A 144179-nucleotide genomic window follows, 5' to 3' on the forward strand; every position below is an offset into this window, starting at 1 on the left:
TAACATGCAGCGAGCGTGGCACTCTCGCTATTCGAACACTTTACGTCCTCATTCTGACTGGACGTGGCTGCGTAATTATACATCCCGACAACTAAACGAATGCTCGACAAAGTATTTAACTGTCGGTTGAAAGAAAATTTATTTGAATCAAAACAAGAAAATGTTATTCAAGAAAACCTTCATTATATTCATTTCTTGTTTTTAAAAGACAACACAACAGGGTTTGTTTTCGAGAAAAGCACAGTAAAACATAATTTCAATCATAAACCATATAAAATTGTTAGAATTCATAACTTTTATAATAATCGGTGCAGGAGTATGATTATGAGATATTTCAATTTCGTTCACTAGTACTAAATAAACATTCTACCCTATTTATAAAAAGTTGTGTGCAACAAAATCTATATTAATTACGTAAGTAAAACAACGAATGTTTACCTAGTACATCGCCTCGTTGGTCTCATTGTTTGGTGTTCTCGCCTTGAGTGCGGGTAGTTGTGGGTTCGACCCTTGGTCAGTTCAAACCAGACTGACTAGTTTTAAATATTTGCTGCTTCTTTGCGAAACTCGCACCATTTAGGAACAATGTGTTTATGTAGGTTAACATTAATGTCTTCTTGTGCGGAGTCTCAAATTTAAGTAAAATCATGTGAAAGGCTAAAGATAACATAACTAACGTTTAGTAGCTGTGACAGAATACTGTTCGATCGGCAGCTTTGGTCTTTTGTCTTTACGGGTTTTTTTTTTGGTGCTTCGTGCGATTTGACAAGACAAGTCATTTTCAAATGATTTTTACAGTTTGTCTAATGTTGTGCTGTTACACATTAGAAGGCTATACGGTAACCTATTATACGCATCAAATGGACTTTATTTGATAGTAATCTCACTGACAATCATATCATATCTTTTTATTTTAAATTCATATAATATGCTCTTGTCCCGATATGCATGTAATAATTGCTTCTGGACGTTAATCATCAATTTGTCAATCCACATTTCTCCAGACATCTAGAGATAACATGGAATTTTTACGTTATAATTTTTTGAAAAAAAAACATTTTTCGATTGTTTTTACAAACTAAACATGTAACGAATGGTTTGCCCAAAGCTTTTTACACATGCAGAGAATATCCCCTGATATAAATGCAGAATACAATTTACTTTTCTCAACTTTTAAGAATTTTTGGCTTCCTTGTCTGCGAGTTTTTGATAAAACAACCAGACATTCATAGAAATAATATGTCTTAAAGTTTATTAAAAATACCTTATCTTCACTTATATAACATGATTAAAATTTCAATATTAGTAGATATTCAATTTTAATATTCTCGTTTGCCTAAAGCCAAGGAAGGCTGTATATTCGAACAAATATGAATATACTTATTCCTATAACAGCATGAAAATTGTAAAACAAGCAATATTACTTTGACTATGTGGGGGAGAAATAAACTAAAAACGACAGAGAAATAAAGATAAACAATGGCATTGTGTTGAAGGTTAGCCGGTATTATGAGTTTCATATTATTTTCCACACGTTGGAAAACGTTGACTTATGTTGTACTCCTTCACCGGTAAGGCTATAATCTTCATGTCTTAGTCGACCATATTTAGATATTCCATTCAGAGATGACAGACACAGATGGTTAACAAGAAAAACAAACTAAATCCAACTAAATAACAATACCAACAGCCGACACCACAATGCACTACGAGCACATCCTTAGATGCTTCAGTTAATACTTACACTACTGAAAATATTTGTTTTTGGTTGTTTTCTTTTGTGTACTTCCTGCCTAATGCTGCTGTATAAACTTGGATTGACATAAGTTTTTCAAGGTTTTCGAAGGTTATGAAATGGTGACCTGTACCGAAAGTTCTCATAGAGAACATATATATTGAACTGTCAATTGGGACTTAACATTGAAAGAATTAAAATGAGGTTTAATAAGAATATCAAAATATATTAAGATTGTTTTTTAAACTACTTTTAAAAAAAAAATTGTGTAAAGGGCTTACAACGCAGATGTAAGCATGATTGTCGTATTCTTTTATTTGATGGTAAACTATATGAGATGTCAATTTTCTAATAATTCTTTCGCATTTTTTATTTGAAGTTGAAAAAGTAATTTTGAAGATGTTTGAAATTTATAAGATTAATCCGACTGTTTTAAAACATAGCATCTATCAAACTGAATGTTTTAACACATAGGCAATTTGTATTAATTGAGAAATATGGAGAAACAATAGTGCATTGGTTATAAATGATAACGGTCACTTCAGACAAACATGCAGATTATTTTTAATTGCAATAACTCTAATGGTCTGATTGTATCTCAAGAATTATAAGTATGCTAAATACGTCTGACCATTAACTTGTTATGAAACAGACGTCGGAAAATTGTCTATAACCACTATCAGAATGTAAGTGATGTATCTGCGATAATGATCAAGCGCTTCATTGGTAATGTCGAAGTCACGTGGCATTGATTATCTAAAATTCAAAACAAGTACGGAAGTTGAAATGATAAGTTGTTGTATTTCCCGGAGATTTATGATTAATATTTGATTTTAGATGAACTAAGATTTTTAAAACAGAGGACAAATATAGGAAATACTTTATTTAGTCAAATGGTAGTGCTAGCAATTTATTATTGGTAAACTCAAGGTTTTGTTTTACTATCACCAAAAAGAAAGATGATGACTGGAAACACAAACTTTACGGTAAGATTTGTATATGCCCTTAATTTTGTAAATATTTTTTTAAAGAGTTTTCTTATATAACATGTCGTATTAATGCAAACAGTTGATATACACGAAAACGTTTAAAAAAATTCGACCATCCTGTTGTTCTTTGTTGTTGGGTGTCTGCTTACGTTGAGGAATCCAGTGTTGTTGGTTTGGATGGCCTGTTTATTAAGAAGGGTTGACAGGAAAATTTTAGTAAATGAACAATTTGCTCCGATGCGTGTTACTTTTTATTTTTGTACACATTTCTACATGTTCATGTTTCGAATTTAACCATTTAACAAAAGTTGATTTACAAACGAAGTATAATGAAATAATATGGGTACAAAAGTTCAAGAACTATCGTGAAAGATGCCAATGAGACGTTCAATTTTGGCGCTTATTTTTTTTATATAACTAACTTGGATATATCTCTATATATACTATATACTAGCTTTAATGTTGTAAAATGCATACGTTATGGAAATTTGAAGAAAATAAAACCTAATGAAGATTTCACTAATAAAAACAACGACAAAATTATAATAGCACCAAATTTTTCTTGGTACTTAATTATAAACCTTTTGAAAAGTTACATGATGGCCAACAGTGTAAATTTATCGAGTGTATATTTAAGATGTTAACGTATTCAACATACAAGAGATACAATATGTGTTCTTGCTTTATGATTGCAGCATATCAGGAAACATATAATTAATAACCATCTGGTATGCAATACGAAATAAATTGTATATCAGCAATAAATCGCCCCTTTTCCCAAACCCAATCGCGCAGAAACAAAACAAGACCATTAACAAGTGAACATCTAGTAATTTAGTCTTCAATAAACGGCAAGTGCTCACATAATATGCTAAGGTATAAATCGTAAAATGTCTATATGATTAATACATAGCTTTAATAGAAGTGCCAAACAAAAATCTGACATCAACCCACCCAATAAAGAACGAACAAGGAGGAAACAAATGGCATATCCGTTTTTGTTCCTCCGCATACACTATATTTGTTAATTGGGTGTTAATTCATCTTTTTTGAGAGTTATCAACCTTCTCCTTTTCACTCCGATCTGTGAATTAAGAGGCAATGAAGTGAAAACAAACAAAAATTAAATTTCAGTTTAGAATACCATAATACAACTGTATTAAATCCTACCCATAACATATCGTAGCAACAAAAAAAATAATAATTACTTGAAATTAATCCAAACAGTTATATTCTTCGGCCTTTCAATGCAAAATTTGATAATGAGTTCCTTAACGATAATCATCGGATGCTTGTTTCTGTAAAAATGCGTTCTGTCTTTAATTATAGAAATATATGTTATAAATAAAAACAATAACATATACATCGTATTTACCCAAATGAAATTGAGACAAAAGAACAACCTTTCAAAATTGAATGAAATTTTATTGCATCATATAAAGGCTTTGACACGATGTCGGGTATACTTGTGTCCCATTTTTTCCTATATCTTGATACATTTTTTTCGAGCATTATGAACATAAAAACAACGTATTTTGTGTTACCCCGTTTCTTGTATATACAGAATATTATAACTAGAGGCTCTTAAGAGCCTGGGTCGCTCACCTATGTGCATACATGTATTAAACAAAGGACACAGATGGATTCATGACAAAATTGTGTTTTGATGATGGTGTGTTTGTAGATCTTAATTTACTGAACATTCTTACTACCTACAATTTTCTCTATCTATAATAAACTTGGCCCTCAAGTGACAGAGGAAAATATTTTGTAAAAATTAACAAAAAATTACCAAATTAATGAAAATAGTTAAAAATTGATTCTAAAGGGCAATACGTCTTTAAGAGGTCAACTGACCATTTTGGTCATGTTGACTTATATTATTTGTAGATCTTTGTTGAATATTATTGCTGTTTACAGTTTATCTCTATCTATAAAAGAATTCAAGGTAATAACCAGAAACGAAAAAAATTCTTTAAAAATTACCAATTAGGGGGGGGGGGGGGGGGGGCAGCAACCCAACAACCCGTTGTCCAATTCATCTGAAAATTTCAGGGCAGATAAATATTGACTTTATAAACAATTTAACCCCTTGTCAGATTTGCTCTAAATGCTTTGGTTCAGAGTTATAAGCCAAAATCTACATTTTACCCCTATGTTCTATTTTTAGCCATGGCGGCCATCTTGGTTGGTTGGCTGGGTCACCGCACATATATTTTAAACAAGATACCCTAATAATGATTGTGGCTAAGTTTGGTTAAATTTGGCCCTGTAGTTTCAGAGGAGAAGATATTTGTAAAAGTTAACGACGACGACGGACGCCGGACGCCAAGTAATGAGAAAAGCTCACTTTTCGGCCTTTTCTATATATATAGACTAATCTTTGTTAATGTTTTTTTTTTTTTATTATTGTTGAAGGCCTTATGGTGAGCTATAATAACTGTTTAAATCCTCATAATTTGGACATTGTTGGATTGTTTTGGGATTTTCAATCATACTTTATGTACGTTAACAATGTGTGCTTGCCATTTCCCTTTGTTTTACACGAGGGAACGTTTATTTTCCTTTTACCGTTATGAGGAAACTTGTATTGTCGTTTGATCTTCACGAGGACTCTCGTGTTTTTGTTTAACATTCTCGAGGAAACTTGTATTTCCGTGAATAGTTTCACTGGAAAAAAGATGGCTTGAAGACACAAGAGTTATTTTTTTCTTTTTTGTTTACATAAATTTTTAGCCATGGCCTTTGAAAATGTTAATGGATTGTTTATTTCACATTGATTTTTGTAGAATTCTTGTAATCTAAAAGTAAAAGAGATCCCATAATTTAACAAACATGCTTATTTCACATGCCACTTCAAGTTATAAAGATTTTGTGTATTTATCTAAAACAAAAAGACTGAATATCTTAAAGGGACATTCAAAACAGAATTGAGAGAAAATGACATCGCAATGCCAAAATGAAAGACGGCAGAAAGGCAAACCAGGTCAAAAAAATACTATTTAGAAAACTAACGACGGACTGCACAAACATCACCAAAGACTGAAGTTGATTTCAGTGGGTCGGAATGGTAAGCTGATCCTACTCCATGCGTGGAGCAATCATAAAGCAAATACTTAAATAATAAAAAGAATAAAAGAACATGTGTTTGATAGCCGTTTTTATACTTTAACTATATTACTTATTGACGTCAAGAATTGAATGGGAAATAGGGATGCAAACTTATATAAATGCTTGGAAGTTTGGATGAATCTGTAGAAATTTTATTGCTATTTTTACGGTGATGTTGTTGATAGAGCTAATACAGTTAGATATAATCATTGTTTACTTATTAATCCTCTGAATAAAAGAGTTCCGAAATGTTACCAAATAAACTCTGTAGTAAGCTCTTTGAATATCATTTTACATCCTAGCGATACATAAATGTTGACATTGCGCAAGGTCGCACTTTTTCAGAATTTGTCTGTCGTCTGAAACACTAAATCTTTTAAATGTGAATTTGTTGAAATTGTTATCTTGAAGAACATGGCATATTTATTTATTAATTTGATTTTGCTTTGAAATGCATGTACTCTCAAATCGAGACCTTTTATATAGATAAAAGAAATGGTATGAGTGCCAATGAGACAAATCCCAATCCAAGTCACAATTTGTTAAGGTAAACAATTATAGGTCAAGTTACGGTCTTCAACATGGAGCCTTGGCTCACACCGAACAACAAGTTATACAGAGCCCCAACAATGACAAGTGTAAAACCATTCAAAAGTGTGTGTGTCTGTTTGTAAAGGTTTTTGATTGCTTAATGTCGATCTGATAAATGAAGCCTTTCCAACTGATTTTTATTGATTGTTCTTATTTTGTACTGTTACACGACTGTCCCAGGTTTGGGGAGGATTGAGCGCTCACAAAAAAGTTAAACCCGACACATTCGTATATTTATATTATGAGAAAAGTAAGCGCTCATACACATGTTTTTGCTATATTCTTTTGAATTGTCTCGAGTCAGAAGCGTGTAATTTAATGATATTCGCTGGTTGATATCCGTCTTTTTTTGTTTTTGTTTGTTTAGTATTAATCAAGCCTAGATTTTCTGTTATAAATTGTGTCACATTTTGTTTTGTCGGGCATTTTGAAACTTACTTGACCAATGATGTTCGTTCCTTATTGAAAGATGTCCGATAGGTTTTTGAGCCTGGTCTTGTGGTTTTAATAGTTATGTAGTAATTTGTAGTAACTATCATAGGCCATCATACCACTTCCCGTGTTTTTAATGTTGGACGTCTGTTAAACTGCCATGAAAAACCCATTGATATAGACTGTCTGTCTACGTCATTAGCACGGGTGTTCGAGCTCTTTTGTAATCGCTTTAGAAAACCAAAGAGGTGACTTTCAGAAATCGGAAGAAGCCTTAAGACGGACATGTTGTAGCTTTTGTTTGTTATATCAAGATCAATTTAACGTTTTGCATTGACGGGTAGTCTAGAAAATCTTATATAAAGAGCCTTTGTTTTATTAGTTTTATACTTGACATAAACATGAGTAGATCTTGTATGATTTCTAAAGAGACAACTATACATCACAGATGAAATGACAAAGCCTTCAAATATGAAAATATGGAGAGAAAAAAGCAAAACGATAGTCAATATAAAACTGTATAAAATGCACCGATAGAGCAACATGTGAAATAATTCAAACGAGAAAACCGAAGGCCTGATTTCTATGTTTCAACAATAAACGAACCAGGTGTGACAGCCATTTGAAATACAAACATATTAAATCTGGTTCGGGGTCAGCTATTTGCGAAATCATACCATTATATTGTGTGCGTGGTAAATCAAGTTAATTATACGACATGCAATGGATTATTTTTTCTTTCACTTTGACTAATGTCTCAGAAAGTACATAAATAAAATACAGAATATTTCATATACCAATGTATTACATTCTCAGTGTTACATTAAAGTTCTTTCGTCTATTGTCAAAAATAATTCGGTCTGCAAGCATTGAAAAAAGACAATTACAAAAATAGTTATAACCATTTCAAACAAATCAAGATAACAATCCTTATAAAACAAGTAATTACAAAAAAAGTCATTTTCAACAAGTAAACCATTAAAAAGATGAAACTCGAGTGTTAAATAAACTGTCTCCTTATAAAGAACAGAAGTGATCAAACGACAAATAACTGTGTTGCCATAAATCGGATTCTTAAATATATATAGCGTAATGTCGTAATGTTACATAAAACATTATTTTAGCTTTGACTGTTGATCGCAATTTTTAAAGATGCCTACAAACACAACGTACATTTAGAATGGCACATATTTAGACAAATAGCTGTTCATTGATAGCGTTAAAACTATAGATGACTACGTATGCAATGGTCTTGCTGAATAATGTTTAAACTTGCCTCAAAAAGAAAGTCAGCAGAAAATGAAATTAATAACTTAGTTATGGCGAATCTCCTCTGTATTTTTTATTTTTTATTCAAAGATTTTTTATTTGTCTCGAGGTCGGAAAGTGGATAGACTATTCGTAGAGTTAAAACAATATCCTCCGAGATTAATTTCGTGATACAGTTGCACGATTGTCTCACAAATACCAAATTTCGTGCGATAATCGCACAACATTGATTGTCCGTCGTACGACAGTGGTACGTTCGTCGTGTAACATATTTTCGTTGTATTTAGAAAAATACAATGCGATGGGCATGAATGTTTGAGAAAAAACATACCGACTACCGTTTAAACAGGATGGCTAATTCATCAGAACAACTATGCTTGACCCTGCTGAATAGGCGCTTTGACGGATTACAGCAAGAGCAAAATATGGTCCCTGTTAGCGTTGGTTCAAGCCCGTGAACAGTATAGGAACCAGTGGAATGCCCGACATTGGTGGGTTAGGCCATGGATTGAACGGCTCCTGATGTTGGGCAGTATAGTACACTGATGTAAGAGTTGGAGCGGGACTGTTCCCGTTATTTCGTTGGATTTATGCGGATGGAGCCTGGCATGTTTCAAGAGCTTTTGTTGACAGTCGCATCACAGTGGAACGACAGTAACACGCGTATCCATTGACATAAAAACCTGAAAAATAGCTCCAAACAACTCATGATTGTCGTACGATTATCGCACGACTGTCGTAAGACTGTCACTTGACCGACTTGCGACAAACCCACAACAGTACAATTACAATTCTTTTTTTCTGTCTTGTACCCATCGTGGAACCATCGTGGACATGTCGTAGCTGATCTGACCACTCGAAAGATTTTTTGACATTTTGCACGACAGCGCCACGACAACTATTTTATAGATCTTCCACGACAAAAAAATCGTACGATCTGTTGTGACCGGGGCTTTACACGGACATGCAATTTTGACAAAGAGCGGACCGGTCTTACTTCATATTTCGCGTGCTTAGCGATGAAGTAGCAAACGCCAATTTCAAAGTCTTTTTGGTTTGACCTGGGCGAGGTTCGAACACAAGACGTCTGCAGGCGATCAAGAGACCACCGAGGCGGCTAAGTTGCAGTCTGTTTACCTATTTCATTACAGAAAAAGGCTTTATATAAAATGTAGCAAATGCATTTGCAATCAGGTGTTTCAAAATATATTCGATTAAATAGGAAAACTTCTGTGAGATAAGCGTGTGTTGAAGTTTAGCGTAGAAACTGAACTGAAAGGACCATTAACCGCACGTTATCTATCTCAAACTTCTTAAGATTTTTTTACACTTCAATTCCATCATTTTTATAGATCTTAATTATATGAATTACAAAATTTAGCAAACGTACTTTAACTGTAGTCTGAGAATTAGTGTAAAGGACAAGAAAGTTTATTCTAGAAAAAAAATACTAGAAGCCAAGATGAAACGATATTTTACGGGGTTTGGGGATTTTTAGAAAATACATATATCTTGTAAAAAGTTTTTTTAAACCTTTTTGATGATTTTGACTCACAAGTCTGGTGTCTATGTGGTTAAAGAGAAAGTTCTGGTACAGTTGATGTTTGATTTTCATTTTGTTACCAACTTTTAATTGAATTAGAAGGAAAAACAATAACTGCACTTCTCCATGATTTATATATTATCAGTCAAATACTTTTCCAGTGTTGAGCATGTTTTTATACTGCAATAATTCAAAATAACACAATCGTTCATCTTTAATTGTTTTAGCTCCTAAATAATGCAGGTATCAGGTGCCATGTCTGACAGATAAAGATTTTTTTTTTGGTTAAGAGATTTGAAATCTTTTCCCCAAAATAAAATATTATCAAGTTTTAACGGTTAAAAAAGTTTAATGTACTATTAAGTATATTTATATCAATGAAACAGCTCGAAGATGCCAAAGTAAAATTATTATATCATTAAAATCTTGATTTTGTGAAGCAATATTTTTAAGTAAAAAAAAGAAGATTAGGGTAGTTTTTGTTTTTGTATACTTACTGCTGTGATTAGAATTCATGATAAATATTCCGGTTTGTTGTAATGGCTTCGTGCTGCTTTGAGCATACGAACAAACGTAATAGAATTGGAATCTTTTATGTTTTAATATACTTAAGGAAATCACTGTCTAAATGAGTAATGAATCAACTGCGAAGTTATTATCCATAACATAATATTATAGAGATATAGGAGAGACTGCTGAGATAAAACAAAGAAATGCATCAATAGTAAAAGCTTTACTTATCTCTTCAAATGGAAAGATTTGGAAATGAGATTATAATCTAAGCTGGCCTGAACGTGTAGACTTTTTAAATAATTTACATTAACTAATCTTAATTCGGATTATCTGAAATATATATGAAGAATAGCTTATAGCTTATCTGAAGTATCAGATGTTGACAATATAACGCAAGCATTAAACCATACTTGATACATCCATTGAAAGCCAGAACGTCGACCTTATGTAGTTGCATTTTTTATGAAACACTCTTTGAGTCTCATTTGCATTGTTCGTTTACTGTATCATAAAGATGATCTTCATATATCGAAATCTTTGTTGAGAGGAGTATTTCTGATAGACTGCTTTTTATAAACATCGGGTTGAAAATATTACGCTTTGCTTTATCGTGAGAACAAGCTTTCCGATTTGTTTTGCTTGATCATGAGAACAGGCTTTCCGATTTGTTTTGCATTATCGAGCCTGGGTACAGTTGTAGGTAATTCCCTAATGAACATCTAAGCAATAATATCATGCTTTAAAAATAAAAATCCAATGTATCAGCTTTTCTTCAACATCGAACTCAAAATTACCATACAAAAGTACATATAGAATCAATTGAACGATTTATGTATGCTTGATACATTTTCTTTTCAATTTGAACCGTCTATATTAAAGTATTATATTAAATTTCTTTCATATTGCTTTCATAGTCGATTTCAAAAATAAAATAGCAGAACAACCAAATCGTTAAATGTTTTATGAACTAAAGCTCGAAAGAACATACAAATTAGACTTTTACGATTGAGCTTTTTAAAAAAATCAAAATCATAATACTTCATTTCATCTTTTCATTTTTTTTACTCAATAATTAATGTTGCGTTCCCTTCTCATATTTTGAAGTGCTGTTGTCTTGACAATTAATTAAGTTGTGTTATGTAATAAGAAGATAAATTTGTATTGATTTCTTGTGCCTTGAAGTTTGACCTTAGTACAGTTGTTATTTTTAGTAGCCTTTGAATTGTTTTATTCTTCAGTTTTGGGAGATACTAATTTTATTCCACATCGAGATGGAATCGAATTATTTCCGAAAATATTATGTATTCTTTTTAAATTTGCTCACTTAGTGCCAACAACAAGCAAAATCAAAGGTAATTGGTAATAATGCATTACTTTACTAAAATTTTACCACTAGGATATTGTCAAAGGCGACAGAAAAAGGAAAATACCCTTTTTGAGGAAAAACACATGCGGTAAGAGAGTTTTCCATCTGCAAAGGTATTTTCAAGTAAAATGCACCGTATCATTTAGCCTGTTTTGTTTATTACTTACTGACACGGCAAATATGAGGAATTATAGTTCTGGTGCTTCATTTAAGAATTAAATGCTTCTTTTAATAATTGAATTAGAGTGTAAATGCATTTACATTTTGTATATATTGCGGAAGCGGTACATTTTTAAACTGTGCGCCCGATCAACGCTTTTACAGGCATACAACATTATAATGAGAAGCATTTAATTCTTTCAATTACATTTTTATGCTACAACCTTGAAATTAACTGTAATAAATTACTATCTCTAGGATTATTGTTTTGCTTGGTAAGTAGATGACAATTGTTTCATGTGGAAAAGGATTACAAGGAACTCTCAATTTAAAAAAAAAGTGTTGTGGGCGTGTTTGATTTGATAAAGAAGTAGATTCTACAAAGTCAACAGAGAGAATTAGGATGGATAATTGAAAGGATTTCAAAATATTTTCCAATTTATAAAGATAGATCGTTACCAGAACGATAGAAATATTACTGTTTACACTGATAATTAACAATGGTTGATAAGATTACGCACTTGATTTTTACAACAGGTTCGCTTTGCAAGACTCAGACGAAAGATTAACTTAATCCGGAAAATTAACCGACTTTTTGCCGGGACTGTCCGTGACTGTTCTCAGTTGTTAAGTACACAGCATGTGGCAGACATAAGACTTTTTCTGCAGTCTTTGCTTGAAAAAAGCTTAATTGACTAGGATTGTCAGTTTTCCTATCATAGGTCGGTGGTTTTCTCTGGGCACCCTGCTTCCTCCATCCTTAAAAACTGACTGTCAAGAAATAGTCCAAAAGTGGAGCTTAAAAGTGGCATTAAAACACCACCATTCCTGTTTGCAAAACAATAGATGTTTTTGTAATTATAATTATAACGGTCAGTTGGTAATTAAGTCATCAAACACCTGTGTTTTATTATTTTGTGTACAGTTTTTTAAACATAGATCAAATTTAAGAAAAATGAAAGATACCAAAGGGAACATTCAAACTCAAAATTCGAAAATGACCACACATGAAAAAAGAGGGAAAAAGACCAAAGGAAAACAACAGTAAACAAAACACAATATACAAAACGATAGACTGGACATCATGAACCGGTGGTGACCTCAAGTGCTCCGAAAGGGTGAGCGAATCCCCTCGTGTTTCTCGTGTAAGTCCAATCCCGGAGATGAGTCTTATTCGATAGGTCACATTCGGGAGAAAAGGGACGGGGTCGTGGTTACAACAATTGGATCATAACCATCGTCTTTTGCGAAACTGATATTCCGTAAGGGTCAATCATCTCGTGATGGTGTCCGTAAAAATTACGAAGAGATGATTTGAACTTCAACACTTGGAACTTCTGGGTTAATAGCCTCATTGTGAAAAGCAACCCCTATCACGGAAATCATATTAAGAAATTCATGCCCTGGAATATCGTATCAACTGAGAGATATATATTTCATACAGGCGCTGCTGAAAAAATGAAAAGTTCACAATTTGGAAGCTAAGAAATTCTATCTTGTTGGGAATTTTTGATTTATCCGACCCTCATACTGTCTTTTTTAGATGTATAAGTCAAGATATTAGTTTCCACCATACCGGCTAATATTTTGTCCTGCATACTTTAGCTTTTCTAGATTGACTTTTATAAGAATGTATGTCGGACTTCATACTTATTTACACGTTTCTTACCTATTGCAGTGTTTAAATATAATTATTAGTCAAGCTCCCCTTTTTAAATCAAGCAATCTATTGACAAGTGCGTATTGCTTTCATGAATTTAGTACAGGTTGTCAGTTTAGACCCACGTTGGTTATGGTGGTTAATTTCCTCAATTTTTTATGTTTTTGCAAACCAATTTTGATTTTCTTCATTATTTTTATGAAATTGATGTATAAAATTTAACAAGAGATTCAAAGGCCGATAACAGCGTATGTTTGAAGATTTAAGTACGAGGTTTTTTTTTCCCTCATAAAATACATTCTTTGATATCGGTATCATTTTACTTGTGCCTGTTTTTTTTTTTTTTTTTTTTTTTTTTTTTTTTTTTTTTTTTTTTTTTTTTTTTTATAAAAATATATCGATTTTATTTAGTTCAGTGCATTTCTTAACTGATTGAAGCGACAGGCTTTCCTACCATGGGGTTTTTGTTGTTCTACCGATTGGGAGATAATAAAAGAAGGAGGTTAGGGTCCTTAAAAAATAGAATATGGGTTTATTAATTTATTTTTTGTCTGTTAAGTGTTTCACAGCTTACTTAGATTTTCAGATTGGTAATATAGAATAAAGTAAAATAACAAAAATACAGATCTCAAAGGAAAATTCCAAATGGAAATTCCCTTACCAAATTATAGTATAAGTAGCTCAAACACATTGCACGAATGGAAAACAACTTTCCTATTCCTGACTAAGTAAGGTATTCCTTTATGTAAATAATGGTCGATTAATCCTGGTCTTATAGCTAACACAACCTCTTACTTGTATGACAGTCCCATATAACATACGCAACTATTATCAGCACCCGCAGTGCGCATGCGCTAAATTTGATCGCAATCGATATCGATAAATTTACTATAGATTATTAAAGGAAATATTGAATTTTGGTTAGCTGACAGTAAACAAAAATAAATATCCTTTTCATTGGCATCACATTAGAAAATACATTTTCTTAGCTTTCTAATGACATATTTTATAATTGAATCGGGATAGCAGAAGTTACGGCCATTTTCATTTTTAAAAAAGTGGTTCATTCCCTATCACTTCATACAATTCAAAATCAAAAACGTTTGCAAAGGAGTTTTCATATATGATTACATCTTTCACTATTTTTAGAAATAAATTCATTGGCATAAATATATATTCTTTGCTTTATAATCTTTCCAATGATATATATTTGATATTTTAGAAAATTTAATGAATCGGGGCCTTTTTTATCCAAAACTGGAGTTATTGTCATTGTTTGAAGATTGCGAGAAAAATTCTAAGTCCATGGAAATATTATATTGATATAGTACTTCCATGGTCCTACCTAGTAAATCGCTCGATCACAAGTCACAAAACAAAGTTTAATCTATTTGCACATAAAATATTTATACATTTAATACAATGTTTTATATCATGAATTTAAAAATTCGGTTAATAAAGTAAAATAAGTGTAACTTTTAATTTAAAAGATTTTTTTGTCCAGCCGACAGTTTTCTTTATTTTTGATAATATAAAATCTTTCACTACTACATTAACTCAGACTTTTGGATGTTTTTCGTGAAGCGTATTAAAAAAATTGAAATCCCATCTGAAAATATTTTTTTTTTTGCAATTTTCTTAAATATCTTTTGAAAAGTTTTTTTAAAAATAATTAGGCGGCCGTAACTAAACAATTTTGATACTTAAACATGCTCATCTGATTTACATAGAAGTAATAGATACATATTTTATATATATTATTTTCATGTTCTAAAAAGACCAATTAGTTTTGATGAAACAGGAAAAGTGTCGTTATCTTAAATTTTTCAGATGCAGTAACACTTTCAGAAGATCTTTTGTAGTAGATGGATTTGGAGTGAAATCTTAAACGTCAAATTTTCTTTCATCAATTTTATACCTTTTCACTGCTTTTGATTGGCAATATGAATCGCTGTACTATCTTACATGTACATGTGATGTATACTAGTCTATTGCTTGTTTGGTGTACATTCTCCTTTTATCATTTTAACTGTTACTGAGAAAAATAAATCGCATAGAACAAAATAAAATTAATTTTAATTTGTCTCTCTCCTTTCAGAAGTTTCTATCGGGAAATATATTTAATTTTGTACTTGAACATTTATGTAAAATTTGTATTAAAAAGGAAACTTATTTTAATTATTGTTCTGTTAAGGTAAAGTTTACGGAGAGCTGTCTCATTGGAACTCATACCAACTCATCCCCGGAAATCTTCTTGCATTTATATTGTACATGTATTTGCAGAATTTTTTATCGAATGAATGAGATAGTTGGAATCGTTAAAATTTATTATTATACATGCAAACAGATGCCTGCGACCCCTGTAGTTTCGATTAGCATGTTTTCTAAAGATATCCGCGTGAAGTTCACAAATTTCATCATTCATTTGATCACCTGTTGTGAATTTCAGATAACACTGTCAAGTTCAGTCAAATCCGTGGATTAAACTTTCCTATACATATCAGTAATATTATTTTCCGGGTAAGGTATTCCGCCCCCCCCCCTTTTTATATATTACACTCGGAACATTATTGTAAACACTTTTTCTGTGGGACTTTCTTTACGGTTTTAGGAAAATTTGAGAATATCAGTATATAAATTCATTAGTATGTGCTTCGATTGGCTTATATCTATATAAAAAAAAAGTAATCTAAGACTATATCATTATTGTAAGTGAGAGACCTTTCCATCCATCAACGAACATGTGAAGCGTGTATAAATATTGTTGAAACTGAGAAATATGTATTGATATAGTGTCCATTCTAAGATCACCTACAAACAAACTTTGTCACTTCGGAACATCCAAACTTTAAAAAAACAATCCAATTTGAAAAATTGTCTATTGTTTTATAGGTAGCCAGTGAATGTTATAGAAGTGCCAAAATCTGCAATCTTATTTTATATAGAAGACGCTGCTTTTCAAATCGTTAAACAGTTTGTCTTAACTGAAGACATTTTTAAAGAAATTTGAAAATTTAGCTGTACATTTATACTTATTCATTATTAATACGACATTTGTCTTTTTTTCACATAGCAAAATTAAAGCTATTTAAAAGACAATACGTTTATGTACTGTAGCGTGTTTTCCATTGTGATTTATAAACAAACTGCATCGTCGCGGGCAAAAGTACTATTAAACTGCATCGTCGCGGGCAAACGTACTATTAAGCATTTAGTGTTGAAGGTCAATTTTTCTCTCAGAAATCATGGCTGAAAAGTTAGAGTAAATATTGATAAACAAACAATTCTGGAAGGTAACTGAAAATAAGAGTAAAATCAGAGACTGAATTTATTCTTTTAATAAAAAAGCAAAATGTTGCAATGAGTTTGTGTTTGTGTATGTATATTCCAATTCTACGCTGTCTCATATTCGGGTTTACGTCGAAAGATATATATATATGTTTGGTAATCATGATCTCATATTTGTCCTTTTTCGACTTTTTATTTTGTATGCATGGTTTGATATTCGGTAAAATCGAATTGTATATCTTTCGGGAAATAAAGTCAGTTTATAATCTTTATACAACTCGTATTCATGCCGCGGAACCTAGCATGCTACAGTGTCATATATTTATAATATTGTTTACTTAGGGTAGTCAAATTATTTACGAGTGTCAACATTGCCTTTACAAACTCAGCATGTTGTCTTGATAAGATATCACACACAGAAAAGACTGATCAGACGGATAAGAAATCAAAATCATGCGCGATAACTCGTACTGGCTTACACTGAGGACAATAGTTGGCCATGATTCCGTTTTAATGATAACTATATGAGAGCAAAACAAACAGACATACACAAATACATAAATGTTAAAAATTTCAAAAAAGGTACAGCAGTTAACATTATCTTCATTATTGATTTCTTTTGCTGACTCGATGACCCTATATATATCACGTTTACTTTTATTAAGATTTATCTACTGGTATAAAAAAAAATCCGTGTTACTCTCAAGAATGTTTGCATCGCTTTGTAACATAATCTATCCTCTTAATAAATTGCCTTACAAATTACAAATTTAACTGTCAGTATTAATTCATAATATGTGTAACTATAATTGTAGTATCATAACATTTCGGTACAATAAAACGTTATTAAGTGCAGTTTCTTTTCAAATTATTTTCAGTTTTACAACATGTTGCAAATAATAATTATTGATAAACCATGCTTTTGTCATGAATTCAAAGCCATGCTGGGACAGAGGATGGTACTTTGCTTGTTTCTGCACAGAAACCTTTTCATTTTTCTGTAATTTTTCATTAACTTCCTTTATGTCAAGCTTCGGTTATCATAATTGTTGAGTTCGTTTTCATGCAGAGCTTATGAATGATATATAAAATTTAAATTTCGTCTGTTAATTTATCTCTCTTAAGATAAAGTAACATACAAGTAGATTTAAGCAGGTTTTTTTTATATTTATATAACACCTCACAAACAAAGGTAAGAAAGATTCTTCCTCACAGTATTAAAATAAACTCATCTATTTGCATTGTCTTCGGTTTTATACTGCATTTTGGGATTCAAAACTCCCTTACGCCAAGAGGTTTACTTTCATGGTTATCCAATGTGACAAAAGACTACTTTTCGGCTCCTGTACACGTTTCGGAGATTTTATTAAATCCAGATTATAATCAAATTTCTTTTAACTGTAAATGCAGCGATAAAAACATTGTATATGTATCATTCTGTTTTGTTGTTTTACTCTTATGGATGATGTGTTCCCCTCGTTTAAGTTTGTATCCCGGATTGGCTTTCTCTCGATCGATTTATGAGTTTTGAAAAGCGGTATACTACTGTTGTCTTTGTTCATATTTGGGATTAATTTCGATATTTTTAAATATGGGTTATGAAGGGATAGCAGCTGGTAATTTCAAGTATCAAGTTTCTTCGACATATATGCATCTTAAAACCAAAATGTACTCACACAATTTGTTCAAATCTGTCAATTTCTTTCAAAATAATGTTTAAAGGATGTTTTATTTTAATGAAAAAAAAATGAATGTTTTAACATAGTAAACTAATCCTTTATATTAGTTCTAAACACAGGCCTTTGTATGAAAGGTAAGCGTGATATTCAAATGTTCTAAGCTAATTGGTTATGTGTAACAGGCGTTGGTTCTCTTATAAACAATACAAATGTCTCAATCAGTCAATGCCAAATTGAAACCCATTCAACTATATCATGACAAGATAGAGTTATAATAATGTATTATCTTAACTTTCAAAGCACTAAAGGCTCTCTATCTGTTTTATAAAACACACGTTCAGGCCATGAAAATTATACAACATTTTGTTATCACCGTTAAATGTTAAGTTCTGTTTTACTTTATACGTCACATGATTTGAAAAGTTTATGTGCGTATTTTCAATACTATACCGTAAATTTGAATGGAGCACTGAAGAATAGCTATAGAAGTTCGAAGATAAAAAAAGTAAAAATATTTATAGACATTTTTTTATAAGGCGTAACGGTGAGTTCATGAATATAAAAAAAAAGATGTGGTATGATTGCCAATGAGACAACTGTCCACAAGAGACCAAAATGACACAGACATTAACAACTATAGGTCACCGTACGGGCTTCAACAATGAGCAAAGCCCATACCGCATAGTCAGCTATAAAAGGCCCCGATATGACAATGTAAAACAATTCAAACGAGAAAACAAACGGCCTTATTTAAATAAAAAAAATGAACGAAAAACTAATATGTAACACAAAAACAAACGACAACCACTGAATTATAGGCTCCTGACTTTGGACAGGCACATACATAAATAATGTGGCGGGGTTAAACATGTTGGCTGGATCCCAACCCTCCTCTAACATGGGACAGTAGTATAACTACAACATAAGAACGCAAAAATCTTGCATCCTAGACTAAAATATCAATCCGTATAAGTTCACTATGTCGAAAATCAGTCAAATCCAAATTGAAACACACTCAACTGTAACATGACAAGATAGCGTTATAGTGTATTATCCTAACTTTTATTGCGCTGAATGTTTTTTCTTATAAATCCTGTTATAAAAACTGTTGTTAGACCATAACAAAGCATGAACAAAATATCGAACTCCAATTAGACATATTCAAAAGGGGGGAATCCTTAAACACCAACAAAATCAAACATTAGACTGTATAAACTAACGGAACGAAAGGAAAACAAGTGTCATATTCATGCGTTATTCAGACATTTTCAGTAGAAAATTGTAGGTTAATCCTGATTTTATCGCTAGCTTAACATCCCACTTGTATAACAGTTGCTTATCATTCCGTTATATTGAGAGTTATACAACTTTACGAGCATCATAAAGATTTAAAAAATACATTAAAGTCATTTTGATTAGAACTAAAATAAATTAAGTTCGAAGATATATAAAAATCTTAAGTAAGATCATAACATTGAAATAGATATAAACGAATATGACAATTAACTTCATATACAATAACGCACTTTTGTCTAATAAAGGGAACAGTAATATACTGCTGTTCAAAAGTCATAAATCGATTGAGAGAAAACAAATTCGGGTTACAAACTAAAACTGAGGTAAACACACCAGAAACGAACTATAAGATAACAACTCCCATTTTCCCGACTTGGTACAGGACATTTTAAGAAAAAAATGGTGGGTAAAAGACTCTAAACAGTTTGAAAATTAATATCAAAGAATAGTATAACTGTGATATTTCCTGTTTTTAATTAAATTCCTAGGCTATATATATAATGTCTGATGTTTTATAGACTTTGTCATTGTTTTATACCGATACTGATCTTTTTAGTGTTCAAAGATATAACGGAGAAAGTAAAAATTATTTTATTAGATCACACTTTTCTACATTTCTAACGATGCTAACTATATAATTATACCTAACACTTGATATCTGATAAATTCTACTCATTCATCTTTTTATACAACAGGTGCCAAAACCCACTACAAATTTTATTTCAATTTGATATTGTATCGAAGTATTTACAAATTAGCCTAATTTACAGACTTCTTACGAATATATATCTGCCATTAAGTGCTAGTCCTTCTACGCAGGAATTCTTAAAAATGAGATTGGGGTTGTAAATGAAATAAAGTTACATGAAAGTAAAGTATAGTAAATGACGCTTTTAAAAAAAGGCTAGACAAATATACGCAACTGCAGATCCACCTTAGAATTTAAAACAAACGGGTTTATCAGATTTTTGTGGGATGCATCATTTCTCGCCAATTCAAGAGTCTTTGTCCCCAAAGTATCTTCCTGAGTCCTTATATAAACAACGCAACTATAAGAATGTAAAAAGTAAAATCACAAAATACTGAACTCCGAGGAAAATTCAAAAAGGAAAGTCCCTCCCTAATCAAATGACAAAATCAAAAGCTCATATACATCAAACGAATGGGTATTTGTCATATCTATCATATTCCTGACTTGGAACAGGCATTTACCTATGTAGAGAATGATGGATTAAACCTGATTTCACAGCTAGCTAAAACTCTCACTAGTATGACAATTGTATAAAATTCCATTATGTTGACAAGAATGTGTGAACAAAACAAACAGACAGGGTGTCTTGTGAGCTTGACAATAATATGCAAAGAGTTTACAAATTATATTTTTACGAAATGAAAGTATGTACCTATACATGCATTTAATAGGTACTTATAATTTGTACGGTTTCTCGTTAATTCATGATTTAGAGAAACATACGCATTCGTATCATATTGGGTTTGCAATCTTAAACATTATGGCAACATATATGATTATATTGTACCTACTGTAAGCAAGAACAGGTGTAAATCTGAACCCTCTGTTTGCTTTATTTGAAAGAGATAAAATTATATTACAAAATTCTATTCAATGACGTGTGCGTTGATGTCTTTTTTCACTTGGTATCATATGTTTTTTCTGCAATTATTTTCTTTAATACAACAGCAGGTGTAAAACATGTAGAACTTTTCTTATAATTCTTTTCATTTAAAAGCTGTTATTTAATAATATATTGAATTATTTAACTCATTTGTTGTCTGTATATATAAATTTATATCGTGCAACATCGTCCGTTAAATCGTAGTTTTAAATTATAGTAAAATTGACGCAAAACACGTGTCCGAGTTGACCAGATATAACTTCCAGTATATACGCAGTGGCCACAATGAGAATGCTTGTTATTTAAAGAGCAGAAGCTGCTTATCTTTTCTAGTGACTGTGATTCTCCATTAAATTACTAGGGTTTTAATTCAGGGTTCTTACTCTTCTTTAGACAATCAACATATCATTTAACCACCGAAAAACTACATTTGACCAACTTGCTTTCCTTCAGTGATTCGTGAACATGTTTTGCCAGTGGATTCGATAGTCCCATTATTTAATTAGTGAGTGTTTTATAATTTGTCATCGGTCATAACTAAGATCAGGACTGACAATTTAACTTAAGATTTCTACACGTCCATTGATGAATTAGTACTACGATTGTTGTTTTATGCATATCAGCCATGTTTTCCTACGAACCACATGAGTTGTGCATGCATATCTTCTTGATAAACAGTTATACAATCACTGATATAATCTTGAATCATCAGTGGAAATCAGGTATTTTTTTCAAGGGACCTGCATTCCTAAATTGTGCATGTAATATGTATTAACACATCAGTGTTAATAAGACGCATTTATCATTCAGTTGTCGATATTATTCGACTACACACGTGCACATTGGTATCGAAGATATATATCACAAAAGATATTATTGCAACATTTTACTACAGTTTGCATCGAAGGAAGCACAGAAGAGTCGTTAGTATACTGGTATATACACATGTTGCAGATTGATGGTTTTTTATATGGTTTTGAATCTTTTTTAATTTCTTATTGTGAATTCGTTTAAACTGATTAATTTATTTTGAATTCAAGGCTTTGATGAGTTAAGCCTTTTCAACTGATTTATATAGTTCGTTCCCATGTTGTACTGTTTTACCACTGTCCCAGATTAGAAGGAGGGTTGAGATCCCGCTAACATGTTTAACCCCGCCACATTACGTTTGTGCCTGTAAATCAGTGGTTGTCGTTTGTTAATGTGTTACATATATCTTTTTCGTTCATTTTTTTTTACATAAATAAGTCCGTTAGTTTTCTCGTTTGAATTGTTTTACATTGTCATTTCGGTGACCTAATATTGTTAATTTCTGTGTCATTTTGGTCTATTGTGGAGATTTGTCTCAATGGCAATCATACCACATATTCTTTTTTATGTTTGTTTGGGTAAAGCAATTGCTAAAATAGTAGCTATAACGGAAAATTTTCAAAGAGGTTATCAACGCCATTGAAATCAAATAACATTTCATTGTCAGCATCATATATAATACCTTTTTGATTATAAATATATAATATTGTTGTGGTGTCGCCTGCCTTGTATTCAAAGTGCTATATTTATGGAATTTAGTCTTATATAACAAAAATCATTCAGTCATGGTATGTCTGTCAGTTAATATCCAGACTTTTCCACTGCAGTAAATTCGTTACCTTTCAGCCAATTATCTTGGAACCATATCAGTAGTTATTACGACAATTCAGAATGCTGTTGATATGTACAGGTATTTAACAACCACACAAAATGTTCTAAATACGTGTTGTTTAAACATAGACTAAACAAAACGTAATTTTTTGAAAGAGAATCACAAACGTTGAAGACCTGATACGATTGAATCAGACTAAATAAATAACCAAACATTTACAAAAGCTATACATTAGTTAGGTAAATAGCCGAATTTTGAATTAATTGTGCAGTATTTTTTTACTTGTAAATAAAACAATGTATATGCCATTACCAACGTACTGAGCTATACTTGTTTTAGTCTTGTAATAATTTTTTTTCGCACATTAAATTAAATATGGTAATTTCATCTAATGTAACAGTCTACAGTGTTTTTGAAAGTTGAGTTGTTACATGTAAACATTGTCTTTCTTAAACAATTGCCTTCAAAATAAAACTAGAATATTATCCAACTCAAAAGTAAGAGATTTAAAACAATACTGAGGACAAGTATAGATATAAAATAATTATAAAAATAAACAACAAATGTTCATTTATAAAACCAGAACAATGAGATCAAAAACAAAATAACAAATATATCGAACTCCAAGGTTAATAAAAAAAAATGGAGGTCCACACAAACTGATAAAACCAAACGTTACCAACCAACAGAACGAACAAATGTTGTATTTCTGACTGGGTACATGGTTAACGTAGGCTAAGGCACTTATTTTATTTTATGTGAAACGGAATTCCTTAGAATTTGATATGTATAGCATAACTGTCAAGTATCTTCTTCCTTGTAAAAAAGATCACAAAACTAAACTTAAGTTTTGCTAATGGATACGAATAAAGATAATAGAATAATGTTACAGTGATAATTGACAATTTACTTGACAGGAACACCATATAATTACATCCACGAAGCTAAAAGCTTCAAAGAAGTTTCCTATATGGCTTCCTGTAGTCCTTGCTTGCCACTGATACATTAGTGGTATATATGTTTAAAAAGGCTATTGCTACACGGTGAACTATATATACCCATTAGGGGATTGTTTTACTATGTTAGATAACGTACTTGTTGCAATTATTATGACATAAAACAGAGATGTCTCAGACATTGTCTTTAGAGCCAAGGTGCTCTTTGAAATCACTTTAATGAATGTGACCGATAATATAAGATAAGTTGGATTTATTACAAAAATTTATTTACTTATTATTTTGTCTTTAATATTTGAGTTATTTAGTGTTTTTAATGAGGACTACGTATCTTGCGAACTTAATAATGCTTTGATGAAGTAATATCCACTTGATAAGTCATTGTTTGTGAATAAAAGCTAGATATACTTCATTGATTAGTTAAAATGTATTGACCGAGGACGAAAGTTCGAAATGCAATAAGAAAAAATAGAAGTTAAGCTAGCTTTAAAATCAGGTTACATCCATCACTATTTACAAAAGGAAATGCCTGTACCACGTCAGGCATCTGACAGTGGTTTTCCATTCGTTTAATGTGTTTGAGCGTTTGATTGTGCCATTTATTTAGGAATTTTCCGTTATGAATTTTCCTTAGAGTTTGTTGTTTTTTTATTTGACTTTATCCTCCGTTCTTAATATAATAACAATTTCCTTACAGCAAAATTACAATACTCAAATGTTTTCTTGACAAATTCAGGGTGATAAATTACTTACAGTGTCATAATAAAATAATAGTTCTCCGAGAAAGCTGTTGCTTAAGCACTAACAGTAGTTCGCTGCGCGTGTTGGTCGTCAATTAAACGTCAAATGTAATTATACAATTAATTAAGCTTCCTCTTTCAATACGGAATTAAATAAACAAGCGATTATCCAGGAAAGAGCACGCTTTAAAGTCTTAAAATAATGTAAATGAACGAAGTGGAAATAATCGATTTTAATCAAAATGCATTTTTTGTATGTTATAAATGCTGTATTGATGCAAGATTAAACCAATCTTAATTAACAGATTACAAACTATTTGACACCAGAAGTAGTGTATTTTTAGAAAGACCATTTAAGTACATTAATAAAACTAAATTAAATAGATATGTGTTTGTACCCTTTACATATGTCCTATAAATCGACTTTTCTGTTTTCAAATTGACTGGACAAACCTATTAAAGGTCACTTCATCTGGAATCATCATGAGTATTATGTGATTATGCAATACCATCTTATAAGTGCACATCTCCTCTAGGTTGGTTTAACCTATTACTAAAAACGACCGATTAAACCTGATCGGTTAGGATTTATTCTTTACTCAAGATTAATGGAGCATAAAGCCAAGCTTTACGGAGCATAAATAATAACGCATTCATTTAGTGCAATCATCATTTGTGACAAATTCAATTATTAAAGATAGAAGAGGGACACCACATTTTGTGCTGACAAGTTTGTTTTCTTCTCTCATATAAACACCAATAAAACCGTTCATATGAGAATAATGGCTTTCAAGATTTTTTTTTTAATAGCAACGTTCATGTTCAAAAGTTTAAAAAATAATGAGACAAAGTCGTACCGTGGATATACCATTCTGTAATACCATGGTACAACGTTGATTCTCTACTAAAACCAATGCGTTCATTTATATTGATGAAAAAGGTTAAAATCAGATTGGCGAAAGCTAATTGAGTCACCCTCTTTAAATGAAGTCATTACTTACTTACTTACATACTTCTTACAGGGTAATATTATATCACATAATTCAAGGTAGCAAGAGATTGGCGATCTCGCAATTTATATATATTTTGATATTTTTATGTTGTATGTCTTTTAAAAAGTACAAGTGTACAACTAAAGAAATCCCACAAAAATTAGTAAAAAAAAATAACGAACAAATAAATAATGTGCTTTTAAGGTGCACATACAAATAAAACACAATTTAATCCAATTGTTTACATGCAATGTATTTCCATTGATGAAATTGTATTCACGATTTTCGACTATAACAGTCAAAAGATTAGTGTTTTTAGATAACTGGATGAAAATAACTAAACGCATCAAAGATACCAGTCTTAAAATGTCCCCTGATACTTACATATTTTTGTAAACATTTATTGTATTTGAAGTTATAATTTACTAGTAATTAGTTTACTAAATCTTAATTTACATCTGATGTTTAAGCATCAACATGAAATCATTATGTCATGATTTTTCAAAACATTTGATAAGTTGGCACAAGAAGTAAAACTACACGAGGAGGATCTGATCGTTTTCAAAGATAACGTAGAGACAATCTATCAACTTTGCATCAACTTTGAATCAATCAAAACAGAATTGATTATTATAACGCAGTAAACACAGTTATGTGAAATCTAATAATTGTGTTCATGTATCTGATGTAGATCTAATGCATCTGAAAACTAATTTACAATTTTACAACATGCGAACAGAACTAGAGGAGAGGCGAAAGATACCAAAGGGATAGTGAAACTGATAATTGATGTCAAACGTTAAAATCCATTGCAAAATACGACTAAAATACTAAGACCAGTATAAAACAAACACTAAAGAAAACATGAATAATGGGGTTTGGGGATCTCTTCCCACCATGCGAGTTCACACTCAGTCAAATTGTCACATTTTTGGAATAGAATAAGAACGGTAAATTTTTAGGTTAGACGTCTATTTCATTTCACAGATTTACGACATCAAACAAATGTCGCAAAGGCGGCTACGTTTGAAAGTGTTAATAAAAACTTAAAAATCATTATCCATTTCTTTAAGTACGATAAATTGGCAGCTTGTCTAGAACAAAAATAAAAATCATTTAAAAAATGCCTCAACAAATATAAATGAAATGGTTAAAAAGTAATTTTGAAGATAATAGATATTTATTTGAGAGAATTAACTTTGACGTTCAATCCTGTTGTTCATTACAGCTATCATGTTTCAAATTATTTGTAAATAAAAAAACATATTCGCAATATCTGTAATATGCCAAGTGATGCTAATTAAAGTTTAGCGGAAAAGAAGTAATTTATTTCTGTTTAAATTGAGATAATCATCCAAACTATTGTAATCTAAAAGGAGTTTTCTTGAAAATTAACTATTAATTGATATATGGAATCTTATGCTCGCACCTGTTTCAGAGGAAGTTAATATGAAATGGTAATTTTCTGATCCGTACTTAATTTGTGCAAATTTTCCTGGTTTGATTTTATGATTTGACAGTTACACACTGATTGGCATGGCTGTATCGCTCATTATATTTATCGTTATTTTACTGTTTTTATAGGTTCGTGTGCACTTAATCTAAATGAATAAAACGTTTTAAAGAGATGTATTTTGCTTTCATATTCTGTAATTGTTACTTAATTCATATATGTGAAAAAGTTAAGAGTTGCAAATGAAATACCATTCTACTAAGGACCAAATGACGTTAGCAACTTGCTTACTTCATACAGAAATTACTGGAAGGATGACAAGAAGCTCCCTTTAAGTTCACTTTCCGCTAAATAGATGATGTCCATCACTAGATCAATTAATTTTTGAAAGTTTGTTCATGTGGAACGCATTTATCACATCAAATTTGATATACAGGACACCACAAATACAGTTTAGATAGCTTCACGTCTAAACATAAACCTGGAATTACTCAATTAGGATCGACTGAGTGCGAAAATAAGTGGATGACAAAAGAGATGGTTTCAGGTTTCAAATTGAGAACCTTCCATTTTACATTGGTAACCATGAGGATTTCGTTATAGGATAAATTAAGATTTGTCACTAACATATGTACAACCAACCACCATATATCCCCAACCCCACAACACGTGAGTGCTAGGACATCGGGAAGTCTGGTAATTATTGCGGAGGAAGCCACTCGGAGAGAACCTATGGGCAACTCTGCGGGAACAGAAAAACCAAAGAGAATAACTGAAGATTGATCTCCTGGTCAAAGTCATGATCCACTTCGATCAACTTCGGTACAAGATGTGTGTGGGAGGGTGAAAATCACCCTTCTTATTTGTTGAAAATTCCAACGCCTGATTCAGAATTTAATTCGGGACATTTGGCACTGTAGCCAAAGTTCGTATGTCCTTTGTTTCTTGGCTTATCACTGCACTGCTTTGATTTTGTATATTTTGTATTTTCTAAATTCCTTCAATATACATATTATATTCACCATCCAGTGGAGATGATTAAATAATTTTATGTTAATCTCTTAAAAGATGTGTTTTTAAAGACCATTCAAGATGTAAACCAAACGGCGTAATATCGCGGAAAGGCATTCAAAAAAGAAACAAAGCAGTTATTTGAATTGAATTTTTTTTTGGACTTTTAATTTTTTTCATTGAGGTCACTGATGATTTTTTGGAGACGAAAAGCGCGTCTGGCTAACAAAATCATAAGCCTGGTTTATTTATGAGTTTTTTTAATATTCATTCCAGCAAAAAAGGAAAACAAAATCTTCACTTTTGATAAATATTTAAAAAAAGTTATACGCTTAATAAAGATGAAAACGAACGATTCTATCCGATTAAACACTTACTAGAATCAACAATATGAATCAAGGCTATTGGTTTACTATCTATTAGGTAACAGTAGAATGTCAATTATATTTGTTTTTGTCATTTACGCGGTAAAATTTCTTTAAATATTTAGAGAGCGACCTGAGGAAAACGAGTTAAAATAAAAGCATCATGCAAAATGAATATTATGAAAAAATCAATACATTTTAAAAGTATGTTCAATTTCATTGTGCGTTGTATCACGGTGGGTATGGTTGTCCTGCGAGAGAACGTACTGTGCTGGTGATTTGGTCCTGTCAGGTGCTGGTGGGTCCTGATTCTGTGCTGGTGGGTTTGTTTACATTGTATCAGAACGGCAATAAAACGACTGTTTTGTTGCTTAATTTTTCTCTGATGCGTCATAAGTACTATGCAAAGTATATTACAACAATATTATATTGCAAAAGTCGTACAAGTTCGTTAAACGGAATTGTCCTGACGCTGTGCTGGTGATAAGAAAAACGGTCCTGGTACTGTGCTCCAATGTCCTGGTTCTGTGCCTTTATATTTTAGTTAAAAGAAGCATATATTCAAGATCATTTTGATGCTGCATTGTTATTGACTAATTAACTGTTGTCTGCTTTCTTGAAATTGACATTGTTGTGAATCTGTTTACTGTTATTATGAGAGAAAAAATACACCTATTTTTTTTAATATTTTTTTTAGATTAACTGTAATTTTATTTATTGGCCTGTTGATGGAACCCTTCTTGTCCCTTTTAAGATAAGAAAATATGTTAACGATTTTCGGGATTACGATCATTTTGCAAGATTACCAAAATACGTTGTAATTTATACAATACTTATATAATGCAGATGATGTGGTATGTTTGTTGTCAATGGAAAAATTTCCGTAAGAAACCAAAGAAAGTATGTGTTAACAACCATACGTCATCGTACGACCTTCAACAATAACCGATAAAATAAAAATGTAAAAGGTTTTGCATAAAAATGGAGAGCAAAAATATAGAACAAAGGACTTACTGAGCGTTTGAATCATATGTCTTTAGCAGCTTTAAACACATTTGTTTGTGAACAATTGATAGCTGACTATAAGAAAGACAATAGTATTGCGGGTTTGCTTGTTTTGGGGTTTTTTTTCGGGGGGGGGGATGGGTGATAAGTTAAAGCGAGGTTACAGTGAAAGTTTTAAGCTTGGAATAGTTTCCCGTAAGATTTAAAAGTTATTTTTTAAAAGAAAAATGTATCTTATAGCTATTAAGAATCACTTGCTGTATCTTTAAGATATTTTCAACATTTTTTTTTTGTCTGAAGGGTTATCAAGTATTTTTTTTCGAAAACCTAGTACACACTAACAAAACTAAGATTTCTTAGCTTTTTCATTTCAAAATTCCAAAATAGCTTGTTAGCTAAACCGTGAGGTCATTTTTAGGTAAGGTAAAGTACCCTCCTTTCGAAGAAGCCTGGTCCTACAGACAGAAAGATGTGTCATTTGTCGGACTAGTCTACTCTTAAAGTAGGGTAGTTTACATAACTTACAATGACTTTTCTGTTCAGCAAGCAAGATAACCAAAGTAATCCCTTTGTCTACACACTCATTGAAATTGGCTGTAATATTGCAAAAGTTCAAGCGATTGGGGAAAACTTACCGAGTAAAAAAAATCAAAATGTCTATCTACCTTGCACATTTTAGAAAATTCAGATCAGATAATGAAACTGGGTCCAGCAACATTTATAAGCAATTTAAGATTTTGACCCTCACAGTTTCCATTCACCACCAATATTCTCGTTACAACGAATCATTTAAATACAAAAATACGAGTTGCAGCCTTTGGTTATCTATTTTAAAATAATTGTATACGGATAAAGATATGAAAGGCAGCAGGGTCACCTGGGTGAGGAGTCCATGTCATCTGAAATAAATGCTAAGCATATATCTAGATAGCGACAGATAACCATGACATTAAAAAACTCTCTTCTTTTCGATTTTTTTCGAACAAATTGACACATAAAATGAATTATATAGTATTGTGGAATTTTTAACTTGTGTTCAATTCATTGGTTACACCTTTTACTAGAATAACAATCCTGTCAAGTATGAGCTGGGTAAAATATTTCAGAAAAGAAGATGGAAATGTGAAAGTTTCGGTGCGTCAGGTGCAACAGCATACGAACAGCTAACATGCCTCGTCAGGGTGGAAGCTAAAAAGTCCACGAAAATTTGATTTAAAACCTTTATTCGTTCCAACAAAGTTAATGATATTTTGTTGAGGATTTAACCATCTACGACAACAAGATTTTTTTTTAGAATTTACAGCTCTTCTATAAATACATGCAAAGCAAACCTTGTTTAAATTGCTTGTTATGATTGTTTGGATGGTTGTAAACGACAGGTAAGTAGTATGTTTACTATATACTAGAATTTGTTTGGACAATAAACATTAACTTCAATTCCTGTCAGTTTGTATTTGTCCAATCAAATCCCAGTATGTATTGAAACTCCGCCTACCTATTGTTTGAAAATATCCTTGGAGCAAACATAGCAAGCAAGTCAATCAAAGTTATTTTTTGCATGCTTTTAAAGAAGAGTTTTACTATATAATGCAAAGAAGCGTTTAAGTCTTTCGCCAAAAAATACTATCAATTTCTTTTTGTCCTATGTAAACTTCCGTACCATTTCCTTCCATTCATGATCATTAAATTGAACTGTAAAATATTTCTTGGTACCTTCTTAATTCCTTTATAAGTCTTATGTAAACATAATTATGACAATAACTTTTGTGAGCACAAGATTCACTGCACACTTTTAATTAAAGTTCTGCTTAATCAAACATTAAAATGTGAACTTAAGTTTGAGACTTTTTTAATCGACACGATTGGGATTTTTGCATATGAGAACATGTTTTATCTATTAGTTGAAAATGCGGCTTTGAACTAGCTTTCAGTACCTGTGAGCATTTGTTGTTCAATAATGTGTGTCTTTGTGTTATTATTTTTGTGATAAATTGTTGTTTTGCTACACCACTGTAACAATGAAGGAGGAAATGGGGGGAGGGGGGGGAGGTTGAGTAAGTGGGGAGGGTTATGCGGAGCGCTAACAAACATGTCTATGCAGCATGGGCTTTGATCATTGTTGAAGCATCAATGTAAGGGGCATTTAATATCTTAATAAAACTATTTTTATTTCAGATAGTATATATTGTTATCTGATATTGGACGAAAGAGGTTGCCCTGTTATGTAATTGTGTAATATAAGTAACGATCATTTGAAAACACATATTAAACAGCCAAATGGATGCACAAGAGCTAAAATAGGAGTCATAGATCCTATTGACAATAATTATCTGCCCAATTTTATTGATTTTGTAACATTTGTTTCAAATATGAGCAACTTCTTATCCAAAATCACCAGCACCGTATCAGGACCCACCAGCACAATGACAGGACCCACCAGCACAGTATCAGGACATGAATAAATTGAAAAAATGCTAAATTTTAATAAATTGCAATGTTTTTTCACAAAATAGTTTTGTCGTGTGGATTGCGGTATAGAAAGCGGACTCTATGAGCATTTTTGTTTTATTTTTTCAGTTCGAGATTTTCTGAAAATGAGCATTTTTGTGTTACGCTTACTGAAACAGTTTAGAGGGCCAACTTTTTAATGCTTTACATATGAACCCATAAGAAACAAAATTGAAAAATCTCCACTGTTTTTTTCAATTCTTTATGAGTGAAAACGTCAAAAATCATCATTTTCGTCTTTGTTTACATTTTTTCATTGATCACCAGCACCCGTCAGGACCGAATCACCAGCACAGAACATTCTCTCGCAGGACAACCATACCCACCGTGTGTATGTAATGTTACTTTACCAAACTACTACCCCGAAGACACAGAATGAGTTCTGAATGCATTACAATTTTTGCAAAACATGTGAACAATAGTTCGATGATGGTACGTTCATTTGAAATGAAAGAAAGATAATTAAGAAAAAACCCAGTAATACTTTGTTTTACTAATGGGTCACTTAAGTAAAATGAATAAGATACATGTACTAGTAATTCCTACTAATCAAGACCGCTTCAAAGGCTGCTGGATCCCAATTATTGTCATATTAATCAATTATGTCCGTTTGGGTCACTCACCAAATTTCGTCGATATAACTGTACACAACTTTCATACAATTGAGAGGTTGAGATAGCGATAAAACCACGTTTAACCCATCATATTCTTCGGAAATACATACGAAGTAAAGAATATGATATTTTATTTCAATTCATTCCGGTTTTTTTTATATAGTTTAACGTAGGATTTAGTCAAGTGTTATTGACTTCCTTGCTTCCTGAATTTGAGTTATTTTTGTTTATAATACCTTTTCCGAATAACAGCATAGAACAAAACATTGTTGTGAAATATGAGAATGTTTCAAATAAATAGTACTTTACTAGATAATTTTGTGCGAGTGAAAAGATGACAAAAATTTCTTCCTGTAAAAAATGTCAATGATGATTATGGTATCATGAATTAAGAACAAATACCCTATACAGTATCCAAAACACTAGAAATCTATCAGATATTTTATTTAGAATTTCCGAAGATAAACTTGTCATTAAAAGAATGAATTACGATATGAGGCGTGCAGCTGCCAATAGTGTCTCCGAGCAATACCTTATGAACCGTTCACCAATACTTTTGCAATTTTAATATATTGTTGCTTTAGACAAAATGAAGGTCAAATTCGATATCGACAATTTTTACATTTGCCGTTTGAGATGTATGGTTCCTGTTGACACACTGCAACCTTTTTACATGCAATGAATCATTTAACCAATGCTCATTAAATTCGGATATGTTTTATAGATGAATAAATAAGGGTGAATTATCTATTACTGTTTTTATTTTTACCATTCAGGATATATATCTGCCTCTATATAATAAAAGTAGACATAGAGCATCGCAGGACAATATAGTGTTGAATACATCAGTTTCACCCGTATAATCTGTTCTCAAATTCAACAATGGTTACATTTAAAATAACGAAAACCCGGTTTGCTGTGAAATTGACGACTCAAGTTGTTTCCTCCTTTCAAATATTCCAAAGACAACTTTTGACCCACCATTTTCATTCGAACTTGCAGTTCTAAATACTAAATAAACTTTCTAAATTGTTCCCGAGTTATCTTAGTATATTTAAACATTTAGTAACAAAAAAGTGAAATAACAAAAATAACGAACACGGGGAAAAATTCTAAAAAGAAAGTTCCATAGCAAATGGCAAAACTAAAAGGCTGAACCACATCGAACAAATGGAAAGCAACTGTCTTATTCCTGACTTGGTACAGGCATTTTTTTATGTTGAAAACGGTGAATTAAACTTGGTTTTATATCCACATGTAGCTTAATATCTACTTGAATGACATTCGCGAAAAAATCCATTATCTTGACAACGATGTGTGACAAAAAGGTAAAATTGTAAAAAAAAATACGGGTGCAGCAGCCAAAATTGCATTTTATACTAAATCACTATAAAAACAAACAAATATGTAAAAAACATATTTAAAAAAAGCATATATACAAAGCACATTAGCAAAAACGAAAGACAAGAATAAAACATAATCCAGAGCACAAATACGGGATGTATAAGCACCGAGCTACGTTAAATAAATATTACCAAAAGTAGAATAACAGTAAAAGTAATAATTTAAAAAGACAAATAAATGATGCTATTTAGATGATATCAACGTCAGTACCTAGAATCTATACTTCAAGACCTGCAAGCATTATAAATGAAGATGAAACGGCAAAGCTATCAATAAAGAACTAGTAACAGTCTTTTTTCCCTGAAACTTAAATGATTTTTTTCTTTCATTTCTATATTTAATGTATTATTTGATGTTTTTCATATAACAGAAACAGAGGATGTATTTTGCTTTTTAATATCATCAGCGTTCATTTTTCCGAATTAAAGCAGTCTAAGTTAAAAGCAATTAAAACTTTCACGACTAATCAAGCATAAAAGTACATCTACCAATCAAGCTGCATAAACCAGGTGACTGGGTACAACAAGTTTCATAGTTCATTTCTGATAGTTATTATCCAATAAAGTGAAGAAGTACAAATGTATTTACATTTGAAGCGTAGTAGAAGTTTTTAGTACCTAATGTACCTTTCGAGCAATGCAAGCATTTTAAAGATATACAATCAAATAACTTTCTTTCTATTGACTTATAAAGGTTTCTGTGCACACTACGAAATATTCATATCGAAAAAGGGAAACGTAGGAATCAGATACCTAGGGGAAAATAAAAAATCTCAAATTAATAATAATAAAAAAATACAATACAGTGGGTAGAAAAAAAAAGCGAACAGACAAAAGAAAAATCATTAAAAAAAAATTTAAAGAAGACGTAATAATAAAAAAAACCTTCGTTCTTTCACTGAAGAGTTAAATTCGCATTATATTGTTTAGAAAATCTGACATTAGCCGTAACTTCTTCGTACAAAGCATTGTAGAAATATTAAGTTATTTATTCATAGTGACAGTTAAAATTTCAGACGTCAAGGTCATTCTGACAAAACGAAAAAGCTCTAAATTTACTCGATTTATCTCTACTTTAAATTTTTGAATGGGATGACATTTTTATTTTAAGAGTGACAACACAGTACTAAAGAAAGTCATAAACAACAAATTGACATATTCTGAGATCGTTCTGTCTGTATGATAACTATAATTTCACAATGTAAATCAGCGGTCCAACTGTCAAACATTTCCGGCGATTCCTAGACCTGTTATCCTGTATATATATTATAATGTTAGCATGAATGTCTGTATGCTCCCCATTGATTTACTTAGTATACAGTGTAAATAAGTATTAATTTTTTTTCAAGGGATCATCTTCCGGTCGTATATTTCCGTAGACGACCTACGTATGCAGACCTGATAGAGTTACCAGGATTTCATTTTAATTAAGACAAATAGGCAAGAACTAGCCGCTGACATTAGAATAAATGACCGACACACACCTTCGATTAACTTCCGACAGGAACTAATGACCGGGAAGAATGTATAACTAAAGAAAAACAAAGCCGTTGAATTTAATTTTTTATTAATTACAACAGTCAAAGAAGATAAAAATGCTAAAATCAATATATATAATTGAGCTTTAACAGAACTAAACTATGGGAGATAAGTTTCTCTTGCGACTGTTATGATTTGCGTTTTCGGACCCCTCATGCTTCGGTACTTGTGATAGTAGAACCGCTGTTGTCTCCAACCGAAGCACAACAAGTCAGAGAGATATAATTATTGAAAAACAATGTAGTGTTTACTATTCATTGGTCTAATGAGACTCTACAAACATTCATTCGATATGTCCAATTGGTGACGTTAAACAATCGTTGGGTCACCAATAAAATATAAAAAAATAATGATATGTGGCGTGATTGCAAATGAGACAACTATCAATCAGAGTCCAAATGAAGAAGTAACTATGCGACCAACAATAAACAAAAGGCATATCGTATAGGTGTTAACCTTGATATGATAAAATTTTACAAACAATTGTAAACGAAATTAGTTTGCTAAGCCATCTATTATCTCGATTCTCTATGAATTCTAATTCGTTCATTACTTCTACATTTTCCATCAATGCATTGCTTGAAACTTTACTATCGAAGTTTTTTCATCTATACCTCTATCTTACTGCAATAACTTACGGAACTGTTTCCCGAAATTGTTCTCTTACAAGGCACCCAACACGAACTAAGCAAATGGAAATGGAGAGTATGTGATCGTTTACAAGCATTATCTTTTTTCTGTAAATCAAAACGAAATGTAATAAATCGACGTTTTTTCTTACAACTTGATGGAGAATATCGAAGGGAGGAATTCTCTAAACATAACCGATAAAACCAACCACATGCATTGCAAAATTACTGTGTGCAAAAGTTTAAACTAAACTATCACAAGCATAACTTTTCAAAAGATATATCCACAGAGTAAGAAATGGAGTCATTAATATTATTATATAAAGACAATGATTATCCCTTGAAAAAACTTGATGTATTACTAATATGCTATGTTACCGAGTAAATCTATAGGAAGGAAACATACCAATATTACTGCTAACGATATAACACATAAACATAATGACAGGAATTACAGGAAATGTTTGACAGTGTAACCTCTGATTTATATTGTAAAATTATAGTTTTGATCCAAACAGTCAACTGATTATATCAGCGTTGCATTTTATTCGTTGAATATTGATTTTAAAAGTATGGTTATAATAAGGAACAACTCTTTACATTTAACTTTCAAAACCAGAAATCTAAGAAATGACAGTAATGCATGTCATATTTTAATGCATGCATGTTATTCAATCTGCATTTACATGATTTATGCTTGAAAGCTATAGTTTTTTTGGTCATTAGATGGTATTTAATTTTAATGTACGATAGTGAAGTTTTTTTTTAAGCAATAGCTATTTATCTATCTAAAAGGGAAAATGTTTTCTTTGCAAGGGCTTTATTCAAGGACTTAAAAAATATGTCGAAACATTTTGCATTCCGAATACATATCAGAATATGGTAACTTGAAGTGTTCTATTGTTCCAATTGCCTACTGATCTACCTGCATTTATACATCACACTCAATTGCTGCAATTATCATATATTTAGCACTTATTTCAAGGAACTTTAATAAGCCAAGGAACATACCAATAAACAGTTTTTAAAAATCTGCCTTGTTGAATATTTTTACCTTCAACAGTTATGTCGGTAATAAGCATGTGTATGCAGGTTACTATCGCACAAACATATGCATCCTTAGACATTAAACTTGGAAAATAGATAGGAACTTAAATTGTAATCAAACAAGTAGTGTCGACTTTGAATGACATTTTATGATTATTATGCCAACTCTATCAATATTGTACAAAAAACCTATTTGTTTAATATATTGCAACAAATAATTCAAGATTTTGATTGTTCCAACTGTTTCAATCGATTTTGATTTCATGCTTTAATTAAAAGATATCAGGCATTCCTTCAATCTAAAAATATGTTAAGAGTTCTGTTTTGCGTTTCATTTCGAAATATTTCAGAAAAAGCATGCATATAAAAACCAATTAAATATCAAAGACACAAAAATCACGACAACTTTTGTGTTATCCAAAGTCATTAAAGAAGTAAAAAAAAGAAAATCGTTCTTATCAGAGCGTTCAATGCCTGCCAATACAAGCTTTCAGGGGAAATGATGAATGGTTTATAAAACATTATTATCTTCCTATCTTTTTGCGTTGTCAAATAAAATATCCTGAGAGGAAATACCGGTTTGAGATAAGTCAACGTTAGTTCATCAAAGATAGATTAATGGGGAAAAGTAGTAACCACCGACTGATATCATTATTAATAACTATCATACCTGTAGTACAACTCAATGCCTGTCTTGTATAATCAATATCAATAATGAATCTATTATCATACATCTGTAAGCATGGTCATTAAAACAAAAATACTTTATCATCTGTGTCCATTAAACGGTGAATCCGTGTTAATTCATACCCTCGGCACTAGGTGCAATACGAAGAAAATTACTTTGCTTTGATTAAAATCATGTTTAAAAAAACATGTTAGAGTGGTCAGTATGAAAATGATGAGGTGCATTAGTATTATTAATGAGACAACTATCTACAAAAGTTCAACTGAAGAACTATTTTTAAAGTTTTTGTTTACATCGGATAGATGATAAATACAGTCTGAAAGATGTCTAGTACCAAGAACTGCCTTGATTGCAAAAGAGAAAACTTTGGTTACGCTAAAAGCTATTGCATTTTAAACGCATTTATTATTCGATTTTCCCATTGAGTACGTGCTTTTTGTCATTACAAGAAATGATATGGACGCTCATATTGATCGACCAAACAGGCAGTGGACAAATCGAAGTGACAACATAATTTCATAATGCCAGAAACGATGTTAGCAACCATTTCTGTGTATGCGACGTGCAGTTGGGTATATACATGTACTATATCTGCCAGTATAAATTTCTTGCTAAATTTAAATTTTGGTTTAAATAATTCGATATAAAAAAGAAATGTACAATCTGTCTTTAGTTTTCTATGTCATTGTGTTTGGTGTACAGCTTTTTTCTTTCAGTCTTTTTCTTCTTTTTTTTTTTGCCATGGCGTTGTAAATTTATTTTCGACTTTGTTTGAGTTTGAATATACTTTTGGTATATTACGCCTCTCTTTTAAATTCAATAAAGAAGATAAACAAATTTAATTGTAGATCTATCAAAAGATGCATAGTATAGCTCAAGTTATATACATGATGTATTAAAGTATAAATTCATCATTTGAAACATCAAAATATGAACTTTTAGTATCTAAAATGAAAACTAATAGATGATACGACTTGCATGTATATATTGTAGTGTTTCGTTACATTGTTTTAAAGTTTTGTTCGTTTTTTTGCTTTAATGCAGAAAAGATTTTGAAGCGAGTTTGAACTCCATAAACGAATACATTATATAAAGTTATTTTGTTTAGTTTTTGATACTGACTTTATAAAAAAATATCAAGCGTTACCAAATGTAACGGCAGTTCGTTTGTATGAATAAAGTGTATTTATTTCAATAACAAATTAATGCGGATTGGTATTAATGATATAAACTTCCTTGATTGTTGATTGACGTCATTGCCTAATATTTTCGAGTATCATGTCCTGTCCGCGACCGAAGAAAAATATGAGGATCAAAAGGAAAATGAATGATTGCAGATACACCCAGATATAAGCTGCAAATAATGTAATTCGAATGAACGAGTTTCATATCTCGTAGATCATTGATCAAGTAGTTCGATGTAAAGTTTGTGTTGTGCTAATATCCAAGTTCATCATGATAAATGATCCCATTAGTGATTAACAAAATCATATAATAACATTATATGTATGTTTCATAAGACTAAGAGTCCGTATTTTTTATTGGCTGACAACAATTAAGAGATTTTCTCATAAAATGCAACATTCATGACAGCATGTGTTTTCCAAGACAACTTCACAATAATGTATTGGAAAAGAAACGACAAGTTTGAATTGACTCGTAATTTAATAGTTGTGGCATAAAAGTAAAATTATTTAGGGGCTTTCCGTTTTGAATTTTCATCGAGTTCAGTATTTTTGTGATTTTACTTTTTATATGAATCCAATGCTTTTATATCTATAAAAGTGTTGATCTTGTGCACATCCGAGCTTCAAACAAAATGCTCTTCGATCAACTCTAAAACATAGAAATAAAATACAAAAAAAGATGCATTCAGCTTTTAAATAAGGGCCATTAATTGTCATTAAAAATCAGTCTTCTTATATTTGTTTCCATTGCTACCGGAAGACAAAGCAGACTGTTGTTATCCATTTGTTTGATGTGTGTGAGCTTTTGATTTTGCCATTTGAATAGGAACTTTCCGTTTTGAATTTTCTTCGGAGTTGAGTATTTTTGTGATTTTACGTTATTTCCATCCAGACAAATCAATGATATGTATTATTAAACCCTATTTCGCATATCAAACATAAACTAAAAGAACTAGCCAAGGAATTTGTTTTTGTCCCGCCTGATAAAGCTGCTAATAATATCATTATTGTTTGACGTAAATTTTATATTGAGGTTCGGCAAAAGGAAATCACGAATTCACCAACATTCCAACTGACTTCATTTTCAGAAAACGACATCTGTTACAAACACAAACTTTTAGCTACTCCTTTACAAGCAGAACCAATTAAAATGAAAGTCCCAACTATGTACTGGCTTCCGAAGCTACACAAAAAAACCTTACAAATATAGATTTATTTCATCTTCAAGCCATTGTTCCTCTACTAAATTGTCTATTCTACTTAGTACACTTGGTATAATAAAAAACCTGACAATAAATTGTTCAAATGAGGCCTTTGAAAATAGTGGAATTAATTAATTTTGGAGTGTCAAAAACTCGTTGGAAGTACTTGATAAATTGAATATATTGGTGATTTTGAATCTGTTCAAAGTTTTGATTTTTCTACCCGATATACCACTTTGCCTCATATTCTTATTAAGAAAAAATTCACATCCCTAATTATCTGGGCATTTAAAAAGTCAGAATGCGAGTACATATGTTCAAACTCTTTTAGGTAATTTTTTAGTAGCAATAAACAAAAGAACTATGTCAATTGGATATGCTTTGATACTATATATGCGCTTGAATTTTTAATTGATAACATCTTTGTTCGCTTTGGAGATTCCGTATATCGTCAAGTTATTGGAATTCCAATGGTGACTTACTGTGCACCACTTATTGCGGACCTGTTTTTGTATTGTTATGAGTTAAAATTTATGACAAAAATTAGCAAAGACCCATCGAAACAACATTTGATACAAAAATTTAACAATACGTTTAGATATTTTGATGATGAACAATGACCACTGCCCTTTCCTCGATATTGATATCTATATCATTAACGGGAAGCTTAATACAAAAAATTATGATAAAAGAGATGATTTTTCATTTCCTATCGTTAATTATCCATTTATAGATGGTGACATTCCCTTGTCACCATCTTATGGTGTTTTTATATCTCAATTTGTACGATTCGCTCGTGTATGTAACAACGTTAAGAAATAATGTGTTACTGAAAAATTATTACACCAGGGTTTTCGATATCACAAACTAGTCAAAACATTTACTAATTTTTATCATCGGTATAAGGAAATAATTCGTAAATATAACTCAACATGCAGACATCTTATCCGTTCAGGTATTTCACATCCAATCTTTTATGGTAATATTCTTTACAAAACACAAAAATGTCAATATTCACCTCAAAAGCTTACAAAACCTTTAAACAGACTTATTAAGAAGGGATATAGTTACGATACTGTTGTCATGTCATTAAAGATTGCATATTTTGGCTTTAATATTGATTCACTTATAGGGTCTTTCCAATGGAACTAAACACATTTATTTAAAAAAAAAAACAGTTGTTAGTATGACACGGGTTATGTTCTTCTCATATATTTTATGATACTAGGAAACTAAACCCCTAACGGGAGGGATTGTGCCTGATATTCATATGATGAAGACATAATTTTTCAATCAGTTTAATTGAGGTCTGTAGCTGGCATGTCAGTAAACTACTAGTAGTCTGTTGTTATTTATGTATTATTGTCATTTTATTTATTTCCTTTTGTTACATCTTCTGACATCGAACTCGGACTTCTCTTGAACTGAATTTTAATGTGCGTATTGTTATGCGTTTACTTTTCTACATTGGCTAGAGGTATAGGGGGAGGGTTGAGGTCTCATAAACATGTTTAACCCCTCCGCAATTTTGCGCCTGTCCCAAGGCAGGAGCCTCTGGCCTTTGTTAGTCTTGTATGGTTTTTAATTTTAGTTTCTTGTGTATAATTTCGGAGTTTAGTATTACGTCCATTATCACTGTACTAGTATACATATTTTTAAGGGACCAGCTGAAGGACACCTACGGGTGCGGGAGTTTTTCGCTACATTGAAGATCCATTGGTGGCCTTCGGCTGTTGTCTGCTCTTTGGTCGGGTTGTTGTCGCTTTGACACATTCCCCATTTCCTTTCTCAATTTTATTAATTCGTACCAAATTATACTTGTTCGTTCTTGTAAATTTTTTTTATAGTCATGTCTTTTTGTTGTTTTATCAGTCATATTCAAGCTCTTTTCTTCCTTAAGGAACAAATAGTATATTATGTAAGTGCTAATTATAAGAAGATAACATTTGTTAAACTCCGTTGTAGCCATGTAGCGCATTCACCTTGATTAACAAAACCATATTGTCCTATTGAAATGGCGATAAAACAAGCTTTGAAAAGCTAAAATTAATTAAAACTTTTCCAACAAATCTGCGAGAGATAAAAACTAATGCTGAATTAGGAAAAGCAGTTATTTTCAAATCATGTTCAAAGATGTTTTGGCTTATCGTCGGCTTGAGATTCAATAAATATTTGTAAGTCTATGAAGCTTTCTAGATAACAGACAACTAATTAATTTGAGTATGTCAGCAGTTGAATTATGCCTATTTCAGTGTCCTGTTGACTTTATAATTATTTTTCCATCTTACAGAATATCAATGTTTATATCGTTATTTCTGTATTAGTCGCGGTGATTACTTTTGATTGAGCTATTATCACTCTTAGTGATGTGGGTCATTTCCTTGCCTATTGTATCGATAGAGCAACACTTTTATGATTAGAAGTGTAAAAAAATCTTAAAAAAAATAAATGTGAAGGAACGACTGATAAATCTTATTATATTGGTATTGGTATGATGTAACTAAGAAGGGTATCATGGTTAGAATGTAAATTAAAATAAGATTTTGAGAAAAAAAGGTTATTGATAAGATATCTTGTAGATGACCAGAAGTGCAAAATAATGAATGTTAAGGAAGTCTAATGAATCTTATTAATGATCTTGTTATGATAAAATTTGAAGGGGTATCATGCTAAGAATTCAAGGTATAAACTTCTTACTTTATTTGGCCTTTTTAATTTTTTGGGATTGAAGCGTCACAGATGAGTCTTTTGTAGATGAAACGCGCATCTGGCGTAAATACAAAATTTAATTCTGGTATCTATGATGAGTTTATCATTTCAAATATCAATTTTCAGAAGAAAAACAGTATTTATTTAAAGATGTTACAACTGATTTTTTTCGTACTGTAGAAAGATAACAGACGACATATTTTCATAAGTTCGTATTTTAAGACATAAACAGATGCTGTACGAAATCGTTTGTCTATGACGAAAGATTCTTTTATAGTCTGAATTGCACAGGACGTACTCGAGGCAAATAGTCTCTAAACTGTATTTTATTGTGTAAATTGCATTTAATGGCATACGGTATTTGCTTATCTTTTCACTTCAAATATATATATGTTACAATCATGCAATAGCAATATGTCTACATACTAGTATAATTGACTTTAATGGGTTGCAATACAGAATTGATTTAATAGAAAATCCTCAAAAAAATACTTCGCCATATTTTACTTTACTCCATAGATGGGGAATACAAAACACATTCGTTTCTGTGTTTCAAATGTGCGTGTTTGTGAATTTCTTTGCAACAATTTTCTCCCGCTCAGTTGAAAGATAAAGTAGCTAAACAGATACTCTAAATTTGAACGATCATGCTGATTAAATGTAGTTCTATCTAATAGAGATTATAAACTATGAGAAATATTTGAATTATTGACGAAACTAAAGCGAACAAATATAAATTTTTATATCTACATATATTCAGTTTTGATCTGTTTAATATAAAACAAAAGAAGATGCTGTATGGATGACTATTTCGGTTTCATGTAACTGAAGGTAATTGGGCTTCCATTTAACTTTTTGTCAGTTCTTAAACGGTTTTCATTCAAAATACCGTAATTTGAAATATGAAAATATTTCAAACAGAACAACAAAAACAACACGTAAGATCACACGTGGCAGATACAAACAAAATCAAGTCAACCTAAAAAAAATGAAAAAAAAAACAATACGTTATAAATTACATTCTTACTAAGCGCTTTTCTAGATTAACCTTCACCATGAACGCTTACAATTGAATATTTAAAAAAAATCTCAAATTGAGTGGTGTTCGTGCTTCTCAGTCATAGAGACAAACCTCTGACAGAGACCAAATACTCTCGATAAATAGTTTTATCTTCGACTATTAAGATATCCATTCTGTATTTTCCTCATCTTTTTGGAGATAAAAGTGAAATGATGGACGAGCTGTCCTCATTAAAATACAGAGGAGAAATATTTGGAAAGTAAGTGATATGTAAATGATAGGTATATATATAGCAATACGAATTCAAATAGAAAAGAAACAGTTTACCGATCATGGTATCGACCAAGCAGTACAACAAATAAGGTACATTGAAGTGATCATCTAGAAGCCTTCAAAATACAGTTATTGTAATCAGGGGCGATCCCAGCCATAGAATTATTTAAAACGTACGCAAAACGAAAATGTTGATGCATCAATATTGTAAATCTAGATTTACCTTTCACAAGAATGTTAAAAATCGTCGCTAATTTTCCATCATACCACATTTCCTTATTTTTTTTTTTTATATTACAGCCCGTAACAGGGAAGTGATCGAATTGGTGTTTCTTTACCGTCAAAATTAGCTGCGTTATCGACAAACTTAATTGAGTAGTGACCGAACTATTGGTACTTTAACGTTAAAAATATTGACAATGCTGACAAACTTTCATGTGTCGATAATCAAGTTTAATACCAATAATATTGAAAATAATTCTAATAATATGAAACAAAATATGTCCATGCACCATTTCGATTGGGCGAAAAGTAGTCATTTCTTCAAAGTCAGAACAGACGAAAAAAAGATTTATGGAAGGACGTCTTGATAGTAACTATTATTTCCTTTACAATTTTACCCAACAACTAAAAGAAATATACTGGTAAACAATTAAAAAGGTGTTTGATAGGAATGAGGTCCTTTATTTTTTCGGACTACAATGTGTACCGTATGTGTGATGGATTTGAATTCAATCAATAACTTTGAAATGTTTTCTCATATGTATACACAAAAGGGAGGACTGGTATTTGTACTTCTGTTAGAATATGTCTTCGTCCGTTTCACATGCCAAACTTTTTTCGGGTACAGTTTAAACGGGAAAATTTTGTTCAGATTTTTTTTTAATATGACAAAATAACGAGCAAAACTATTTCTTGCAATGGCACACACAGAGAATATTTTTTTTAGTAAAAGTCAGTTAAAAAAAATTTCTCCAAAATATACCATGGCCAGGACCTGACAGTTTTTAGCAGTGTACAAATGAAAATCGTCCGGAAAACTGCGCTTGCTGTCATTTTGAGGGATCATGCAACATTTCACCTATACCCATAAACAACATAGGTTCTCAATTACTAAAAAAAGTTCTAAAAGATAATTTCAAATCAGAGTAAACATATTCACTTCCTTATATCCAGTCGAATTTGTCTATAGGTTACACAAAGCTGGTTCTTAAAACGTTTGTATCAGGGAAAACATTTTTCTTTGACTTTTAAAACATGTAGGGGAAACGGATTTCCTAATTATTCACATATAATATTCCGTATTTCTGATTTTTTGTTCGATAACGTGTACGACTTTTTTTATGACTACGTGAACTTGTGCCATTTATTTTTGCTGGTCTTTAGGGAAGACAATTTACAATTGTGCAGTGAACGGAGGCACTTATACATAACCTTATAATTATGGTTGGAAACAAAAATAAATTCCCAATATATAAATATACATGTATGAATATACATGTATTATATGTCGTGTACATGATTGGATTTTGTAGATATAACTACCGCACAGAAAAAGTATCATGGATTTCGAGGCTTTCATATTCAAGGTTTTGAATTCTACCCTTGTTGAAACCTGTGCAGACCTCTACAGTTCCTTAAAACATCAATTATTATTTTTTTGTAAATTGAGTGCCGTCTCCCTGAACATGCTAACACTTAAGTCATATCTTTTCATATTTTTTTCCCTGGGTGTCTCTGTTGTCTTGATTCCTGGAACGATAAGTGGTATCTAACAATATTCATGAAAACTTTCTGAGAATTATGAATATTTCTTCTCTGTCAGATATGGATCATTACCAATGATAAAATGAAATGCCGTACATCACATCTTATAGAGGTTTAAATTTCAAACATTTGTCAATAACTTAAGATATAGAGCAATTTTGTCTTCAACATTTCAAATGTTAAAAGGTACATTTGTATTTTTTACTTCGATTTGAAGGAAATTTATTTCAGTTTTTTTCTGTGACAAAGTACAAGCATGTCGGTATTGCAACAATGTATGATTGCCATAATCCCGGGGACATAATAAACAGATAGGTATGAAAAAGAAAAGATATGGGGTATTCTGTATCAGACGAAAGAAATTGAATCCTATAAATATTCACAGTGCAAGCGGTATATAATATCTACATTGAGCAAATCGATGAGGTCATGTTTATTGTAGAAACGATGGATGCGACCCCGATAAAGTCATGCATGATCAATGTCATTCAATCAATGAGTATTTAAGCTATTCATAATGAATTTATCTGAGTCGCAGTCATTGTTTCTGTGGTAGTAAACATAAAATGGATTCGCACTGGCAATAATCGGTGATTTCTAAAATTAAGTGAACCTGGATACAGTGATGCAAATAATTCTTTATAACAACTTTCAAAGAAACAATGTATAAACTACAGCTTGTCAGTGCAATTCGTTCTTGTTGTATGTACACGTAAGCTATATTTGCATTTTCATGCAAACGAAAGTATAGAGATTATAGACGATATAAAGAATATATGAACGCGTTTATTTTCTTTTTAGTCACTGTGACAATTACCAATAAATCAAACATTGAACATTCCTGTCCCATTGAAGAATTCTCTCGTTTCTGATGTGGTTACTCAGGGATCTCCATGGATGAAAATTGAACCATGGAGGAACTTTCACCATTACAAACCTTGTCTACGCTGTACAGTGTAGCGCGATCGGAAGTATTTTATCCCTCCATACAAAGATGGTGAACATGCTAATTCATTGCTTATTCAAATTATATTTATTTGAATTTTCATTATAGAATTAGAAGTATCAATATTTTCATTTATTGCCGTTTTTAACCATTCAAATGCCAAGTCTTCATGGTCCCCCCTTAGTCGAGAATGACCAAAAGCTGTCATGAAGGTCCCCAAGCAGATTTCTTTTATTTTTGGTAATTGTTATGGGGGTTAAAAATCATCTGATGTGGAGCTTAATTTTCGTGGACACTCAAATTCAGAGCCCATTACCGGTATGGCTGATTTGCAGCAACAACAAAACAATTCGTACGGGTTATGTAAAAGGTTAAAGAAATTTGTAAAGCAAACGTTGACAAATGAAAAGGTTTTTAATGACTTTATCTGGAAAAATTGATGCTGTGCAACATGCATCTTTCGAGTCTGAATAGAAACCGGAAACGCGGATGTATCAATTTGATTGTAATATACGAAATGAATTCGGAATTTAGATACGATATTTCTTTACAGGAAATATTTAAGTTTTTACTTTTAAACTGTTAAAGTAATTCTAAATTATCGTTACAGCAGTACTCGAGTTATTTGCGATGTAATAATATTTACTGTTTTGCGTCTTATTTTGTACTTCTTAAAAAAGGGGGATGCTGATTGCGTAAGTCAAAATAAAGCACGTGTTCGACTTCTTAAACTGTTTTCTTTGTAACTGGATTAATTTATTAATTTATTTATTTAATCTAAATGATCATAATCATTTGCTGAAACTTAGTTGATTACTTTGACAATGGATCGTGTATCCTCAGATAGTATTCTCCTGTCTGGTTTGTTGATCTACCTGTACAAGCTCAGGTACAAGCAATTAGCGATCTTAATCCGGATATCCCTCAGGCGTTAGAACTGTATTGGATTATAACATAAAAAGCCTAAGGGTTATGCAATCACATGCATTTGATTATAATTGATAAAAAAATGGCGTCGGGCTACAAAAAACGATGAAGTTTTGAACGATGGCGGAAGACAATTTAACGATGGCGCAAGACAATTTAACGATGGCGCGAGTCATTTGACGATGGCGCAAGACATTTGAACGATGGCGGGGCTCCATCGTTAAACAGGCCATGGAGATCCCTGGTTACTTCCCCCAAACTTAGAGAAACAGCAAATATCAGATTTTCCTTAATGATAGTTTGAAATCGTACTTGTTTCAAAACTATTTTCGACTTCATGAAAACTGGCTCTGCAGCGCTGTGATCATGCGAAAATACCGTTAAAATGAAAATGCCAATGACAGAGGTTGATTATAAAAAATGTTTTACTGTGTTCAAAAAACTTCGACTTAAACAATAAAACTTACACGTTGGACATGAAATATTTTGTCGATGAAGAAAATTAAATTATGTCACTTCTGAAATAAGTTTGTCGATAACGTAACTTATTCTGACGGTAAAGAAACGCGAATTCGATCACTACTCTGTTACGGGCTGTAACCAGTTCATACTTGTTATACGGAGCTGCTGATTTACTGGGAAACCCCTACTCATGGTCATATAACCAGGCAGTAACTAAGAATTGGTACAAAATCTATTTAAATTCAACAGAACAAAATCTGGAGACTATTAGCATTTTAATGTTTGATATCAAAATTGCCTTTCAGGTTCAGTCTACCAGTTTGTATTAAGGATTATATGCATTGGAGAACCATTGGTGGTCTTCGGCTGTTGTCTGTTGTCGTTTCTTTGACATATTCCTCATTTCCATTCTCAATTTTATAACATACACTTTGAAAACGTAGTTTTATTATTACTAATCTATTATCATCTGATCAAATCTATTTGCATGGTTTGTTAACAATATTTAAGATTGTTTGAAGAACACTCAGTATTACGTAGGGTTAAACATTAAAACAATTGACAATGATCGTAAAAGTTCTGTTATGATGCATACAGAGCTCTATTTTTGAGTGAAGCCTGACAGATTAAACATTGAGGTTATTTGTCTGGCTGACAACATCAAAGCATAATGCAGATTTACAACAGCAATAATGTTGTTTAATGATTTTGAAGAAAAACTGCATTGTCACAACTGCACTGACTGTTTTCAAGGAAAACACTTTTAATCAAAGCTAAGAAATTACATCTGCATTTTGACACAAATACTTCTTAGAATTCAGTTCATGATTTAAGCCAATACATAAGTTGTTTATTGTATTCAAAAGCAGTTCCAAAATGGGGGTTAAATACGAACATTTTTTTTAAAGAAGGGGGTATGACTTGGTCTTTATATGACTGCAAAGTTACGTAAATCAAGCCTTTCAAAAATATTTTCATTTTACTTTTATGTCAAAATATGTTAAAAACACTTCGATATTGATATAATTGTCCTAAAATGAAAAAAGGGAAGTGGTTTGCTTGCTATTTACCACTGTCCAAAAAGACGTGGATGTACGCAACTATAGGTGAACGTACAGTCTTCAACAATGAGCACAACTCATAACGTATTATCACTAACGTATTGTCACCTATAAAGAGTCCCGACGTTACAAAATATGAAACAACCCAAACAAGAAAATCAACGGACTGATTGTTTAATAAATGCCATGTCCACTGATATGTTTTTGCGAATGATATATGAGTTATGGTCAGATCGTTATATTACTGACAGCTTGTCTTATAATATCTACTGATGTACTGTGTAGCTGTACCATTGTTTATTCTTGTTCTTGAATTAATAGTTTAAAAAAGTGAGCAAACTACAATTATTTGTAAGTAATAGCAAGGTATCATAATTAATATGTAAGTTTCACATAAAGCAAGAAGCAATATTTTGTACTTTCACAACTTTTATTGCACTTCATAATAGTCATGAAGATAATTGGGTATGGCGTGCTGAATAATTAACCAGAAACTGGATGTTTGTTTTTGTAATCAAAAAATTAAATATCAAAAATTATTCTTGGATCGTAGCCCTATTTCATCTTTTGATTTACTGCTTAGTTATAAAAGACCAGTTCCTTTGATTTTAAACTGAAAACACACATTCCCACTTCCAGATATTTGATTTAAACATTTAATCAAAAACAAAATAGCGATTTAGAAATAAAAACGTTCCAATGATTTGTCTCTTTTAAACTTAATTCCTTTGGTTGTCATTGAGAAATGAACGGAATAAGTAACGAAATTATATTTCTTCTTCCGCATAATCTATTTCTTCTACCTGATTACACATAGAAATTGATTTGTCTGCACGAGCAATTGTCAACTTTACACTATTACTCAGAAATAACAAGCAATTTAATTCAATACATAACCGTTAGTTTCTATCTTTAATTGCCAATATTTTTATAACAGTGTCGAGTTCTATATATCGACAACATAACAAAATTGGACCACCTACATGAAGGACGCAGTTTGCCTTGTCAATTAAACACAGGTTATGCACTGGTACAGATTTTAACAAACTAAGTCAGACTGCTTACTAGCACGCTATGAATGGTCCTGACATTACAAAAAAATTAAATGTGAAAAAACGTAAAATAACTATTAGTCTGTAGTTGATTTGCCTTATTTTTTTTAAAAACATCGAAAGAATTATATGCGCTCTGAAAAACAATTAATTCCTGTACTTTCAATCATGTACAAAAATAAGCTGTGGTATGCTTGCCAATGAGACAACTCTCCACAAGAAACCAAATGACAAAGTAATTAACAACTATATAGTTCACCATACGGCCTTCAACAATGAGCAAGGCCAATACAGCATACACATCTTTAAAATGCTCCGAAGTGATCAATGTAAAACAATTCAAACGAGATTACAGGTTCCTCACATGGGACAGGCACATACATAATGTGTTAGGGTTAAACTAATTTGAAAGTGCCAACCCTCTCCTTAACCTTAGACAGTGGTGTAACAGTACAGCATAAGAACAAACTATACAAATCAGTTGTATGCTTCACTACAAATTGTGGTAATATTTTGTGTAAGTGTTGTCCAGAAAACATATAACTTAATAGTTGTAAAAAACTTACAGGAAGCCGAAATTATTAAAACAAATTCTCGTCAACCAATTGTCATGTTTGGAAATCTTTACTATAAAAAGATAACAGAAATAGCCTCATCGTCAACTTATTAAAAATAATCATAAAAAACAGAAAACAAATATTGGACATTACACCCGGCACACCGCACAAAGGAGATGTTGAGAAAACGCCAATGAGGTAGAAACCCAACAACAAAAGTAACCTAACAATAAATTTCAACAACCATCTTTAGTATATCACGAGTATTACATGTAATTTGTATTATCACTGTCTAGATGATTTGAATTATCTAATGTTTACAGAAAGATAAAAATATATTCTTTTAAGATTAATGCTTTAAATAACAACAACTCTTGAAAGCTTGGATTATTTTAAGAAGTAATATTATATCTGTTTATCTCCGCCATGTGAATACCAGATACTTATATGTTGTTTTATTCATCAGAGAGATACACATACTTTAGAAAATGAGGATTAATCACTTTCCGTACAACAACAAAATTAAGGTTAGAAGCAAGACATTTGACAAGACACGAAAACACTTTCTCAAATTGTGAATGAAAGATTTTTTTAATCCACGCAGAATATTGAATAATTCATTTCCTGTAATTTTTAAACCCCAACTAAAATATTTTGAATCAGACAGTTAGTTAATTGAATGCCTGAATGTCTTAAATTTTATGTGTTGTTGATATATTGATTATCATTTTATATCAATTATTGAAATAATAGACAATGTGTTTTAAATACATATACATATTCATTGATAGATTGTCGTTTGCTAAACGTCGAGTGGCGATTGTTTCAGGCACGTTTAGGACGAGAACAAATCAAAATAAAACAATACGTAAATTCGGTAATATGGGACGATCGTGAAAACGGTTTGGGAAATTCAAACTGCCATTTAAAAATGAAGGTATTTTGACCATCAACGGACCCGCAATGGGTTGCTGAAGGAGATTTACATTTACATAGATCGTAAAACTGTCCCTAAACAAGGAATCACAATTAATGCCCCAATTCCGATCGGACGTGGATACATATTTATAGAACCTGCATACCATACAAAGCATGGGTTTGACTGTCAGATGAGAAAAGTTGAAATGACAATATTTTTTTACACTATTCAATCCTTGAGGTTTGAATAAATTCAACCAGTTACAACTTATTATCTAAACAAGTAATGAAACGATTACATATATTGTAAACATAAACGTAATTAATATTGATATAAAATGTGGTTTAACTACTTTTTAGAGGTTGCAGGATAGACCAAATGAGATGTTAAAAACTGTGTTAAAATAATAAAAATTACACGGAATAAAATCAATTGAAATAATTATAGGGTTAATGAAGCTGCTGCTGATGGTTCAATTTCTTTTTATTTAAATGCGATATCAAAGAAAGGTTTTGTTTACAAATTATCTACATGATACGGAATAACTTTCTTGCCAAAGCACTTTTTCATGCAATATTGTACCGTATGTACTGTACAAACTTTGTTAAGGTCAACACAACTAGAGGTATTTCCTTGATTGTATCTTTCCTATTGCACAATTTAGATAAAGACAGGATATCTGTTTGAGATGTTTATGTCTAACGGCATCATATGGAGCGAAATACGTCAAGTATACGCTGAATGTCTCGTTTCTGTAATCATCAGACACAGAAGTAGTCGTACAGGACTATTAAGAAGCCATCAAACATACTATTTGACCAAAACAAGACCATATTTAATTCGCAATGATGAAACGACGGTGTGCAATGTATTATTAAAAACTAACATTCCGATAAACCAAAGTGTACAATTTCTACAGACAAATATATTAACTTCAATACTGCACTACAATTTCTGTTTGAGAATGTAATGTGTTTTTTTTTTAATTAACGGGGCAATGTATAATTGTTTCTTTTAATTCACGGGTCAATATCTTAATCTCGTATATCTCAAGGTCTAACTTATTCTTACTAAAATGTTTCAGGTTACTTGCACAAATGTAATTCATGCTAATGATCTTAGTCTCTGATGAATGATTTTTTTTTATCATTCATTGTTTTTGTCTTTTGACAAGCTTTCAGTAACTGCGAGTACTTTCAAATCGCACTTTCGTGTTAATTTTACCTATTGCCACAATTTGTAAAGCATTTCTGTATTTCAAATATTATTTATTTTGTGTTATATCTCGTCTCGCTATTTTAATATGAGGCAAGTGTATTTGTGTAAGTAATGCTATTTAACGACATTTTGTCCCTGTTTAAACGTTAAAACTCGCTGCATTTTATACACCTGTGCTAAGTCAGGAGCCTGTTGTTCTTTTGTTTTGTTTGTTGATGTGGTTCAAAAGTGTTTCTTGTTTTTTCATATAGATTTTACCTTTAGTTTTCCTGTTTGAACTATTTATCACTAGTCATTTTAGGGCCCTTTATAGCTTGCTGTTCGGTGTGAACCAAGGCTCCGTGTTGAAGGCTATATTTCGACTTATAATTGTTCACTTTTTATACGTTGTGACTTGGATGGAGAGTTGTCTCATAGGCACTCATACACCATCTTCTTATTTAGATGTATATATACAATAGGATGAATGTCGGGAGAATGGCTTAATATATGAAAATGGATAACAGGAATCGCTCAAAATTTCACACAGCACAACAGACTGCTTCAACAACGAACACCCAACTCCTGAATAACAGATAAACTAAACATTGTCAAACAAAGACAACCATTACCGAGTCTCCACGTAAAATAGTATCCAATGTAAATTTGCAAATAAATGCATTCGTTGAAGATGTACACTAAAATAATTTGTAGACGTTTTACAGACTTTTCCGATGATGAAATTTACTAGTAGTCTATTTTTAGAAATATTCTCCATGGAGGATACAACTACTGCTAAGCATTGAAACCCAACCAGTTGATAATGTGGTCTACTTTGTTCTAAAAGCTTTTTTTTTTTTTTATCTTTATGGAAATAATATAATCTTTTTTGCAGGCACCTAGAATTACTGAAAGAATGAAAACACTATTTAAACAGCGGATGAGGTTACATATAGAAAAACAGACATGTGAGGCCAAAATAATCAACTATACTACACCACAAACAGGTGAGGTTACATGTTGAAAACAGGTTAACTAAAAACATTTAAAGTAGAGTTAGTTTCCTTTTAGGATAAACATAGATGAAACAATGACTATTTTTAGTTTACATAGTTAACCATATTTTACAAGTTTATCCTATTTCTATCTATGTACATGTATTTTGTTTTTGAATCAGTATGATGTTCTTGCAACATTTCCAAAACCCTATACTCCATAATGTTTCTGTAAACTATTTATATAACAAGGTGTTTAACTTACTTATGAGAGAAATGTTTAAGATATATACTGTATTGTTTATTTCAAGTTAGACAGGATAGATGCATGACAGTTCCATTCGTTTTTGATGCGTTTTGTTATTTGAGTTTGCCATATGATTATGGACTTTCCCTATTGATCTTCCTCTAAGTTCAGTATTTTTGTGATTTTACTTTTTTCAATATAAAACTATTAAGTGAGAGAATTTCCTCTTCATGAATATATAGAATAATGGTTACATTGGTAGCTTGCTTGTTGTTTTTTTTTATTGTATGTTGTTAGGATAATCAGGTAGCATTTTTTACAGTATGTTGTGTAACTAAACTCTATAACTAAATGTTCATATTAAAGTTATAAAGTCATCAAAATGTAGAAGAACGAATGTCCTTAATAACCAAACACATACATATAACTGAAGAACATTGTAAAACCCTTTTTGATACTAGTACATATATGACATCTATAAATAAAAGCACCTACTTACGTCTTCTTGTCATAGACCACGTGTCATTCATAAGATATGTGTAAAAATATTAAAAGAAAACAAACTTAGAAGAAGAAGGTTCAATACCTTTCTCATTTTTCATTGTTCAAAAATGGTATCACATGCATGCAACTAAGATAAATTGTCATCCATTCTCCCATTCTTTTTTTTTTCTTCAATTTAGTTTTAGTATTAATTTTTAATCGTAGACATTATGTTTTTGTTTTTTTTTTTTTTTTTTTATTGCATACCGTTTTGTACTTTTACATCGTCAAGAAGTAAATTAAAACTTTTAATGAGAGACAATTGCTTTAATCTTAAAATAATGACAGGAAACACATAACATACAGAACATATATTAAATATTTTTTTGACAACGCACTTAATAAAACTACCTAATTGAATAAGTCTTTGAAAGAACTTTCAAGCATTGTATTCATGATTGAAGTTCATTTTATTGAATGAAAAGAAGGCAATTCAATATCAGTTGTTATTAATGCAACATGTTTTTTCTAAAGCTGCAAAATCTCTTAATTTATATTTAAGCTGAAAAATTAGCTGTTTTATCAAGCCAATTTATATGCAAATTAAAAGGATTAAACACAAAAAATAAATATGGTGGGCGGTATAATGTGAATATATATAAACCTTCGTTTGACTTTGCATTTATAGTTTATTGTTTAATGAAATTTGATAGACAATAAATCGGTATATGTTATATGTTACATATAACGAGAAGATGCGTAATACTTGCCAATAAAACACATATACACCTGAAACCAATTGAAGTAGATGTATTCATGATAATGTGAAGTAAGCCATTATGATAATAAATGTTTTATATATTTTATTGTGGTACATTTATATTCAGTAGAAAGGTATAATTCCACCACTGATTTTCGACTATTACATTGTAGTCTTTGCTAAATTTGCATTTTCAAAAAATGTGCAGAATTTACCCTTCTTTCAAATTAAAAAATACTTGACATGAGTAAAGTTATATCTTGCCCAGTACAATAGACAAAATTACACTGCATAAAAGAAAATAACCGTCACTTGAAGTTAACTTATGAAATTGTATCCATTTTGATCTGTGTACAAGCCTTATTATCAATGTAACCCCAAGTTTTACTTCAACCCCCCAAGTCGAGGAAATATTTTTTTCGACACTTCTTCGTATGCAACCGGATGTGGTGTTATATGATTTGGTGGTATTACACCTTAAGCAACATTCGGACATTTTCGGATTATTTTGTACATAAATTAGACCGTAAGTTTTCTCATTTGAACTGTTTTACATTTGTCATTGCGGGGTCTTTTAAAGCGGTATTAGTTTTGCTTATTTTTGAAAGCCATACGGTGAACTATAGTTGTTAATTTCTGTGTCATTTGGTCTCCATTTGAGAGTTATACCACATCTTCTTATTTTTATATTAGTTACCACATAGGATATGGTTGAACATTGTCTGAGACCCTTCCTATGTTATAACTGTTTACAATGTTATGTTTGAGGTGAAAACGTAAAAAAAGGTTAAATGTATTTAAATTTCTGTGCAAATTCTAGAAATAAATATTTCATGTCATTCATTTATACCAGGTTCATTTTGTGATATGGTATGGGATAACATCATGTGTTGGGATGCAACGCCAGCTGGAACTACTGCAAAAATGAAATGTCCACATTATGTAGAAGGTTTTAGTAACACAGGTATACATGTAGTATGTTATCAGTATGAATATTCGATACAAAATGTATATGTGAATACACATACAAGTATTAAAACAACAACAGCATTGATATTTGTTTCCAGAAACAATTATGCTTATACTAAATCATATTGTAAATATAGACAAAAAGAATTACCAATTAAAAAAAACATGAAAATATTCGTATTTATGAATTTTCCCCTCAATTTTATAAGTAATAATACTTCCTTAACCTACCAACAGAACATGACCTTAATCGATATTTTTTCAGAGTTTGCAACGAAAACATGCACGGAAAATGGTACCTGGTATGTTAGTCCTCACACAAATGATACATGGACAGATTACACAAGGTGCCCTCCTGTAAACCTTTCTCTCATGGAAGTAAGTATATAAATTCAAAATGTCAAGACCATTGGATTGCAGGTTATTTGGAGAACCCAGCAACTAAGATTTTTTTTTATATTTATCGACATATTGAACTTGTACTATATGCATACACAAGCGAATTGAATTCGTTTTGTTAAAAATTTAAATATTGATGTTAATACATTATATTGACAATATGTGGTTCCTACCATTGTGATTGCTAAATGAAAATCTGGGATAAAGAGACCTTTGCCTTTATAATATGTCAAGCTATAAATCGTCTTTAAAAGCTGTGAATAAACAAAAAAATATATAAATCTGCCATCAATAATTCTTTTAATATTACAAAAACAGTAAGATTTGATATACAAAAACTATACTGACTTGAAAGAGTAGGTATACACAACTACGTACACACATACACACTTACGTGTACACAAATTGTACATGTAAGTTTAATTTGTTCTTAGATTTATCCATTCTATGTCCATTTAAGTGTTGGATGTTGATGAGGATTGTAAATGAAAATAACAATTTATACATTTGATGTATCAGAAGCTCTCTCTGAATTTACCTTCAAAATGAAAAAAAACCCCGTATCATTGGAATCAGGTTAAAAACTTTGACGCCCATTTCGTCTTCAAAAACGATGTTGCATCTGGCATTGAAAACTCAATCCCTACTACATAAAAAATAAAAGCCTAGAATGAATATATAATTGAAAGTCAGGATACGTGCGAGGAAATACAGATTTTGATTTTTCTATATAAAATGAAATAAACATGTAAAAAAACTTAGAGGTTGATTATCAACTAAGGTGTGCACGATAACATTTAGCCTTCATTAGATACACTTAAGGCTTATTGTTTAGAATCAAAATACATATGCAATCAATGCTTTTTGTTTGGATCCAAATACAAATAATTGAAATTTTGTGTCCCTTACATTGTATAGCTACTCAAAGACTAACAAAACACACTATTTTTAAAGACAAACAAAACGTCCGTCCGCTGAAAAAAAATCAAAAAGTGTTCACTTATAAAGACATAATTGATGAAGAAGAATATTTTAAATTGTAGGAACATCTTCCTAGGATAAAACTGATGTATAATATTGGATATGGTTTATCCCTTGGTTCACTTCTTGTTGCTGTTTTTCTTATGTGCTTTTGTAGGTAAGATTTTTAACATCATTAGGAACTTCAAAAATGAGAAGCCATTTAAAGTTGGTGTCAGTTACTTCTTTGGATAGCACTAATCATTACTTATCATGCATGCTATGTTAAATGGACAAATTAATGGCATATATGAGCGTGTAGATGTGGCGTATTATATACAAGGGTTGTTATAGAAGGAAGGATTAAAATTTCATGGACAGTTTGCATACACTTTTATGAAATAAATTTGTTTTTTCATCATGCATTTTAATTCGTCATTTGGCTTGTCTGTTAATGGCGCATATGTTCTCACTTCTGAATTTGAGTCATCAAATTGTAAGTTTAATAAAACATAACATCAGTACGTGGTACCTTTGTGTCCAAATTAAGGGCAGTTATAATTTAAAAAAAACTATAGTTCACAGGATTGCAATGATACACAATATTGTCCTTCAAAAGTTGTCCAACTAGCGGGACAAAAATCCTTGATTACAGAAAAAAAGAATGATGGGCAAAAAAAATAGCGACAATGGACAGAAATAAGGAATACAGAATAATCTGATATTAGAATGAATTCAAATCAGATGGGTCGATAGAGTAAACACCTTTCGCTTTGCATGCTTCATCTTCCGAAAGATACCAATGTGACATCCAATTATAGAGGTTCAAATCAGGAACATGTCAAAACCCATAAAAAAGTTGACTTGCATGTAACATATATGAGTTAAAATGTTACATGTGACAGATGAGAAATTGAGACTCTGCAATGATCTACAAATTCATAAAGGCGAACGTAGAACTTAAAAATAAGAATTTCAGTAATTTTTCTCTTAACCTTTCTAGAGCTTTTGAATTAAGTGCATACATTAGTACATCTGGTTAATACTCTAATTAAAAACGAATTCAGTAATAAACGATTTTATATTATTTTATATCATGCTATTATGAGTTTACGCTCACTGCGGAAGAACTTTTTAGTATAAACGATAAAATAAAATTTAACAACTACAGAGCCTTTGTGAAAAAAGCAACATAAAATGCAATACAAATGTAAACATCTTTGTCAGAGTTAAAAATTTCTTATTGTTAGTTTATTGCCTTTTTGAATGTCATTGTTTACATCAACGACGTTAGTCTAACAAGTTGGAAAATTACAATTCAGATGTCATTACGAGGAGTTTTATCTGAATGTCTACATTGCGCGATGTCATTATCATTTTTCCGATGCAGATTTATAATTGCAGTTTGAAAACCACTAAGTACTAGTTCGATTTCGCGGATTAAATAGTTTAAGGACTTTTACAAAACAGAAGAGAAATACAAATGGGTCATTCAAACTTCAACACAAAAATACCAAAAGACAAACAATAGTATACAAAACACATATAAAAAAACCGTATCTACACATTTTTTTCAAAATTTTTACAGAAGCATAATAGATTACACATTTTGTAGATTAAATATAACTGTACATGTGACAGACGAATCAACACCATACTCGTTCATAATGGTACGAATTCAATTCCAAATATACAGGACACAATGGCATGAAACATTTTGTATCTATCAAGTCAGGAATTTTAAGTTGTTTTTATTCGTTTGATGTGTTTGGACTCTTAATTTTGCCATTTAAAGAAGTACCTTCCATTTTGAATTTACTTATTAGTTTGGTGTTTTTGGTGTTTTACTTTTTTTCAATTGAAATCAGTTTCAATTCATTATTTTATTTATTTTTACTTATAGACGGCTTTATTCTAAAAGCAACACACTACATATCAACTTATTCTTTGCCTTCATTCTACGTGCTTCCATGTCCTGTATCCGTGATATTCTATTTGTTGATGGATTTGGGTTAGCCAAAGATGTCAAACGAGGATCAAATGGAGGAATCACATTTATACAAGAGGGTTCAGTAAGTATGAGAACGTTCATTACAATTAAAATCAATTGATAAATCGAAATTGAAAATGAAAAAATAAATGTTTTTTTTTCTATTTTAGAAAATAACAAATGCCTGTGTTGTATTTCATCGTGAAATCCTCGACAAGTCCGAATGTCTGACAGGGCATCAAGCGTTTTAAGTCCCTCATCTTTTATGCCAAGTATTATTGTAATGATAAACACATCATAGATTAAAATTAAGAATTTGCGCCAGACGCGCGTTTTGTCTACTAATTATAAAGACTCATCAGTAACGCTCGAATCTTAAAAAAGTTCAAAAAGGCCAATTAAATACGAAGTTGAAGAGCAAATTTGTATTTCCTTTTCAAATACTGATATATTGTGAATTACATTGAAAAACGTTAAAAACACATACATTCTTTACCATCGGTACTGATTTGTTTTGCCTTTTTTTATAGCACTGGGAGTGTAAATTAATCTACTGTTTACTATTATACGGTGTAACAGTAACATGCACATGGATTTTTACGGAGGCCTTATATTTACATATGTTGGTATACAAGACACTATTCACGGAGAGGCATGGTGTAAAGCTGTATATGATCATTGGTTGGTGTAAGTATTCCTTATTGAAGTATACAAAACATAATTTGGTTTTACATCTTGAATTTGACAAATATACGCATTTGCTAATTTATAAGTCAGAAGCTTTGAACTTGTTTTTACTATTTTTGGGTGCTTTAATTTTGTTTATAGTTTTCGTATTATCGCCGATCTGTCAATGTAGCAGCACTGTTAATCTGATCAATTTCCATTGTTTTATAATAAAACAAGGAATAAAACATTACGTGGCTACACTTATGGAGTCAGGTTTTAATTTGTTATGTAACTTTCATAAGAATAATTATTGGTGAAGTATATTACTGTTTTAATATTTTCCCCATCTTGTTTATGCTTCGTTGTCGATTACATTTTATGACAGTATGTGGTACATACATGGTTCCTAGAATTCCAAGTAAGCTGTCGTCAGCCCTGTTGTCACTTTACATTTTCTCGACAAATCCTTGGACAAAATTATATGTTGTCACAATCTAAGTTGACTGGTTAATGATATAAGAAAAAAGTGGGAATTATAGGCTTACAAATAGTAAAATGGCTCTATTAAACTAGTCTAACTTATATATAAACATCACCTTAAAAACATCCAATATACCATCATAACTAGTTTATCTAAAGGAAACATATTTCAAACACGAAATTTAAGAACTATAGGTTTTAAAAAACATGAAAAAAATAACTGGCGGCATGATTTTCTTACACACGAGTACACATGCCCGTATGATTTCCTTACGAATGTACATTTTAACGTTTTTTTATATATTCACCAAATATAAATTAATTCAGGAGTGAAAACAGTATTTCAGTACCTCAATTACTTTTGTATAAACGAAAAGCAGTTGGTTTTGGAAGGAAATAGTTTAATGAAAATCCTATATCATGTTGCCAAAACAGATTTTAACTGCAAACTACGAGATTATTAAGCGATGTTCTGCATTTTAACGATTACCAAGAACATTAAAGGATGTATTTAAATGGTTTTTAAATTTCTGTTACTCCTTTCAGTACAATGTACTTCCGTTCGTGTTATACATGTCCGGCGTGATTTGCTTCCTAAAACAAATGTCAAAGCGTATTTAAAATCAATGAGTTTTTGTTTTTAAAATTGGTACGTTCAACGAGTATGACTTTTCCCGTTGTACGCAAATTTGGTTTGGAACAAAATTATCAACCATCCACATATCAATATAGTAGATGTCAGGCAATTCTTCCATATTCAAGAATACATTCATACCCAAAGAAAAAAAGGGGAAATTCAAAACTAATATCTAAAAGATAAAAAAAAAAAAAAACAACACCGCAACGGCAAACCAACGAAGAACGAGGAAATTTTGAAAACGAACAAATCTACAAAACACTGCATTACATTTTTCTAAAAGTTTGATAATCATAAAAAATAAATAAATGTTATGCGACCGAAGCGATGTTCTGGATCTACCTTTAACTGGAACATTCAAAGCCAAATATTTGAAAGCCAAGAATATAAATGTAGTGAAATAAATAAAATGATAAATTTCTTATTAATAAAGGGTATTCATATACAATTATTTAAATGCCTTGAATTCATACTATTTTCTTAGTGTGGATTTTACAAAAATACTTTAGGGACTTTTGAAAAAGGTTACTGGAGGTAGGGAAATAATTAAAAAAAATCATCATACTATATTTACCTGAAAATTATGGAATTTTAATAATTTATTTATATTGTATGTTTATTTCTTAATAAATCGTACACAATGAAAAGGTATGGAAAATACAATTTAGCAATAAATATAGCCCAAAGACTATACCTCTAAAAGGAATCAATTGGGTCGTGCCGGTAGAGGAGATTGCCATCAGAAACAAATTTCGAATGACCATTAGTAGTCAGCACTTTTTGTGCTGACATGAATTGTCATTGATATAATTATATTTATAAATTTACTGTTTACAAATTTTTGAATTTTTTGAAATACTAAGGCTTTTCTACCTCAGGCATAGATTACATTAGCTGTATTTGGCAAAACCTTTAGGAATTTTGGTTCTCAATGCTCTTCAACTTCGTACTTTATTTGGCCTTTTTAACTTTTTTTGAATCGAGCGTCACTGATGAGTCTTTTGTAGACGAAACGCGCGTCTGGCGTATATACTAAATTTAGTCCTGGTATCTATGATGAGTTTCATTATTATATTGATATACACAAAATACGTATAAAGAGGAGCTTCATGTTGTAAAAACAGATGCTGTTATTAATTAAACTTTAACGATTTTCATCATATTTTTTGTATAGAAATTAAAGAAAAATTATAATCAGTACTACAAATGTATACACAACTTTGAAGAGACCTTTGAATAGATTTAAAAAAAATAATTACAGAGTATTTACTTTCATTTTGAAAGAAACCAAATGGGACATTCAACATGTTCAAACTCAAAGTCGAAAATAAACTGACAACGCCATGATAAAAAAAGAAAAAGACCAAAAGCACAACATAGAAAACTAAAGACGCAACTATACGACCCCCTACATGTATAAAGAAAACGGGGTAGATCTCATGTGACACCAGTCGTGTTGCTTTTGTAAGCAGGAACTGGTGATAAATCTAAATAAGTAGGTCACGTTCGGGGGAAAAGGACAGGATTGTAGTAAGACAATTGAAACATATCCGTCTTCAGATGTAAAACAGCTAACCCAGTACGGTCAACCAACCCGTTATGGCGCCCGTAAAATATATCGAAGGAATTATTTCAATTTTACCACTTGGAACTTTATGATGAATAACATTATTCTGAGCAACAACCCTCTACCAAGAAATGTTGCTACATAGATATGGAAAGTTCACAATAAGAAGCTTACATCATGTATAGAAAAATACTACTATACAACCTTAAGAATATGTTTAATGAATATGATACACCCTACGTTTTGTCGGAAACCCAATACATAATAGTTTAGGATAAAATTGACCAATATTTGTTCTAGTCTTCAATATGTAAAATGTAAAGATGTAAAACAGCTAACCCAGTACGGTCAACCAACCCGTTATGGCGCCCGTAAAATATATCGAAGGAATTATTTCAATTTTACCACTTGGAACTCTATGATGAATAACATTATTCTGAGCAACAACCCTCTACCAAGAAATGTTGCTACATAGATATGGAAAGTTCACAATAAGAAGCTTACATCATGGTTAAGATTTTTTACCAACCCTCAGTATGACAACATCATCTTTATAACGACAAATAAACAAAAATGTTAACCATCTTATCACTGGATTTCATTTTTAATAAAAGTGAAAAAAATGGAACAGAAACTGCACTGTCCAACCAAGAATTTGTATTGTTTTAATAGGAAAATTATTACCCATTGAATTATGATTTCACCTTTTCTTTTTTATGCCCCACCTACGATAGTAGAGGGGCATTATGTTTTCTGGTCTGTGCGTCCGTTCGTCCGTCTAACACTGGTTCTACGTTAAAGCGCCCATTTTATGACGTTATTTTGTCCCTCCGTAAGAAAGCAAACCCAACGACTTCCAGTTATATACCCGTAGCTTGTTATACTTATATCTGAGAATTTTAGAATTCTTTATTATCTATATTTTTAATTTTTATAAAGTTTAGTACATATGCACAACGATCGTGATCGTACCGGCCGTCCATAATGTTTTCTTCGAAAAGCTGAAATTCCCATTGATGGATAAAAGACCAAGCAGGACAAAATATTTAGTATAGTATAGAGTGTAATATGAGTTAAATTTGATCATAAGGTTACCATAAATAATGTTGTTTATAACAATGGTCATTTATTCCAAGTTACATCAGTCTGAAAAACGAAGCAAAGTTGAAAACTGCAGAGATTTGTTAAGCGTGTAATCTCCGTGGAATGGCCAATTCTTAAAAAAACATCAATTATGAAAACAAATTTTACATTCAACAGATCGATATGGATGTCAACATTAAATTTTAGTTTAACTCCGATCTTTAGATATACATATTATGGTTCATAAATGACGAAATCGTCGAAATGTAACCTCCGTGGAATGTAATCTCCGTTGACATTTTGGTAAAGAGTGCTTTCTATCACGTCCGCACTTTTATCGAGTATGGCGTGCCAAATAAACATATTAGATAGTTATAATGGATGGCGGATAATCACTTACAGATCAAAAATATATTGTAATTCAGACGACATAAGAAGACAACATGTAACATTTTTATAAATCAATTGTTTGGTCCATAATTGTTTGAGTGTAACAAAGTTGCTTCTTTCTCAAATCTAGATAAAGAAAAAAAACAAAACGAACCGGATGTTTTTATATCAATCGTAATGAGGGCCCTCATGGGGTTTTTGATTATGTGATTACTTGGCCGTTTTTTTAATGATTATTTGATTATTAAGCCAAATATTTCATGATTATTTGATTACCTAGGACTGTATTTTTAGTTTATGATTATTTGATTACTAAAGATAAGCAAATATTTAATGATTATGTGATTATATTGGCAAAAAAATGGTGATTATGTGATTACTAGGAACCCCCCCCCCCCCCCCCCCCATGAGGGGCCTCCGTAATGCATGTAAATAAGTTATACCTGTTTTCAATATTCAAGATATGAAGCTTTATGATTAATATAAATTTGATACCGAATTCAATACGATTTAACAAGTATGCAATTGCAAGAAGCCATAAAAATTGCTCTTTCTTTTTTCGTGTTGCACAAGCAGAGAAGCTTTTAGCTTTCATCAAAATTATGACGTCGATAGAAAGGGCCCGATATAAATTCCGTTACATTAATTAACAACACCTTGTACAACATTCTTTTCGGAATTAAAAGGAGTAAGATATAGATTAAACAAAACTATCCGTCACAATGCTATATATATATTACGGTCTGTATTAGGGGAGGAGATCTACATTTCTGCATTCTGTATTTCTTTTGGCCATTTTTCTCTATTCAGTTAGAAATATATGCCCTTCTCTGTAAAATTCTTGGGTTCAGTTCCTGCATTTCAAAAATTCCGTATATAAAATTTTGACAAGATATATTGTCTTGTCTGTATCAACAACATAAGTATGACGACACTTCTCCGTATAGCCCCTCTTTTTTATTCTGCCACTGTACTGCATAAATGATACCACGTTTGAAATAACTTAAAGTATAAAACTTGGAGAAAAAAAAAGTATTTCAAATTCTTCGAAATAAGTTGGATAGCTGGGATCATAAACAAAAGTAAAGATGATATGAGGTATATTTTATCATATTTTCCTTGTGATTCGAGGTACTGGTAATGAGGAGCTGAACACAGTGACAGTACCGGTAGCTAACCGACATTAAGAGAAATCTGAAATCGGATAAAATAAAAATTTGATCACCAAAACGATTTTATCATTGATTACTCATCTGTCCAACAAAATATAGAAAGAAACATTGCTTATCAATCAATTTGGTGACTATTATGAAATATATTTAATATGTGTTGGTACTAAAAAAATGTTATACCCTAAAATATTGAAGACAATGTCTCCCGTTCTCGAGCATCAGTATGAAAATTTAAGACGTACGAATTATGACAATGTTTTGGTTCTGTAAATCCTTACAATTCCAATCAATGGTCAATTTATATATTTTGGAATTAGAAAGATACCTATGGTTTTATACTCTATCAATCAATGTTACATTCGACTGATTTGAATATTTTTTGTGTGTCATTTTCGTCATATAGCTCATCAACTCTTTCTATTCTTTCATATCTTTGGATTTCAAATACTTGTCGCTGGGCGTAAATGATGAAGATAAATCAAAAATAGTGCTCGCTTCGGACGCATGGAATTTATAACTTGTTTTTTTTTTTCGGCCACTATTGCAGATCTTTTTGTTGCTTATCGGATTATCGTGGTCTGACATCTGTCACGAACTATTTTTTTTTCCAGGTGAATAAAATTAAATAATTGCTGACGCAATGCACGTGAAGGATGTAAGGTTAAATTTGTCTACAATAGGAAACGAAATGAAAGTTAACTCATGCAAGATCGTGATTTTGGCGAAAAACAATGATGCTTATATGAATGTATAAAATTTGCATCGCTTATTTCATTTGACCAGTAGCGTTTACAACCAATTTGAAAGATCAACGTTTCTTTCGAAATGATCTACTAGAATATTGTCAATAATGAATTTAATATGCAGAAAACGTAAAGTTTCATTAATCTTTAAATCATTTATTTCTGTTATTTTCAATTCACCATATTCTTAAGTTTCAAAATTATTTTTTAATCTATAAACCACCTCCTATATCTTGAATTATTTCAAATAACTAAAAAAAAAAGTATATGATATACAAACGGAATACAATGCACAGTTCTATTAGTATAAGAGGATCTACAAAAAGAAACTGTGGTCGTCACTGGTTGTCTACAAATCAAAGTTGCGAGATTAATAGGCTACAACTAACCACCAAAGAGGATGAATAAAATATATATGAATAATGATTTAATATTTTATATTTTGCTGGATAATTTTTTTGTCGTGTCTCTCTCATCATTGTTTTTTTTATATATTTTTATTGAACCTTTTTAAATTCTTTATCAACGACAACGCATGTAACATCTTATTTATTTTTTGAATATTCTTCTCCCGGTCATAAATCTGGATGAAATATTTGTCACTGTACGTTCAGAAAACATCAATCAAAAAAGCATATCTCCTCTAAAATTGTATTAATATACAAAGTGTAAACCTTTTCAAATAAGTGATTCGTTTAAATTCTAGTCAGATATTATCAGTTACACAGTGTGTTAGTGACCTAATACAATAAATACGGGGTCAGTAAATTCCATAAGGGATTTGAGCGAAAATAGAACCTCATATGGAATTTACTGACCCTGTATATATCGTATTAGGTCACTAAACACTGTGTCACGAATTTATCTTGCCGACTATCTTTATTAGTAGAATTAATAGACACTTCTTGTCTCTCCTATTTTTTTCAAATTTACAATACATAGAACAAAATGGTATTAAGGAATATCAAAGGAAGTAACCTATATCAAAGATACAATATCATACAAGGGTTGTGCTTCGGCTTCGAAGACATTCTTAAAAACAGTTCAAAGCAAGAAATTCATGCGTTATACGCCATACTTGTGCATTTTGAAATTAAAACAGTTGATTTATATATATGTTTTCGATATCAATATGACCACATCAATTTTAATTCATGGTAACACAGAATGGTAAATAGGATGATGACGAAAAGGAGGAGGATTCAGTGGCAAATTATATGCGTATTCGTGTTGAAGTTATAGTTATTGACCAAGCAAGTCGGTATATGTCATTTAATCTGCACAGCACGAGATGACCCAATAACCCGAACGACGTAGGAGTTCGGGTTATTGGGTCATCTCGTGCTGTGCAGATTAAATTACATATACCGATTTGATTGGCCAATAACTGTTTTAACACATGACGCAATCAATTTACGTGAACGTTTTAGAAATGTGGACGTTATTCTCCAATCCACGGGACCTAGGAAAGTTTCTTGTAGGGTAAAGAAAGGGGGAAATACGACTTTGGTAAGTTTTAAATTAATCTTTTTTTATATTTAGACTCATTCTAAAATAGCGATTTAATGGTATATGTTTTTAAGCCGTTTCCGTTAATTTATTCCCAATTTTTATTTAATTGGTGACGATTAAGACTTTGATAAATTGTGTACTTTCAAATCGGTGTATGAAAAAAAAAACATAACTGCAAAGGTTGTTGAGTTTAAATAAGATTAATTGGCTTTTGAATATCTTTCCCTCAATGATATGCTTAAAAGAAGCGAGGAAGATGTTGTAATACCTAAATTTAAAAGGTTAAATAAAAAGAAAATATGTTTCTCTTTCAAAACCTTTTACTCCCCGCAATCCCCCCCCCCCCCCCCCCCCCCCCATTTCTTTTAATCTACTGTATTACTTTTTAAGACACGTCCATCTAAATGAAGTCTGATTGATCTCCAGCTAATCACCCAGTTTTAAAACAAACTTTAATATGGTCCTCATTAAATCCGATCCAAATCTAGTCTTTTTATAGGAATAATTATTCAAAAAGTCGTTCAGATAGCGGATTCGGGGGTGGGGGCGAACGGGTCGTTTACCCTTGGATTGGACAAAGTACGGTGTTTTAGCTTAAAATCGTCAATATTGTCTTTAGTCTCGCTACACTCGGTGATATTTATGCCCCATCTACGATAGTAGAGGGGCATTATGTTTTCTGGTCTGTGCCTCCGTTCTTCCGTCCGTCCGTTCGTCTGTCTGTCTGTGCGTCCGTTCGTCCGTCCGCTTCAGGTTAAAGTTTTTGGTCAAGGTAGTTTTTGAAGAAGTTGAAGTCCAATCAACTTGAAACTTAGTACACATGTTCCCCATGATATTATCTTTCTAATTTTACTGCCAAATTATAGTTTTGACCCCAATTTCATGGTCCACTGAATATAGAATATGATAGTGCGAAGTTCAGGTTAAAGTTTTTGGTCAAGGTAGTTTTTGATGAAGTTAAAGTTACATCAACTTGAAACTTAGCACACATGTTCCCTATGATATGATCTTTCTAATTTTAATTCCAAATTAAAGTTTTGACCCAATTTCACGGTCCACTGAACATAGAAAATGATAGTGGGAGTGGGGCATTCGTGTACTATGGACACATTCTTGTTTTTTTTAATTTGATAGAATAACGCCCCTTTCAAAATCCGGGAACCGCCCCTAAAGGTAAAAATAGATTTGAACTGTGCGGTATATCTGAGGTAGTTAATGCACACCTTTGCTGTGCATTATCTAGATTATAGCACAGTAAGAACAAAGAGATTTTACTCTTGTCATGTGTTAAAGCATGTTTATACGATTTTATTATTTATCTTGCTTTGTACAAGACTGATATGCTGAGTCGATTGTTTATCGTACAAGTTCGCACAGAAAAACTTTTTGAAGATTTATCACCTTAATTTGTGTTAAGGAGATAAAAAAAAACCTTATATATATAATAATAATAATGCAGACATGACTGAATATCATACTTAAATTTCAGCTAACAAGAAAAAAGAAATAAAAGTTTACGTGAATCAATAATTTTTTTTTAGCATTTTGGCATTGAAAATCACGACGTCAAAGGAAATAAAATGACGTTAAATGTTTTTTTTATTGTTTTTTTCATCTAAACTGTCTCGATCATTACAAATTAACGGTAGCACATTACATGCTAAAATTTATAGGGTGGATAGAATACACTATGAAGATGTTCTATGTTCTTTATAAACAAGTTTTGCTGCAATTTATATTTTATCATTTTTTACTCCGACGTTGGGCGCTTTAACGGAGAACTAGTGCTGTACGTCCGTTCGTCTGTCCGTCCGTTCGTCCGTCTGTCCCGCTTCAGGTTTAAGTTTTTGGTCAAGGTAGTTTTTGATGAAGTTGAAGTCCAATCAACTTCATACTTAGTACACATGTTCCCTATGATATCATCTTTCTAATTTTAATGCCAAATTAGAGTTTTTATCCCAATGTCACGGTCCACTGAACATAGAAAATGAAAGTGCGAGTGGGGCATTCGTGTACTGAGGACACATTCTTGTGTTTTATGCATCCAAAATCGTGACAGCTAGTGGAATTAGACAACGATTATATAACAAGCTGAACAAATTTCTAGCTTTGAATATTCATTTGAAAATTAGGACTTGTGAATATATATTGTTTAGTCCTGGTACTTATTCCTAAAAACTGTTTAAAATATGGAATTTCGAATTACTTTCATCTGAATAAAGAATGATCGCTTATCTATAACATAAAAATAGTTTAGATAGAGTCAATATGGAACATTATATAATCCTGCAAATCAGAATAAAACGATATAGGTTAATGATCGCCCACCACACGTAAAAACAAAATTTATTCATTTAGCCTTCCATGTAACCAAAACGCAATTAAATCGGAAAATAAAAGGTATCTGTAGAGTGTTTAACAGAAATTAAGTTATAATTTGTCGAGTATTTCAGAGGTTTCTGGAGTAGAAAAGGAGAATCACGAAACTCCGGGACAACTAAAGTCTATGATTTTGCTTACAACCTTTTAATAAAAACATAACTCAAATGTTTTTGAAAGAAAATCAGTTCGCACAGCAGACTTTCGTACATAACTATTCAATATTGGGTGTTTGGTTAAAGTATGCAGATTTGAGAATACAATTTTCCTAAAGTGTAAATAGGCATTATTTACATTTATAGGAAAGTACGTTTGCCATTTGAATATCTAATGGAATTGCTTTATATTAACCTATTTATATATTTTTATTATGATTATATAAGATCTAACACTGTTTTTAAGGAATTAAACCTATTTTAAAGCTACTTTCACATATTTACTACACTTCTCTTTTCTAAGGGTACGACTGACTGCTTATACTACAATGTAGGTTTTGGATTTTCAAATATTGGGTGTCTTCGGGTATCACTGAAGGGAAATCTATTAATGCAATTCGTCTATTGCAATAAAAATCTGTACTTGATGTTAATGTACTTTTTTGTTTAAAAATACTACTATACAACCTTAAGAATATGTTACCCATTACATAATAGTTTAGGATAAAATTGACCAATATTTGTTCTAGTCTTCAATATAAATAAACTATTTTCTAAATCTAAATCAAATGCTGATATTCCTATGTTGACTTGTTCTCAAATCGAGTATTAAAAAATTATCATAAAGTAAAGTTCCGCTGGTCATGTTATAACTGGAAGTCATTGCATCGTAAAAATGGACAACTTGAAGAGTTGTTGGCCAAATGACCTAAATATCGAATATATCTTCCCATCAACTAGAACAAGAAACTCAGGTTTCTGATGGATGCAATAATTTACAATCTTATAATGGGTAGAGCGCTAGCTAGATAAACAAAGGCACCAGTAGTTTACCACTCATGGTAAAACCAAATAAACCAGCTCTGACACTTTATCTGAACAACGGATTAAAGTTGTTTTTCCATTCATTCAGAAGCGTATTTGATATCTACGATGTACATTGAGCTCACTGGTTTCTTTACTTTTCAAGTGGTTGTTGATGATTAATCCTGTCTTCACGATAATTATGTTGTTGTTTCAGCAGAAAAATCGTCCTGCAATATTGTTTTTTATATTTACATAGCATTATTTGGAATGAATCAATGAACAAGGAATTAACTGCAAAGCTGGGAGTCCCGCATATACCCTTACATTGTTGAAAAATAACAAATTCTTACTTAGTTCCTATAATAGAACGTTAAAATTTCTCATCTTTATACTGGATACCAAAATATTTTATTAATGCAAGCCCGGTAGTCAAAATGTTCGTCCAAACAACCTTAACCACGATTTATTGTACAGCTAAAGATAGACGTCAGAATTTTTAGGATGAGATAGATTGAACCAGCTGAGTCAATCAGATATGCTTTCTTTAAATTTGTAATTATCTAAACCTATAACTTCAATCACAAAAAACGACTGAAATCGACATTACACACTAGTAAATAGTTTTAAGGTCACCATTACGAATTTGTTAACCGATACTATTTGTGGGTGTTTCATTTAACTAGCGATATGATTTCGACCTCTGGGATCTAAGGATACCAGAATAGTCGTCTGATCTGTAATTTTACCGATTGTGTCCTATTCCCGACTGAGATATTATGATTGAGTATGAACTCATATGACGGGTGATACATGCGTAGCAGGAGACACGTATTCTCTTGAAGCATCAGGTCTTACTCTTTTGGAGTTCATCCAATCCTCAATGTGTGTGTGTTACTAGTCTTTTATTTTCATCTTCCTACACCTTGTTCGAGATCTGAACATCTGTAATGTATTGTCGCTTTAATGCACCACTTTTTAATAAATGACAATACTATTCATATTTTACAGTTACCCCACTGTTATTTGTTATACCATGGATTATTGTAAGAATAGAACTTGAAGACGTATAGTAAGTTATGTATTACTTTGAATCCGCAAAAGTTTTATTAAACACAAATCTTTTAAAAGAGAGACGGAAGACATCAAAGGTGTATTTAAACACACAAAGCGATTTTTTAACTTTTTAATATAAATGAAAGGGTCTTTAATGGAATTATTCCAAGTATCTAATGTGTTATGTATAATATATTTCAACATGATCAATGCAAAGAGTTCATTTAATTTCATACAAAGTAGTAGGTCCGATAAGGACCGATTTTGGCCTCAAATTTCAGGTTCACCTAACGAAAGATGTTTAACACTTTTTAAACACTTTAGTGTCTATTTCAATTGATTCGATTAATTTAGGTGAAAAATTTTAACTGGTTTAGTCATTAAAAACGCATTCAAGAATTCAAGCTTAAATATGAAAAATCTATTAAATATGCCAAATTAAAATGCGGCCACTTTCATTTAAGATGGAAACCGTCTAAAATTTAACTAAAATGCTAAAATTGTGAAAATTGCAGTAATTTAATATGACTTAATGATGCTAGTACCCGGTATATGTGCATTGTATTTTCAAAAACAGCCCATTTTTTAGCTCACCTGTCCCGAAGGGACAAGTGAGCTTATGCATCACTTGGCGTCCGTCGTCGTCCGTCGTCTGTCGTCTGTCGTCTGTCGTCGTAAACTATTTCAAGGATCTTCTCCTCTGAAACTACTGGGCCAAATACTTTCAAAATTTAACTGAATGTTCCTTAGGGTATCTAATTTATAAATTGTATCCGAAGTTTTGATCTATCAACAAACATGGTCGCCATTGCTAAAAATAGAACATAGGGGTCAAATGCAGTTTTTGGCTTATAACTCAAAAACCAAAACATTTAGAGCAAATCTGACATGGGGTAATATTGTTTATCAGGTCAAGATCTATCTGCCCTGAAATTTTCAGATCAATCAGACAACCCGTTGTTGGGTTGCTGCCCCTGAATTGGTAATTTTAAGGAAATTTTGCTGTTTTTGGTTATTATCTTGAATATTATTATAGATAGAGATAAACTGTAAACAGGAATAATGTTCAGCAAAGTAAGATTTACAAATAAGTCAACATGACGGAAATGGTCAGTTGACCCCTTTAGGAGTTATTGCCCTTTATAGTCAATTTTTAACCATTTTTCGTAAATCTTAGTAATCTTTTAGAAAAATCTTCTCCTCTGAAACTACTGGGCCAAATACTTCCAAACTTTAACTGAATGTTCCTTAGGGTATCTAGTTTGTAAATTTTATCCGAAGTTATGATCTATCAACAAACATGGTCGCCATTGCTAAAAATAGAACATAGGGGTCAAATGCAGTTTTTGGCTTATAACTCAAAAACCAAAGCATTTAGAGCAAATCTGACGTTGGGTAATATTGTTTATCAGGTCAATTTCTATCTGCCCTGAAATTTTCAGATGAATCAGACAACCTGTTGTTGGGTTGCTGCCCCTGAATTGATAATTTTAAGGAAATTTTGCTGTTTTTGTTTATTATCTTGAATATAATTATAGATAGAAATAAACTGTAAACAGCAATAATGTTCAGCAAAGTAAGATCTTCAATTAAGTCAATGTGACCAAAATTGTCAATTGACCCCTTAAGGAGTTATTGCCCTTTAAAGACTTTTTTCACAATTTGTTCATCATGTTGACTTACTTTAAAAAATCTTCTCCTTTGAAACTGCTGTATCAATTTCAGCCAAACTTAGGCTAAATGAGTTTCAGAGTATCTAGTATAAATTTTATATTTTATTTCCTTGTATGTCAAGAAACATAGCTCCTATGGCTAAAATAGAACATAGGAGAAAATGATTATTTTTTTTGGCTTTTGAAGAAAATAGGACGATCCAAAAAACATTTAAATAAATTGAAAAGCCAAAATAATCATTGATGAGAGATTTAACCAAAAGAATTAAGGTGAGCGATTCAGGCTCTTGAGAGCCTCTTGTTAAGTATCAGAAGCATTCTACTTTCCAATAAATAGCTAAAAGATAACATTTTCACAATTTTGTAAAACTGCTATATTTTGAGGCCAAAAAGGGTCTCACTGAACCTTCTCCTTTGATAAGTAATATGCATTTCTACATAATTTTGACTATATATATTTTTTATGTTTAAGTTGCTGGAATTGGACTGGTAATACAGATTATCAGTGGATCATCACTGGGCCTGTTCTTCTTATCAATGGGGTAATACTAAACTCTTTATTATATTGTACAGAAAAGTAAATATTTCTATTTTGACTGTCATACAAGTAAGAGGTTTAGCGCTATAAAACCCGTTTCAATCCACCATTTTTCTACATTTGAAAATGCATGTACCTAGTCAGGAATATGACGATTTGTTTGATGTGTTTTGTCATTTAAATTTTGCCATTTTATTAGGGACTTTCCGTTTTGAATTTTCCTCGGAGTTCGTTATTTTTGTGATATTACTTTTTACTGCTAAAAATACCCAAAAAAGTTGTTATAATACCAGATCTCGAGCTCCTTATATTTATACTTCACCTTTTAATATATGGATACATAGATGTATAAAAAAAATAAAACTTATTACACTTGTATATGCAAATAAATATTTAAAGCGATTAATGGTTTGCTTGATAGTAAATATTTTGTAGATTAGTATAATCCGTAGTTTACTGTCCTAACAGTGTTACATTTATTGTAGGTTTATTCTTAAACTGTTTCGAACCTTCGTTTTATTTCAATACATAAAGATCTGACAAAACATTGCTGGCTGACCTTTTCCTCATTAATTCTTTTTTTTCTAAATACATCAAAGGAATATATCAACCTCAATTAGTTTCACTGTATACATCAGTGTCCAGTTTTCAAATGAAAATCTTCACAACAAAGTTTATGATACATGTTCACAAGACAAATGTTCCTATTTGAATGGAAAATTGTTGTCTTTTTTTTTCTTTTTTTTTCTCATCAATGTTTTCCCTTTATTGTTGCCTATTAATAGACTCCATCGAATTATTTATATTTGTTCTACATTAAGTACCTTATTGCATTACATGCTGAACATGTTTTGAAATAATACATCACAATGTAAATTACAACACAATTTGTGTCTTTTTTTGTTGACGGTCATGTTATGCTTTTAGAATAAGGTGAAAACACACTCAATGAGTATTCACTGATTTACACTTTGCACATCTTTTACAGATAAACTTTATTTTCTTCGTTGATTTAGTACGAGTTCTGTATAAAAGAGTACATACAAATAAGCGGGTAACTGGCAGTAGAAAGATTAGGTAAGTTTTTATGTTCAAATATAGGAGTAAATAGATACAAGAAGATGTGGTACGAGTGTCAATAAGACAACTTTCATTCCAAGTCACAATTTGTAAAAGTCAACCATGATTGTAAGTGAAAGTACGGACTTTAACGCGGAGCCTTGGCTCACACCGAACAGCATGCTACATTAATAAAGGGAGCCACAAAAATGACGAGTGTTAAACCATTCAAATGAAAAACTAAGTTAAACGGTCTTATATATATATATATATATAAAGGCTATATTGGCTATATTGCATTTATCTTTTCTGTTCGTACGTTAATCATAAAATCACATTTCCGTCACACTTCTCTTATGAACTGATCTAAAGCAGTACTCCATATTTAGTTAAAAGCTTGATGGTCATGGGTTGAAATATTTATGGAAGTTAGAAAAATTACTGTTTGAGGCAACTTACTAGTAATTTAAATTCTAAAAATACATATTCGATATCACTGAATGTTTAGAAGCAGGAAGCTAGTCGACAGTACTACTAAACATATCGAATTTAAATTTAGTCAGCAGATAGACTGTGCATATTTTGACTATTTTACCGATTATGTCTGTTTTGTTCACGCATCGTTGTAAGAATAACAGAATTTGATTCGACTGTCATAAAAATGAGAGGTTTAGCGCTATAAAACCAGGTTCAATCCACCAGTTTCTACATTTGGAAATGCCTGTACCAAGTCAGGAATAAGAAAGTTGTTGTCCATTCGTTTGATGTGTTTAATCCTTTGATGATTTTGCCATTTGATTAGGGACTTTCCGTTTTGAATTTTTCTCGGAGTTCAGTATTTTTGTGATTTTACTTTTTGTTACATATATGAAAACGATTTTAACAGGAAAGCATGCTTTGACTGCAAATTAAACAGTGCTCGCATCATTTTTCATAACACGATGTTTACTGAGAAGTATTTATCTTCGAAGGCGTAAAATGTTTGGCGCCAACAATTATTTTGTAAATTGATAAGTGAATGAATGTCTACTACTTTTACATGTATGTTATGCATATCATCGTATATATTCATTTTGCATATTTTTGTTTGATAAAGTTACGTCAAATGGTTTAGCACACGTAATCGGATTGTCTTTTTTCGTTTAATTACACCTTATGTAAGAATACTGGGTTTTGATTGATTGATAGCCAGTGTATTTTTCACCGATTTACTGTTATTAAATTATCTTTAATTTTTTAACGCCGCCAGGGTATATACAAAGAGGATATGCCCTTTTTACCCTCTCTGTCGTGGTATTTACCAAAAAATACTCTATCCGACTGGACGCTTGTAACGTCACGATCATCAATGCGTTTTTGAATGTTAACATTCGGTGTACAATTAAGCAGACATATCATGTTAGGGAGGGGTATTTGCGAAAAATACCAGTCTTCAGAATGAATTTCCCTCGCCTTACGGCTCGCGAAATTTAACATTCTCTCGACTGGTATTTTTCGCATTTGTATTTTGCCTGCCATTGACACATGTTTCTAAAAATTAGTTTTTTCTTTGTTAGTTACGAACAATTTGAGTACCAATTTTTATAGATATATGCCAATTGATATGTCTTGATTTGTATAGTTTGAAACAAATGTGTAATATAGATAAAATATATTCGACAGCACGCAATGTATAGAAGCAGGAAGCTAGTCGACAAATGTTTGTTTGTATATTATTTGGCTTTCTCTGCGGTATGAAACTATTATTGTATACTGCGAAATACAAATGACCTATTAACATGTATATTTTTATTGCTGAGCTTTTCTTTTGTATGTTTTGTTTCTGTATTGCTATAACCAAAATTGGTCTTTGTTTGATTTACAATAAAGATGATATACTAACAGACATGAGCATGATACAACTGTATTTCCTCATACAATTTAGAGATTATAAAATAGACCCTAAGAGCACGTATTCATTTCTAAAAGCCATACGCGTGTTTAGTTTACATAAGTAAAATTGTGAAGCTAAATTTAAAACAGCTGGAAGAACAAATCGAATAAAAGATACCAAAACTATATGCCAAATAAGTATAGTTCTGGCCAATAGTTTTTTTACGAATTTTTCACATTTTGTCATAATCTCGGGGCATGTAATAGCTTACTATATATACAGTATGGGTTTTTATTGTTGAAGCATTGCAGCGACCTGCAATTGTTTAGTTTTGTCAATTTGTCTCCAAAGAAGAGCTGTATTAGTTGCGCTTAAACCTCATCCTCTATTTTCTTATGTTATATTATTTTGCCCAAAGAAGTACATCATATCCCGATCAACAATAATTTCAGTTTTTGCAAAGTTCCTATCGAATAACCATTTGGAAAAAAATTTCATGCTATGATTTCTCCTTGTTAGAGTCATCAAATATAGTAGACTGAAAATGACATTACAATTAACATAAGTGCACAGTATATTAAATTGTATTGTGGTCACAACTTTATGAGACACGTCCCCTTGTCGCTTTCCCTTCTAGGTAATTGACATAGTGCCTTTTGATGAATAATTATTCACAAATTTCATTAATACTGGTCTTTATTTAAATATGTTTTCTTTCTGAAGTGTCTATATCTTATATGAAAGATAAAACATTAAAATTGCTATCATGTACCAAAAATTCAATTAGCTTTTCTCCATAAAGTGATGTCTGGAACGGTAATTTGATTAAGTCTTTGGGGAAAGCTGTGCTGCGGTAGTCGTCTTGCATATTCTAAATTCCACAACTAGTTTAGATTGTTCGAGTAGAATGATGTCATTTACTTATGAACAGCAATATCTCTGCTAATTGATCACATAATCAAATTGGTTTATTAAATCAAAGTGCCAAAAGACATCTTAGAAGATTCTTTTTAGTATATACACTCATAAAAAGTCAGTAACTTAATTTACATGACCAGGTCAAAAGAATCGTAGTTCACCAACAAGTTAATCTTTAAACAAGGACAACGACACTTTTCTTTTTCAAATATCAAACTTTGAAGTCCATGAAGCTTAATTATATTCCAAATTATTTTAACACTTGAAAGATTTTCATAGAAGAGAAATAAAATGTTCGACAAGTACAAGTGATTGTTGCATAGATTTTCAAGAGGAATAAAAATTTATTAATCAGAATGAAAAAAAAAGAATCCTGCCTTTTATTCCTTGTTAACAATTTAAAAACTATCATTCCTAGAAACTGAATGAAAATTTTGTCCCATATAGCTTCATATCCATTGTACTTATACTATAACAAATGTAACCGTAATAACCCTATACAAATATTTTGCTAAAACGAATAATGATATGTTTTATCCTCATATGTCTTCGTTTTAAATTCAATCTACAAAATTGGTATGTGAGTGTGTGTTACGGTAGCTGTATGTTTACCATGTTAGAGGAAATGTTGCTTGCATGTTTATATATTTTGGTCGTGTTGTCTGTTTTTCTTCAACTAATAGTTTTAATGCCCTGTTGATATTTAGTCCCCTTGTTTGGTTTACTATGATATAGTTTCTAGTATTTTGACTTATTTTGATTAAGTTTATTTTTTTGGGGGGGGGGGATGAGTTGTTATTGCAATTGATAAACAATGAAAGGGAAACTTCCAACAAAACGATAGTGAAACAATCGTGAATATTTGTTATCTTTCCTTTAGTGTATTTGCTTTTAAATTATTAAGTTATAAATTAATATCATGTTTTGATGTTTTGTAAACTTTTATTTCTAGGAAACTGTCAAAGTTCATAGTTGTTCTGATACCGTTGTTTGGAGTCCTGTATATTGTATTTTCATTTCTGTATAATCCAAAGTTAAACGAAGAAAGAGATGTAGTAGTTATGTATGCTGAGATGTTTTATAATTCTTTTCAGGTATGTTTAGTTATAATTCTCAACTAGCAATAACAGTTTAACTTAATTAAGATATCATGATTTATTTATCATAAAAAGATACAAAACATACTTATTTTAAATGTCATAGATTTAAAATGTCATCGCTGTAATGACAAAATACCTTACTTTTCTTCATTGCCAGAATATTCGAAAAGAGCAATAGATATAGAGTTAAATTTTAAATGCATTAAGAACCACTACAACGTTACATCATACTGACAAGGAAAGTCAAACTGTTTGATTAAATCTTGATTAAGTAATCTTTTTAAGATTGAATAAAAAGTACATCGAATGCAGATCTCAGTCTTTAAAGAAAACTATAAATCTTTACAAAGTTATTTGACGTAAATTCATCCTTTCTAATTATCTATAAAGTGGTACTTTTATAGATTCGACTTAAATACTGACTAATGAAATGATTGCGTTTTGTTGTCATGTTATTCTTTTAAAATGCATCAATCGATAGTACTTGTCTTTATGTTATTTTCTAATTTCTAGTATGTCAAAAAAAAAGAGATAGGATAGTCACAATTATGAGTCGAAAACAAACTGACGAAGCCATGGCAAAAAACGAAAATCGAAAAAACAAACATTCTAATAAGATCAGCTAGTTCATGGAAAACTTAAGACGAATCAACACAAACCTAATTAAAATAACTTATTATAGAAAACAAAAAGAGTGTAAGTACAGCGATTTTAAAAAGACATGTTTAAAAAAAACTTCCCCGTTGGAAACATACATTTGTTCATAAAATGAAGAACGTACCCTCTGCGTACAAAATGAACGTGAACCATACCCACTTTGCACACGAGAAATGTGAAACATACCCAATCCTTGTACGAAAAGCTTGGAAAAAACATGAGTAATACATAATGACTTAAAATAATGCGAAAGATTAATTTTTCCATACACCTGCATATATCATATACTTGCATACTAGTCCTTTCTGAAAGGAGATAATTATTTTTCTTTTCAGGGTCTTCTGTTGGCGATTGTATTTTGCTTCCTGAATGAGGAGGTACTTGATTTATTATGCTGTCGTAAAGGCAAATATATAGTCTATTCTTGACTTGTAGATAAGTAACTATTTTGGTTAGACAAATATATAGTTTTATTCTGGACTTGAAGATAAGTAAACCTCTTTATATTTAAACGGTTATTGATTCTGTTTAAATGATCTCTGTCACGAAAGAGATTGATAGTGATGATGGTGTATGACTGCTTAACGTTCAGCGACAAATTGAATGAATATTCAGAACTAGAATATGTTAATGTAATATACCCGGCTTTGTATTTTACTTACAAGGTTGAGTTTAAAACAGAAAATCACAAATATTGCAAAACTTTTGTATTCATAGTGGCTTTCACTAAGTAAAAAAGGCTTTAAGAAGATGGAAAAAACTGAGGGGGTATGCAATAAGCAGTTAAAAGCTTAATCAATTTTTTTTACAATTTATTAGTATATGGTATATAATAAAAAAAATTGATAAATTTATTTTCAGATTCATGTAGAGATCCGAAAATGCTGGTACAAATATGCCTTAAGTCGAACAGACAGCACTATGTACACTCGTACAGCCATGCTATCCACATGGCGTCACACCGGGTCACAGAGTTCTAGAGGACACTCAAATATCGATAATACACAGTCAGATATCTGTCTTAATGACAATGTTGGAGGAAGGAATTACAGAAATGGTGTCAAAAAGCCTAAATCTAAAATGGTGCCTAATGTCAGAATTCGATTTCAGTCTTCAGACGTAAGAAATTCACGAAGTTCCAGTAATTCGTCCCCAACACAGGACCGAGAGAGTCGTTACCTGAAGTTAGAAGAGGCTTATATTACGCGTACTTGAAAAAAACCTGTTCAAGTGAAATTGCTGGAAATTAAATGCTATATAATAACAGATCACTTTACAAAAAAAGTAGGATTTGATAATAAATTTCAAATCGCAGAGCAGTATTAATGGAATCAAGTTGTTTCTCTGTTAAAGATAGCAATTACGTTATATAAGATTACACGTATTTGTTTTAAGAAAAATTGTCAATTAGAGTAAAACATATAATCATAATGCTTTCTTAAACAGATTGAATTAGACTAAGTGATATCAAGATCTGTTATAATCCAGCGTAAAGTAGTTATTTTGTGAAAAACAACAAATTAAATGAATCACAGTAATTTAATTACATGGATACAATTGTAACAACTAAAATATTTATTGATTCAAGTCATGCAGGGGGTGTGCTTTAAATCTAGAAAAATGCTAGTGTACGATAATTTTAAAAGCATATTTTTGTGAACAAATGTTTTGAAAATAAAGTATACAGAATAGCAATCTTTAATTTTTTAAGAAATATTTCACATTTTAAGGTAGACAACTGAGTATAGCTAATAAAACGCCACGAAAGCAACACCACTAGCAAAAACTGACTAAACAAAATTCATAAAAACGCAGACACGATGTATGCAAGTTATAAAAAAAAAAAAAAAAATATTTCAAAGATAACTCGTATAACGATTACTCCAAAACAATTTAATATCTTTTTTGATTGCTGAAAAGATATCAGAAACATTGTTATTTTCGAAGTGTACAATTTGAAGTGATTTAATAACATGTTGGTTAAACTTCTAACAAGATGCATTTCTCGTCGATTTTTGTTAATATTTGCCATTAAGCGATGGGGGGAATGACGAAAACGGGGCTTTACGATAGGCTAAAATGTGAATACGTTATATCACAGTTACTATCATGTTTCTTTCCGGATACCAAAATGATATGTTATTTAATGTTATCAGATTCCAGTATAGTTAACAAAAAATTTGTTTTGTGGTTTGAAATGAAACACATGAAAACGTACAAAAAGAATCTAAAGTCGACTATTTATAAGTATAAGTATATGAACGTTTAACAAGAACATTTGATGTATAGAAGAACATTTGATGTATAGAAGAACATTTGATGTATAGATGAACATTTGATGTATAGATGAAAAGAATAAGATTACTATGTTAACATTCTAATATTTATGTCAAATGGAAAGTACATTTTTATGTATTGGTTGAATTGTCAATTCTAATATTGCTGTTTTTTGCTTTCTCTCTACCAAAAACCCTTGAAAGTGCCCGCATTAAGGGTGCCAGTGGTTCTTTGTTTTTTGTTATCGTGATTGTGGACATATATAACTTCAAGTTTATAGAAATTACAAATCCCAGTTACTCAGTTATATTCAATTTGGTATTTTTTTCAGATAATGTATTACAACTCAGTTATGTTATATTCAGTTTCCATCTTTTGAAATCGTTTGAAGAGCCAAACATATAAAAATGGTCAAATCGTCATTTTAAGCTAATGACCCCTGAATTGATGTCATCGTAGTCACGATATTCGTGTTGATAAAGCTTCAGTCTATAGCAGAAAATCTGTATTTGTTTTTGTTTTACATGCCAATTTAAAGTTATAATGAGGTACATTTTTCGAATAAACCACTATAATTGACAATAACGGCCATTATCCTAACGGTTTTGCCAACGACCACATGAATCCGATTGTCCTGACGAAGTCGTTAATGACGAAAAAGTATTTTTATTATTAGTTTTATTACTACAAATAAGAATAAGATCGCTATTGTTACCGGTAAATAAAATAAAAAATGCCTACTATACGTAATAGATATGCTATATAGTATAAGGAAAAAATGGGTTCTTTGATAGGTACATATTACATTAATTTGACGAACAACCATATGCATGTCAGTGTAAATATAAGCGCAATATTATGTTTAAAGTCTTAATTTTTCTGGATTATATAAGATGGTATTGCTTTTTTGACCCGAATACACGTAATACTTGAAAAAATCTAGTGGAGAACTGGCTTACAATGTAATGATGAAAAAGGGGCGAAAGATATCAGAAGGACAGTCAAACTCATAGATCGAAAATAAACTGGCTAAAAAATAAAAATAAAAACAAACAAATAATTGTACACAAGACACAACATAGAAAACTAAAGAATAAGCAACACGAACCCCACCCCAAAAACTGTGGGTGATATCAGGTGCTCCGGAAGAGTACACAGATCCTACAACACATGTGGCAGCCGTCGTGTTATACAGTAAATAGTCTAATTCAGTAGGTCACATTCGTGGCGAAAAAGGAAGTGGATTGTAGATACGACATATGCTATATTATCTGTGAAACGGTTATTTCATAACGGTCAACCACCTTGTGATGACGTCCGTAAAATTTACGAAGGGATGATTTCAACTTCACCATTTGGAACATTTTTGTTTAATAACTTCCTTTTGAGCAGCAACAAATCGGGATGGGAAATACAATGCCGGGAATAAGTATCAATTGGAAGATATATATTCCGTATGCCGGCGCTGCTGGAATGTTGCTACTTAGAAATGGACACAGTTGGGAAGCTTAAACCATCTCTTTTGTCTTGAAGCTTTGTTTTCAACCGACCCTCATTGTCAATTTCTAGATGTAAGTCAAGAGACATGAGGCAAACTTAACTGTATCTGTTGTCTCCTTTATTTCTAGTTCGATTGAGTAGATACGTTCAACATTGTCACCATTTTTTTTTTTTTATTTAGTGAGAGAACATCATTTATATAGCGGAAAGTAAAGTTAAGGAATATTGCTAACTTCTTTTATTTTTTCCCAAGAAGTTTCTGTATATGCACCTCTAGATTTCTAATGGTTTTCTGTCGTTATGTTGCTGTATTTTTGACGTATATCTATTTGTATTTTTTCTTCATGAAAATTGGTAATTAAAAACCGTTTTCAGAAACAATGAAACTTTTCTCAAAACTTAATTGACTAATGTATTTGAACTTAACTTTTCCAACATATATGTAGTCTTGATAAAAACATAAACTATTGAAAACTACACGTAACAGTTGGATGTATTATTATCGCTATTTTACGAAATTTCCCTTTGAACTTACTGATTGATTATTTCTTTTCTCAGCACAGTAGAGGGATATGAAAAGTTATAGCTAGAAACTAAGGGCACACCTGCCGTTGTCAATGAAATTAACAACATCGCCATAGGTAAAAAGCGATAAACAGATTATTATTGGTCATCTCAATGAGATTGATTTTCTCGCTTGAGCCGGTACGGGTCAGATCAAAATAGTTAGAAAGCCAAAAAGTATGAAGTTGAAGAGCATGGAGGACCTAAAATTTCAAAAAGTTGTGCCAAATACGGCTTAGGTAATCTATTGCAGAGATAAGACATTTCTTAGTTTTTCGAATAGTTCATATGATAATTTTGTAAATGTCAACCACGAAGTTCACTACTTGGCTTGGGGACGAAACGTTTACTATCGGTGGTATTGACCCAGTGGTGTAAATAGTACCAGGCTTATAATTTGATACGCCAGACGCGTACGTTTCATCTACATACGACTGAGTAATGACGCTCGTATCAAACAAGTAAGAAAGCCTGACAAGTATAAAGCTGCAGGGCATTGAGGACCCAAAAGTCCTAAACGTTGTGTCAAATATTTTTCTAAATACTAAGGATTTTCTTGTCCCATGCATAGATGACCTTAGCCGTATATGGCACTATTGGTTTAACTATTTTGATGTGAGCGTCACTGATGAATCTTATGTAGACGAAACGCACGTCTGGCGTATTAAATTATAAGCATGGCACCTTTGATAACTATTATGTAATATATGCCTGGGATAAACAAATCATTTGTATTGCGAATAATTCATATTTTTGCAAACAGTTAATAAAAATCATACGTGGTGTATTTTTTGTGTGTGTATCAAAGTCTGACCACAACTTCTTTGTTGAAATTGAAACCCATATTGAAACAATATTGTGGATAGGGTCTACTTCACTTAAAAGCATTTAAGCACATCGCAAAAAGTTAAATGTTTCATGCCGGGTCGGTCGATTCGCTTTAATCCAGGAGAGAACTTGGCTATAATAACTCCTATTAATGTTGCACATACCACTACAGGGCAATAACTCTGTAAAAATAAGCCAAATGTTTTAATGAGGTACTGTTGTTAAGGTAATATAAAGCTTCTCAGAGATCAAAATTAATGATCGTCAAACTGATATATATCCAATGAAATGGTTTCGGTAATGTTTGTAGTGCAAGTTGTATTAAATTTTAATATAATTATTGTCAAAGAAATATTTTGTTCATTTTTTTTTTTTTTATAAATTTAACGAACCAAATTAAATTTATTCAAGGTGTGTGGTACAACCTTACCAAAGTCACGATTTCATTTAAAAGTCATCTATTTTCTTCCTGAATGAAACGATTTACTTTCACATATTGACAATCACTTGATATTCGTTTCTGTTAATTCATCAATTTGTCAAGAAAATTATAATAACAAAATAAATGACGTTATCAGACTGATTAAACATTTATTTTGATTACTGAAAAACGAGCATTCAACTCTTGAAATCTCACGCCTTAAATCATGCTGATACAATTATAAAGACAATTATAGACTTTCCTGTCAATTTATTTTATAAGTACATTTAACCTTTTCCTCCAACACGTTTGTGTGATTTACAACATAAACTTACTTTTCTAAGTTTACATCAAACATTTCATTTAGATCTAGAGATACATTTGTTAACGAAAAATAGTTTATACATAGGTATAGTGTAGGGTGGTCTTTGAAGGCATACGAGCTATTTTACTATAAATGTTGCAAATAGTATATTGTACAATCAGTGGAGTTTGATCTGCTTACCTCCCGGATAAGTACCTAATATCAACCAAGTCTTTGAAGGGTTCATATTGCCCAGTCTATAGTTTTCTCTGTATAGTTTCGTAGATTTTCCTTTTTTCTTTTTGGTCATGATTTTGTTTTTCTTCGATTAATTGGCTTTGAACTTTTAGTATGTATTCCTCAGTTTTTCTTCTTCATCAGCGAATCTTCTTCATTTGAAACATTTCTCGAAAATGATCGCCATAGATTTTTTTTTATTAAGGTATACAAATAAAACTTTCTAAACCATTTTGCCTAACATACAAATGATCATATGGCTATAACAAAAACAAGGATGCGTGGTATAATTGTTTATAAGTGATCCACCAGAGTTTAAATGACGACGAAATACTCCCAAAAGTAAGTATTCATTATTTTGCTATTCTAATAATGACATTAATATACTACAAAACAGATATTGTGATGCTAAACCCAACATTTTATTTAAAGTATGGCTTTACATTATATATTTTTTTCAGATATAAAGTTATTTCATATTAGTTAAAGGTGCCTGCCCCTTTCGATTCAATATTTAAGAACAACTTCAGAACGTAAAAACAGAAATACTATATTTAATAGCAATATTTAGCACCGAATAACATGAAATGTAATATTGAAAACATTCGAATTCCAGTATTTATCACAACTTTATTATTTTGACCTTGTGAGTGCAAAAAATACTTGGGATATTACCCCTACCTAAAATATAATTTGAGAAAGTATACTGCACTTTCAAAACTGTAAATAAAACCGATTCGTGACATTTAACACTGAGAGGGCATGTTAGTTACATGTGTCTGTGAAATTTTACATCCAGGAAACATTAATGCATTTTATAAATGTCCCCATGTATAGTACAAATGCGTCTTAAAAATCTATATAGAGACATGGTCGAGATTGATTTTCTTAATAAACCCGAGAAGTCATTTTGTAGACACCACTTATCTACATTAAATTGTAATGAAAGTCAATAAATATTAAGTTGTATTGACTTTTATATACGGGGATGAAGCCGCTATCAGATGGGTTGTCAGTCAATAAAATCACATTTGACAAATTTTCAAATGGGATAGACGGTCTCATTAATGTATTTTATCACAAGAAAAACAGGATCACCAAAGGTCCCGCTTAAAGTCTTGTGTGTATTTTTGGACAGTTGAATGAATCTCAGTAGATTCGTACATTTGTGGTTCAATTCATAATTCTTAATCTCCAGATTTGGATACAATTTTGTAAATTCATGTTTTGTACCAAAAAGATTAGAATATGCATCGAGGGACAATTTAAATCAAACTGCTGTTTGAATCTGAAAGGCCATAAAATTTATTAATTGTGTTATACTGTATGTTTACAAATGTATCTTTAATATCTTTTGAACTTTAAAGGTCATATACATGTATAAATTGGAAGCTGTTATACCGCAAATAGGTATATACACGTGTGTAAGATTTTAAAAGAATTTTCGAAAATGTGCCCGGTGTAAAATTTTTAAAGGTAAATTGAATATACCTTTAATACATTTTGTATGTGATAGGTAAATTCTCGAAACTTCATACATACTGAAAATGACTGTTTCCTGAGTGCTGAATGCTAGTACTATTATAGTTCTAATTGTTTGAAATAGTTCTATTTAAAAAAAAAACTCCCCGATATCAGCAATGATAATGCTTATTATTGTAATTTGCCATCACAATCGGAAAGTCCGCTACTGATTTGTCTAGATTTTGCCGAGCAGCATCCGATTCTCGTTATGGTAAAACATAACTATGAAGTGTTGAAAAGATTACCAGGCCTTGCGGTCATAAAATTTTCGAGCATGACAATTTTACTCAAACTCAAAAATCCACAAATAAAAAAATTGGATTTACTGTTTCGACGACAAATTTTGTACTCAGAGTACGGAGTAAAGTTGTGTGACCGGGTACATTGTTTAGATGCAATTATAGCGTCGGTAAGAATTAAGTAAACTACATACAAAGAACCTGTACTTAACACTAAACACGATTTTTTTTTGAAATTATGAGTTGAAGGCCATACTTCTTCTCATATATGTTATGATGGTATGATACTAAACCCCTAACGGGAAGGATTGTGCCTGATGTTCATATGATTAAATCATCTTTCAGTCAGTTTAATTGAAGTCTGGAGCTGGCATGTCAGTTAACTGCTAGTAGTCTGTTGTTATTTATGTATTATTGTCATTTTGTTTATTTTATTTGGTTACATCTTCTGACACCAGACTCGGACTTCTCTTGAACTGAATTTTAATGTGCGTATTGTTATGCGTTTACTTTTCTGCATTGGCTAGAGGTATAGGGGGAGGGTTGAGATCTCAAAAACATGTTTAACCCCGCCTCATTTTTGTGCCTGTCCCAAGTCAGGAGCCTCTGGCTTTTGTTAGTCTTGTATTATTTTAATTTTAGTTTCTTGTGTACAATTTGGAAATTAGTATGGCGTTCATTATCACTGAACTAGTATATATTTGTTTAGGGGCCAGCTGAAGGACGCCTCCGGGTGCGGGAATTTCTCGCTACATTGAAGACCTGTTGGTGACCTTCTGCTGTTGTGGTTTTTTTTCTATGGTCGGGTTGTTGTCTCTTTGGGACATTCCCCATTTTCATTCTAAATTTTATTTGACCTAATAGTGTTAACTTAAAATGCATTGTGACTTTCATAGAGAGTTTCTCATTGGCACTTATACCACATCTTATTTATATGCAAAGTGTCTGTCAAAAGACAAATTACAAAACTGAGAACCCCAAAGAGACGAAGAACAAACAACCATCATATAACACAAATAAACAAAAAAGTAAATTAACAAACAGCATGAACCCCTAAAACAGGGGGATGACCTCGGGTGTTCTGAACGAATGGGCAGTTGCTGCCTCTTACAAGACACCCACTGTGTTTCTAGTTATAAGTCATGTCATGTAAAGGAGGAATAACATTTATAACAATGAATGGAGATCATGTAAGGCAGTTGAAAGATCTGATATCCTTAGAAAGTAACAGTATTACAAGAAGTCATATATACATGTATGCTGCAATTAAAAGTGGGCAATACATGTCTTGGGGAACAGGACAAAAAAACACTTTAGCAGTTTCTTAATTAAAGAAAATTAATGTAAAAGTACAAGTGGTAAATATTGCTTTATAAAATCTTGTTTAGATCAATGTTGGCAGAACCTACGATTGTATGTTTACAAAAAAAATTAATCGCTCGCCTTTACTTTTCCAGCTTTGCCTCAGAAATTTTTTTTTAATATTATTTTCCCAATCGCTTGCTTGCCCAAATTTCCGGAGTGGAAAAAATAAGTGTAAACATGAAATTAAATTGTTGGGACCAATGTTATCGGTGGTCGATCAAACGGCTGTCGCATTTGGCTATGTCAAATTTCTTTCAATCTAAGGTTTATATGTTTTGTTCTTGTTAACATATTTCCGTGTTTCTCTTTGAATTATTGTATTTTTGCCTATGCATCTATTGTTGCATGTTTTAAATTAAATTAGTTTCTTTTTCTGGTCTTGCATTGTCTATCTGATTTCTGTTTTAAGCAATGTCTAAGTTTGACGCTTTCCTTCATTGGAGATCACTAGAAATATCTTTGCAAGCTAGTATTAAATACGTCTTTATATTTGCGTAGAATGGATTAAAATGATAAATAGAATAAAATACAACTTTATTTATTAGATTGCTGAACATCCATATGCGGTGACATTAATTCTTCTTCCATTTCACTTCAATCGCATTTTTTTCTCTTTTCTCTTTGATCCTCTTTTAGCAATTTATATGAAGTATTTTCAATTAAAAAAACATCATTCCTTGAACATAATTGTGGTTGGTAGGAATTAGTTCGACAAGTACATTAATAAAGAAGTTAAGAAATACATACGTTCACGGAAGAGATAATATTATAAAATTACAACGATGCAATCTACAATAAAACCACAACTTATGTATATATATCCATTATTTCTTTTTAAAGCTTTCAAAGTTTGAACGCGTAGACAATTTGTTCACATTAAGTATAACTCAAACATGTAATATCACTTCCTTTTAATGGAAGCAACGAAATTAAAGTCCCATGAACTATCATAAAGAGACAAAACCACGAAATTTGAACCCCACGAAAATTAATGTTTCTACAGTAATTGTTTGAATTGTACTTAATGTGAGAAAAAAAATTTACGCGTTCAAACTTCAGATCTTATTTCTACCGGCCACTTATATAAATTAAACACAGAAATGTTACAAAATACCCAAAATTACATATTTTATGGCCGTTGAATAAAGCTAGCTAATTTCTCTTTTTGTTAAAAGGAGGACTAACGTAATAATACCCTATGAAAAACTAATTGTTTTCTTGGTAAATAATTCATAACATGATTCATCATAATCATCTTCCTAGATGCGAATATATGAAACTAAAATATATGTTGGTTTCTTTTTAATTCTGTTATCTGCAATTATTCCAAAGTTTGATCCTCAAATAGATTTACGACTAATTTCAGCAAGTATTTAGTCTAGTTTGTTCATCGAATAGTTATAAATTGTCACAGTGAGGTTTACGTTTATCATCATCATTGATATCTTTTTTATTTGTTGTTGTTTTTGATTTTTTTTCCCCGCTCAAAGTTGACTAAACCTTAACCAATGGGATCTGAATAGTCTCTGTAATTTTGCATACTAATACAGTACATTTTAGTTTTAACTTACTGTCAACGAAACAATAATAGTCAATCTGTTGAACCAATCAATTTGTAACTGATTTCACAATTTGTTTTGATTCTAGTCTATTACATAAATCTCGGAGGTTATTAAGAGGGTTGAGCACTCAAAAAAATATGCACCTGTCCTACACCAAGAACCTGAAATTATGTGGTGGTCCTTGGTGACTGTCCGTCATATTTGTTTGTCATACATGAGTTCCTTTTTTGTTTGTTTGCTGACTTGCTTCACATTTTGTCATGTCAGGGTCTTTAATAGGCGACTATATGGTTTGGATGTATCTCATTATTGCAGGCCGTACAATGTCATATACTAGTAGTTAGATCCACATCATTTTGGATCCTAGTGAATAGTTAGCATTCATACATGTACAATATCTCCTTCTTTATTAAAGTACACTTTATCAGTATTGAAATTGTAAATAGATATGTAAAATCTGTTGTTAGAACGATCACATGCTGAGAGCAATCCCTTTATTAAATGTTCGTTTGATAAATATTAATAACACTATCAGTTGTTGATAGCAAATGATTAAATTATATCATCTTCTTGCGAAAATAGCAACTAAAAATGAAAAAGAAAAAATAGAAAGTTTCTTTTTAACAAATTTAACTAAAATTTACAAGCCAACTCTTCTTATTCATAAAAAGGCAAAGATTAAAACAAAATGTGCATTAATAAGAAATTAGGAAACATGCTGTCAGTAGAATATTATTAAACGGAAGGAATTACGATTTGAATAACTACATGCTATCGCAAACATGTCATAAAATTTGAAGGTTTGTATTCTACTTGACTACTACATTGTGTTATTTACAAATACATATATCTTATCTTTCAATATATCAAACACAGCGTATACAGTATATAAAATACTCTGTTACATAATATTTATCATTCAATCAGTATCAGCCTTTATCGCTTGGCACTGTCTGGTGAATTCTTTTAATTTATACTTTCAGCAATATTTACAACGTAGAAACAGGAAAGAAAAAACTCTCTTCATCAGCCTACTAAATCGTTTCGCCTTTGCTTGTATCAAAGACAAATGATATAAGTCACAACCTTTAAATCACGTTTACAAAATATTTTTTCCCCATTTTTTCTTACGAAGTCGAAAAAGCTAGATGTCTTTAGATATTTACTTTTTTCAGTAAAAACGCGGTAATAAAGGGAACAATAATGACTTGAACTTCAAGATATAAACACAAATCTTGGCCTTATTCATGGGCAAATTTATGTCCGATAACTCATGATTGAAACATTGAATATTGTTGTCTGATTGTCTCATTCATACCCCACAACTCACTGTGCAACTAGTGATAGGTTGAGATAGATTTCACAGCACTTTACCTCCAAATAATGTGCCAGTCATTTCAGATTCAAGTTGATAAAACATCTTCAGCGGAATTGTGACATGTGTACAAAACGGGTTTCCAGGTACAAGACTTACATTTAATCATGAACTTAATGCAACTTTAAAAGTACATCTTGTTTTCTTATGAAATACATGAAATTATGAACTTTATGCCTTTCAAAAGTAAATCATATCTTTTTTTAGGAACACAGTTTCACTGAAGTTCCTAGACTTAGATATTGTATTCCAACTCATGAATATTTTCATCATAGACACTTCTTTTTAAATTTTGTACGCGTTATGTTTAAAATAAAAAGACTAGTCAGTTACACTTAAATCAAACAAGTTAATTACGCGAAACAAAGTGCAAAGTTTGACAACGCTCTGGACCCAAAATTCCGACAGAATTTGCCTAATACAGGTGAGGGATTCTATTTCTGGTTTATCGTTTTCAAATTATGCTGCTTAAAATAATTAACAGCTCCAAATATATTGGGATGAACTTGTATTTGCGTGTATGCGCATTCAAATGATTGCTTAGTCACCAAGAGTTGTAGAGTCTTTCATATACCGGTACATGAATGTATTACTTTTGAGATAGTAACACAGTGATGACTGCTGTACCCATGTTTTGACTATTTTATTTATTATGTCTGTTTTGTTCACGCAACGTTGTAAATATAACGGAAGTTAATGCGACTGTCATACAAGTGAGAGGTGTAGCGCTATATAACCAGGTTCAATCCACAATTTTCTACATCTGAAAATGCCTGTACCAAGTCAGGAATGTGACAGTTGTTGTCCATTCGTTTGATGTGTTTTGTCATTTGATTTTGCCATTTGATTAAAGACTTTCCGATTGAATTTTCATCGAAGTGCAGTATTTTGGGGATTTTACTTTTTACTAACTGTATACTCTTAAGAAGGATCATAAGATATTTATTTCCCAATCGTTATTGACTTCCTTCAAATTTCTCATCAAAGGAAGGGTTAAATGGTTCGTTTCGCACACTAAATAAGTGGTACGAGTAAGCAATCTGCGATTTGACAAAATCTTTTCATACACACACATATATGTTAGAAGGGTATGAAAAAATAGCTTATGGAAATAAAATGGCTATTACCACTATATTAGGAAGTCTCTGATAAATCTGGCTTGTTTGGACTTTGGCTTTTTTATATTTGTTTTTTATTTATAGTTATATAAAGCAGCAATTACATATTGCTGTTGTGTTGACGTACATGTTCGGATATATATCCTTCATTTGATGGGTTTTCAGTTTTTCTATTCGGTTCTGTTAAATTAACCCCACTGTTATAGACATAATTGGAGATATGATAATTGACACATGTCCGTCGTCATCTATGAAAGTGATATTATATAACAGTCAACACTTTCCTGATATCGTCCGCAAATTTAACGAAATGATTATTGAGTTCAACTTCACCACTTAGAACTCTTGGCTTAATATCTTCCTTTTGAGCAGCAACCCTCTAACAACGAAATCATGTTAGGATACATAAACCCTGGGATATTGTATCAACTGGAAGATACATACTATATATGCAAGCGCTGCTGGAATGTTGCTACAAAGAAATTGAAAGTTAACAATTTGCCAGCAAAGATGAAAAAAGTTTCTGAATAAAGATTTCATATAAAAACACGTAATAACGTATTGCGAGCAAGTTTAATGAAAATATGGTCTTTCTATATATAATTTGACCATAATTTCTGATACTGGTAAATCATACGTTATTGATATTTTGACATTTGTTAATTAAAATAAAAAATACCAATACCTTATCCCGGTCTCGTTAACCATTGTACACGTAGTTGGGTAAGTAGTTTTTATTTTACTTTATCTGAAATAGATAAATTATAATATATCCAATAAATACATATATTTGAAAAAATGGGTTAAACTCTTTAGTTTATGTTAGATAACTTGAAAGAGTAGTTTTACAAATATTCATTATTCCAAAATAAGTCCCGTAATTGATTTACGTTCATCATGCGAAATTGATCAGGATAAATGTGATACAGATATGATAAATTATTTTTATTTTGTAATGGTTCTTTTCTTTATCTGTAATATTCCCATAATTCAATAAGGTAGAACAGTTTATTTGTTTCATTTTTATGAAATTGTATATCTTATATAATTAAACACAATATAGAATTAAACGAAACCATTATATGTGTTGAAAATAATTCACGATCTGCACTAGGATGTACACATTTCATAAATATTTATTATTCTTGCACTGCAGGATTTAAAATGAGATCCGTTATGCTCTTTTTGATTTTTTTGTATTACTTGCAAAGTGTTTTATACATCTCCAGGTTTATCTCTTCATGTTTCATGCATAAATGAAGTAGAATGAAATTCAAAACAGTGTGGCTGTGGCTATTGATTGACACATTAAATTCATCCATTGGCTGGGACAATTTAGGTGAACGTTTGTATGTAACAACCACTGCTCACTATGTACTTTTTAAAGACACTTAAACTATTGGGTCACCAAAGGTTCTCAACACCTTAATAAAATAATTCGAAAAATTAATCAGAAATAACACGATGTTTTGATTTATACCAATTATATAAATCAAAACATAAAGGTTATTCCTGATTAATTTTTCGAATTATTTTATAAGTAAAGGCGTTAAGAAACCTTTGGTGACCCCACAGTTTAAATGCCTATCGTAGGTACGTCATGAACAGTGGTCGTTACAGACAAACGTTCACGTAAATTGTCCCAGTCAATGGATGAATTTAATGTGTCAATCAATGGCTACAGCCACACTGTTTTGAATGTCATTCTAAATACAACCGGAGATAAGTTATTTTTTTATTGAGTCATGTATATAACCAGATAAAGTAGTGATTTGGTCGAGATGAAAATGGTAAAACAATGAGTATATCTTAATCGTTATGTAATGACCCCTTTAACATAATTTTTTTCATATTTTAAGTTAAGAGCTAATGCAGGTTTTTTTTTTTCTTTTTTTTTTCTATTTTGAGTAAAAAAGTCCCAATAGCAGTTCTGGACACCTAGCAGGTGATTTATTATTTTTAAGTTGCATTACTTTTTTGTTTACCCAACCACGAGACAACTCTTTTATTTTCAAACTGATCCTATCCAATTTAAATTGAATGTTGATACTTATTTTAGACATATATACTATAAGTACAGGTTCTTCGCCCGGTTAGGAAGAAGAAATTTATAATATCTGAAATAGTGTTTTTTTAACACATACTTCAGGAAAGATTAAAAAAATGTAGTCACATCTCGTATGTTCGCACCAAAGACAAAAGATATAAGTCAAAAGATTAAATATAAAGTTCACAGCTGGTAATTTTCCATTGTTTTGCAGTGGGAATTTTTCTTAAGAAGTGTAAAAGTTTAGATTTCATTTAGTACTTACTTAAATAAAAGATAATACTGACATAAAAGTGAACAGAAAATGTCTTAATTTTCAAAATATTGATACAATTGTAATTAATATGCACTGTTTAATTTCTTTTCGATACGTCATGATTGAAACATTTAATACATTTAAAAAAGAAGATGTGGTATGAGTGCCAATGAGACAAATGTCCACAAGAGACCAAAATGATTGTATGTTTGTCACATTCATAACTTTCAAAAATACACCTTATCCTCGTATATGGACATTTTAAATCCGGTTTATTGACGCAAATATTGTATTTCAATTTTATTAGCATGAAAAAAGACGTAATTTTGGTTGAAAACACCTCAAAACGAAATGCACCCAAACTAAATGAGAATATGGTATTACTGTATTTCGATATAGTTTCATATATTTAATTAAATCGCACAATACAAGTTCATTATTGTTATTTAAGATAGATTTAGTAGAAGTACAGATTCAAGCCCGGGTTTTAGGAGCAGATAAAGAATAAAATCTACTTTTTTATTGTCAAGTTGATTTTCTAGACACTCTAAGAATACTTATTTACATAAAAAGACACTGTCTTCTTCATTGTAATGATTTATTATTTCAGATATAGTGGTTTACTACATAAAACAGGAAAGATGAAGAGAAAAAAAACGAAAGCACTCTTTTTGAGCATACTAGGCTAGTACTTAATCATATCTCGTTTGTTCGCATCAAAGACAAAATATATAAGTCACCAGCTTTAAAATAAAGTTAACAGCAGATCATTTTCTATTTCTTTGGAAAGGGATTTTTTCTTAAGGAGTCGAAACGTTTAAATCTCTTTTACTACTAACTTAAAAAACATAATACTGACATAAAAGTGAAAAGAAAATGTCTTCAACTTCAAAATATTGACACAAGTTGGGGTCAATATACACCGTCAAATTTCGTTTCGATTTTTCATGATTTAAACATATAATACATTTGTCTGTGCGTCTCATTTATAACTTGGCATATCAATAACAGTAATAGGTGGAAATAGATATTTCAGTGCTTTACTTCCTTCCTAGCTGTATGACAGCCATATCGAGTGAAAATTGATAAAAATATCTTCAGCGGAACCGTAAGATGTGTACAAATTTGTCTCCAGTGTACAAGACTTACATGTAAACATGAACTTTCAAAGGTACACCGTATCCATATATATGGACATTTAACTGCGTTTTATAGACGCAAATATTGTATTCGTATTTTATTAGCATGAAAAGACTTAATTTTGGTTGAAAACACATCAAAACGAAATGCAGCCTACCTAAATTAGAATATGGTCTGGCTGTCATTTCACTATAATTTCATATATCAAATTAAGTCGCATAACAAAAGTTCATTTCTTATTATTCAAGAATATTGATAAAAAGCATTAAAACAGACGACTTCTGGCAAAACTATCATTTGTTTGTCTAATCACCTACTAACAGAAAGTGCTTTGAAGATCCTAAAAATTGAAGTATCACATATTTATATTAAGATTGTATTAAGTTTAGGGTAGAACTTGAATGAGGAACATAAGATTATTCCAATCTGATATAGTTTCGTTACTATTTTTATATCCATGATGCCAACTTTATCAGGATTAATAGCTATATAGGATACAAATATAGAAAGTTGGTTTGAGGTTTTTTCATGAATTTTATTGTGTAAGCGATAAAATTCCCATTATTCAATATTGCATAACAGTTGATGTGTTTCGTTTTTATGAATTTCATATCATAAAGAGTTTAACACAATATTCAGCTGAATTTAAGCATGATATTTCGTGAAAACAAATGCATGATTCGAACTTGTAAATTTCATATATTTATAATTCTTGCTCTTTGGGTTTGAAAATGCGATCCATGTTGCTCTTCAGAATTTCAATTGAACACAATTTCGATTTGGTTGTCGGTTCGAGCACGGTGTGCGATAGCCTGAAAGTAAAAGTATCCATAATGAATCTTTAATTTTTTTTTAAACGGAATGTTTTTCAAAAATTCAATATTTTCAAATATTTATTGTCACATAAAAATTTGAAACATTAAGTTATGACATACAAAATAAGTTGCCAATTTGAGTAAGTAAAAATAAATACGATAAAATTGGCTAAAAATTTTGTAAGCTAGACAAATTCTGACCACGTTTCAAGACACTAAATACAAAATAGTTGTGATCTGACTGCCAATGAAACAACTATTCTCTAGAGACCAACATTTTCTTTTACGAATGCAAATGAAAGTCTTTAGTTTTTTCAGACATGTTTATCCATAAATACATGTATGACTGTGTATCTAGACATGTGTCTTCCAATTCCTAGGAAGTAGTGCTACATGTTCAACTAATTTTATAAACAGATCTTTTAAAGGAACATTTGATTTCATTAAAAGTTACTTCCCATTAAGATATTCAAAGTCGTTAGACAATTTGGAAAACTGTCAAATGAGGTAAGTTGTTTAATTAGACGAAAAACAAGAGCTTTATTCAAAAAGATCATTTGCTAAAAAAAGATATAATTTATTAAAAATATGTCAATGCGTGTAAAATATCTTTTTGAGTAAAACTATAATAATGTATTGCTCATTTGTATTTTCGCCCAAAAATTACGTTAGGTGTCAAGTTTACGACAAATACGTAGATATCGACACATTTTTGACTGCAAATTCGCTAGTAACCTATCAACTCTAGAGTTTTTCAGATTAAATCTGCTTGTTTATTTATCAGAAAGTTTAACAATTTTGTTATTACAAACTTCTGCTTCTGACGCGGGCCAAATAATAATAGCTCTTTAAATCTTTCTTGCTAAGTTTGGCATAATGTCCTTCTTTTATATTTTATTTCAATAAATAAACAATATTTGCCGAATTAAAATCAGAACACTTTTTGAAACTAACTGTTAAATTAAATCTGCGATGTCATAAATGAAAAAAATCAAGTAATGATTGGGGTTCAACCAAATTCGGATGACGGCCGTGAAAAAATTATTTCAACATAACCCAAAAGGATCTCCAAATATGTCTGGTTTATTTTGGATTTGTTATGGTTGCTGTCACTAGCCCAGTAGTCAGCAATTCTGTGTTGTTTTGAGTTATCATAGAAATGTTCATAATAATAAATTAACTGTAAACAAAACTTTGAATTTTTGAAATACTAAGGCTTTTCTACCTCAGGAATAGATTACGTTAGCTGTATTTGGCAAAACTTTTAGGAATTTTTTGTCCTTAATGCTCTTCAACTTCGTACTTTATTTGGTTTTTAAACATTTTTTGATTCGAGCGTCACTGATGAGTCTTTTGTAGACGAAACGTGCGTTTTGCGTAAGTGTAAAATTTTAGTCCTGGTATCTTTGATGAGTTTATTCACATTTCCGAATATCCCACATATCATTAATTCACGGAATGGTGATAATATAATAATTTAAATGGATGTATAACTTGATGTCTTTAATATTTTTACTACTGCTGCTGTATGCTTTTCTCCAGTTGTATAAAACTCTGTAGCCTATGATTCAGAGTTGATATGGAATATCAACGATATGATTATTTTTTTTATTATTTTGAAAAACCATGAAAATCATCAGATTTTGCTTCATTTTAGCGATTTTGTAGTTTTCATTGCTTTCTACGTTATTGTTTTTTCCCCTTCAAACTGTTTAAATTCCTATTTCAGTGATGCATGTCATATTGTCGAAAGAGCATCTGTTGTGATCAGTTCTAAGACTGAAATAATGTTTAAGTTAGCTTTTCTTTAAAACATCATACATTAATTCATTCCAGTAACGCTGTTTTATACATCCACCAGATGATACGATATTTCAGAGCTTGCGTGTCTTATCGTGATTCCCAAGATAGATTATTAAGAGATACAAGAAAGCAAGGGTTCTGTGTCAGTTTGGTAAAGGTGAAGTCACTCCTTTGGAATTTAATGAGTTTGTTCAACGTCACGCAATATATTTGTAGTAGAAGACCATGGTATGTTTTAAATGTCGGAACAACAATCTGTCCTCTGTTCTTGAATTATGACACCACAAAATAAGACTCATCATTGTACCAATAATCTCAAACCATCTGAGATCGATCCTGTTTGTGTGGTGTTTGTGATGCTCAGTCTTCCGCGTTACGTTAACTGATTAAGTGTTCTGTTATCTGGTTTGCCTTTTCGATGTTTTTCGTTTTTCTTAAATGGCGTTGTCAGTTTGACTCGCCTTATTAGTTTTTAATGTTCTTTTGGTTTCTTCAGCTTCTTTTTCGCAATAAGACAGGAAGTATTTAACAAAACAATTAACTTCATATATTTAAAAAAAAATTAATAATCGTAGTCTCAATCTTCTGTTCTTATAATCCAAATTCGTCAAATAGTATCTAGCTAAGATTATTTGATGTTTATCCTCAAATCAATTTCGTTGTAGTAAGACAAATTTTAAGGCCGTTTTTTGCTCAAAGATAAATAATGACGAATCATCTACCAACAGAGTTAAAAAGATTATTTTATTTCTTTCGTTTTGTTCAAAGAGCGATAATGCATTTTCAATTTTATAACAAATTTAGATAATACTTTGGAACTGAAATATATGTTTTAGAGTAACAATATGTTTCAAGCAGAACCACGTATAAGTGTACAATAAAAAAAATATGCTTTATCATTTCACTGAAATATTTCACTTTTTGAATAAGTTTGAAGTATTCATTAAACACAAATCATTCGTGTTTTATTGAATTGACACCTAGTTAACCAATCATCGATATCACGACATTACACTTCATAATCAAATAGATCAGTTTTAAAAATTGGAAACAACACCAGCCTAATAGTCAGCACTTCGGTGTTGACATGAATATCAATTATATGGTCATTTTTATAAATTTTCTGTTTACAAAACTTTGAATTTTTCGAAAAACTAAGGATTTTCTTACCCCAGGAGTAGATTACCTTAGCCGTATTTGGCACAACTTTTTGGAATGTTGGGTCCTCAATGCTCTTCAACTTTGTATTTATTTGGCTTTTAGAACTATTTTGATCTGAGCGTCACTGATGAGTCTTATGTAGACGAAACGCGCGTCTGGCGTATAAAATTATAATCCTGGTACTTTTGATAACTATTATAAATTGCACGCGTCCAACGTGCTTAAATGGATTCATCTTCATCAGGTACGTTCAAAGCTGAATATTTTAGTGTCCAATGATGAAGTACATTTGTAAATCATGAACTGATCAATTATTTTCTACTGTATTTTTAAAAAAATTATTTATCTATACCAATACTATCTGCCAAAGTAAAGTGTGAAATGGGATTATTTAGACTGACGAGTGCTGACCCTGGTTTAATACGTACGCTCAAGGTATGAACCAGATTTGAAACATATTTATCCGTCTATGAGAATATTCAGAACCTGACAAAAACATTTCCATTCGGTATAACGCAAACAACCGAATGATAAGGGAGTCAATGAAAATCCATAGTTTGCGCAATCAGAAAGTATTTTCAAGACATCTTTAACAAGTTTTAAAAAAATTAAGTTTTTTTTTAACGATTTGATACGTCTTTTATGTCAAACTGATGTTCAGATAACGCTGTTATTGCAATCCATCCTTTTATTTCAAGCACATTTCGGGGTATCTGAATTCGACGTATATATCTCGCAGTTGATATTATTGTACCAATGGATTGAGTTGTTAATGCAGTTATCCTGTTTAAAGTTTAACAAAGATCATCATGATCGACGGGCCACGAAACTGTTATTGCAACCTACCCTTGAAGTCGGGCAAACTTCGCGATAGCTGAATACAGGACGTACATATCTCACAGATGAAATAATTGAACCAATGGATTTTAATGGTTATTGCTGTTATCACTTTTGAATGATAATCCTGGTACCTTTGATAACTATTTACAGTGTTACAGAAGTCATCATGATTTGATTTACAGTTCTGGCATTTCTGTATCACAAATGACCATGGATTTGTCCAACTGGTTCTCCACAATGCTGATGTTTATACTACAAACAAAGCAAACCGCAAGTATTTAGTTCAATTTTGAAAGGGATGAAAAAGTAAATTTAAATTTATTTATGTATTTCTGACTTTTTGGTGTTCTTGCATTTATTTGTACTTTATTCCCGTCATGTAATATTTTAATTTTAACGGTAAATTTAACATTGCCATACAATGCCGAGGTTTGGCTAGCAACAAAACCAGTTTCAACCCACCATTTTTATTTATTTTCTTGTCTCGTGTACCAAGTCAGGATTATGGCAGTTGATATCTAATAGTTTGTTTCTATGTATGTTGCATTGTTGTTTGCTTTTGTTGCATTTTTTGTTTTGTTATTTCGTTGTTTCCCTCTTGTAGTGATGTTTTTCCCTCGGTTTAAGTTTGTTACCGGATTTGTTTTCTCTCAATCGATTTATGACTTTTGAACAGCGGTAAACTACTGTTGCTTTTATTCATTTATAAGTAACAATGGAGTTTAATAGTTCTGATTAAATTACAACAATAACTTAAAAAAAACTTCTGTGTAGTGGTCGAAAATATTTTAAAAAAAAACTTGATTTAAAAAAGAAAAAAAACCAATTTCTTCATATATCATCCAAAACACAAAAGTTTGTTGATATGAACCGGCTCCTTAAAACTGTTTTTAAAAGATGCAAAAATAAGTTGAACAATATATACTTATTTGCATTTCTTTTCATATGGTCTCTGCACAATCTTCACTGTGACACTTTTGTTTCAAATACAACCGATCGCGATTACAATCAGAGTCTTGATCAAAGAAAGTACTTGTATAAATTATAGATACATAATTTTATTTTTTGAACATTGTGACATTTTGATTTAAGAGAGAAACTGTTAAAATCTGACGGAAGGCTATGGTTTTTTGGTAAAAAAAAATGATTTCAAACTTTGAAAAAAAAAAATTATAATTGAGAGTTCTTTATAATTACATAATGAAATGGTGTCCTCAACAGTTTATAATCATTAATATCTTTTGTCTGTGGAAAACAATGTCTACGAAAAGTTATACGGCCAACAATATTTAATTGGGGACAATATGTTATGACACGCCCACGATACTGATGTCTCCTAGCGTTACACACTTAAAAACGTAAGCCAAAATAAAACGTTACAGAAAGCACATTTTTTTTCAGATAGCTTTCTAAAATAAGCAGCAACAGATTTAATGAGCCAAAAACCGTAACAACTTTTAAGTTCGATGCATTTTTTCTTACTTAGATGATAGATTCTACCGATGTTTGCTTTTATTAACACATTAAAAATACAGATGTAAGTTGGAGGCGAATGGACTACGGTATGTTTAGCATGGCAGTGTCATTGAGTTCTGCACAAATACATACAAGGGAATCAGTAGGAACAATTATAGCTGTTTTCTTTACTATTAATTTGTATTGTAGTGGATCGGCCTGTCGATCATAACAATAAGTTCCGGATAACACATCAGTACGATAGGTACAATAATTCTCTAAAATAGATAATTTTCAAGCAGAAACATTAGAACAGGGGTCGGTTTATTTGAATGTGTGAACAACCACATTAACCTGGCCGGCAGCAATAATTCATTTTTTTGTGTAAACTACATACAAATGAAAGACAAGTTTAAAGTCATCAATACTAAATACATGTTTGATTTAAGAGTCCAAACGTATTAGTGTCACATCAAGTTTTAAATGTAAAGTGCAAGTTCGTCGCGTCTTTTTTTGCCACATTGTTGTAAGTAAAAACGATTTAAGTTATCTGAGCCCACTATTTGAAAGCTAACATTCGAAACGTGTTACTCTCATCGTACAAACAAATTGATGTCATCTCATACATGTTTTGTATCATATTATAAGAATGTTTTGCTTACCACATAGCAATTTACAGATAGACTTTAAAACAACTCTGTTTGCTTTGATTGCTCACTCATGGCTTTATCGATTAAGTTTTGTATATCAACTGTCGTGTTCTCAATATTGTGAAGGAGAGGCCCGGCGAAGCGGATCAAGTATAGAATACGTGATTGTAGTACCATCGGACTTATATTTAAGTCAAATGAAGTAAATCGGTTCTTATACAAATTACATAATTGTAGTACCATCGGACTTATATTTAAGTCAAATGAAGTAAATCGGTTTTTATACAAGTTAAATTATTTTCCAGGTTTATTATTTGAAGATTGTAGTTATGTTTAATCGCCATATTAAGTTGGGATTGACAGGTCGACAGGACGACAGGTCGACAGGTCGACAGGTAGACAGGTCGACAGGCCGACAGGTCGATAGGTCGACAGGTTGACAGATTGACAGGCAGACAGGTCGACAGGTCGATAGGTCGACAGCGACATGTCAACAATTAGCTTGATTGACAGTCCGACAAGTCGAAAATGTAGCTATTTCTTTTTTTATAATTTTTAAAAGAATTGTCAATCTGTCAACCTGTCCACCTGTCGACCTATCGACCTGTCTACCTATCGGCCTGTTGACCTGTCGTCCTGTCGACCTGTCAACATTTTCATTAGATAAATACATGTACAACTATAATTTTGAGGCTTTACAACGAATACAGAGTTCTGTGAATAAAAGTAATAAAATTTATCATGCGAAAGCACATATAATTCAGTGGTTTTAATTTAGTTTAATAGAAAAGTGAAAAGCAATGGTGACTGTTTAAAAAAGAAACTAACACCCAACAAGCAGTAACACAATACGATACAGTTCAATTGCTGACTTGTCGACTTGCTGACTATTTTTTGTGAGTACTCAACTTCCCCCTACACAACATCCTGACTTAATGACAAATAATCTATGGATAACATGAAACATCTGCTGACCTGTCGACCTGCTGACCTGTTGACCTGCTTACCTGTCGACCTGCTGACCTGTCGACCTGTCGTCCTGCTGACATGTCGACCTGCTGACCTGTCGACCTGCTGACCTGTAGACCTGCTGACCTGTTGACCCGTCGACCTGCTGACCTGTCGACTTGCTGACCATTTAACTGAGTACCAAACCTTCCCTCTACACAACATCCTGACTTAATGACTAATAATCTATGGATAACATGAAACATCTTCTGACCTGTTGTCCTGCTGACCTGTCGACCTGCTGACCTGTCGACTTGCTGACCTGTCGACCTGCTGACATATCGACCTGCTGACCTGTTGACCTGCTGACCTGTCGACCTGCTGACCTGTAAACTTGCTAACTATTTAATTGAGTATCCAACCTCATGCTAGTCCCTATCCACATTGACATATTAACAGCTGTTATGTTAACCCCCAAAAACACCGACCCACAAGAACATATTTAATTTTTCAGCGAATGAATATTTCGATTATTGCCGGAACTAGGCCTTCAGATTGTTGCGCGACTAAACATATTTAAAGTATTGGCGTATGGATATTTCGAATATTGCCGGAACTACTTAAACGTATTCTATACTTGGGCCGGCGAAGCTAGTTTTACAAGGGATGTCATGTTGGCCACAATGTACACTTATGTTAACATGTCATTTTGGTTTCTTTGTTGACATATTTGATTGTTTTTATAGTGATTACGATTATACCTTGAATGCTGTACCCCAATTTTGACATGTTTACCTATTGTGTCGGTATGTTAGAGGTTACGCTAGCTATTCAGCATGCTTAATCCTCCATTGTCTCTACAAAGGAAAATTTCTTAACCATGTTAGGAAAAGTATCCATTCATTTGGTGTCCAAGCTCTTGATTTTGCCATTTGTTTAGGGACTTTCCGTTTAGAATTTTCTTTGGATTTTTTTTTTATATATATTATGCTTTTTTTTAATTTTATAATGTTATAAGATTTTTCCTTTTTGTATATTTTGAGTTTATTTGTACTTATATTTAGTTACATTTTTGTTTGTTATACATACATTTACATGTCTAGTAAAGAAGAAGTTTGAGAAGGCAAATTTAGTAGTTAAATATAATATGTAGTGCCTGGAGGGAGATTGAATAGTTAGTGCACATATGCATATGGTGCATATATGATGCATTAAAAAAACTCTTCAAAGAACTAATACTGGTTCGTTTGATCATGCATTGAGACTTATAAAGAATGTTATTAAAGATACAGAGGCCAAATTAAAAAGTATGAAACACAAGATCGCTTTTGCGACTATGATTTCCCGTCTTTCCGTATATTGCAAATTGGAATGCATACGATGAGATGCAGCTAAAATTTGATTCCATTCCACATGATTTAAATAATTTTACTACATAATTTAATCATACAAATCATGTTTTCATCCCATTTACGCGTGCTCCTGTACACTCTTACGACTGTGTACAAAAATGAAGATATTTGCACAACAGATTATAAGACAGGTTCATTTAACGTTTGGATTTATCGTTTGTCAACGGCAATTCAAAGTAATGAGAGAACATATTGTTATTTTTATTTGTCTTCTACATGAGAAAATGCATGTTTCAAGTCAGGAATATGACATTTCTTTTCCATTCGTTTGAAGTGTTTATATTTGAACTTTGCCATCATATAAGGAAGTTTTGTTTTAAATATTTTAAGGGGTTCGGTATTTTCGTTATTTGACTTTTTTTCATCTAGAGAAAGAACTTTGATATTTGAGAAATTTTACTATTTGATATTATCTTGTTTGATATGTTCAGATGTATCGTATCAAGAAATAACAAACCAGTTTCTTGTTGTCTGTATGCTACAAAGGAAGCATTATCAGTTTTCATTTGGTACAAAGATCTGAAAAAGTGGTGTTTAGTTTAGTTTTAAGTTTAAACATATTTATTTATAGTGGATTAGGAAACAAGTTTTGCAACTTATATTTATCCCTTTCCACTTTGCGGGTGCGAGTGCTGCCTTGTAGAGTCATTAGCCTGCTCTTTTTCAAAGTCTACAAGGGTTTCTTTAACGTGCAAGAGATAATGGCTCTCTTTTAACACGAGTCAGCCATTTATCGTGCCCTTCGATGGACTATCATCGTTTTCTCAAGACCATACTCACAAATGGTGTCAAGGGAGAGCCGACAATTGAGTCCCTGAAATTTTCATCCCGGAACGGAAATCGAACAAGGAACCTTTGTGTTAGAAGTCAGATGCACTACACCACGGCTCTCTAACTAAGTGGTGTTTATACATCATTTATTCATTGACAATCATACCACATCACCCTATTGTTATAAGTATACTTTGTAAAGACAAATGAATTTGAGCACATAAAATTTAGCATTTCTTCCCATATGGTCTAATACACACTGCCACTGTACCACTTCTGTCTAAAATAAAAAAAACAGATTGGAAGCAGAGTTGTTAAGTTTAATTATGTCATTCTCCTTTCCACAAAAAGCGCATACGTCGAGTTTGGCATATGAACTACCATGATAGAGTGACATATAATAGGATAAGCGCATGTTAGTTTTTGTCTCTAAATAAAGGCAACAGCAGTATACCGCTGTTCGAAATTCATAAATCGATTGAGAAAAAAACAAATCAGAGTAACAAACTAAAACTGAGGGAAACACATCAAATATAAGAGGAGAACTACGACACAACAGAAACACAAATCATTAAAATGTAACACACACAGACTAGAACTATAATATAACAATGGCCATTTTCCTGACTTGGTACAGGACATTTTAATAAAAAAAAATAATTGTTGGTTGAACCTGGTTTTGTTACATGCCAAACCTCCCGCTTTTATGGCAATGTTAAATATAACATTAAAATGACAACATTACATGATAGGACTACAATACAAATAAGCGGGAGAACATATAGGACAGAGAAACACACGAATAATAGCTAACAAAAGGTGCCAGGTTTAAAATTTAATACGCCAGACGCGAATTTCGTCCATAGAAAACTAACCAGTGACGCCCTGATGAAAAAAGTTCGAAAACCAAAAAAAAGTAACAATTTAAAGCATTATAACGTAACTGATGGGGAAAGCAATCCGTTCACTACACTATGATGAGATGTGTAGTAATATTCTGGAATAGTTATCACCAAATGTTGTTTCTGTATGCTAGGGAGTCTCAATTTCAAAAGAAATGAACACTGGATTTCTGCATTTAGCACAGGTAGTTACATATCCTGTACACTGTTATGGAAATGTTGTCAATCCATTTGTTCTTTTTTATGTCGGGTTCCAAGAAAACAATTTCCTGTTAGATATTGAAAGTAAAATATTATATAAAATCTATAAAATACCAGGAACCTATATGTACCCTATTTTTCTGCCAAGAGATATATAAATGTATGTTTTCTTATTTACCAAAATAGATGACATTTTGATTGAAGAGTACAACTATTTAACTCTTAGGAAGTGTTTTGTATTTTTGTAATAAAACTACAAGTATTTCAAACCTTATGTAATATATATGTGACGTTGTGCTCAGTTTAAATAAAGGCAACAGTAGTATACCGCTGTTCAAACTGATAAATCCATGGACAAAAAACAAAATCGGGGTAACAAACTAAAACTGAGGGAAACGCATTAAATATAAGAGGAGAACAATGACACAACACTACAATGTAACACACACAGAAACGGACCAAGCATCAGACAAAATCCCACGAGAATAACAAATATAACATCAAAACCAAATACATGAATAGACAAGTACACCATAACGTTGTGACATATATACGTCTGGAGTAAATACAAAAGTTAATCCTGGAATAAATCAGAAGGTGTAATATGTGTGCCAATGAGACAGGTCTCCATCCAATTTATAATGTGTTAAAAATTAACAGTTATATGCTAAAGTACGAAGTACGGTCTTCATTACAGAGCGTTGGCTCACACCGAACTGCATACTATGAAATTAAAGGTCCCAAAGTGACTATAACAAAACGATTAACATCTATGAACCAGATCAACAAACGACAATTACTGAACAGCAAGCTCCTGACAGAGAACAGTATGCTTATTATGACATAACCTTTTCGGAGTTGTATAAAACGTTTCAGGTTAAGTTTTAGTTTCCTTTTGATACAAAGAAGAGAGCTGTATTGATCACAAGTATCGATTTTTGATCGATTTCATTTTAAAACTTTACAGAATAATGTTCGTATAAATAAAACTAAAATATTACAAAGCAATTTAGGAATAGTCAATACTACAAATCAACCATGATAGCTCAAACAAAGAAACAATAGAAAGAAAATTGACATACGGGTATCAATATGAGCCTTGAATCAAAGACTCTTGACTTGAAACAGGCAATGATGAAATGTCATAGTTTAAACATGTTTATGACAACTTTGAATTTTTCGAAAAAACTAAGGATTTTCTTGGGTCGATGCCACTGCTGGTGGACTTTTCGTCCCCGGCCTCGAGGGTATCACCAGCCCAGTAGTCAGCACTTCGGTGTTAACATGAATATCAATTATATGGTCATTTTTCAAATTTTTCTGTTTACAAAACTTTGAATTGATCGAAAAAACAAAGAATTTTCTTATCCCAGAAATAGATTCCTTTCACGGAATTTGGCTATACTTTTTGGACCTTTTGGATTATAGCTCTTCGTCTTTTATATAAGCTTTGGATTTCAAATAGTTTATAATAATTGATATTTCAATATTGAACTTATCTGTGAAATGTATGCATAATAAAACGAAAATGAATTAATGACAGTTGAACGGAACTGAAATACACATGCATAGTTAATTTTCCGGAATTTGATGTCTTATCCTGGACGAGAAAAGTCCGTAATTCTGTATCGCATTTAAGCCAATAGCTGTTGCTGTATCTCGGCCTCATTATAATGCAAATAGTCAGAATCTATACGTGATAAGTAATTTATTCAAGATGGCGTGTATTTCGACTGAAACTAAAAGCTCCGCACCGTGATGCGCAGCAAAAATGACACAAAAAGGGGAACAGAAGTCAACATTGTGTTATAATCTTAATCACTATAAGGACAAACAAATATGTAATACAGAAGCACAAAAGGCATATATACTGTACAAAGCACTTTCGAAAAAAAGAAAGACAAGATTATTTTTTTTACAATAAAACCATATAACACAAGGACGGGATGTATAAGTACAAAGCCACGTCATATGTATCAAAGAAACATAAAAAAAAAAAGCATATAGACAACGTACATTAGCAAAAATGAAAGACACGAATACAACTATCATAGAACAATTATAACACAATGACGGGATGTATAAGTTCATAGTCAAATGGATATCACCAAAAACAGACCAAACAGTAAAAGTAGTATTCATAAAAAGACAAAGATAAGAATACAATAACACATATAATATAATACAAGTGAGAGATATAGCTGACTATTAAACGAGGTATAATCCACCATTTTATACATAAGAAAATGCCTGAGTGTACCAAGTCAGGAATATGACAGTTGTTATCGACGAGTTCGATGTTTTTGAGCTTTTTATTTTGCCATTTGTTAGTGAATTTCCGTTTAAGGTGTGGCATTTTTGTTATTTAACTTTTTCCAGCGATATAATTTAAAGTCACTGCTCTTTTAAACTAGCTTTCGATATAAATAACACAACAACAAAAACAGAAAGCGCTGCTTCTATTTCACATAAAATATTTTCTCCTTATAGTACCAGCTACAAAACTCATCAAATCATATTAAGAGGACACAATAAGTCTTCAATTATTTACGAAACAAAATGTTCACGCATGACATGGACAACAGTAAAGATTATTTGTTTCATAAACTATTGTGAATCTAAACAAAATATTACAAAGTTCGGAATTTTAATATATAAAACATCACAATTAAGAATTGGAATGAAGCCGATATCTTATGAACAGGACTCAACGTGTTGCTATATAAAGATCAGTACAATCTGACGATATCAAACTCGAGTTTGGTGTACTGCAAGGCTCGGTCTTAGGGCCGAATCTATATTGTATTATCGCAAAAACAGTAGGTGAAATTTGTAGGCGCCACGGAATGTCATACCATTCTGACGCAGACGATACTCAGGTTTATCAAATCATAAGACCGCAAGGAGACTGGTGCGATCTGTCCAAACGCTTAGAAAAATGTTTGTCTGTTATTGGTGACTGGATGAGTGTCAACATGCTGAAACTTAACATGCCAAGAAATTGCCTCCGTTGAAATTCTGAAAATATCCCATAGAGCAAATTACATGGATGATTAATATTGACAATTTGGTATATGGCCGTGTTCTTAGCAAGACGTACATAAAGGTGATGAATTAATTTGTTGAATGAAATTAAATCTGTATCTACTAATGGGTGCGGAATTTTTAGCTAGGATTTCTTGGCATGGGTACCACAATAATATGAACCACTTGCAGAAAGAAAGAAAGAAACACACACACATTATTCAATCAATCATGTTTCTAAGGGGGGAAAGACCGTTTACAATTGCTTTTTTTTCCCTTTTTAAAGCAATTGATTTATATTGTAAAACGGCATTTTTAACCATTCGTATGAACCGTTTTTATTTTAAAAAAAAAATGTCCCCCTGGGACCTCCTTTTGCCCCCCCCCCCTTTTTTTTACCCTCCACTTACAACTGTTGAATGAAGCTTTGTGCTATGTATCCTTTTATAGGAGAAGAACGAAAACTCCGTTTTTTTTCTCTTTAATATTTTGTATTTACATAGATCTCTCCTGAAAAAAAAAATCCACATGCTTGTTATCTGATATACTCTGAAACTACAAGTCTAATCGACCTCAAAATTTGCAGTCAGCAGGGCATATACATGTATGTATTAAAACTACACAAACCAACGTGGTGCAGCTACCTCCCAAGAATTTCCGTAGAGAAAAGAAATTACAATGCCGTAAAAATCGCTTGCTAGGTCCGTAAATCCCAATGAAATCCTACAATAAAATGTCTGCTCCTATATTATAATAATATCTGTGTTACAAGCTGCTGTTGAGAAATGTGCATTGTAAGAAAATAATCAATAATCAAGTTACACAGGATAAATTATATCCAAAGCATGGACTGCTCGTGAACTGTGATTGAAACGTCAATTTCCTACAAAGACAGAAGAAATGCATCGTGTGTATTCCCTTGTTTAAAATATATACATGTTGTCTGTCTAACGTCTCCACCTAAAAAGAAAGAAATATACTAAGTTTTTCGCTATTATAAAGCCTGGTCACGTGACGCCACAACCTAGCGCGAAACAAAGTCGCGCGCGGGACCTGAAATAAAATTAAAACATTCCTAACTAAATATAAAACTTAACCATGCCAAGAAATTGCCTCCGTTGAAATTCTGCAAATATCCCATAGAGCAAATTACATGGATGATTAATATTGACCATTTGGTATATGGCCGTAAATCTGTATCTACTAATGGGTGCCGTAGGAGGTCCACCGGAATTTTTAGCTAGGATTTCTTGTCATAGAAGACAAAAAAGAATTAATAATTTTTGCACCAAAAAAACAATTGAAGCATCTTTCCGATTTCCGTCTGACATTTGATGGGTTTGTGTTAAGCGACGTTTCTTGTGGGGAAAATCTGGGAATGTACTTTAATAAAACCATGCCATCAGTATGGAACATCAAGTCACTGCGATCACTCAGGCTTTTTTTTTTTAACAAATTCGGAATATTGGTAGAATTCGATCTTTAATTTCAGTTGAAGCCTGTAAACACTAGTGTGCTCCCTAGTTACATATAGGCTGGACTATTGCAATGCATTGTTGTACAGTACTAACACCAACATTATCAGTAAGTTTCAGCGGGTCAAAATCACAGCAGCACGTTTGATTACTTGAAAAGGGAAATTTGACTCAATTACGCCTGTTCTAATATTTTTACACTGGCTACCCATACAATACCGTTGCCAATATAAACTTGTTTTTATCTGTGTACAAATCCCAGCATGGCAAGGCGCCTAGATACCTTCAAGATACAATTACGCAATACAAACCCAGTAGATCCCTAATGTCGGAAAATAGTATGCCCCTACATCCTCCTTGTTGTCAACGGTTACGTCGTTCACGGCAAATTTGACAGTTGCCGATTTAACGTTACGAAATTCCGCCAACATGTGGCGTTTGAATAACATCTTTGTTTTCTAGCTTGTTATGAATCATACATTTCTTTAGTTACTTGTATTTACATGCTTTATATATCGGTGTCGAGACGTACGAAATCATTCTTGCTTTCTTTATAATTTAGATTTATGTACGTACTGACAGTAATTTATATGATAAACCTTGACCGGCAACGGACTATATTCTTACGCGCAAGGATAAGGCGTGCTTATACCTATAAAAACCGGACTTTTCTTATAACGAAACGAATTTGAACTGATCTTGAAAGATTCCAAAAGGTAATAACACATCAACCGTTTTAACATATTGTATTTAATTTACCTGTATTTATTATTATTGATAATATTAATTTCTGATACTTTTGTTTTTTTGTTTTGTTTAGTCATTATTTAATATCCAGAAACCAACAATCTTTACACTCCGAATTACGTCCGAACGAAAAGCTACGGTGAGAGGCGTTGTGTCAAGGCTGCACCTACACTCTGGAACAGTTTGCCATTGTCATTCTAGAGTGTAAATTCTTTAGATGTTTTTAAAAAGCAACTAAAGACTCGCTTATTTCGAACTTCTTTCTTGTAGATTTTATATATTTTTAATTGACTGCATTAGTTTTAGACATTTTGTATATTTTAGGGTACATGCATTTTTAATTTTTTATATCTTTCTTTTTTTCTTCTTCAGTATTTATAAATTTTTTAAATATGCTTGTTTGACTATTTTAAGTGAGTGCTTCGTAGGTTATGGTTTATGTATTTTTGTATTTTATTTATTTTTAAATGTGAAGTTCTTAGAGTAATTGTTGTTGTAATATAATGCGCTATATAAATATTGTATTTATATTATTATTATTGTTGAAGGCCGTAAGTCGACACATATTTGATATGCATCTAAGTCCTGTCTATATATTTGATCGTTACTCTTCCTTCGTACACAACAAGAATCCCATAGCTGACCCATGTCGAACATGAAATAAACCATAACACCGAATTTTCTGTAATCTTAAATTGTGTGCAAGAATTGCTCTTTTTCGGAATAATTGACGACAGTTTTAAATCATAATGACATATGTCATGTAACATGCAGTAAACAAACCACCTTTCTATGTGCATTACGAGCGTTATTCAGTGTGCGCCAAGTTTTTTTTTAATGTTATTTCTTCATAGACAGAAAAAATATTATAGTCATTCCTTAATAAATAAGAAATAAGAAACAACACGAACTCCACTAAAAACCGGGAGTGAACTCAGGTGCTCCGGAAGGGTAAGCATTTCCTGCGCCGTATACGGCACCCGTCGTGTTATTTCTTTGTTCAGAAACGAATCACATATTTGAAAATTCGACTTATGCCAGCACTATTATGTGTCAATTTTTTTACTATATTTTACAAATTTTGATGTACAAACATATTAACTTTAAACAAAGATAATTACCATATATGTTTATATTTTGCCATTGTTTGTCACCAAAAACACTTAACACAGTCATGTCTTACTTAACCAAACTATGACGAAATCACTGTACTAAACGCTCCTCGATATAACGAGGTTACTTCACGTGATTTTGACACAGATTTTCAATGTCAATTATTCATAATAAAATTGCAGATCTTGCATTTACATTGGTTTTGTCAATAATTGAGAATTCTAAAACAGAGTTCAATATTTCTTTATATAAAAATCAATGATATCGACAATCTATTTAAATTTTAATATTAGATACAAGATAATATTGTTTTAAGTTTGTCCCACGTTTTTTAAGAAGGTTATTTTTCTTAGAAAGTCAGAAGTCGACCATGAATTATGTCTTGCAATATGTTACATACACTAAGTTTTATTTAAAATTGCTGTTTGTAGAAACATCATTATTATGGTGTTGACATGATTTATGCCTAAGGATGTTTCCCTTTTTGTAACACGTGCATTTAACACGGCATGAATTTATTAACTTTGAACATCAATAATTCATCATTGCCTATTCTACGACCAAAGACGTGCATGGAGAGAATCCTGTAGTTCATGACCACACAATAGGATAACAACAAAATCGGATTATTTATATTTTGTACCGGTTTAAGTAAAAATGTCTAGTTTTGTCCCATTAAGTGAAAGATATGTAGCTGTTAATAAAATGGAAGGACATTTACTCGAAAAGTTTCTCTGTGGATTTTTCATTGGAGTAATTCTTTACTTTATGATCTTTAATCATGCGTTAACATTTGAGCAACCATTAAAGCAAAGTGACTATGATATAATACAACGCCTTGCAGACAAGCTAGACACATTTGAACATAATATCTTAGATCGTATTCCAATTCAAAACACACTGCCGGATTTGGATGCCGACTTGCACTTCCATCATGGTACGTAACAATATGCTTGTTAAAAAAATACAAAGATGGTAATGAATATAAAGTTCAAATAAGCGAGAACCTACGAGTAGTTTAGTAACTGGTTCCATTTTCACACTTGAAGTAGAAAGAAAACCATTGGCTTATAAAAATAAAAATATTTTTTTTTCAAGAAAGGGTGTTACTCTGAGATATGAAATACTGATAATCATTCATTTCTAAACCATATCATGCAACAAGAAAGGTAAAACGAGGCTCAAATATTCATGGTATTTTTTTTTAACGCAACAATTCATATGTTTAAGCGTGTCGTACTGAAAACTTTGTTTACTTAAATGAAAATTAATACATCGACAAACAACTACAATATTAACAACACGTCCTTTCCAACTTTGGAACAAACGTCGCATTAATCGAACAGACCCATACAAATTCCTGTTATACTCTTAACCGAAACCGCCCATGCAAAAACAAAACCCGGGGGGAAAGATCAAGTAAGGAAAACTCCCTAAATGACAAAACGGAACGCAAAGAAATAGATTCATTTTCTATCTCATTTCATTTGAACTAACATAAATATGTTCTGATCGAACTAAAATAAACAACAAACAATAAAATGGGTTGTGTGTTCGTTACAAACATCGGATTGCAAAGAAAGGGTGTTTATATTTAAAAAGGAGAACATTTCAAACCCAAATTTAAAGATAAGAATCTTTCCAAAATTCGAAACAATTCTCAAGATTATTTTCAGATTGTTCATCTAAAAGTATAAAATTAGAATACTCAACTTAACTGCTGTTTGTTGAAAGGTTCTGGGTTGGTGACCGTGGCGGGAGCTGGTTGTCTACATTACAGTTGGGCTGTGTAAAGGCAGAATTTGTCCACGAGCATCACTGAAGAGACATGTAATGTCGAAATGCGCATCTGGTGCAGAAAAATTGGTACCGTTATTGTTATTACAGTAGTGGCGGGTCACGTTCGCTCCTGATGCGACGTTTTGTCTGCAGCTTGGTAACGGTGCTCGTGTAGTAAAGTTTTGGCGCTGCCCGTTGTTTTGGGATCCAAGAAAAAGCTGGTCATTTGTAATGCCATCAAATCTCCTGCTCTAGTACGCTGAAAAGTTATTGTATGGGTGGATTTTTTGGCATAGGTTGTCTGTCTCTTCTTGGAGGTTCTAAAATGGCTGCCCGTAACTTAAAAGCGTCTTTACTATTGCCAGTAAGGTCAAGAGTACTCTTTAACCGTCCCCAAACCATGTCTGTCAGCTTTTCTGAATAACTTATTACGATAAGAGAGGGCCTTCTTATCCGAATCGATCAACTCGGGAACTTCTTCCACACTACCCCTTGACACATTTTTTGATGCGGTCAATATTACTGAGTTTCTCTTGATTGAACGAGAACTGTATTCTAATCCCTTCCCCTTTAAACTCCGTGTTCACCTGCAGCTTTTCTTGCAGTTCTGACACTATAGAAGCATGCTGTTTGTCTACAGTAATGTCTATTTTGGTATTGAATAAACTTGCTGCGTCTACTGAACTGAAATCATTAATATCTTCTGTAAGATTTCCCACTGTTATTTCTTGACCTGAATCGGCATTTTCACGAACAGAAAACTTAAACAACATATTGTATAAAGAAAATGCAAACAACTAGAATATATTCCTTATATACCATTAACCGAAATCAAACAAAAGGCCGTGGTGCAAAAACATAACCCGTTAGGGAAACCCCCTAAATGACAAACCGGAACTCAAAGAAACAGATTTATTTTCTACCTCATTTCATTCGTAATAAAAAAAATATTTTCTTATCTAAATAAAATAAACAACAAACAAGAAAATAGGTGTTGCATTCGTCACAAAGATCGCATCGCAAAAGGGGTTATTTAAAAAGGAGGACATTACACACCCAAATATAAAGATTAGTATCTCTCCATAACTCAGTAAGGTCAAAATCGAATTCTTCAACCGTCCCTAAACCATGTCGGTCTGATTGTCTGAGTAACTTATTACGATGAGAGAGGGCCTTCTTATCCGAATCAATCCACTCGGAAACTTCTTCCACACTACCCCTTGACAAAATATTTTTGATGCGGTCAAGATTACTGTAGTCTCTTTTGATTGAACGAAAACATATTTTTTCCCTTTATGATCAGTGTTTACCTGCAGCAACTTGCAGTTCTGACACTGTTGTTTGTCTAATACCGCAGTCCCACTAGGCCAAGATCGCACTACGATCTGTGAAAAAATGCATATTTTGATGATCGTAGTACGATCGTGTAGATCGCAGTGAGGTAGTGGTGAGGTCTTCAAGATCGTGACGAGCGTGGCCAACTTTGAACATGTTCAAAACAATCGGGGTGCGGTCGTGGCGAAATCAGGTCGCAGAAGAAGCGTAGTGAGCGTGCACTAAGATCGTAGTAAGATCGCTAAGGTCGCTGTACCATCGTAGCGAGAGCGTGATTCTATTCGGAGAGACTGCGCTACGATCTCACAGCGACGTTATTACGTTCTCACCGCGACCCAACTACGCTTCCACTACGACTATATCACGCTGATCACGACCATAGTACGATTTTAACACGCCCTTACCGTCATCATCACGCTCTTCTTGCGACCGGACTACGTTCATACTACGACCATTATTCTCATTGTCATTTTCATATAAAATATATAAAAAAGCACCCTAGATTTTGTTTGTCTGTATGCAATTATCCATTTGCTCTAACGGCTCAACCATGCTTCTTGTTTTTATATAGATTAGACCGTTTGTTTTCCCGTTTAAATGGTTTTACACTAGTATGTTATGGGCCCTTTATAGCTTGCTGTTCGGTATGAGCCAAGGCTCCGTGTTGAAGGCCGTACCTTGGCCTTTAATGGTTTACTTTTATAAATTGTTACTTGGATGGAGAGTTGTCTCATTGGCACTCAAACCACATCTTCCTATATCTATTGACACATCCGTGTCATCTCTGCTATCGTTCACTAAAATATCGTCATTTGAGCTTTGTGGAACTGTATTGATATGGAACACTATGTTGACGTTATTGCTAAGAACGTCAGTAAGATCGCGGCATGAACGTAGTATAATCGTAGTAAGAACGTGCTATAAACGCAGTAGAAGTGTGGTAAGATCGTGTTGCAATCGGATAACTCGTGGTATGGTCGTAGTGAGAACGTGAAGAGCGTAGAAAGATCTTGATAAGCGTAGTGAGGTCGCAGAATAAGCGCGGTGAGAACGAGGTATAATCGTAGCGGGATCGTTGACGAAGCGTAGTGAGGACGTAGAAGCATCGTGAAAGTAACTAAAATTTGCATTTTCATGCCGCTCATACCGCGACCTCACCACGATCTGAATTTATTTTAGATCGCGGCGAGCACGGTGCGATCGTGGTCTAGTGGGACTAGGGCTTTAAAGTAATGTCTTGGTATTGAGTAAACTTACTAGTTGTTTCTATTGCAATGAAATCATTAATATTTTTTGTATGGTTTTCCACAGTTATTTCTTCACCGGAATCGGCCATTTCACGAACAGAACACTTTAACTACAAATTGTATGAAGCTAACGCAAACAACTAGAATATATTCCTTATATACCATTAACCTAAATCAAACAAAGGACCGTGCAAAAACATTACCCGCGGAAAAAACGTCTTAAATGACATAACGGAACTCAAAGAAATTGATTTATGTCAACAACCATGTTATTTGTAAACAAGGTGTATTTATATCAAGTGTTATAATTATATATGGAAGGTAATCTGATTAAATTTTAACATGCTTAAATGATTAATGTAAGATGGATCCGGAGTTAATATGTTAGTGAGGGACGGGTTTTTAACAATTATTACATAAAAAAAACTCTTTTTACATACAATTTTTAGATAGTTAAATAGTTCTCAAGCTGTAACTTTAGTCTTCAACAACAATCAATAAGTCAAAATGTACTTAATTACGCAAATCAAATTCCGTTTGCAATTGCATTGAATAAAATAACTAAATTGATAGATTTTAACGTATTACCATTTTTCTTCTTAAACTTATTCTTCTAAACGAATGTTTTACCCACAGTACTGTAGTTTCCCATTCCCTATTTAGTGTCCCCATAGCAGATCGATAGAGTACTGCAATTAGATCCATGCTTTTTTTTTCTGTAAACATTGTTCTTTATCAATATTTTCATCTCGGTAAAACCATTCAACAGACGACAGTGATTGCAAAACACACACTGGGTATGATCTGGTTATATTTACGTATATTTAGCTTTAACGTATTCAGTAAATTTTCGAAGTATTGCTGTGAAAAAAGTCATTTGCGCAAAATATTATATTTCAAAGGTAAAGGTTTCTTGGCGTGTCAATTAACGGGTACACATGATTTTTAACCATACTTAATAAATCTTATTAATTTAAGAAGTGAATGGGACTACTGTAACAAAATGTGCTAATAACATCTAAATAAAAGGTCTTGATCTATATGGGTTGTCCACATAACTATGTCGGTGACTGCTTTGTTTCCAACCCACGACCAAAACCTCTGGATGAATGCAGGTGCTCAAGGTGGGTAAGCAGATACTGCTATACATATGGCACCCTTCGTGATCATCTTGTTATGAAAATGGTTGATTATGCCTCATTCAGAAAGTCACATTCGAGAAAAGGAGGACGGAGTTGTGGTTATGACAATTGAAAACTAACTGTTGTAATCTTAGAAACTGATATTCCATAACGGTCATACAGCACGTGATGACGTCCGTAAAATTTTCAAATTCACCACTTGGAACACTTTGTTTAAAAGCTTCCTGGTGAGCAGCTACCCTCAATTAAAGACTCATTATAGTCAATGCAAATCTCTGGAATATTTTATCAATTAGGAGATAAACCCTCACTATGCAGGTGTTATTTTTTAGATGTTCCTACACTTGTAGTTATAAACGGAAAGCTCACAATACAAGGGCTGAAATCATCTCTTTTGTCGTAAAGTTTTGTCTTCAACCGATTCTAATTTTAAATTTCCAGAAAGTCAAGATATGAAGCTAGCCTCTTTTAATTCTTTCAAAGAAGATCATGTATGAAGTCTGCCTCAAATGAATTAATTGAACAAGTCAACCAGAAAAGGAGGACAGTTTTTCAAATGGGAATTTCTATTGTTTGTTTAAAACACCTCCTCCAATCGCAGCAAATACAAAGTCAATTCAAAAATCTAGCATCTTGATAAAGTCAGTTTTGATGTTTCATTTGAATCCGAGTTTCTTTTTACTTAGTACTATGTGTTCTCTTCTAAGACCAGATAGCCGAAAAGAACGCTATTAATTTATTTATTTTATTACCCTTATTTATCATATCGTAATAAAGGATGAAATACTAATAATTTGGTATTCAAAAATCAATCTCAAATACATCGACAATACTAGTGGCATAGCTGTAGTTTTCCAAGTTATTATTTCTTGTTTTATAACTGTATCGGACATGACTAAATGACTAAGTAAAGGTTATATATCTTTAATACCTTATGAAGTACATGTTCATTTGTTTATTTCTATTAATCCAGATAAAATGACAGAGGAAGGAATTATGCTACGAGAATCTATTTCAATATCATGTTATATTATAACAAGTAACTGCATGAATGGTGGAATTGCTGTAAACAAAACTTGGAGCAAGCGCTGTAATCACGTCCGGTATCTAGTAAACAATGGCGCTAAAACATGTGGACTTCCGATTTTATATTTGAAAAATAAGGAAAGGAGATCACAATACCAAGAAGCAATTTCAAAGATTTATGATACATATGGAAATGAGTCTGACTGGACATTAATTGCTACAGACGACAACTATGTGATCATTGAAAATGTTCGGTATCTGCTTAACAAGACTTCGCCCGGTATCCCTGTTATGTTCGGGTATAATAAAGACTTCCGGGTTTCGCTTCCGCAATATAAACATGATAGTTCTGTAATGGTCTTAAGTAAGAGTGCAATGGCAAAATACAGACATTTGAACAACAAATTTGTGTGTAGGACAAAGAAAACAGTAAATTTGTATAACCTTCTCTGCATGAAACGCATTGGAATTTCCAACAATTCGGAAGGGAGCAAATTATTCAATATTATTCCAATTGAATTATCACATTATGCTTCGAGTGGTACGATAAAAGTAAGTCATACTAAATAGTTACCTACCTTATCATTTACAATAGAATGGTTTGTTTGTTTGTTTGTTTGCAATTTATTTTATTATTGCAACCATGAAAAACACAGAACATGATAGGCTTATCACAATTGTCATCCTCGAAAAAAGTTAAAAATCGGGAACCAATATTTTTGGTGTTGGTAGATTTTCACAAAATTGTGTTTGAGATCTTTTTTCCAAGCCCGTGATCGTTCAATCGTGCAATCGTGACAAGGTGTCAAAATTGTGTAGTTCACGCTTACCATTTATCAACAACCATAGCCTATATAATAATAAAGATAAATAGAAAAAAGCATCATAAATTTTCAAATTATGCCATGTACCTCTTATTTGAAAACATTATACAATTACTGTCTTTTGGTTAGGTAAATATTTGGATTACTTTTGAAAACTAATGTTCACTAAGGCTAACGGCCGAAGTGAATATCAGTTTTTCAAAAAGTCAATTAAACCACATATTTACCGAAACAAAAGATAGTAAAAATTATTGTTTTTAACCGGATTTTTGTGACAAAAATGTCGGTTATTGATTTGGGGATGTACGGCGGGCGGGCGGTCGGGCAGTCGGGCGGGCGGCAATCAAATGTTGTCCGTGCATTAATTCATGAACTGTTCAATGAAAGCTTTTAAAATTTTAATATGTTATTACTGACAACTATTCGAAGGTCAAGTTCAATAATGGCGATTTTGACTTTTACCGTTCAGGAGTTATGGTTCTTGAAAGATTGAAAAATGGAGTTGTCCGTGCATTTACGCTTGAACTGTTCTACCAAAGCTTCCCAAATTTTAATATGTTGTTACTTATGAAAGAATGGAGGTCAAGTTCAATAATGACGAATTTGACTTTTACCGTTCAGGAGTTATGGTTCTTGAAAGATTGAAAAATGGAGTTTCCAGTCGTGTCCGTGCATTTATGCATGAACTGTTCTATCAAAGCTTCCGAAATTTTAATATGCTGTTACTGATGACAAAATGAAGGTCAAGTTCAATAATGACGATTTTGACTTTTACCGTTCAGGAGTTATGGTTCTTGAAAGATCGTAAAATGGCGTTTCCATTCAGGTTGTTGCATTTACCCATGAACCATTCAATCTAAGCTTTTCAAATTTTAATATGTTGATACTGATGACAAAATGGAGGTCAAATTTGATATTGACGATTTTCACTTTCACCATTCATCAGTAATGGTTCTTGTGATATTACCAGGACACAAATAAATGTTAATAAATCCGGTTTGCTGTCGTTGTGACAGCCTCTTGTATTTCCATATTCTGAAAGAAATGTATGTAATGGAAATTATTTACCAAAACCAATTGTTCATCAAACGATTTTTATCAAAATTATACACGTAAAAGCACGCGACGTTTTGCGCGGTGAGTATACTTTTTCGGCAGGTGAATATGCTTATTTATTCAAAATCCCATTCATTTAGATAAACCTTCTTAAGTTTTATCGGTATGGAATAACAATTATAATTTTATTTTATTTTTTCAGTTGAATGATCACTTTGCAAGTTTTCGTTGTGTATCTCCAAGGAAGATTCTTGCATTTGAGTTTTTCGTCTATCACTTACGGCCATATCAGTTGCATTAAATGTCAACTTACATGGAATTGAACACGTGTTGCAATAAAGCAATATATAAACGACAATCAAAAACATGGGTATAATAAATCTGTTATAGGACAAAGCAGTCAGAGTACAAACTGAAACTGGTGTCATGTGATGATGTACTTCTCAAACCCATGAACATGTGTGTATAATTGGGTGCAGGATGTTTTACCTGTAACACAAGAGGATAATTATTTGCGTTAAAACACTATGGACATTCGCGCTTGAATATTTGATGCACCTCAATTGAATAGATCGAACAGTTGCGCTTTTTAATTATCATAGTTTAACCTATAATTTAAGCAAATTTACTCTTAAAAATCAAGAAAAAAGATGTTCACACATTCTTACAAAATCAAAATAAAATCTTCAGGTAAAATAAACTACCAAAAATACCGAACTCCGAAACAAATGGCAAAATTAAAAGCTCAAGCACATCAAACGAATGGAAAACAACTCAACATTCAACGTGTAGGGTTCGTCCTCACAACTTCATTATTAACAGACTAATGATCCAGTAGATGAAAATTAATACTAGTACTTAAACCAATCGGTCATATAGGTCCCATTATTTAGTCATATGTGATAAATCCTGGACATAGTTATTCCGCACATATAAAATTGAGAATGGAAACGTGGAATATTTCAAAGAGACAGCAATCCGACCAAATATCCCAAGGCCACCAATGGGCCTTCGACACAGCGAGTAAACCCTACACCAGAAGGCCATTTCTGCTGGTCCCTAAACAATAATGTGTATAGACATCGGAAGATGTGGTATTGGTGTCAATGAGACAACTCTCCATCCAAGTCACAATTATAAAAGTAGATAGATAGATGTCACAAACCCGTGATTTCGATTTTATGAAGTCAAGCCGGATGAAATAATGGCACGTACATGTATGAATGATAATCTCGTGACCGAACGTTCAATATATAAATTAGTGTCCAGATATGTCTACTTGAAATGTATTGTGACCCTAAAGAATGATTGATTGTTGTTAGCTTAACTTTATGTGAAATCGATGGCATGCCTACTAATATGTAGAACGAGAAGAAATATAACAATAATGTTCATTCAACTAGTTGACATCAATGTTAATGTTATTTTATGAATATGCACAAACATGTTACCAAATCAATAATATTTTCTTTAATATTTACTTGTTTTATGTTTTTATCGGAATCATTTGTTCTACTTAATGGTGTATTATTAACAACTAGTTATAGGTCAAGATTAACGTTTTCATAAAAAATTATTGAACTTATTGAACAGTTTAATTTATATTTTTCGAAGAAATAGATAAAGCCTAAACAATGATTATACAGTCTGGGTTTTTTTCTCTGTGAAGTTTATAGCCTTGATGATGGACCTCTAAGTTTATTTCATACATATATGTACATGTATAATGGTCCTATTTCTGTGAGTCTTAAAGTGTTGTTACCTGTTGCATGCTGCGAGGACGTAGTAACACACCAATTCTCAAGAGACCGTTTGGCATAAAGCTTTAATACTTGGTAGTATTATGTGTCTTCATATTCCCTTGATCATACTGTACAGTCAATTTGATTTGACCATTTTCAATGCAGTTCAAGACAATTTTTATTATTTTATTTTTTTACTTTTGGAACACAGTGACAACTTGTAAACGCAACTCCTCCGAAACCCCTTTAAAAAGTTTACTTAGAAGAATGATGTAGTTCACCTTTCTTTACTATGATTTTGATTGCACTATTGTTGAAAGAGTAATTCGACTGATAAAATCGTTTGAATTGTTTGAATTACTTTTTTTTTACCACATGAATACTGTATTTCCCCTTTGCTGTATTTTGGCAAGACCTTTCGGCATTTGTGGTCATCAATCCTCCAACTTTGTAATTTGTTTGATCATCTAACCTTTTAGATACGAATAATGAGTTATTTTGTAGACGAAACGTCTGTCTAAACAGCTTACAATATAACAATGCTGATTTCTATTTAGAAGGGTTTTTTTTAACAAAAAACTTACAAACTTGGCACATGTAAGACAACAGTGGCGGATCCAGAAATTTTCATAAGGGGGCGCTGACTGACATAAAAGGGGGTTGCTCCAGTCATGCTTCAGTGATTCCGTTTATAATCAACCAAATGAAAGGGGGGCCGGGCTCCCAGGCCACACCCCTGCATCAGCCTTTGGACTGTGATCATGTTTTCTATCATCATATTCCACTATCGAATCGATTATACATGTTCAGATGGAGTTATTCGACTTTGACAAGTATTCTCTGTAAACTGTCGCATACTTAGGCCCTCGTTACTGCATTCCACATTGCAGAGCGGCGGGGACGTTTCGCGTACTTCATAGCAATACTGTTGTTACTTGCAAGAAGGGTATTTTCTTTTAAACAATAATTACAAGAAACATACAAGCGAACTCATAAATTAATGTTGTCATAACAGATCAGTTCGAAATCTTAGATGTAAATAAATGAAACAATTGTATTAACGACTGTTATATTTACATACAAAAACACAATTTAATGTTTGTAAGTGTATACAATGTGCCCTTTATTTGCTAAAGCTTGATATATCACGTGCTTCAAGTGTTGTTGTCTACATTGAAATTATTTTACTATAATTTCTTTAAAAAAAAAGGAAGAAGTAAAAAAGAGAATAACTACAAAACTAGTGATCTAAATGAGCGTGTGCCGCGTACCTGCATCTTCAGCAATGGCCACCTTTTATTTTGTTATTTTTTAAGGGGCCAGCTGAAGGACGCCTCCGGGTGCGGGAGTTTCTCGCTACATTGAAGACTCATTGGTGGCCTTCAGCAGTTGTCTGCTCTATGGCCGGGTTGTTGTCGCTTTGACACATTCCCCATTTCCTTTCTCAATTTTATATTATACAATATAAACATACATGCATTATCTGAACATTTATCTGTATTTTACAACTTCTGCCAATCTAGGCACACCTAGTCCAGAGTCGTGACTATTTGTGAATATTATCATTTTCAACAAGTAACGTGAACAAATTAATGTTCCAAGTCTAAGACATCTATTTAATGTCACTCAATATATGAAAGTACCACTTTTCCATTACTAAATTAACAAGCACATGCACACATATTACCTTAAAGAATGATAGAGCGAAGCAGTCCATAGCTTTTTAGAAAGCTCAAACTTGTACTTCTATTAGACTTATTCAATAACATTCAACTTCCGTAACAGCACGTGCTTTCCGTGACAACGTAATTACAATGCATAGGAAAACATACAACAATCTTAGATTAATCAAAATTAACTTCACTAAAATGGCTTTATATGAAAGCAAAATTTCTTTTGTCAGTTCAAAACAGAAATCAATCCATCAACACTGAAATATCTGGTAATATTTCAAATATATATAAAGCTAAATCTGTTCTTTCAAAATATGTAATATTCTATTGTTGTCATACGTGCAATTTACTATCATGAACTTGCGTATCAGCCGTATCTAGATATTATTAAAAGCTTTAACTGTCATCGACGAGACAAGTAAACGAACAAAGACAGCTTATGACAAAACCTCTTTATATCGCACACACATGAATATTAAATCTATATAAAATTAGAGGACGATTGTCGTTTACTGTTACCATACTAGTATTTAGACGTATCAAATAAATTATGTTGACGTCATCACTTGTATTTGGTAAGTTTACTAGTATAATAATTATATTACATGTATTATAATATGATTTATATAAAATGTCTAAATATTAGTCAATGAACTTTCTTATGAGGGCGTTGTGTCGTTAAGAAAAAAAAACCAATACTATACACAATAAATAAATTATACCGGTATAAACGTCCAAAAACAACACAAATGTTAAAAAACCCATCAGTAAAACAAATATCAATACATATCGAGGATAACTATAGGTGGCCTTCATCAATATGATGTAAAATGAAACAATCTTTACTGGTTGTACTTAAACAATATAGCCTAATGGTTTACTGTCATCCTTTTTCATACAACTAAATCTGTACTTCAATGTAGAGAGGTCAGAAAATAAGCAGTTACTGTTTTGAAAACAATCATTACAATAATATCAAAAAAAGTGTAATTATTATTATTACATTACAGAGAAAGAAAAAAATGTAATATAGTTATAGAAGAGGCAGATCTGAAACTATTTTGATTTAAATTAATAATTGTTCAATTTAATTGAAACCAAAAGTAGTACCAGAAAGTCATAGATAGCGAGATGTCCGCTATGCAGCTTTAGTTTATATCTGACATAAAGAAGCAACCGAACTACATGATAATCGAATTCCTGCGTTTCCATTGTGAAATAACTTTTATAAAAGTATTCTTTCAATTTTTTTTTATAAATATAGTCTGTTGAATTGTAAATTTTTCTATTAAATATAGAATAATTTAAATACAAATAGTGTATTCTTTCATATATGTTTCAAAGATACACGTATATTGAAAATGTGCTTACCTTGACAGATAAACAAATTAGTTCGGAATTAAGACACTTTCCCCAAATCACTGGTACATACCCATCGCTAAAAATATTTCTAAAATTTATAGTTCAGGATGAATTATTCATCGCCAGATAATTTGAACAGCCAGGTGATGGATTTATTTTTTTCTAATAAACACGATATTGATATGCAGCTGTTGACTGTTATCCTAAATATGCATTGTTCTTTTTCTTTTAAATTTGTCTTAAATGAGATCAGCTCTTTTCTTTTTGAAGCCAAAATTATAATAAATAGCAGAATAAAAAGTTATACATGTATCACATAGAACTCTATGGACTCGAACTAATTACTCAGATCGAGGTCTCACAGATTAATGGTTCCTTAGAATACTAGTAACTGTGTACTCGGACCATATACTATTGACTAGTTGGTATCATTTGCTATTTGTAGTTTTCATTGTACCTTGTTTTGATTCTATGATTGCTCACTGGAAACATTTTACAGAGAATAATATACACAGGAACTAAGGGAATATTGAGTTTTACACAGAGGAGTCATATGTTAGTAAACACAATGATGTCCTTCTTCTCTGTCGTTTTTTTTTTTAATTTTAACTAAACTAGAAAAAAAAAAACAGTTACTCACAAAAAGACACACACATTAAATACTTATGAATAAACATGAAATCTACGACTTTACAATTATTGAGACGGAATGTTCAGTATAAAGTTAACCAAAATGTGGGGTATATCGTATATTTCAATGATACAGCAACCCAACCATACCAAAATCTGACATTTTAGTTATAACTTTCTTTTGACTTAAATATCTTATCTCCTACACATTTATGTTGATTTTATATATTCTATAATATTTTAAAACACTTGAAAATACCGTAAACAAATATTGTGTCACAAAACAGTATCTCCTATTTCGGAGTACGTAAAAAGTTGTCCCCTTGGGGAATCCCACTCCCCCTCCGCTCGGACGCTTCTTGTAGAATGAAATTTCAACCAAGATAGATCAACATATGTAGAAGAAATAGTAGCGCTCACTTTTCGTATTTAAAAGATTCAACGTATTTATTGAAAACGCATACACAACCGACCTTTTTAATGACAAAAATCAAGCAAATATTTTAACAATTTTGATAAAAAAAAATGTAATTTTGCTAATTAATCATGGGTAAAAAATAAGTCATTTGTAATCTTGTAATTTAAAGTCATCGTTTAAGATATCCCAGTGTTTGGAAAAAAGGGTCATGATATATATTTTTTACAAATCAATCGGTATCTCGCATATTTAAATTTTCCACCGTTCCATAACTTTACTGGGCAAAGGGAGACAATTCCTAGCTAATACCATATTAGAACGGGTTCGATGACTTACAGAAAAGAGCGACGATTTACAGAAAAGAACCGAAAAAGGAAATCGATTTTTTTTTAGTAATCGAGAAAATGAGCAAATTGCAAATCCTTGAAAACCTTATACTGTTACAGGACTAATTTTAACTTACATGTGAAAATTTACAGGTAGGGTCGATTGCCTATCTTATAGAATAGAAAAAAAGAACAGAAAATGTTTATTCACCAAGTAAGGGCCCCTAGGAGGGCATATATCATACAAACAATAATATCATAAACAATGACATATGCAATACACAGACAATAGATATGTAGCATGAGTTATAAAAGAAATATAACAAAAAATACTATAGGAAAATTTAAAACACTCAACAAAATAATAGCAATATACTATAATACTCCAGGTTTATTAGTGTGTTTTACCTATAAAAAGAAAAAAACAAGAAACATAAGTAGTTAGTACTGAGAAATATATATACACATATAATTACATTGAATTACTGTAACACACAGTTTGTTTTTTGAAATTAATTTACGGCACGCGTTGCCGTTTTACCGTAGTTGTTCTATCAGCCAGTTTCTTTTACCTCGGACCTTTCTTCTTTCCTCTCGACCTAGCTTCATTGACCACTCGTCTGTCATCTGTTGACTTAACCAATTCGGTCTTAATACGTTATCGGCGGAACCTGGCAAAATATTTGTACCTTTCCATTAATGTTTTGTTTGCCCAAACAATCCTGACAACCTTAAAAAATGTTCGTTTGTGCTCGCAAGCGTATAAAGTCCTCTCCCTATGTGACTGCTCTCCGTAAATCTTTATAATTCGCCTCTACCAAGTCTGTCATCTTTATCACGAAGTCAACTAATGAGTATACCGTTGATTTTCCCGTTTGAATGGGTAACACTAGTCATTTTTGGGGCCCCTTTATAACTTGCTGTTTGGTGTGAGCCAAGGCTCCCTGTTGAAGACCGTACTTTGACCTATAATAGTTTACTTGTATACAAATTATGACTTGGATGGAGAGTTGTCACACCTTCTCATATCTATGAAAACAAATATTTAAATGATAAGATTAAAATCCTTGATGAAAAATAAATGATAATTAAGCATACATATATTAAAATAAAATAACTAAAAAAGTAAGTTATATTAATTGTTTCTTCTTTGTAAGTTCATATATCCAAATAAATGCACAAGCTAAATTTGAATTCTGCATTCATTTAAATTATTAAGAAGAATTGTTAACAATATAAAAAAAATCCGTGTATATATACATTGTTTTAACTTTACATAATAAATATATATGTATCCTCTTTTCGGTTCTTATCGGTTCTTTTTGGTCCTTTTTGGTTCTTTTCGGTTCTTTTCTGTAAATAGTTGCTCTTTATTGTAAATCGTTGGACCGTATTAGAACCATATATTGCCGGGTCCTGAGCAGTGATTAGACGTACCCATTTGGAACAAGCCAAAATTGTTTTTTATCAGTAAGAATACAAAAGGGTGTGGAGGGGAAACTTGGATACTGTTAAACGTTCATACACAACTGGTTACTGTCTTTGCCTTTTAAGTACCTATGGATTTTTGTAACTTCAAATAATTCGAAATTATTCAAAAAAATATTGAAAAACTTTAAATTTTAAAAAGAGGAAACTCAATATAATATTTGAAAAAAACAAACGTTATAGCAAGACATTTTTATTGCTTCGGAACATGATGCACATTGTGCGCACTGTAAATCATTTATTTTCTATGTTTGTTTTAGAGTTATCTTTAAAGTTGTATAGTGTATCCACCAACTGGACGACAGGAAAAGCAACGGCCATTCCTGACTTCGTTTTCGCATCTGAAGAAAATAGTGTGTAAAAACAAGTATTATAGCGAACTGAACTGCACAATGCAATTGAATATAAACTCAAAGATACTAGTAGTTGATCTTTGTAAGAGAAAATATGCAAGTGCTAGAGAAATTTGCACAACAATCAATCTATGTCTCTTTTATGTTTAGCCGCGCGTTTCAAAAGAAAAATCCGGCAAATATGTTTCCTTAGTGTTACATGTTTACATACAAAATGTAATAGAAGTAGATTATTTTCATTTTTTATTGGTTGATTTGTTGTTTTCGTGTGTATCTTCCATATTTATACAATTTTTATAATTAGTTTGTAATTCTGTGTTTTAGTAAACATTTGAATAAAAGTATTAATAGAAAATAAATGTTTAACATATGACTTATCATTGTAATTTGTACAGTCTCTGTTAATTGAATGACGTTTCATAGTTCTCAAATAAATGAGAAATTGTCACATATTAAATGCCATTAAGTCACTAAAAATACGTTTTAGTATATAAAAAAAAATCTATACGAGACACGAAGTCACTAGACAGTCGTTTGAAATAAATGTCATTTTTAATTTCCATCATGGTAAAAACCAACATATGCCATTTTTAATTTACATGTTTTTCTCGTAAGCTTCCGTTAAATCCAAAGTTGACATTTTATAACTAAGGAGCCGCCATGTTGACTTGCTGAAACGAGTAAATATGCGAATAATGCAATAGAATAGAAAATAAAACAAAACCTACCTCAAAAATCAGTTTTAATACAATATCATACGAATTCCGATGGTTCACGCAACAGAAAACTTTCAACTTTAGCGGTTTCATTTGTATGACGTCATGTTTTGAAATGACTTAAATGCGCCAAAAAGATTAATATACTTTCGCGGAATTTTATTTAATTTTTATTTTTGTTGATTTGTCCGAGCTCTTGTGCATTACTTCTTTTTATTATGCATAAGAATAAGAAAAAAAGTTATTTTGTCTTTTTTTAATTGCCCTTTTTAAAACAATAAAATCGGCAGAGGGTCTGCAAATAGGTTCCAATAGTACATGTAGATTTACGTGGGAAGTATATTGTAACAGCCATTATTATGTATATCTCTGAGTCTGCGCTAAGTATATTTTATCGAGAATTTTATCACAGTGTTGTTTACAAAGCTAAAGAAGCACGTCATATTAGAATTACCTGTATTTATTATTATTGATAATAATAATTTCTGATACTTTAAAAAGTTGTTTAGTCATTATTTAATATCCAGAAACCAAAGATATTGTTTTTAAATTAAAGATTGGCAACAATCTTTATACTCCGAATTACGTCCGAACGAAAAGCTATGGTGAGAGGCGTTGTGACAAGGCTGCACCTACACTCTGGAACAGTTTGCCATTGTCATTCCAGAGTGTAAATTCTTTAGATGTTTTTAAAAAGCAACTGAAGACTCGCTTATTTCGAACTTCTTTCTTGTAGATTTTACATATTTTTAATTGACTGCATTAGTTTTAGACTGTTTTGTATATTTTAGGGTACATGCATTTTTCATTTTTTATATCTTTCTTTTTTTTCTTCTACAGTATTTATGAATTTTAATAGGCTTGTTTGACTATTTTAAGTGAGTGCTTCGTACGTTATGGTTTATGTATTTTTGTATTTTATTTATTTTTAAATGTGAAGTGCTTAGAGTAATTATTGTTGTAATATAATGCGCTATATAAATATTGTATTTATATTATTATTATTGTTGAAGGCCGTAAGTCGACACATATTTGATATGCATCTAAGTCCTGTCTATATATTTGATCGTTACTCTTCCTTCGGACACAACAAGAATCCCATAGCTGACCCATGTCGAACATGAAATAAACCATAACACCGAATTTTCTGTAATCTTAAATTGTGTGCAAGAATTGCTCTTTTTCGGAATAATTGACGACAGTTTTAAATCATAACGACATATGTCATGTAACATGCAGTAAACAAACCACCTTTCTATGTGCATTACGCGCCTTATTCAGTGTGTACCAAGTTTGTTTATGCTATTTCTTCATAGACAGAAAAAATATTATAGTCATTCCTTAAATAAATAATAAATAAGAAACAACACGAACTCCACTAAAAACCGGGAGTGAACTCAGGTGCTCCGGAAGGGTAAGCATTTCCTGCACCGTATACGGCACCCGTCGTGTTATTTCTTTGTTCAGAAACGAATCACATATTTGAAAATTCGACTTATGCCAGCATTATTATGTGTCAATTTTATTACTATATTTTACAAATTTTGATGTACAAACATATTAACTTTAAACAAAGATAATTACCATATTGAAATTCCGGTCAAAGTTCCTTTGACAAAATATTCGAAAGTTATATTTTGCCATTGTTTGGCACAAAAAAACACTTAACACAGTCATGTCTTACAGTGGAGATCAGTTCTAACCTCTCATAAATTCTGTCAGAATCTGTCAGGAGAACTGACACCTTTTAGTCAGTTCTAGGTTAGAACTGTTCTAGCTAGAACTGATTTGGTCAGTTCTACCTAGAACTGATTTGGACAGTTCTAGCTAGAACTGATCCTGACAGTTCTACCCTAGAACTGATCCTGACAGTTCTACCCTAGAACAGTTTTAGACAGTTCTAGCTAGAACTGACCAAATCTTTGGTCAGTTCTACTTCTAGAACAGTTCTACAGTTAGAATTGATTTCAAATTCTACGGCTAGAATTGATTTATAAATTCTACGGCCAGAATTAATTTATAAATTCTACGGCTAAAATTGATTTATAAATTCTACGGCTAGAATTGATTTATAAGTTTTAAGAAATATTTGTCTTAATATAAAGGCTTCGGCAAAATAGCGATTAATATTATATAGAGTTTTGCTATTTTGCCGGTTTTATTTCAGATTTATAATCGGCAAGAGAACATGTTTAACCCCGCCATATTCTGCATGTATGTGCCTGTTCCAAGTCAGGAGCCCGTAATTCAGTGATTTTCTTTTGTTGATGTGTAACATAAAATATTTGTTTTTCTTTCATTTTTTGTACATAAATTACGCCGTTAATTAGTATTATGGGGGGGGGGGGGTATTATTTGAATTATTTTACATTTGTTATTCTGGGAGTCAGGTTGGCTCGTTATCACATAACAAAATTATCTGACCTCGTTAACCAAATGTAATATCTGTTTACGAGTAGTTTTCATACCTCGAATTGACCTGTTTAACAAAAATCTTTTTACAACATCAATCTAAACTGACATTATTTGCTCTTTCTTTCTGAAAATCTTATTCTATATAGCTGCACAGTACTTCAGTTTTAATTTTAGGTCAAGAGGGACTGTACTATACAAGTTACAGCAATATTGGAAAACAATTTTGTTCGCATAAATTTATAGATCCAGCATGCAGGGGCAGATCCAGCCATTTAAAAAAAAGGGGGGGTTCCAACTATATGTTCCCATTCAAATGCATTGATCGTCAAAAAAAGGGGGTTCCAACTCCTGGACCCCGCCCCCCCCCCCCCCCCCCCGCCCCTTGATCTGCCAATGAGCATGTCCTCTTTTTATTCAAAATATTGAATCACAAACAAATATCAGTAGTTTTCATACTTCAGACTGAGTCGTATGATAAAATCTTTTGACCGCATCAACCAAAACTTACCATATTTGTTTTTTTTTTTAGGTAAATCTAAATAGCTGGGTATACATTTACAATTAATTCTCCATAGGCCGTAATGGTAACGTTTTCCTCCGTTGCTCAGTCCATATCGTTTACTTGAACATGTATGATGGCTCATATCGAAGCTGATACATTTATACATGTCTGGTTAAATTTTCGGGGTGGCAAGTGAGATTACTTTTTTCGCAAATTGCTGGACCCCGGAAGATGGTGAAAAATGTCACTCTCCTCATGAAATAATCCCAAAATTCTGATCATAAAATTCAATAAAAAAATTGTCCTTTCTAATAATTTATTTCAGGTCAAATCTACATCTTTCTTTTCTCATCACATCAGCTCTATAAAACAGTTCTTATTGTTCATTTATGTCCATTTTTAAAATCACAGCATCCACAATTGTATGGCGGACTAATATTTTTTTTAATTACGTCATCCGAGTTCCTCATCTCAAGGTCTATTAGGGATCCTGACCCATATTGAAATCAATACTTCTGATTTTTCCAAATATTTTTACGTGATCTTCATCGGTATAACATTCTGAATAAATCTGTGTATTTTTGTCCATTTCTGAAAAAAAAATAAAGTTGTTTTAGCACTATAAGGCAATGACACTTTCGTCGCTATATTCATTTATTTTGAATACAATGTGTATGTATAATTAATTTCTTCCAGAATACATTCAATAGTCAAAACAAGGACAAAACTTCTGATTATAACCTTTAATTACAACACACAGACCCTGTTAAAGGATTCTATAAAATTTTCTTGTGTCTTAAAGTGCATTTTGGCAGAGAAATTATGCAAAAATGAAGATTTTATCAAAAAAAACCAACACCAAAATAATTATTCTTACTAGTGGAAATCTTGTATTTAAAACTGTGGAAAGCACTCTAAACTACTGGGAAAGTCATCCTTATCATATAATTAGAGTGCAATATAGTGCAAATTTTCAAAACTTGTCCTTTCACATAATTCTATTTGAGAAAAAATGTTTTTAACATGTATTTCAGTGAAAACCTTTTATTAGTGAGAAATCCACATGAGGTTTTAAAGGAAACATTGTGACATCACATGTATTATGGCGTCATTAAATAACGACAGATCAAAATAGTGCTAAACATAGTTTGCAGTGTTACGTGAGAAACAGTTGCCGCAAGATTTAACTCGAAATATTGAGTCGAAACGATCTGTAACTAAGCCTTTCCATTCAATATCAAGACCATAGCAACAGTTTTCATATTTGCATATTTTTAACATACCGACTGTAATTTCAATTGCATAAATACCATAAATAAACAATTTAGAGCTTGCCTAACAAAACAAAATGCTTACCAGTTATTCAGGACTTTTTAAAACCTCTAGTTTGCCATCTCAGGTTAAAAAGTAATGATATGTCTGGAACTGAAATAAGACAAAAAAAAATTACTCAGGCTGTGTTATCATTTGATTTAAATACATAAGTATTATTGAGAGAGAAAAATCTATTTCTTGAAAGTTTAATTACAAAGAAAGACAAATGCTTCTCCCTTGTGGCTTAGTAACCTTCATTTAAACCTTTATATTAGAAGCAATGGGTAGTAGCTTACTAGCTTAATAGTTGAATCGGTGCAGAAATATTGTTTTCAAAAAGGTTTGACCCTCCCCCTTTTTCACTGAGAAATGACAATATCTTTTGTTTTGCTCAAGTGCATTAAAAATAATAATTCATGATTTTCTTAAAACATGTACATGTGTTTTCTGTTTTTTTGCATATATCTACTGACCAGGGGTCAAATCATTGGATAAAAGCACATGCGATGATGTATATCACTTTACTCGTATGAAGTGTGTTATCTCCCATGATTATCAGGTATTCCTGTAGACCGAAGTGATAATTACATAACAAAGACTATATTGTGTCATGTTTACTTACAATTTAATAATATTTAAAAGTTATTTCTTGCCTTTTTCAATATAGTAAACAAATTCCTTTCGGATATCTCGGAAGTAAACAAAGTTATGATTGTGCCTAAAAAAAGTGTTCAGCCCCGTGCCAGTAATGCATTTTAAAAGCGAAAATTTCATTGAGTTTTTGCTGATCTTTATCAATAATATTTATCTTAAACCATTTATAATAACTAGGTATAAATAAAAAACTACTAACCATCATTTTCGGTGGTGTACAAGGTGAAATCATCCATAAATCAGCCTGAAAACTTCTGGAATTAAGCTTCTAATTTGGGTATACATTTACAATTAATTCTCCATAGGCCGTAATGGTAACGTTTTCCTCCGTTGCTCAGTCCATATCGTTTACTTGAACATGTATGATGGCTCATATCGAAGCTGATACATTTATACATGTCTGGTTAAATTTTCGGGGTGGCAAGTGAGATTACTTTTTTCGCAAATTGCTGGACCCCGGAAGATGGTGAAAAATGTCACTCTCCTCATGAAATAATCCCAAAATTCTGATCATAAAATTCAATAAAAAAATTGTCCTTTCTAATAATTTATTTCAGGTCAAATCTACATCTTTCTTTTCTCATCACATCAGCTCTATAAAACAGTTCTTATTGTTCATTTATGTCCATTTTTAAAATCACAGCATCCACAATTGTATGGCGGACTAATATTTTTTTTTAATTACGTCATCCGAGTTCATCATCTCAAGGTCTATTAGGGATCCTGACCCATATTGAAATCAATACTTCTGATTTTTCCAAATATTTTTATGTGATCTTCATCGGTATAACATTCTGAATAAATCTGTGTATTTTTGTCCATTTCTGAAAAAAAAAATAAAGTTGTTTTAGCACTATAAGGCAATGACACTTTCGTCGCTATATTCATTTATTTTGAATACAATGTGTATGTATAATTAATTTCTTCCAGAATACATTCACTAGTCAAAACAAGGACAAAACTTCTGATTATAACCTTTAATTACAACACACAGACCCTGTTAAAGCATTCTATAAAATTTTCTTGTGTCTTAAAGTGCATTTTGGCAGAGAAATTATGCAAAAATGAAGATTTTATAAAAAAAAACCAACACCAAAATAATTATTCTTACTAGTGGAAATCTTGTATTTAAAACTGTGGAAAGCACTCTAAACTACTGGGAAAGTCATCCTTATCATATAATTAGAGTGCAATATAGTGCAAATTTTCAAAACTTGTCCTTTCACATAATTCTATTTGAGAAAAAATGTTTTTAACATGTATTTCAGTGAAAACCTTTTATTAGTGAGAAATCCACATGAGGTTTTAAAGGAAACATTGTGACATCACATGTATTATGGCGTCATTAAATAACGACAGATCAAAATAGTGCTAAATATAGTTTGCAGTGTTACGTGAGAAACAGTTGCCGCAAGATTTAACTCGAAATATTGAGTCGAAACGATCTGTAACTAAGCCTTTCCATTCAATATCAAGACCATAGCAACAGTTTTCATATTTGCATATTTTTAACATACCGACTGTAATTTCAATTGCATAAATACCATAAATAAACAATTTAGAGCTTGCCTAACAAAACAAAATGCTTACCAGTTATTCAGGACTTTTTAAAACCTCTAGTTTGCCATCTCAGGTTAAAAAGTAATGATATGTCTGGAACTGAAATAAGACAAAAAAAAATTACTCAGGCTGTGTTATCATTTGATTTAAATACATAAGTATTATTGAGAGAGAAAAATCTATTTCTTGAAAGTTTAATTACAAAGAAAGACAAATGCTTCTCCCTTGTGGCTTAGTAACCTTCATTTAAACCTTTTATATTAGAAGCAATGGGTAGTAGCTTACTAGCTTAATAGTTGAATCGGTGCAGAAATATTGTTTTCAAAAAGATTTGACCCTCCCCCTTTTTCACTGAGAAATGACAATATCTTTTGTTTTGCTCAAGTGCATTAAAAATAATAATTCATGATTTTCTTAAAACATGTACATGTGTTTTCTGTTTTTTTGCATATATCTACTGACCAGGGGTCAAATCATTGGATAAAAGCACATGCGATGATGTATCTCACTTTACTCGTATGAAGTGTGTTATCTCCCATGATTATCAGGTATTCCTGTAGACCGAAGTGATAATTACATAACAAAGACTATATTGTGTCATGTTTACTTACAATTTAATAATATTTAAAAGTTATTTCTTGCCTTTTTCAATATAGTAAACAAATTCCTTTCGGATATCTCGGAAGTAAACAAAGTTATGATTGTGCCTAAAAAAAGTGTTCAGCCCCGTGCCAGTAATGCATTTTAAAAGCGAAAATTTCATTGAGTTTTTGCTGATCTTTATCAATAATATTTATCTTAAACCATTTATAATAACTAGGTATAAATAAAAAAACTACTAACCATCATTTTCGGTGGTGTACAAGGTGAAATCATCCATAAATCAGCCTGAAAACTTCTGGAATTAAGCTCCTAATTTGGGTATACATTTACAATTAATTCTCCATAGGCCGTAATGGTAACGTTTTCCTCCGTTGCTCAGTCCATATCGTTTACTTGAACATGTATGATGGCTCATATCGAAGCTGATACATTTATACATGTCTGGTTAAATTTTCGGGGTGGCAAGTGAGATTACTTTTTTCGCAAATTGCTGGACCCCGGAAGATGGTGAAAAATGTCACTCTCCTCATGAAATAATCCCAAAATTCTGATCATAAAATTCAATAAAAAAATTGTCCTTTCTAATAATTTATTTCAGGTCAAATCTACATCTTTCTTTTCTCATCACATCAGCTCTATAAAACAGTTCTTATTGTTCATTTATGTCCATTTTTAAAATCACAGCATCCACAATTGTATGGCGGACTAATATTTTTTTTTAATTACGTCATCCGAGTTCATCATCTCAAGGTCTATTAGGGATCCTGACCCATATTGAAATCAATACTTCTGATTTTTCCAAATATTTTTATGTGATCTTCATCGGTATAACATTCTGAATAAATCTGTGTATTTTTGTCCATTTCTGAAAAAAAAATAAAGTTGTTTTAGCACTATAAGGCAATGACACTTTCGTCGCTATATTCATTTATTTTGAATACAATGTGTATGTATAATTAATTTCTTCCAGAATACATTCACTAGTCAAAACAAGGACAAAACTTCTGATTATAACCTTTAATTACAACACACAGACCCTGTTAAAGCATTCTATAAAATTTTCTTGTGTCTTAAAGTGCATTTTGGCAGAGAAATTATGCAAAAATGAAGATTTTATAAAAAAAACCAACACCAAAATAATTATTCTTACTAGTGGAAATCTTGTATTTAAAACTGTGGAAAGCACTCTAAACTACTGGGAAAGTCATCCTTATCATATAATTAGAGTGCAATATAGTGCAAATTTTCAAAACTTGTCCTTTCACATAATTCTATTTGAGAAAAAATGTTTTTAACATGTATTTCAGTGAAAACCTTTTATTAGTGAGAAATCCACATGAGGTTTTAAAGGAAACATTGTGACATCACATGTATTATGGCGTCATTAAATAACGACAGATCAAAATAGTGCTAAATATAGTTTGCAGTGTTACGTGAGAAACAGTTGCCGCAAGATTTAACTCGAAATATTGAGTCGAAACGATCTGTAACTAAGCCTTTCCATTCAATATCAAGACCATAGCAACAGTTTTCATATTTGCATATTTTTAACATACCGACTGTAATTTCAATTGCATAAATACCATAAATAAACAATTTAGAGCTTGCCTAACAAAACAAAATGCTTACCAGTTATTCAGGACTTTTTAAAACCTCTAGTTTGCCATCTCAGGTTAAAAAGTAATGATATGTCTGGAACTGAAATAAGACAAAAAAAAATTACTCAGGCTGTGTTATCATTTGATTTAAATACATAAGTATTATTGAGAGAGAAAAATCTATTTCTTGAAAGTTTAATTACAAAGAAAGACAAATGCTTCTCCCTTGTGGCTTAGTAACCTTCATTTAAACCTTTTATATTAGAAGCAATGGGTAGTAGCTTACTAGCTTAATAGTTGAATCGGTGCAGAAATATTGTTTTCAAAAAGGTTTGACCCTCCCCCTTTTTCACTGAGAAATGACAATATCTTTTGTTTTACTCAAGTGCATTAAAAATAATAATTCATGATTTTCTTAAAACATGTACATGTGTTTTCTGTTTTTTTGCATATATCTACTGACCAGGGGGTCAAATCATTGGATAAAAGCACATGCGATGATGTATCTCACTTTACTCGTATGAAGTGTGTTATCTCCCATGATTATCAGGTATTCCTGTAGACCGAAGTGATAATTACATAACAAAGACTATATTGTGTCATGTTTACTTACAATTTAATAATATTTAAAAGTTATTTCTTGCCTTTTTCAATATAGTAAACAAATTCCTTTCGGATATCTCGGAAGTAAACAAAGTTATGATTGTGCCTAAAAAAAGTGTTCAGCCCCGTGCCAGTAATGCATTTTAAAAGCGAAAATTTCATTGAGTTTTTGCTGATCTTTATCAATAATATTTATCTTAAACCATTTATAATAACTAGGTATAAATAAAAAACTACTAACCATCATTTTCGGTGGTGTACAAGGTGAAATCATCCATAAATCAGCCTGAAAACTTCTGGAATTAAGCTTCTAATTTGGGTATACATTTACAATTAATTCTCCATAGGCCGTAATGGTAACGTTTTCCTCCGTTGCTCAGTCCATATCGTTTACTTGAACATGTATGATGGCTCATATCGAAGCTGATACATTTATACATGTCTGGTTAAATTTTCGGGGTGGCAAGTGAGATTACTTTTTTCGCAAATTGCTGGACCCCGGAAGATGGTGAAAAATGTCACTCTCCTCATGAAATAATCCCAAAATTCTGATCATAAAATTCAATAAAAAAATTGTCCTTTCTAATAATTTATTTCAGGTCAAATCTACATCTTTCTTTTCTCATCACATCAGCTCTATAAAACAGTTCTTATTGTTCATTTATGTCCATTTTTAAAATCACAGCATCCACAATTGTATGGCGGACTAATATGTTTTTTTAATTACGTCATCTGAGTTCCTGATCTCAAGGTCTATTAGGGATCCTGACCCAGCTGCACAGTAGTTCAGTTATAATTTTAGGTCAAGAGGGACTGTAGTATATAAATAACTACAATATTGGAAATCAATGACCACAATTTTTTTTCTCGTATCAATTGAGAGTGCCAGCATTTCCTATTTTTATTCAAAATATTGCATCAGAAACAAATATCAGTAGTTTTCATACCTCAGACTGACAGTAACATGTAATCATGTAACAAAATTATTTGTCTGCATCAATCAAAACTGACCATATTTGACAGCATCAATCAAAACTGACCATATTTGACCGCATCAACCAAAACTGACCATATTTGCTCTTTTTTATGTAACTCTTATAGTCGCATAGTAAATCTGTAATATTTTTATGTGAGAATGGATTGTAAAATCATGAAAATACAAATGATAGAAATATTGGACCACAATGCTACCTTATTTCATTTGCATCAATTTAGAATGCCAGCATGTCCTCTTGTTATTCAAAAAATTGCATCTATAAACAAATATCAGTAGTTTTCATACCTCAGACTGACTGGTATAACAAAATAATTTGTCCGCATCAACCAAAACTGACCATATTTGCACTTTATTATGTACATGATGTCAATCTTAATAGCCGCAAAGTAAATCACGTATATTTTTATATCAGGATGGATTGTTTAATATAAATGAAAGCAATATTGGAAAATAAAATTATGCTCACATCAGTTTATAGTGCCAGCATGTCCTCTTTTTCATCAAAATTTGGAATCGTAAACTAATTTCAGTAGTTTTGATATCTCAGACTGACTCATGAATATAACAAAATTATTTGTCCGCATCAACCAAAACTGACCATATTTGACAGCAACAACCAAAACTGACCATATGTGACAGCATCAACCAAAATTGACCATAATTACACTTTGGTATGTAAATCTTAATATATATATAGCCGCATACTAAATCACTTATAGTAATACATATTACGACGGATTGTATAATTCAAATGACAGCAATATCAATGAATATAGGAACACATTGGCTACAAAAAAATTTCCACATCAATTTAGAATATCAGCAAGTCCTCTTTTTATTCAAAATATTGAATTGTAAACAAATTTCAGTGGTTTCGATATATCCGACTGAGCGAGAGTTGTTTTAACAAAAATAATTTAACCGCATCAACCAAAACTGAACTTATTTACACTTTATCATGTTAATATACATGTATATGGCCTCATTGTAAACATGGTAAACAAATATTATTTCTATGTGAGGACGGATCGTATGATAAAAATGACACCAACTTTGAAACACAATACACCTTATCGCTAATCCTGGCTGACCCGGCCTTTTGAATTTTTGAAGCATACAACAATGACTTTTCCATTGTGGCGTCAGATATTTTGTATTATGACGTCAAAATTTTACGGGAACCTGTGTGATATCCAGTAATGGCAGACAAATAGCGACAAGGTGTATTTATACCATATCTAAGAATTTAGCGCGCTGTTATTTCCTCTCTGTATCCATAATAATGAACCGTCATTAAACATGCTAAAGTGACTTTTTAACATGTTAAAGTCAGTAGTTTGTGATGGTTTTTTTTTTTAAAACAAAACTATTTAATGGCATCGTCCAACTTTCACATGACTGATTCATATACTTAATTTTAAAAATAAAATAAAAAGTACATGTATTGGAAGTTCTCTTCTTGGAATAGTATACTGTCAATATAATTTGAAGAAGGCAAAGAAAAATGCATGATTTTGTTTGTAGCCGAACGTCCAGGGGCAAATGTTTCATTCATGTTCAGATCCAGTATATTGTTCTGAGTATATCCAGATATCATATATAATCGTTATGGATAAGTCTGGCTAAATTGACGAGATGGTGCAAATGTATATATAGTTTTTTTACGTTGTACAACACTTTTTTCATTGATATCCCATAATTCATCCACTGTACAATTTTCGTTTGAACATTTATCAAAACAGAATCTTAAAAAGTAAAATCACAAAAATACCGAACTTAGAGGAAGATCAATTGGGAAAGTCCATAATCACAGGGCAAAATCAAATAACAAAACGCATCAAAAACGAATGGACAAGAACTGTCATATTCCTGACTTGGTACAATGAATGTAAATCCAAGGCAAACAAGGTAAATTACGATTAAAATTCCATGAATTAAATGCAGAGTTTTATTTAGGAAGATACTGTTAAAAACGGGGAACGAAGAAACGTAAACAATGATGTTTCCGTATGTAATCTTATAAAAATATTTCTCCGATGAGTTGGGTAACCTTCTATTCACTTCGATATTTGTACATGTAACGTAATAAAAGTCGTTTGATCAGTAAAAAATATAGAAAATCTGCTATTTAATATATAGCAAAGTAATTGGAAGTGATTTATTTCTTCTAAATTCTAAAGTGCCCTAATACTGCAATGACGTCATTTAGAACTGTTCTACAGTCCTGACTGATTTAGTCAGTTCTGCTGGTAGTTCTACGGTTAGAAGTGATTTGGACAGTTCTACGGTTAAAAGTGATTTGGACAGTTCTACCTAAAACTGATATAGGCAGTTCTA

The 144179-nt window shown here is 31.8% G+C and overlaps 2 protein-coding genes and 1 long non-coding RNA gene across 4 annotated transcripts; 2 read left to right on the plus strand and 1 right to left on the minus strand.

Annotated features, from left to right (window-relative positions):
• Positions 1-2357: 2357 nt before the first annotated feature.
• LOC139511682 (secretin receptor-like) lies at positions 2358-82100 on the plus strand. The gene is made up of 13 exons (XM_071298699.1): positions 2358-2721; positions 54033-54144; positions 56476-56586; positions 56857-56969; positions 58034-58128; positions 59854-60022; positions 60471-60627; positions 72543-72603; positions 74733-74802; positions 75787-75875; positions 79601-79742; positions 80741-80782; positions 81267-82100. Exons 1-13 carry the CDS (start codon positions 2695-2697, stop codon positions 81618-81620), a joined length of 1542 nt encoding a protein of 513 aa, XP_071154800.1. The 5' UTR covers positions 2358-2694; the 3' UTR covers positions 81621-82100.
• A 32771-nt stretch (positions 82101-114871) lies between these two features.
• LOC139511683 (glycoprotein-N-acetylgalactosamine 3-beta-galactosyltransferase 1-like) lies at positions 114872-124368 on the plus strand. Its single transcript, XM_071298701.1, has 3 exons — positions 114872-115416; positions 120956-121560; positions 123091-124368. The coding sequence occupies exons 1-3, from the start codon at positions 115137-115139 to the stop codon at positions 123187-123189; spliced, it is 984 nt and encodes a 327-aa protein (XP_071154802.1). The 5' UTR covers positions 114872-115136; the 3' UTR covers positions 123190-124368.
• Positions 124369-134555: 10187 nt separating this feature from the next.
• LOC139511684 (uncharacterized) lies at positions 134556-141474 on the minus strand. 2 transcript variants are annotated; one of them, XR_011662075.1, is made up of 7 exons: positions 141087-141474; positions 140274-140342; positions 138885-139509; positions 138072-138140; positions 136681-137305; positions 135870-135938; positions 134556-135104 (listed from the first exon to the last, which is right to left on the minus strand). It is a non-coding gene; the product is annotated as an uncharacterized lncRNA (long non-coding RNA). The 2 variants fall into 2 exon arrangements; XR_011662076.1 differs by lacking the exon at positions 141087-141474 and adding an exon at positions 140856-140935 and having other exon boundaries at positions 134952-135104.
• Between the last annotated feature and the right edge of the window lie 2705 nt (positions 141475-144179).

The sequence above is a fragment of the Mytilus edulis genome, chromosome 2, assembly GCF_963676685.1.
Source record: "Mytilus edulis chromosome 2, xbMytEdul2.2, whole genome shotgun sequence".
Lineage (NCBI taxonomy): Eukaryota > Metazoa > Mollusca > Bivalvia > Mytilida > Mytilidae > Mytilus > Mytilus edulis.

Bases quoted from the DNA above. Each gene is read 5' to 3' on its own strand.
- LOC139511683 (XM_071298701.1), top strand. From the start codon at position 115,137: ATGTCTAGTTTTGTCCCATTAAGTGAAAGATATGTAGCTGTTAATAAA. The intron at 115,417-120,955 runs GTACGTAACAAT...CTATTAATCCAG, and splicing joins CGACTTGCACTTCCATCATG to ATAAAATGACAGAGGAAGGA. The intron at 121,561-123,090 runs GTAAGTCATACT...TTATTTTTTCAG, and splicing joins CTTCGAGTGGTACGATAAAA to TTGAATGATCACTTTGCAAG.
- LOC139511682 (XM_071298699.1), top strand. From the start codon at position 2,695: ATGATGACTGGAAACACAAACTTTACG. The intron at 60,628-72,542 runs GTAAGTATTCCT...CATATTTTACAG, and splicing joins GTATATGATCATTGGTTGGT to TTACCCCACTGTTATTTGTT. The intron at 72,604-74,732 runs GTAAGTTATGTA...TTTATGTTTAAG, and splicing joins ATAGAACTTGAAGACGTATA to TTGCTGGAATTGGACTGGTA.